Source organism: Sesamum indicum, linkage group LG3 (genome assembly GCF_026168435.1).
Source record: "Sesamum indicum cultivar Baizhima isolate 11 linkage group LG3, ASM2616843v1, whole genome shotgun sequence".
In the NCBI taxonomy this organism is placed as follows: Eukaryota; Viridiplantae; Streptophyta; class Magnoliopsida; order Lamiales; family Pedaliaceae; genus Sesamum; species Sesamum indicum.
This window is the reverse complement of record NC_142659.1, coordinates 2,531,127-2,675,305: the sequence shown is the minus strand read 5'-3', so window position 1 is coordinate 2,675,305 and position 144,179 is coordinate 2,531,127. Positions and strand designations below refer to the sequence as shown.

General features: G+C 34.2%; 10 protein-coding genes and 2 pseudogenes across 14 annotated transcripts; 6 read left to right on the top strand and 6 right to left on the bottom strand.

The window, feature by feature from the left end:
- Positions 1–3,811: 3,811 nt before the first annotated feature.
- LOC148788577 (uncharacterized) lies at positions 3,812–4,201 on the top strand. Its single transcript, XM_088878927.1, has one exon. The coding sequence runs from the start codon at positions 3,812–3,814 to the stop codon at positions 4,199–4,201; it is 390 nt and encodes a 129-aa protein (XP_088735053.1).
- A 183-nt stretch (positions 4,202–4,384) lies between these two features.
- Positions 4,385–5,680, top strand: LOC148788576 (uncharacterized). The gene is made up of 2 exons (XM_088878924.1): positions 4,385–4,852; positions 5,147–5,680. The coding sequence occupies exons 1-2, from the start codon at positions 4,385–4,387 to the stop codon at positions 5,678–5,680; spliced, it is 1,002 nt and encodes a 333-aa protein (XP_088735050.1).
- A 439-nt stretch (positions 5,681–6,119) lies between these two features.
- On the top strand, positions 6,120–6,695 carry LOC148788575 (uncharacterized). The gene has a single exon (XM_088878923.1). It carries the CDS (start codon positions 6,120–6,122, stop codon positions 6,693–6,695), a length of 576 nt encoding a protein of 191 aa, XP_088735049.1.
- Positions 6,696–11,765: 5,070 nt separating this feature from the next.
- Positions 11,766–15,036, bottom strand: LOC105157099 (cyclic dof factor 3). The gene is made up of 2 exons (XM_011073400.3): positions 14,662–15,036; positions 11,766–13,402 (listed from the first exon to the last, which is right to left on the bottom strand). The coding sequence occupies exons 1-2, from the start codon at positions 14,878–14,880 to the stop codon at positions 12,131–12,133; spliced, it is 1,491 nt and encodes a 496-aa protein (XP_011071702.2). The 5' UTR covers positions 14,881–15,036; the 3' UTR covers positions 11,766–12,130.
- Positions 15,037–32,188: 17,152 nt separating this feature from the next.
- On the bottom strand, positions 32,189–34,394 carry LOC148788574 (zinc finger BED domain-containing protein RICESLEEPER 2-like; annotated as a pseudogene).
- Positions 34,395–46,812: 12,418 nt separating this feature from the next.
- Positions 46,813–48,458, bottom strand: LOC105157107 (putative acetyltransferase At3g50280). The gene has a single exon (XM_020692439.2). The coding sequence runs from the start codon at positions 48,369–48,371 to the stop codon at positions 47,052–47,054; it is 1,320 nt and encodes a 439-aa protein (XP_020548098.2). The 5' UTR covers positions 48,372–48,458; the 3' UTR covers positions 46,813–47,051.
- Positions 48,459–68,162: 19,704 nt separating this feature from the next.
- On the top strand, positions 68,163–70,056 carry LOC105157101 (Pyridine nucleotide-disulfide oxidoreductase family protein). The gene is given in 1 exon segment (NM_001319685.2): positions 68,163–70,056. A coding segment is annotated over 1 exon segment (1,398 nt). The 5' UTR covers positions 68,163–68,368; the 3' UTR covers positions 69,767–70,056.
- A 12,833-nt stretch (positions 70,057–82,889) lies between these two features.
- On the top strand, positions 82,890–85,709 carry LOC105157102 (malate dehydrogenase, chloroplastic). The gene is made up of 2 exons (XM_011073403.3): positions 82,890–83,086; positions 84,215–85,709. Exon 2 carries the CDS (start codon positions 84,223–84,225, stop codon positions 85,459–85,461), a length of 1,239 nt encoding a protein of 412 aa, XP_011071705.1. The 5' UTR covers positions 82,890–83,086; positions 84,215–84,222; the 3' UTR covers positions 85,462–85,709.
- A 4,691-nt stretch (positions 85,710–90,400) lies between these two features.
- On the bottom strand, positions 90,401–92,017 carry LOC105157108 (uncharacterized). The gene is made up of 4 exons (XM_011073409.1): positions 91,902–92,017; positions 91,613–91,767; positions 91,066–91,454; positions 90,401–90,745 (listed from the first exon to the last, which is right to left on the bottom strand). The coding sequence occupies exons 1-4, from the start codon at positions 92,015–92,017 to the stop codon at positions 90,401–90,403; spliced, it is 1,005 nt and encodes a 334-aa protein (XP_011071711.1).
- Positions 92,018–101,062: 9,045 nt separating this feature from the next.
- Positions 101,063–105,952, bottom strand: LOC105157109 (ABC transporter F family member 4 pseudogene; annotated as a pseudogene). Its single transcript, XR_016064803.1, has 2 exons — positions 105,744–105,952; positions 101,063–103,434 (listed from the first exon to the last, which is right to left on the bottom strand). The product of XR_016064803.1 is annotated as an ABC transporter F family member 4 pseudogene (transcript).
- Positions 105,953–116,293: 10,341 nt separating this feature from the next.
- Positions 116,294–121,390, top strand: LOC105157103 (ABC transporter F family member 4-like). 4 transcript variants are annotated; one of them, XM_088878971.1, is made up of 3 exons: positions 116,295–116,472; positions 118,469–118,528; positions 119,019–121,390. In XM_088878971.1, exon 3 carries the CDS (start codon positions 119,027–119,029, stop codon positions 121,181–121,183), a length of 2,157 nt encoding a protein of 718 aa, XP_088735097.1. In that variant the 5' UTR covers positions 116,295–116,472; positions 118,469–118,528; positions 119,019–119,026; the 3' UTR covers positions 121,184–121,390. The 4 variants fall into 4 exon arrangements, with proteins under 4 accessions (XP_088735099.1, XP_088735097.1, XP_088735098.1 ...); XM_088878972.1 differs by having other exon boundaries at positions 116,295–116,476; XM_088878973.1 differs by lacking the exon at positions 118,469–118,528 and having other exon boundaries at positions 116,294–116,476.
- Positions 121,391–130,299: 8,909 nt separating this feature from the next.
- LOC105157044 (DCL-like protein) lies at positions 130,300–132,760 on the bottom strand. The gene is made up of 2 exons (XM_011073342.3): positions 132,395–132,760; positions 130,300–130,825 (listed from the first exon to the last, which is right to left on the bottom strand). Exons 1-2 carry the CDS (start codon positions 132,647–132,649, stop codon positions 130,532–130,534), a joined length of 549 nt encoding a protein of 182 aa, XP_011071644.1. The 5' UTR covers positions 132,650–132,760; the 3' UTR covers positions 130,300–130,531.
- Positions 132,761–144,179: the final 11,419 nt, after the last annotated feature.

The following is a 144,179-nucleotide window of genomic DNA, read 5'->3' as shown; positions in this document are numbered from 1 at the left end:
ATATAACATCTCATACGGTGTTTTCCATTTCAATGTTTGTGTGGGTATTCTGTTTATTAAACGTCGCTGTAAGTAAGGCTTCTATCCAAAATCTTTGTAGCAGTTTAGCAGAGAACATAAGAGATTTTGCCACTTGAAGTAAATGTTGATGCTTTCTTTGTACAATGCCATTTTGTTGAGGGTTGTGTGCACATGTTCCTTGGTGAACGATTCCTTTATTTTCAAAGAAAATTTGACATTGTTCATTAGTAAACTCAGTTCCATTATCAGCTCTTATTCTTTTAATTTTTAGGCTAAATTGTGTTTCAATCATTTCGCAAAAATATTCCAGTTTTGTTGTGTTTGTGACTTATGAAACATCATATATGTCCAAGTGGTCCTACTATAGTCATCTACTATAGTAAGCATGTAGTTACAGTGTGTGATTGACTATTGTCTATATTGTCCCCAAACATCAACATGAATGAGATAAAACAATGCATTAGATCAAGTGTCACTAAGAGGGAATGGCAATCTATGTTGCTTAGCTAGAGGACATGTTTCACAATCTCTAATCTATGCTGTTTTATTTCTAGAACAAGGCAAATGTGCAATTAAATCCTTGCTGGCATGACCCAGCCTATTGTGCCATAGGTTTCCACTATCTACAAGTTGAATTTCACTTTCTTGATTATTTTGAGAGGCTACACAATTTTCGGAATAATCCATGTGATCAGTCTTGTTCTGATTCTTGTGTGGGTGTTCTTGTTCAAGTAGGTACAACCCCCTATTTTGCCTGCCTACTGCAATTACCCTTTTAGTCAAAAGGTCCTGCATAAAACACTTGTAATGTGTAAAGGTAACACTAAAACATCCTGAAGCACATAATTTGTTAACAGATAAAAGATTATACTTGAAATCAGGAACATAAAGAAGGGTGATATGCATTGATATATTAACACTTCCTGTATGTTTAACTTCACATGAAGCACCATTAGGTAACTTGATGAAGTTGTTGGTCTCAGTGTTTGAAGAGTCTTGAAACTTCTTGGATTCATGCACATGTGGGCTAAGGCACCACTGTCTATGATCCAAGAAGTGTTATCAATAGAAAAGGAGTTGAACTCCTCCTGCAAATTTTCTCTCTCTAAAAGATTTCGCCGAGATGCCCAACTGAGGAAGAAACAAGAATCAAGAATCCCTTCACCATGTTTCTGTTTTCTAGATCCATAGTTTCTTGAGCTCTCTTTCTCATTCTCAGATCTTGGCTGCAGACGTTTTGTATTTGTAACCCTAGCCACACTCACACATCGAGAAAAAATTGGGGGAGAAAAAAAGAACTGATGCCAAACAACAGTAAGAACCTCCCAGCGACATCACGAAGCAAGGATCGAACCAAAGAGCCATTTGGATGACAACTGGAACCAGAAGCACACAGAGTATTAGGTGTTATTCCGCCGCAAAAGTGATTTTCTCGTACAAGGCGAATGAAGAGGAGAAAAGGAACTATGGCTAGTGAAAGCTCCAAACACATGGCCACCGGTGAGGAGGAGGAAGCCGGAGATACTCCGGCCGGTGATGGGGACGGCGGGGAGGTTGGAAACTGTCGTGAGGTAGACTTTGGAGGTGAGTTTTATGGTGAACAACAGCTTCTTGGGTCAGAAATCGAAGAAATGCCTTCTTCAAATCCGCCGGCAGCAGCAGTTTTTCTGGGTGGCCGCCGCGTTGGGGGGACAGAAGCAACTAACCTGAACGAAAAACGAGGCGACTTGACCACGGAAAGGGGAGTTTTCAGAGCACCGCCATTGTTGCACCTTGGAGCTTCTTCAAGCTCCATTAATGACGGACGAAGAGCTCGCGAGTTTAATATGACTCAGTTTCTTAGCCTTGCGTATAGAGTTGTGGATGATGGCGACGATGTTTCAATGGAGGCTTTGGAAGCGCTAAAATTGCGATGGGAAAAGAGGTATGGCAATGGCGGAAATCAGACAACACAAACGGAGACTGAAACGCGAGGGGTGGCTACGACGTTTGAAACTCCACTGACAACGACTGAGAGGGCAAACGGCGCTAATGGTGAAACTGGTTCACCAGCGCTTGGAAAAACAGACGAAACTCCGGGGCAGTTGTGTGAAGGCTTTTTCGGAAACAAAAGCAATGAAATAGTAGATGAGACGAGGGAGAAACAGGCTGCTGACATAAGCATTTTTGGGGAAAAAAAACAGCCTTCTCCCAACGCGGCAAGGAAAATTGGTGATCACGTCCAAACGGGATTGTACGTTGGGAATATCCCATTGTATGCAAGTCCCGAACAAGCATCCTCTGAAGATAAAATTGCACAAGTTTTCAATAATTCTTCACGAAAAACTTTATCGTATGTGGCGCCCACTGTGCAAAATGGCGAGGTGATTGTTCGCCCTTCATCGGAAATTATTCGGGATAGATCGAAGCGATGGAAGTCTACGGCAGTTGGATATTTTCTCGGAAAAAAACCATATTTTCACCATCTGAAAGAATTTGCCACGTCAATATGGCCGGCATTGCGTGACGTTACTACTACGGCAAATGGTTTCTTCTTCTTCCAGTTCAAATCAATCATAGATATGGAAGAAGTAATTGAAGGCGGACCGTGGTTTTTTCAGGGGCAACCGATTGTCCTTCAGAAATGGGAACCAGGAATGGCAATGCGAAAGCTGAAACATACATAAGTCCCCGTCTGGATCAAACTTAGACACCTTCCAGTGGAGTTGTGGACTACGGAAGGATTGAGTACAGTAGCGAGTGGAGTCGGAAAACCGTTGTATCCGAATGCCATAACGAGAGCATGCACGAGACTGGACTTCGCTCGTGTATGCGTCATGCTAGACATCACCTCGACATTACCAAAGCATATCATTATCATGACCACGGATGAGGGACGAGGGGAAACTCCATGCAAAGTTGATGTCGAATATGAATGGGTTCCACCGAAGTGCAAGAGTTGCATGAGCTTGGGCCACTCTATCAAAGATTGTTCGTTGATGAAACCGGCTAAACCCACCAAACCACCGGTGACTATCTATGTACCCAAAGCAGCGGGGCCGCGGGTACCTAGGAGGGAGGAGAACGCTACTAAAAAGTCAAATGTTCCACAACCCGAAACACCTCGGACTTCTTCCTTTATGCAGTTCCAAGAGAGCGAGCCACCACCATTGGACACGCATGCTCCTCCCGCTCGACGTGGAGACAAGAAACGCGAGGACAAGGGTAAGGCATTGGTTATTTCTAATACTTTTGATGTCTTACAGATACTTGATGATGTGGATGAAGCTGCTGGGGGTCCTAATCTAAGCAGTCCCAAACACGGTGATCCATGTTGAATATGGCAATTTGAAATGTGCATGGCCTGAACAAGAGGGACCATCAACTAGCAATGAAAGATCTTGTTGCTGAGTTCAGGTTACATTTTATTGGTCTCCTTGAAACTCGGATTCGTTTGAATAATGCTTCACAGATTCAGTCTTTTATTACCGCAATGGAAATGATTTGTGGATTATGTGACGACGGGTAATCGTATCTGGATTGCATGGGATGATAATTTTATTAATGTTGATGTGGTGGAGCTGGGCACACAATTTATACACTGTCACCTCACTATTCGAGGACTTCAGGAATCAGTTCACGTTACCATCATTTATGGGGCCAATGAGTTAGCGGACAGACGAGAACTCTGGGACTCTATCACTACATTATCCATCCAATGTGTGGATACCCCGTAGTTAGTTGGGGGTGATTTCAATGTTGTTTGGGATCTTAGTGAGGTCTGCGGAGCTTCGGAGACATAAGGCTGGCAATGGAGGAATTTAATAATTGCATCCAGAACGCAGGATTGCTTCCTTTACCCATGCAGGGGGAATGGTACACATGGCACAATTGCAGTGCAGGCCCCCGAAATCTATGGAAACGGCTGGATAGGATACTCATTAATGACACATGGAACGCTCGCTTCGTCACTTCATCTTACTCGAGCTTTACACCGCATACCTCGGATCACTCACCGATGGTCCTGTATGGGGACAAACAACAACAGTTGGGAGGTATCTTCCGGTTTGATAATTATCTTACCCTCTCACCAAAATTCATTCCAAGTGTGCAGGGTATATGGCAGCATGAGATAGTTGGAGTACCAATGTACGCGGTGACTCGGAAACTAAAAGCATTGAAACCAGTTTTCCGAGAATAGAGAAGGAATAAGGGAGATTTATCGCACAATGTGCAGTTGGCTAAGGGTTTTCTTGAAGCAGCACAAATCCTGGTTAGCTCGAACAGACAGGAGGATTTGTTCCTACTCCTGGAACACTGCTGTCGAATGGTTTTGGCAAAAGCGGCGAAGCTCGAGGAAATCATGCTTCGTTAGAGAGCTAAAATGGAGTGGATGAAGGGAGGTGACCAATGCTCCAGAGTGTTCTTCCTCAAGATTGCGCAACGAAGGACAGCGAGAAGAATCTTGCAAATTAACGATGAACATGGAGTTATCCACAGGGAGCAAGAGACAGTGATTAATGAATTTGTCTCCTTCTACCATAACCTGCTAGGAGGAGAGAGATGTCGGGACATGGTGGATATTAGGTTCCTTAGACCGTGGGCACGACATTTGCTGACAGATGAAGAGGCCAATTCTATCTTATTGCCTTTCACCCCTTCTGATGTTAAACAGGCACTATTTGATATTGCTGAGGATAAAGCGCCTGGGCCTGATGGTTACTCATCAGGGTTCTTTAAAGCTGCATGGCCGATTGTAGGACAGGAGGTGACGAGAGCGGTGTTGGATTTCTTTACTACTGGAAGGCTATTGAAACAAATCAATACCACTTTACTGGCGCTTATACCGAAGGTACACTCCCCAATGGCCGTTAGTGATTTTCGACCCATTTCTTGTTGTAATGTGCTTTATAAGATTATTGCCAAACTTATTGTCTAACGATTGAGTGTGGTTTTGGACAAACTCAGTAGCCCCTGCCAAGTGGCGTTTGTGCCTGGTAGAAGTATCGGTGATAATATCATGCTAGCTCAGGAACTTTTTTCGGGATACAACCAGACACGCCTCCCTCCCAGATGTGCACTGAAAGTGGATATTAGAAAGGCGTATGATACAGTTGAGTGGGACTTTTTGTCTGTTGTTTTATAGTTATTTGGGTTCCCTAACATATTTATCAGGTGGATTGAGGAGTGTGTCACTACAGCATCTTTCTCAGTCGGGCTCAATAGAAAACCCCATGGATTCTTCACGGGAGCTAGAGGGCTTCGACAGGGGGATCCTCTTTCGCCGTATTTATTCGTCCTAGTTATGGAGGTGCTACACTTGGGGTTTCTCCAGTTGATTGATCAAGACGAGCTTTTTACGTTTCATTGGAAATGTGAGGCTTCACGGGTGTTCCAACTTGGGTTCGCTGACGATATACTATTGTTCAGCAAGGCTAACATTGCTTCTATTGGAGTTTTCAAAACAGGACTAGATCGATTTGCAGGATGGTCGGGGCAGAAGTTGAACGTCCAAAAGAGTCATCTTATTATTTCACGGTCAGCACAAGGACTGAGAGAAGATATGTTGACTTTACTCGAGTTCCAGGAAGGCCAACTGCCGATGAGGTACCTTGGTCTTCCACTCATATCTTCTAGATTGTCTGCTTCTAATTTGTCAACCGTTATTGATGAAAATTGATTAACGTATAGCTGGTTGGGAGGGGCTTAAACTTTCATATGCAGGTAGAGTACAAATTATTAAATCTGTACTCACTGCACTTAGTGTTTATTGGGCTTTTGTATTCATTTTGCCTAAGAAAATCATAAAAGAAATTGAGAAAAGAGTACGAGCTTTTCTATGGAAAGGAACGTGGAATAGTGGATACGCAAAGGTGGCATGGAAAGACGTGTGTCGGCCTGTTGTGGAGGGAGGGCAAGGAATCAGTGATGTTGCAATATTAAATTGGGCATTAATGAGCAAGAAACTTTGTGATGTGATCAGATGCGAGAGGACATCAATTTGGGTGGATTGGTTGTACGCTGGTCGGTTACAGAACACCTCCGTTTGGACACTACGGGATGATAGGGGTTCGTGGGGTTAGAGGAAATTGCTACGTCTGTGAAGTTTCCTCCGCCCAATGGTGGATTACCGCATTGGGGATGGAACGAGTTTCTATATTTGGCAGGATCCATGGCACCCTCTTGGGCCACTTATTGACAGATTCCCACGCGCTCCGAACCTAATGGGACTTCACTTGTCGACCAAGCTTAGCTCGGTCATTTGTGGAGGCGATTGGTGGTGGCCTTCTATCACGGATTTCGAGTGCTTGGATATTACTCATTTACTACCTCCAATCCATGGAGGAGCAGACCGTATTATTTGGAGATTGGACGGCGGTCAACCTTCGACCAAGGCACTTACCAGATTATTTGATCCACCAGGGACGAAAATAGACTGGGCTTCACTACTTTCGGGCTCCTGTAAAATCCCTCGTCACCTTTTCATTTTATGGATGGCAATTCTCGGCAAACTCCCAACGACGGACAAGCCATGGCTCTCTCATCTTGGTGATTGCGTCTTGTGTGATGGGATGATGGAGACTCATACTCACCTCTTTTTCCAATGCCGATATAGTAGACGGTGTCTTTCCGAGATTCGCAAATTGGTCCGGTTTCCATGGCCTGACCGAGATTGGGCAAATGACATTGATTAGGCAGCACGAAAATGGAGGGGCAAGCACATTGTCAACCTTGCTTATAGAGCATTGCTTGCTTCTTGTGTTTATCATATTTGGAGGGAGAGGAACCTGAGGCGATTCTAGCATGAAGAAAGAACAGCGACCACTTTGGCTTTCTTGATTGTTAACGATGTTAAGCAAAAGATTCTTAGCATTAATTTAGCTTGTTCAGTTAGCACATGTGCCTTATACAGACTATGGCGTATCCCGTGGTCTGTAACGGGAGAAACCAACTGATAAACACTGTGTTGTACTACTAGTCTTCAGTTAATGAAAATTACATTTACCCAAAAAAAAGAAGTGTTATCAAGAGGCATATACCTATTTTGAATGAATGAGGTATCTGCAAAGTCTTCACATTGCACGAAGTTAGAAAGGTCCTGGTTGAATTCTTGACTTTGTAAAGCCCTTTTATGTTCTGCTCTGATGAGTTCTGACAGGTTATTTTCAACTATAGTGGAATGACAATTCTTCTCTTCCTTCTCTATATGTGTTAAGGGCTTCATCTGTGGTTTGCTGTTTTTTCATCTTTACTCCATCAGTTCTTTATACCAATCCAGAAAGACATTTAACTTAAAGCAGGTTTCTCTTGTGTGACCAGATTTCTTACAGTGATTACAATACATTTGTCTTTTGTTAGTAAATCCCTTCCTTTTGACAGGCACCTTGTTGAAACTCTGTTTTCTTGAATCCTAAGATAGAGTTGTCATGACTTCTTCTCTATCGAGCCCAAGAGTTGCTGAATACACCTCTCTCTGTTTCTCGACTCTGCAAAATCATGGAATAGCCCTTGCCAATAGAGGGTAAGGGATCCATTAATAGGATTTGATTACGTAAATGACATACGCATAACTCAAGCCCATCAAGAACTGCATTAATTGGGTGGAAGCAGTCTGCTCTGCTAGTTCTTACCGGCACCACAAGAACAAGGAGGTAGAAGGTCTAGGCTTGCGAGTTCATCGCATAGTTTTTTCAATTTAGTGTAATAAATTGCCACTGATTTGTTTCCCTACGTAATAGAGGCTATTTCTCTTTGGATTTGGTATAGCAAAGGCCCATTGCTCTCACCAAATCTGGATTCAAGTTCAAGCCACAAATCTCTTGCTGATGTTGTATAAAGAAACGCCTCTGTGATGTCCTTTCATATTGAGTTTAAAATCGAAGAAACGGCGATTATTCAATCTCATTTCTATCATGGGTAGGTTTGTGACAAGAACTGTCAATGAATCCTAATTTTTGTTTGGCTCCAAGTGCAAGTTTTACAGATCTCACCCAAGAAAAGTAATTGTTACCGTCCAGAGGAACTGAAACTAAACTCATTCCAGGGTGATCTCCACCCTGTAATTTCAAGATTTCTAACATTTGCTGTGGTTTAGATTCTTCTGGTTTTCCTCCTTTGACTGTTTTCTTGTCAGCCATGGCGTCGATGGGGGAGAATGGGAAGATGACTGGTAATGAAAGAACGGAAGCAATATAAGCTATGTAATCTTTCACTGCTCTGGTACCATACTGGAATTACGCGCAGAGAAGCAGCGTTTCCATCAAGGGAAGATCAAGAATCAAAACTTTGTACTAATCAAAAGGAATCGAAGATGGAATGTACAGTGCTGTGCGAGACATATAGCAGAGGAGGAAGGAGATAAACTAAATATCACAACCAACCCCTCACTCAACTAACAAAACTGTCAAGAAAATGAAGAAAATAAAACGGATACAAAGAAACGCATTTACCACAAATGCGCTTTTATAAATAAAGAGATAATAATAATAATAATAATAAAACGTGACACTGTTCTTGCTTCTTCTTCGTTCCTGCTGCAAACCATTGTTACCACTTCTTGCTCACCTGTTCCTCTTCAGCAGCAATATCAGCAGTATATTAGTAGAATCATAGTAATCAGGTCGAATAATGTCTTAACACGATTTGGCAAAAGCGACATTTAGTGAGGGTTTGATTATCCTAACCTAGTATTTTACTTATTAACAAAAGAAAAGGAAAATTTATCCAATATAATTGTGGGGAAAAGTATTATTTTAGTCCGTTAAGTATACCTAATTTTAATTTTAGTCCGATAATTATGTCCATTTTTGTTTAGGTCCAGTAACTTACGAAATTGCTTACTTTAAGTCCTTTGACAAATTTTCGGATAATTTTACCCTTATGAGTGATATGGACTAAAACTGCCTTTCAAAAGTTGCATAGGGGTAAAATTTTTTGAAAATCTGCTAGAGGTCTAAAAGTAAGCAATTTCGTAAGTTACTGGACCTAAATAAAAATGGACATAGTTATCGGACTAAAATTTTAAAATTAGGCATACTTAGCAGACTAAAATAATACTTTTCCCTATAATTGTGCTCCATTTATATATCGTCCCCTTATTAATATGCACCGATAAACTATAGGGTAAATTACAATAAGCCCTTTTAAAATTTGAAATAATTATGAATACATCCTTGTTATTTAAAAAATTACAAATACTCTCTTGATATTTGATAAAATTATGTTATCCTGGAATGGGGGTTTGGAATTATCAACTTTACCTTTAGTGAATTAAAATATCTTTCAATAACCCCGGAAGGTAGATTGCTTTGTGCTTACAAAAATTAGATAAAAATCTAATGAAAATTATCGGATTGGACTAATTATTATACGATCACTAAAATTAGAGAGGTATTGATAATTTTTCAAACAATAAGGGAGTATTTGTAATTTTCTTAAAAAGAATTTCTCATAATTTATCCTAAACAATGTGTTGTTTGGTGTGGATGTAGTTTTTGAAGAATCAAACTGTGGGCTGTGGTAGAAACACGTTTTTGAATTTCTTCATTGGAGTTGTCAATTTTCATTAGTGGCGCTTGACTTTCTGTAAAATTAGTTATTAATTCTTTTACTTCCACTACTTAGACGAATGATCTGAAAAGCAATACCAATAGAGAGGAAAAGGTGCCAGAAAAAAGAAAAACAAAAAAAAAATTGAAGTGGGAGACTGATTTAATTACAAATCTATGTTAAAAAATACTTACTTTGTGAACAAAGTAAAGTCGTGCTGGCTGATCACGACATTGCTAATTATGCATCTAAGCCAAGTGACACTCTTTTCCGTCACTAACTTGACAATTGAGAATAAAATAAAATAAAATATTTATAATTTATTTGATAAAAAGTTCATAGTAAAATAAGATGAAAGAGATGGATTATTTCTTATATTATAAATCACTATAATTTAAAAATTATGATAAAAATACTACGTAACACGGTTAAATAAAATGAATGCGAAAACATTTGTCATAGATTTAGTTAAGACCAAAAAATATTTACTTGCAGAAACAATTATTAGTAGTTGTTGTGCAGTAATTAATTAGTATCCGCCGTAATTTTATTTCGCCAGTTGGAAGGACTTCTTTCTACCATCCGTCTTTCCCGTATCTTTGAAAGTAGGTTCTCGGCTTGCTACAGGATGGGATCAGGGACGACTGAAGGCTGCTTTTCGGTAATCGTCAACTCGTTCTGGATCTAACTTCAGGAGTTCTTAATTAGAACTGAATATCGTTGATTGCACCAAAATTAACTACAAATAAGTGAACTAACGGTCAATTTTCTTTTTTCTGACACGTACAAATCAATAACAAAAAAGTGGAGTTTACGATTTTTACGTAATAAAAATGATTCAAAAGAATAATTAATTAATAATATGATCTGTATTTATCATGTAATTTTTCTTCACTTTGTATTATTGTAGAAAAACATTATTAATTTGGAGAAAACAACTGCAGATATTTGTTATGGTTTGTTCCCAGAATTTGATGATCTCTCTCTTACACATGTTGTTGGGGTTTGGACATTCTGGTCTGGAACTGAACTATTTGTTGCCCAGAAAAAAAGGAAAGTTGGCAAGTGTGATAAGGGAAGTGGTGATCAATGGTGTTGGAGTTGGACAATGATAAATGCTCCTAAAAGGGAAAAAGGCAAAATTGAAAAAGACAAAAGCATTTAAGACATAAAAAAACTTGGTAAGATGTGGCTGCTATTTGCTTCTACACTTGAAAATATCTCAAGTCATGGTCCACCATTTACACATTGCTTCTCATCTATCTTTCAAAAGCCAAGAAGATGAGTCCTTTTTGGTAAGTTTAATAGTGTGGTGGATTCAATTTTTTAATTTACTTATTTTTTGGTTCATTTAGTAAATTTTATTTTTTGGGCTCGAAATTTTTTTGTGAGTTTATTTTAAGTTGAATTATTTGGTTGGTTGCGATGTTATATTCAGATTGAACGATCGTATATTCAAGTTCATAATAAATTGGGGTTGCTTCTTTCTTGAAGTTGGCAGGTCTGGGGTTTGTCCCATGAAAATAAATTTTAGGAATAATTATATTTACACCCTCTGACTTATGGTATGTTTACACAAATGATTCTTATCATTTGGACAATTATATATACACCTATCAAAATATCAATATTATTTGCATAAATTATTGTCGTTTTTAGAAAAATTATACATATACTGTAGAAAACGTCAACATCATCATACAAACTACCACTAGAAAAAATATGATTTTCCGCTACGATTAATTACTATAGCTAATAGAAGAAAGTCGTGGCAAATAAAAATCAACCACTACTTTCCAATGGCGATTAGCTGTTGTTTCTGAAGGTGTGGCCAAAACATTATCCATGACCAAAACCATAGCAATCTTTTGGCTATGGCTAAAACCATGACGAATATTGATTAATTATGGTAAAAATTTAAATTTTTACTTTCATTTTGTTTAACGTAATTGTAGTATTGATTTACCATGATTTTTAAACTACGATCATTTATAGTATAACGAAAACTCAATTTTTTTTTTTTGTAGTATATTCTTACTTTTTGACAGTCAAGAGTGGTTTGCATAAGTATATAAAAGGCAGTAATAATTGGTGTAAAAAAATTATACGGCAAGGAATGTAAAGATAATCGTCGCTAAATTTTATTAGAGGTAAAACTGTGGGGTAACTTTTTATTGTAATTCACACAAAATTATTTGCTTTAGAAAAGAGAGAGAGAAAATGAAAAAGACAGACTCTTTTCGGACTACATGGTTTTCAGGAAACCTGAAATCAGTTAAAAACATCATACAAACATCTATAATTTGTGCATCTAAACTCTGACTCACACTCACCCTTTCTGTCAGTATTTTTCTACAAAACTATGTACATGAACTCACTCATCAAAGGTGAAAACAACGACCCCTGCTTAATAATATTACAAGGAAAAGGTGAAGCTGAACTGTCATCCGTCCAAGAATCACCTTCTTCCGAGGCTTGGAGATCGATATAGTCGCCTCAGAAGCCAGAGGTTATGTGATTGTTATATCGAGCCGTATCAACGGCTAAATAATTGTCGATGGCTCGTTGTAAAAGGCAATGGTCAGGCGCTCTCCTGGAAGCTAATGGACCGAGACAAGGCTGCCGGGTTCGCCTGCAATAGGGCTGAGGTGTTGACCTTTTGTTTTTTCTCATCTCCCTTGGGTTGCAAGGCTTTAAAGAGACCTTCCCTGCTAAAGGAATCATACTTGATCCCCAATGCTGCCCATATAGAACTCTTTGCAGCTTCCTTGGGATCATCAATCCTCAATGTTTTCGGCACCACCACCGAACTTTCTTCACTTTTTGCATCTGAGTGCTCTTTTCCGTCTGAACTTTTTGGCCTAAGAAGTTCCCCATTTCTTGAATGCTTGCCAAGTGGTGAGCTGGGACCAGAACCTGTTGCCTTTTGATTTACGGTAGGAGATGGTACTGATAGCCATGGAACGTTCCAAGCGTTAGGCACACTGCAATTCCAGTAAGGCGCTGGGTAGTACGGCAGTGGGTATCCCGGGGGGCAAATGGCTGGAATTGGAACTGCAGAGTTCCAGGGAAATGGCCATGGAACCCCTGGCATACACGGAACTGGAGCTGGGAATCCATTTATATTTTGCATCACGGGCTGTGGTAACCCATTTTTGCCTCCATCTGCCGATGAACTTGACATTGTGATAGAAGATCCTATTGATTGATCATCAGATTTGTCTCCAGAAACCGAGCCTCCTTGGTCAATCTTATAATACCCGTTTCGGAGACCGTTTGGTGCTCTTTTCTCTGCAAGATTCAAAGCAGACGCCATGGATTCACATAAAGGCGAGTCAGGACCAAAAGATAAGATGGTACCGTTGGGCTTAAGTTTGAGGTTATGAAATCCATTAGGTTCATCGATTCTAGCTGCCTGGAGGGCTTCAGAGATCGTAATGTGACGACAGTGGGATGCAGAATTCTTGTTCTTTCGACGACCGGCCCCGACCGGAACATTCCGCATCGTCCCCCCAGCCGTCCAGTACCTCTGACAGCTCTTGCAAAAGTGACGAGGCTGATTAACATTGTAGTTGTTGTAATAGCAGAACTTGGTGTCCATGCTATTGCAACGGGGGCAGGGGAGGATCTTGTCTGGCTTCTTCAGAGTCTTTTGCTGTGCATTTGTTGCATCACTCTGATCATTTTCGGCCTTAGGAGCATTTTCTGAACCAACATCATCATCAATTGAGGCAGTCTTTGAGTTATCATCCGATTCTGATAAAGCATTAGCATTATGTGATTCGTCGGTGGCACCTGGGTTTTGGTCCTCGCCCAGTGCAGCAGTTTCATATAGTTCTCCGGCTGCTTGTTCCTAAAATTTGCAAGAAAATATCTTGCATGAGTTGCGGGCATGATTATTTCAGACTACTTAGCATTCAGCCTGAACTAAAACAAGCCTGACAATTTCATTGATCAAGCAAGAACCAATTGCTACCACAAATATTGCATTAAAGTGACAAAACAAAGTACTTCACCACAGCTATCCTTCTCCTCTATTTTCTTTTTCTTTTTCAGCATATAATAAAAGGAAAATTTCATTGAAAATGACTTGGTATTAGTTACATAAAAAGAGTATAACTGTATTGGTAAACCACACAGGTCTAACATTACCCACCACAGAACATTGGAATTTGGAACTGTTTTAACATTTGCAACTATTTGTAGAACTGAGGAGAAAAGCAAAGTCCAATGACATAATTGTGAGAAAAGCCAACAGAAACATTCTAAGTGGAGTGAACCAATCAGAACTGCCCAAGTTACGTTTTGACCCTTTCCCCTGAAAGGAATATTGACTTGATGAGACCACAATCTAGGTAACTCAAATATACTATGAGAAAAGAGTTGGTGGATGTAGAACTTTCCAGAACAAGCAATCCTTTCCCAGAAACCAAAAGCCCTGAAGAAGACAGAAGGGTAAAACAAGGGGAACAATACTTCTTAAAGAGGCAGGGAAATCTAGAAACTTCAGACAACTTTTTTCATCTAGAGAAGAACAACCAGAAGGGGAAACTCTAGAAATTTAGACCAAGAATTGGAAAATCCATTCATACAATGTAAGTCAACTTCAAGTTCAGATTTATCTAAACCAAAGAGGAAAAAATCACAGAAAATAACAGGAAAATTCAGGTGATGGATAAGGGCGTGGTCTCAATGAAAGTAAGCATCACATATTAATCAAGAATTGGTTGAATTTCTGAAAATAACTTTGTTTGAATTACCATTAATATTAGGTTATGGGGTAAAGCATGATCGACATATATAGCTAAAGCCAAAAAGAAAGTTAAATAAAGGGGGAAAAAGTGAACTTGAAGAACAATAAACTCAAATTCCAAATCAAACTAAACATATGGGACCAAAAAACCCCATCAAAACCCAGATTCAGCAAATTCCAGCAAGTGAAAAAAGAATCAATTTTTCACACGGAATCAGAAAAAGTAAAATGAACCCATCAATCTTTCGAGTGTTTCAGCATCTGGGCTCCTCCCCAAACTTCAAAACAAGTTCACGAAAACGATCCAAATATCATTCTTTTCTAGTGTGTGTTGTGTGTGAAAATCACAGACGCTTTACCTCATCATTAGCCATCCCCTGCCTTTCTTCACCATCACCATCCTTTCCTCTGTCTCCTTCTCCCTGCTCCCCTCTACTCACTTCCAAACTATCGCAATCGACGCCTCCACCACTTCCATCACTACTTCCACCGGATGAATCACCGGAATATTCCCCGCCGCCGTTCTCCGGCAAAAAAATCTTCCTCCCAAACAACTTTATCTCCGGCTCCTTCATCATTCTTTTCCTTCTTCTTCACCAGCCCACCAAGTTCTCACAGTCGTAAGTAAATCAAATCTTGCAAGAAAAGTGGAGAAATTAGAAAAAGATTGAAAAATCAGAGAGAGGCTCTGCTGGCTAGGCCAAGTGGAATGATTTTGATCTCTTTAAAGGAATTAAAACGACACCGGGTTGAGGACCACCCGGGGGGGGGGGGGGGTTATAAAGATGTGGGTGCCACGTCATAGGGGCCAATATCTTCTGAGCCACATGTTTTTATCTGTGGACCTTCGGAAATACATTTATTAAATCCCACTGCAATTAATAGATTCTCTGTTGCACGGAAACGCCAGTGCTACCTTCCCCTTGGGTACTTGAACGGGTGCATGGAGTTTCCGTTAACTCTTAACTGTCTAGTGAGGTGGAGCGACGGGATTGGCTGAAAGTAGATTTGGTGTTTTGTACTTTGTCGTGTGGGATTTCATACGCTGCATCCTCACCACTAATGATGGAGATTTTGCCTTGCTTTCTACGGCTTTGATTATCATGGTTTTTAAAAGGCTTTTGATTATTTTTGCACTTTTCTTTTATTTTTATATATTTATACCGTAATTAATTTCTATTTTAGGGTTAAATAGACTTTATCATCTTCAACTATATCTATATAATATATATTTGAAATCGAAAAAATCAAAAAAATGCAACCAATCACCTTATAGTATTATAAATGAGCAAATTATTCATTTAAAAAAATAATATTTTATCTCTTTGTATTTATAAAAATACAACAATTTATCACCTTATATTTTTCAAAATGAAATAATTTACCTCCTTATACAGGAATGTGAATTGCTTTATTTTAAAAAAATATAGAGATAAACTGCTATTGTCTTTGCATAGAGAGTGAATTGCATTAAACCCTGTTTGAAACAGAATTCACCTCATTTAACTAATACATAAAAATAAATTAGATTTATATTATAATTACCACAATTTAAAATCATGGTAAAATAATACTATCTATCGCAGTCCAACAAAGATAATATAAAAAATTAAATTTTGATCATGGTTAATCAATATTTATCAGGGTTCAAATTTTTGCTCTAATTTTTAACTTTGATTAATATTTTGACCTGACTTTTAAAAATAACGAGTATAATCGTCGCACAATTATAGTTAATTACTATTTATTGTATTTTTTTTACTTTTAACTATAATAGTTAATCATTAATAAAAATAATATTTCTTCTAATGAACTAATAAATATATCACTTACCCCTTGAGTTGAAATGGTGCGCCATGCAATGTATACTTATATTTTTTTATATATGTTTTTGAATATTTTACACTTTAGAATTTAGATCAATATCAAATTATTATTTTTACTAAAGTAATATTTTTAATTAAAATATAGAAAAATTAATTAATAACTTAAGAATTTAAAGTAAGATTATATATAATTAGTATAATGGACACACAACTAATACTACACATAAAGAATTATTTTGTTTATTTGAATTAAAAAATAAGTAATTAACTAATTAATTATGCGAGATTCAACTTTTCTGAAAATTAATGGATAATTATATTTTGGATAACCTATGTATACTTTTTCCAAAGAAAATTGATAAAGTATGTTGAACAAATCTTGAGCACTTTGGGAAACAAAAAAAAAAAGGAACATATACAGCTGGTTTCCCTATAACAAAAAACAGGCTCAGACTCGAGGGGCACGAAAAGCGAAAAAGGGTATATATAGCGGAATACCCTGAATCCTTGTATCGACAAGACGGCTATCACTGTCCATAGTATCGGAGGAGGAGTATAAAACCGGCGACTTCGAGAACGGGCGTCCTTATCCCGATTAAAATCAAAGGGCATATCGGTTCAAAGGGCGAGCACAAGGACATGCTGACCGACGCAACGATGGCTCCATACCGGATAAAACGATAGGAAAAGAAGAGAAAAGGCCTAAAGTAGGTCCCGCTTTGGTTTGGAACCAGCGATTCTCTCTCCAAACCTATCCGGGTGGTGGATTAGAGCAAAAGGGAAGCCCTCGTGTCTAACGCTTTGTTAAGACCAATTCGGTAAGTGGTCCGAGTCCTTGTAGAGTCCTTAAAATAGGAGCTCTACCGGCCCCTGTCCTCTTACCTGTTGATCGCTCTCTGTCACGCTATTACCCTCCAGAATGTCCTCTTCGAGTCCTTCCTCCGTATAGATATCGCTCTATCGAGCTCTTCCCTCTCTAGATGTCGATAAACCATCAATGCAGTCCTTTCAGGAACTGATTGTTGATATATCTCCTCTAGAGAGTATGATCGTTCGGTCCCTTTGGTCTCTCACTTGGTATTGCTAGTTCCTCATGGAAGCTAGTTTGTTGAATTGGACAGGTAGACCAGCTATTCTATTTCCCTTCGTGAAATAGTGCTGTTCGGGTATAGATCAGTACGAGCCTTCTTACTAAAAAAAAAGTATTATGAGAAAATACGACAAATTCCACTTGAAAGAGTGATTCATTAAAAATTTTGACTGACTCTTGATTTGTTCGCATCAACTTTTCCAAGCCAATGTTAATCAATAACATTTATATACAAAATCAATATCATTTAATAATTCGTCTTCCACTATAAAAAAAGATAAAACAAAAAAAAATAATTAACGAGTATTTGGAATGGATAATATATGATTTGAAACAGGTGGTCAATTTTTATTACGGCTTATAAAATGGAGAAACATCCATAACACATATATGTGTTACAAAAACTTTCTAAAGCGGTTCGTAATTTCAGTTGATTCTTGTAATAGTTTTCAGTATCCGTTACAATAGTTGATCGATAAATAAAATTCACATTTTATCTGCTTTTGGAATGGTATTTTTCAAAAAATTTGCTTCGCATGTTATAATAATTTTTAAAACACAATCGCTATATTTGTTTTCATTTTCAAATTATCTCGAAACGAGTCAAAACATACTCAATGTTTGTCCTTATTCAAAAACACCTTATTTAGGTGTTTTAAACTGTTTTATCATAAATACATACGTGTACATATACACATAAATATATATAAAAAAGACATGATTTGACTATGAATTGACAATGAATAGTAATTTTTGTCTCCTAAAACACAACATTAACACATACAATACTTATTTTAAATTATCTTAAAAAACAAATCTAAACATACATACTATCTAACACACACTTATTTATGTTTGTTTTTCTCTCTCTATCTCCATAAAACACAACAAAACACTTAGAAAACGAATCCAAACATTATGAATATGTGTAATTTCACAATATTTTTGAAATGGGATTTGTACATCATCTTGGCACGGTATTTGCATCTCTATTTTGGTACGAATTCTGTACCTCTTTTTTGAATGAATTTTGTACCTCATGTTGTAACCATTTTTGTTCTGCTTTTATGAGATATTCTTTACTCACTTTCTTCCTCTCATTGTACTCCCACTTCATATAGTCCTACACATATGTTGTTTGTTGCACGATTGTCATCTTTGCAAGAGCCTACAACTTACCTTCAAGCTAGTAAAGATGAGAAATGGGTGGTGGCTATGCATCAAGAGATTATTCCTCTTGAAACCAATGATACTTGGGAACTGGTTGCCATCCCACCTATGAAACGAGCCATTGAATGCCGATGAGTATTCAAACTGAAATTAAATCCAATTTTTCATGAATAGACAAAGCACATTGATATCGACTGTCACTTGACTCGTGACCAATTTAAGCTTGGCTTCATTGTTCCCACCCATGCTCCTATCCGTGATCAAGTAACCGATTTGTTCACCAAGGCTCTCCCTGTTGCTGACTTTACATGCTTGTTCTTCAAGCCGGGCTTGGCTCCACAAGCTCCACCCTTGAGGGGTGAGGGTGTTGTAGATGTATGGGCTATGTGATGACAATAAAAATCAATTTAAATTTTAAAATAGGTAAATTACAACTGATTTTTCTAAAATTTGTTATAATTATAAAACCCCATCGTTATTTGAAAATTATAAATATTCTCTAAAATTAATAGCCGTCTAACAAACGATTCTTGTGACAAAAGATATTTGTTCTACCATCATTAATTCAATAAAAGTATTTATAATTTTTTAGATAATAAAATAATATTTGTAGTTATAATAAATAAGAGGAAAATCCTTTGTAATTTGCCCTTAAAAAAACACATGCATACTTTCTCATTTTCTATGTAATAATCGAGCAACCTTCGTCATATTAGCACATGGCTACACTAAAATTGTTTCTCACGTACTTTCGTTTTCTTCTTGTCGGGCACTATTTTAGTATTTTTCTTTCTGATTTGGTTGATCCCTTTTAGGGTTTATTATTTTAATATTGTGGAATAAATCTTTTATTTATCTTTTTTAATGGGCAAGGGCAGGCACAGGTTAGCTACGTAGCTAACATTGCTAAAAGCGAATGAAAAGAAGCATAAATAAATTAGATTAGGGCTGCATTATTAACGATCAATTATTCTTTATATCATAAATTATTAGGATTTTAATTAAAAATTATGATAAATCAATACTATATATTTTGCATGGTCAAACAAAATTAAAAATAAAAATTTAACTTTTTTAATTACGATTGATTAATATTTGTCATAATTTTAGCTAAGATCAAACTATTTGTCGTGATTTTGATCTTATTAGCAGCAATAATAACTAACTTGTGGTACTTTTTCCTCTACAAAAACTAAATAATATAATTTATATAAATATTTTATTTTAAATAATTTTTAAAAATTATGCACGTATATATATATATGTATATATAATGTGCCAAAATAGTTACAAGTATAAATAATTGAATTACCATTTTTTCTTTTGACCGTAGAGTTTGGGAGTTGGACACCATAAATACTTGTGGTATAAAGTCCACTTCAAGTGAAAAGGAATTAAGACGAAAGTGGACAAAAGTCGCACTTTTGGTCGGTTTGGAAGTTGTAACTACGAAACGACTTCACAATTATTTATCCTAAGAATAATTTTATATTCATTGATCAAACAATTGTGCATTAAAGAACTTGTAATCATGGAAAATAAATCAAACTCTAGATATTAAAATGCAGAACTAAGATTATGAAAGGTCAAACCTGAAAGAAAAGCAAGATAATTCCTTAAACACCCTTAACACGTTACAAGAAATCGAGCCAACTCAAACCTACTTGCGACCCTCCAGTGATCCAACCAACTCTGCTAACACGTTAGCATCACTTTCTATTTCAGATAACGCATCCCCATAAAAACATGTCGACAAGGATAATCATGCTAGTAAGATTATTAGGATAAAGCTATGCTGGTTCAGTAAAGTGATAGGCGATTTTCCTGTAGATCTAGCCGTTTTGGTTCTTGCTGGCATTGGACATGGATGGCGTAGCAAAAAACTAGACTAATGTGATCCCACGACAATAGACTTCCCATAAATCTAGGGATATCAATATTATGTTCAGCCAGCTCCTATAAATACGAGTCCAAATAAGCCGAGAAGGTAACTTCACTCAACATTTTGAATTCACGCGAATCACAAGTTAGCTCATTTAACTTGCCATATGTCTCATTTCCACATCTTTTTTTGTTTCTTTTCTTTGAGTGAGAAATGTCATCATTTATTAATGAACTAAATCAAATGACAAAATCATTTCAAGGAAGAGTATTTTCGCTCGCATTAAATTTGGCCGAGTCAAATCAACCACAGAGTAAGTGTGTTGCACTTATTATGTGATTGATCACTCTCCTTGAACTATACACCAATCATACGACAGATATATTGTACTTGTCATATTATTGGTTCAAATTTAACTGAAATAGATCCGGGATAGAATTTTCCCTCCAAACCAGAGGACGCCATATATTTCAGAAAGGGGGTTCTATCACTCGTGTGCATGGACGCAATAGTGTGTTGAAAACGCGGAGAGGAAGTTTGTAGAAAAACTCATTACAATATTTAATATATTAATAATGTAAATTAATAAATATATTTAAATGAGATAAAGAAACAATAAATTACTATGAAAATAGACATAGCTAGAAAAGTATGATGAGAAATAATTAATTTAAGATAAAGTTATATATTTAGTCCTGTAACTTTAGATTATTAGTATTTTTAATCCTGTAATTTACTTCATTTACATATTTGGTCCTTTTTTGACGAATTTAGTGTTGAACATCTCATATTTAATCCTTTTTTGATAAATTTAATCATGTATTAATAATTTTGGTCCTCCTATACTGTCATAGATCTCATTTTTTGTCTTGCAATAATAGGTCGTTAGGACAAAAATTATCGACACATAATTAAATTTTTTGAAAAAGAACCAAATGTGAAATGTTCAAAACTAAATTTATCAAAAAAAAAAAAAAAATTAAACATGTAAATAAAATAAGTCAAAAATTCAAAAATACTGACGAACTAAAATTGTAAAACGAAATATATAATTTTATCTTAATTTAAATACCAAAGCAAACACAGTATTCTTAAGCTTTACGCAAACACTGAACGTGCATGTTTTACATCAACTACAAGCTCCAAACAAAGGACAAAATGCTTGTGTATGTGATGACCATACAATTTTCTGGAAGGCGAAATTTGGAATTATTAATTCCTCCTAAAATAAATAAAATATTAATTATTATTAAATAATTATATCTTTACTAGTATTTAAAATTTTTACTTCAAATGATCATTAGAGTCGGAAATATAATTCCTAAGGTCGAATCGGACTTTCACTTGTAAAATCTGATAAAATAAGAACCCTCCAACATGTTGAAAGCGTATTGAAAATATTAAATACTAAATAATTTTTTAATTTAATATTTTTAAATAAGATGATCGTAAAATATTATCACATAAGTAAAATAGCAAAATTTTGGAAGACTTTTGTCCTGTTTCTTGAAAGTATTATAAGATTATTTTATACGTGTAAAAAAAACCAAAAGAAAAAAGAAAAAAAAAAAAAAAGAATTCTTGACACGTACGCTGTGGAAAAGTGTAGTTCAATATTTTAGGACGACCTTTGACAAAAACCGACAAAAATTCGATAAGTTCTATTTCTATATTTCAAAGATTTGAGCCAAAAAGATATCCACCTGCCACGATCACCTTCTTGCTATACTGTGCTTGACTCGGGTCCGACCCACTATATTATTTAGAGATAATTATAATTTTTACGATTTAATATAATTATATCTGAATTTTTTGAGATTTAGAAAATTTCATCTAATATTTTTGAAGTTTGTTTCGATCTAACAAATAAGTATCTCTATTAGTCAAAATTTATTGATATTAACAAAAAATCTGAATGAAAATCGATATATTTACCATTGATTAGCTTATTATCGACTTACTGCAGATCAAACAATTTTTTCCCACTAAGCTATTCTTATCACAGTGAAGATATACCTCGTCATATGTATTAACACGTAAACACGTATGACGGTAGTTTGGTTATAAAAAGATTTATCTAAACCGCAATAAATCGTTATAAGCCAACTAGGGTAGATATAATTTTTTTATATTTTTTGTTAATATCAACAAATATAGTGAATTTTAACTAATGAAAGTAGATAAAAAATTATAGTAACTCTCGATTCAACCAGTACATTATATGAATGTAAACAATTCTCAATCATTCACATAAATTGAGACAAATACCAATACGTCTGATAAAATTCGAGCCCATGACATCAATCTTAGCCTCAACTACTAGGTTAATTAAGAATCCATTGGTGGAAGTTATTTTGTTAAGGTTAACTATTATGGTTAATTACTTAGGAGTTTTAAGGGTATTAGTCATTACCCATAATTATGGGTGTCTTGTAAAAATTTGAAGTGTGGGGAACAGAGTATATTCATGGTAATAAATTAGAGAAGGAAAAATTAGACTTTATTCATCTAAAAAAACTCAAATTCTTTATTCATCTAAACTCTCAAGTACTAAAGTTACAGAGATGTGATACTATATATAAAGAATAGAGTTCTAGCTAAAGAAGAAAACTAACTCACTTTGAACTCTAGTTGGCAACAAACTCAACAAAAGTTAAATACTAAAATACTAATAAAAATAAATATTGAGAATAAAAGGATAAGTACGAGCAAAACTTGAAAAGTACAAACAGAACTTTCAACATATCTTAGGTATTAAACCTATTCATATATACCCATTTATTTGATTTCATAAATTTAGGGTAGGATAGGATCTTCTATATACCCATTGAATAGGGTATGAAAATTATTTTTTAAATACGAGTAGGATAATACGTCACCCATTGAATAATTTAGGTTAATATAATTTTTAATTATAATTAATATTTTTGGTTCACTGGCAAAACCAACGAGTAACAATCATTGTTTATCTGTAGTTAATTTACTGTGATTTTCTTTTTAATTTTAGCCCATAATAATTAATCATAACATGCACATACATAAAATATTAATTGATTATTACGTATCTCCCAATGAGATACGTGTCAAAATCTGATGCATCCCCCTAATTAAAAGATCTCTTTCATGAAATTTGTCATGATATTGTATTAAGATGAATATTTTGACCTCACTTTAGGAACAACGAGCATCAAATGTCGGGCATCAGTAGTTAATTAATAGTCACTATAGTTCTTTTTTGTTTTTATTTTTAATCATAATAATTAATTATAATAAATAAACAAAATATCAATAAATAATACATATATCCCTTCTTCTTCTTCTCCTTAAAAAAAAAAAAGAAAAAGAGTTCCAAAATCTAATGCATCGCTCCAATTAAAAGAGCGGGTTTAATTTAATTTGTCATAATTTTTAAATATGACTAATATTTTAATCTCACTTACAAAAAGAAAAAAAATCGTATTTTTGATTCTATATGATAGGGTCTTTTCAATTCATTCTCATTTATCATGATTCTTTTCGCGTGGTTTTTCTGTCACGTAATCAATGAAGAAGTCACCGGACTATTAGTTCAAACATAGTCCATTAATTATTTGACCGAAAAATTTTGTGAGGATTGAAAATGAGAAAATTTCTAATTTATAAGATGTAATATTGTTGGGAAATTTTGGCCCAGGACAAAAATTAGTAGGCCAAGCCCACAGCCACCAAACCATTCACCACGGATGGCTGCCCAAATTTGCTGCCTCCGCCCATACTCGTGACCTGGCCCACTCCTCAACCCCCTCCCCCCCCCCCCCAATCCAGTTCTTTACCTAATTAATTAGGTCCCTCTCTCTCTGCAGATGTAACCCTAAAATTGATTCTCTCATCCCTCTCTTATATCCTCATTTCTCCTTCCTCTCAAAATCACCATTCTCCTCGTTTATCTTGCCCAATCGTCTCTCTCTCTAGCATAAATGTTCCTCCTATAAATCCTCCGGTAGTTTTTATGATGCGAAAAAAAAAAAAAAACCATAATGAGAATTCCTAAGTGGAATTCTTCTAAGTGTTGGTTCAATATGGTCCTTTGTGACGAAGTTTCTTAGTGGGTGTTCTGGGTCTTAGTGACCGGCTTTTTGTGGCTGTTTGAGTAGTTAAGTCTTGGTGGTTGTTATGGGTCTAACAACCAATGTGTAGTTGCCAGCCTTAGTGGCTGTGGATTTCCCACATCGGATCTGACTTCCTCAGCCGTTTATCTCCTTTTCTGTTATTCCTATTGATATTCTCTCTGATCATATTTGTTAATATCCATTGTTATAGTTCCTGTAATATCGATTGTATAAGAGTTTTCTGTAACCCATCATTTCACTTGTAATAGTTTGATTACGGTTTTTTTTTTTTGGCTCATTCCGAGGATAAATTTCCAATAAATATAAAAAAAGAATCATAACAATAGAAATTAAATTAAATAAATTTATTTATAAGACTAAAAATAGATTCTTTTCCTATCAAAACAACAGTTACTGATTATTACATAATCGTAACTATCAATATTAATAGCAATTAACACAACAAAGATGTCGAATTTGTTATTCTCATACCAACTATCCTAAACCATGGTCGAATCATAGTACCAAAGCACTAACACCTTTAACAAGTCTACAATGCTAAGTGGACGACGCGTGGAAATCATATTTGGACTTAATTATTAAACCCCCCACTTTACCTTGTCAACATGGAACTTTCTAGACCTTGACATTTGTCCCCCCCCCCCCCCCCAAACTTTGATATCTCCAAAAATTTCCCAAAAAAAAAAAAAAAAAGAAAAGAAAAAGTGTCTACCAATATCTTTCTCTCTTTCGGTGTAAAGTCCTGCTGATTTGTACATTAAAAATAATAGTAAACAAGTACTTTTTTTAATTAATCTCCTAAAGTTTGGTCATTCTTAATTAATTTCATTTGATATATTAATTACAAGTCTCCTCCGAGAGGGACTTTTTTTATTAAATATTGCCCTATTTAAATATTTGACGGCTATGTGGGCGGTTACTGCATTTTGGAGTAATATTAAAGATGGTGATAGCTTAGGACAACCTTTGATTTGGACTAGTTTGTCTCTCACTCACTCCATGCATGTACTCAATCATTGATATTAAAATCACTCCTCAAAATTATGGTGAATAGGAATTAATTTAACATATAAAATGACTATTGGATGTTATTTGATGGAACGGAATCAAAATATTAATTATAGCTAAAAAAATTATAGCGGATACTTTAATTATAATTGAAAATGGCAATAAATGGTTTTTTCATAATTAATTAAGAACATCATAAATGTTGGCTAACTTTTAATCAGGGTGAATAGCAATTTATCTCTCTGTGATATTAAAAATGAGCACATTATCTCCTTATGAAAAAAATATAGCAATTTACCCCCCTGTACTTTTTAAAATGAAGCGATTTATCTCCTTATATAGGGAGGTAAATATGCTTCATTTTAAAAATCATAGGAGGGTAAATTATCGTATTTTAAAAGATATAAGGAGGTAAATCGCTATTTATTTTTTCATAAGGGGGTAATTTGCTTATTCGCAATATCACAAGGGGATTGTTTGCATTTTCCCCCCCTTTAATTATATAGAGTTTTTTCAGTCAATGATGAATAGTATTAATGTTTCACAATTTTTAAAATATAACATAATAGTGTTGAAAAATATTTATTTTTTGGGGGTGGATAATGGAGGTAAAGTCAGTCAAATATTTTTGCATAAAAAAGAAAGAAAAAGAAAACATTGAATTTAATCTACCGTATATATAGGGTTACGTTTATGATGAATCTATTCATTTTTTTATAGTGTACATGATTGGTTATTTTTTTTCAACTGTACACTGAAATAGTAAATTTGTTATATACAATGTCTCATATATAATTAGTTCAAATTTAACCAGACTCGATCGAGTCAGAATTTCCCATGATTCTTCTTACATCTTCCAAGAGACATATTTTTCCCACTTTAAGTTGGAAAACTCTTGTCCGTTCTCTCTCAACATGGGAAGATCATTTGGACTTGTCATAGTGCAACGTACCCCCAGATGAAGTAGGTGTAAAGTATCTATGATCAATGGATTTTTTGAAAAATGAACTTGGATATTAATATTGAATATTATTTTTGGATATAGAGGATATTTATTGAATACGGGTAAGAATTAATATTTGAAAATAAAAGAATTAATACGAGTATCAGATACAGTTGAAGAAGTATTCTGTATATTTTCACGTATATTGTTGGATGACTGACCTGTATGCTCTTCATAAATTTAAATTTTTTAGCTCGGGAAAAGTTTAAAATAAAAATAATCATACGAAATATATGTATTTTGGACTTTATTTGTAGTTATTTTAATCATCTTATACTATATTTTTTAGATAAATTACACTGATACCCCATGAAGTAAGGTCAAAATGCACAAATATCCACTCTTGTCTTTATAAATTACAGCTACACTCCATGAGGAGTTTTAGTGTACTCTTTTTCAAGAGGTGTTTGTGTAAGTTTTGTTTTTAAATAGGAGTGTATTTGTAATAGAACTATAAACTCAGGAGGTACATCTGTAATTTTTGCAAAAGGAAAAATGTATCTCGGTATTTGCCATGACTTCAAAAGGTGTTAATGGAATTTATTTTATATATTTTTATTTAAATATTAATGAGCAAATCCAAAGAGAAATATATGATATTAAAAGTTAATAAATTAGTATTGCATATATGTCAGTTATAATACATTGATAATATATTCAAAACATCATAATTATTTTTTAATATCAAATTATATAATTATGTTATACTTTTAAAGTATGAATGTTTTTATTAAATAAAATAAATAATTATTTTTATATTTATTTTTTTATTACACACGTATCGAGTGCGTTCTTATTTGTTAGTTATATTAAATTCACTCCACTATCAACACCAAAAACGTGTTTCTCACACCACAATGTCCAATGATGTCGTTTCTTAATATTACGTGAAGAGCCGAAGGTATAAGAATTTTGGGCCAGAAACTTAGGGCCTACCAGAAAGGGCTGATAGACGAGGTTTGTGAAATTGCCGAACGCAAAAAATACAAGCAATTCTCGTATGATATCGTAAATAATTAAATTATTTTTTTATAAATAAAACTTAGCAATTTATAATCTATATATTATTGAAAGGTTGAATAGCAATTTACCCCCTGTGATATTATAAATGAGCACATTACCTCCCTATAGAAAAAAATATTGCAATTGTTATATTTTAAAAAAATATTGAAAAATAAATCGCTATTTATTTTTTAATAAGGGAGTAATTTGCTCATTTATGATATTACAACGGGATTACCTATATTTTTTCCCTTCAAACATATAGTGCTTATACTGGAGTACCCTAACGCAGAGGAAATCACACCGTTTAGGCCTATTGACTTGTGCAGTATTATATACAAGCTTGTCTCGAAAGCAATTGCTAACAGTGAACTGCCCTTCCTAGACTCCATAATTTCTGTGTCGTAATCGACTTTTATTTCGGCCGACTCATTAAAAACAATGTGCTTGTTGCGTCTGAATTTAATCATTTTTTATGTATAAATACTGATATTTTTAAGGTTTGATGTCAGTAAAGTCTAGGACTCTATGGAGTGGGATTTTTTTGGGAGAGTGTTATTTAGAATAGGGTTTCTTCCCATATTTGTGGAATTAACGTGACCTGTGCTAATCACTAATTTGTCGTACTCATTTCTATTAAATGGCGCGCAATTTGGTTTTCTATTGCTGAAGAGAGGGCTTTGTCAAGGAGATCCGTTATCTTCACATTATTTCTCTTTCTTGCAAAAGTCTTTAGCAATATGATGACCTTAGTTGAACTAAATGATCGGATCCAGGGGATCTTCGTTTTGCCGAAGACACTTGATTTTCTGTCAAGTTATATATGAAACTAGGGGTGACAGATGAGTGGAGTCGACTCGCGAGGCTCGAGCTTCTAAGGAGCTCGAGCTTAATATACACTATCTTTTTTTAATTTATTTCATTAATTTATTTCAATTTTTTATGTAAATATTTTTATTTTTAAAATTTTTATATGTTTAATTTCATATTCAATACTTTATTAACTTTATACTTAGATTGACCATATATTATAATTATTAATTAATGTCATACATTCTAATTTTAGATAATAATAAACTATGCTACTTTAATTTATACATTTTATCTTTATACAAAACAAGCTCAATTAATAATTTAATAAGTTTTAACATTTTTTTAAAATAGTTATTTAATATGAGAAATATGAATTTTATGTTACATTTTAATATCTATAACCTTTTATACTTTTTTTAAATTAACAAGTCCTAACAATTAACTTATAACTTTTTAGATATATTTTTTAGTTTTATATTTATATCAAAATACATAGAATGCAATCTATTTTATTACTGATAAATTAATGTCTAAATTTGATGATTCCCATGAATCAATCTTAAGATCATAATAATAATAATAATAATAATAATAATAATGAGGATGGTTGAACAAGTTTAATTATTTTTATTGTTATTTTATTATATATATATAATAAGATCAATCACTATTTTGTACTTTAGTTTAAAAACTTCTATCTCTTAATTTTTTTTATATATAATAAGATCAACAGCTTTTAAAAAATAACTTATGTTTATTTTTTTATTAATATTAATAACTATACATGATATGATTTAATATAATATTTAAAGTTTTTACTTACAACGATATGATTTCATTAAAAGAATAAATAATTTGCACAAATTGTTATATCGAGCTTGAGCTTGTCAGATTTAACCATAAGAGTTCATCGAGCTCACCAAATATGTCGAACTCGAGTTGTTTACACTCCTACATGAAGCGATGTTATGCATCCAACAATAGTTATTCTATAAAAACTACGGTAATGATTGCGTATTAGATTGTCACTAGAAACAATTAGCAACACATGTAAAATTGTCATATTAGTTGTGTGCTGTGTGATATGATTGATATGTGATATCATACAAGCTGTGTGTTGTGTGATATCAAGGAAAAAAAAAATATTATGATTGAGATGATAATGATAGTCAGCAAGGCCATTGAGTGATGCACTCCAATATGGTAAGCAGGGCCCTAAAAAAAAAAACTAAAATGTCACTATCATGTTGTAGGCTAACATATGATTACGAGCATAAGTTATTGCTTATATCTGCTAGTATTATTTAATGAATATTTTTTGTTGATATGATTGTATTATGTTTTTCTTATGACGTATATATATATAAATATATAGATTTATTGGATATACGTACTGAGTTGACAATTCATTCTTTGCCACGTAGTTTTCAAGAAATAACTTGCAGTGACTCATCTAGCTAGATCATAAGTCAGTTGTCAGACTTTTAGGTGGGTCAACAGTGTCATTTTGAGTCCGGAGTTCTAGTTACATATTTACAAAAATATTAAACTGTGACTGAATTGGTATCTGAGGTATTTTAATAATAGAAACACTACTTTTCTATTTTTCATATGTCATAGTGAAGAGTATAATACCAAGATTTTGATGAAATATTTATCCGCTTGAGGTATACATATAAAATATTGAGTATATCAGATGTCTTATCGGGTTAAATGTGAGTTTATTACGTAATCGAATGTGATTTCGAAGGGGTGTCACAACGGGGACTTACTCTACAAAATAAAAATTAGCACTCCGATGCTTAAGTTAGTAACGATTTTACTGAAAAAAAGTATATGAAAATTTGGATCAATGTGAGAATAATAGTGTAGAAAGTGTATATATTCGTTTGGAGTGCAAAATGAAAGCTTAAAATAGCCTAAAAACGAGAGAGAGTTTAGAGAATAAGTGATAGTTTGAGAGTGAATATTGATGTTACTAAATGACTGCACAAGGCCTCTATATATAGGTATGTACAAAGCAGGGTAAGAGAGTTTTTTATAGAGGGTCCTATACTGCTTGAAAGCTCTTTGAATCAGCTAACAATTCAAAAAATCTGTGAACGATTTGAACTTGAATTGGTTGAGATACACCAAGTTGGCTAAGTCTTGCCTTGTCTGTCTGAAAAGTCCGAGAATCTATTATTCATAGGTTTCCAGCTCATTTGCTATCAATCTACCAGGTGCCATCTACAGCTATTTTAAAATGACTTGTCTGTCCAGCAAATGACACTCAGTAGCCAAAACTTTGACATTACAACATATTAATATGGTTAGGGAATAAATATTACTATATAACCATATTACTCAAAGAGTCCCTATAAATTTAGTTAGCAAATGAATCAACAACATATATTAACATATAAATCACAAAAAGTTTAAAAAGTCGACAATACATAAGGTTTATTGAAAGACAACATACAATGGTTAAATAAGAATTCATAAAAGAAGTTAAATCTTTTGGATATATATGAAAGGATACATTCTGATAAGTTTTGTATATAGGTAGATTTAATAAAATACCTTTAAGAGGTCAACATCATAAAATGCGAGTTGCCTATACTTGAGAGCTTGAGACATCTTTCGTTCCGAGCATATTGCAGTTGTTTTTTGGAAAAAGATCTACCAATCTTTTTTATGATATGTCATGAGACTAAAATTTCAATAAAAAGATAAGAAATCAATTTTTTTATAGTTCAAAGAATGAAACAAATTAGTAAGCTAACTCAAAATAATAATCGCATGTAGAAAACGGGAAGAATAAAATATCACCTGGTTGGAGAGCCTGAGAATGCAACAAAGTACAACACACTGTAACGGTTGTTGACTGCAAAGAAGAAAATGACTATTAGCTTTATCAACAAAACAACAAAACTAGGGGTGTCAATGGTCATATGGCTCTCAAGCTTGAAATTAGCAAAGCATATGACAAGATCGAATGGGCTTTCCTTGAGCGTGTTTTAATTAGACTAGGATTCCCACTCCGTTTCATTTCCCTTATTATGCTTTGTGTTTCCTCAATTTCCTACTGCTTTAGTCAGTTTGGATTTTTGAAACCAGAACGTGGTATCCGACAGGGGAATCCTTTTTCCCCATATTATTTCTATTGTGTACAGAGGTGTTAAGCTCATTGCTTGATGGCGGGATGGTGGAGTGGAGGGTATTGCTATTTGCCGTAAAGCCATGTGGGTGTTGTACCTCCTCTTTGCTGATGACACTCACCTTTGACCTGGCAACGGTGCAAGCTATGCATTGTGTAGTAGACACTTCGGACGTTTATACTAAAGCTTCAGATCAAGAGATCAACTTCAGTAAATCAACAATAGTGTTCAGTAGGAACTTCTCTCCCAAACTACACAGGAGGAGCTAGCTGCGGTGTCGGCCTCAAATAGGAGGCTATGCACGAAAAACATTTGGGCCTCCCAGGTGTGGTGGGCCGCTCTCAACGTGCCGTCTTTAATGGACTCTGGGACGAGTTTGGAAGCGCATCTTTGGGTGGAATGAGAAATTACTGTCTCAAGTAGGGAAATTAAAGCGGTCTTCCAAGCAATTCCTATTTTTGCTATGAGTGTTTTTCGCATCCCCGATGTCGTGCTTCATGCTATTTAGTCTGTGTGCTTAGTTTTGGTGGCATAAACCGGGGACAACAAAAGGTCCACAGGATTGCTTGGAGCCACCTGTGTATAAGGAAAATGGATGGAGGTTTAGGTTTTCGGTATCTATGAGCCTTCAACTTTGATATGCTGGCCAAAAAAGTTCTAGCGCCTCCTCACGAACCGGCACTCATTGGCTTATCAGATTCTTCAAGAGCGATACTTCCCGGGTACGTCTATTCTTGAGGCCAAGATTAGCTCTAGGCCCTCTCTTGTGTGGAGAAGTATCCTTTCTGCCAAACCTCTTATTCGTGCAGGTTTACATTACCAAATTGGGTCAGGCTCTTCTGTTCAACTAGGATTGGATCCCTGGATCCCACGTCCATCTACATTCCGTCCAATTATAGCGCTCCCTCCCCCCACATAGCTGTTGCGCCAGAAAGCATCATCATTGATAACCATGTGGGGAACTGGTGTAGTGAATGTATCGAGACTAATTTTCTGCTTGTCGATCACGATGAGATTCTCACTATCCCCCTCGGTCGAGGAGTGCATGAGGATATTCCAATTTGGCACTTCCGGAGTTGGGTCTCTTCACCATTCAGAGTGCAGATCAAAGAAAGGAGTGTGAAGGACACAATGTACAGAGAAAGCCATGGAATTCGTATGAGCTTCGTAAATCTGTTACATTCTGCTGCTATGGAAGTTACAGAGCTTAAATACGGAGAAAAGAAGACAACTAACTCTAACTGACTTACCACTCTGGACATGATGTGGCCCATTAGAATACAAAATAAGTGATTCAGCTAGGGGTGGGCGTCGGGTCGGGTACCTCGGGTTCGGGTTCCACGGGTCGGGTACCCGACTCGTCGGGTAGTGTACAACACTACCGACCCCGAACCCGAGTAGGGCGGGTACCCGGCTAGTCGGGTACCCGACGAGTTCGGGTACCCGACTGTCGGGTTCGGGTAGTTTTGCCCGAGTTTAATTTTTTTTTTTTTTAATTATGAAGTAATCAAATTTTATTCATAAAATAAATTGCAATGGCAAAGAGTCACAAGAGACATTCAATTTTTGCAAATATCAACATGAACAAAATAATCCATCAAGTCATTACATTCTAATAATCAATTTACAATAATGTGAATTGTGAAGTACCACATCCAAAATATTCCAAAGTCCAAACTCCAAAGTCCAAAGTAGTCCAGTCAAATATCAATTATGGTTGAATCGACTCCCAATTTTGTCAACTCTACAAGAAAACAAAAAAAAAAGAATTGAGATTAATATAAATAAAAGTATATAGAATTTAATATAAAACAAAGCAAAAGAGAAAATAAAAAGTACCTTGCTCAAACATTTCAATTTCACTTAAATCTTCTTCTATGCTTATTGGCTTGAAATCTTTACGGATCCAATCTTGAGCACAAATAATGGCTTGAACAATTTTAGGAGATAGTGAGCTCCTAAATGCATCAAGAACACGTCCACCAGTGCTAAATGCGGCCTCTGAAGCAACAGTCGAGACAGGAACTGCCAATATATCTCGAGCCATCTTTGAGAGAATCGGAAACCTCTGAGTGTTCACTTTCCACCATTTTAATATATCAAACTTTTCCCTATACTCTTAAACATCCTCACCGAGATACTTCTCTAACTCTGATTTTACGTGATCTTTACCTCCTGTCATGTACATCATGTACTCTTGTTGTAAAGAAAACCTGCGAGTCTCGCTCTCTTCATCATGCATAAACATTTCTTTTGATGAGGAAGAAGATGAAGAAACACGACTAGACGATGAACCCGGGCTTTCTAAAGTTCCTTGAAGAGCGTGTCCATATCTTAACTTGTAGTCATTGAACAACTCATGAAGACCATCTCGTACCCTCTCTTTCATTACATCATTTTGTCCAATACCACCATATAATTTATCAAAGGAAAATTCTACAAACCCCAATTTGTGACGTGGATCAAGTATCACACCATAATACAAAACCATATTCATCTTTTCAATTGATCCCCAATACTTGTCAAATTTTTCTTTCATTTTTCTTGCCATATCACTTAATTCAATATCATCACTATGCAACCATCGTCGGAGAAGCAAATCAACTTCACATATTTCATGAAACACAATATTAGATGTGACATATGAAGAACCGGAAATGCACAATGTGAGATTGTAAAAATGCTTCAAAAACTTCAATAGCATCTTTGCCCTATCCCAATCAGATTCAATAGGAACCCCATCAAATGGTTTCTTTGAAAGATCATTCTTATAAGCAAGATCAATATCTTCATAAGCATCAAATGCCCTTTTAAGACATGTCGCAGCTTCTAACATCAAATAGGTGGAATTCCATCTGGTAGGTACATCAAGAGACAATAACTTCTTTGTTTCAATAAATTCAGCGCATTCTTGAAATTTTTTGTACCTAGCCGGAGAGTTTCTCACGTACCTAACTGCCCCTCTAATACGAGATATTGCCTCATGCTCATCCTTCCCTTTCAAACCATCCTGAACCACAAGGTTGATTATATGTGCTATACACCTCATGTGCACATATTTTCCACCTAAAATATTTTGACCCCAGTTTTCAAGTTTCTTTTTCAAATAAACCATAGCTCCATCATTAGAAGATGCATTATCAACAGTAATCGTAAAAATCCTATCAATACCCCATTCAAGCAAACATTTCTCAACACCTCTACTAACTTCTTCACTTTTGTGTCCGATAATTGGACAAAAATTCAAAATTCTCTTATGTAAATTCCATTCATCATCAATAAAATGAGCAGTGAGACACATGTAATTGACTTTCTGAATAGATGTCCAAGTGTCTGTTGTAATGCAAACCCTTTGAGCATGATTCTTAATAAATGACTTCAATTTTGCTCTTTCATTGACATACATATGGAAAATGTCTTTTGTTATTGTCCTTCTTGATGGAATAGCAAACATTGGACAAGCCACCGATATGAAATGTCTAAATCCAGAATTCTCAACTGTTTTAAATGGGAGCTCATCTACAACCAACATATAAGACAAAGCCTCTCTAATTTTCTCTTGATCAAATCTCCAATTGACAAGCGGGGCCTCTTTTTCGCCTAAACGAATTGATTGAAAAGACAATCTCGTCTGATTGGTGGAAACATCATGAGGTTTATTCTTGCAAGATTCAAAGTGGTTCTTTAAAGGCCTAGTTCCATGTACTTTTGGATCGGCTTTGATTTCCCTAGTACAATATTTGCATCTAGCCTTTTGCACTTTATCTTTTTCACAGTAAAATTTATGAAAATGGTCCCACCAAGGTGATCTAGAAGTCACTACCCTCTTTTTTCTTTTCTTAGAATCAAGTGGAATATCATCCTCATCCTCTGACATATCCATACCCTTATCAACATCAAAGTCAACATGATCACCACTGACCTGATTATGAACCATGTTCATATTTATGCCTTGATCTTGAGCATCTGATAAGTCTACAGTAGGTGAAGATTGAGATTGAGAATTTGACATCTGTAACAAAAAGAAATTGAGATTGTTTAGTACTGGCTCTAAAAAGTACCTGCTGCAGTAATCGGTTAAATGTGTTGCTTTCAAAGCTTATATATTTAGAAGGATAGTTCTCAGTTTAAAAATTAAACAGTTACTTCTTTGTCATTCTACATTACATATGCACTCAATTGTAATTCAGAATGCAGAAATGATGTGGAGTCCATGACTTTCAAGATGTCCATAAAAATGGAGATCATCAAAGTTCTAATGCAGCCAATTTTCTGTCCTTTTTTAATTTTCCATCAATGAAATTTGAAGAATAAAGCGGACTTCTCTCCTGCAGCTGCTGTCTGAGTTTCAACTTACATCAGACATGCATCTGCTCTGTTCTACAGCAAAAAAATCAAAGAACGAAGCAGGTGAATCTACCAATTCTAATGTTCTTTCGCTACCATCTACCTTTTGCAACTTGATCTCTAAACTCTAAAGTACAGACTAATTCATAAAAAAACCATGTAGCCAGGCACACTCTAATTTTTGCTTTAAATAGAAATTGAATGCGAAAAAGTATACCTACTAACTACCTAAAGTATAATATCTTCGCCATATACCATACTTCAAATGAATTCCTAATCCCCCTCCATGTGTGTATTATGTATTTAGGGCAAGGGAATTGAGTTCAAGAAAACACTTACTATCAGAAAAGGCCCAAGAAATGAGAAATACACAGTATTGATGAAGCCTCTTCAATGTGCGGCGACGACGGCGACGGAGACGGCGACGGCGAGTGGTGGGAGTAGTGAGAGAGAGGGAGAACGCAAGTGAGACTGTGAGAGAGAGGGAGAAAACGCACGCACAGTAAGAGAGAGAGGAGAGGGGTTCAACATCAGTCAAAAACCCTCCAATTTTACCCCTTTTTAATTCGGGTACCCGATCGGGTTAATCGGGTTCGATTTAAAAACCCGAATCCGATCCGACTAAAAATAGGCGGGTTTCGGTTTATCCGAACCCGCCATAAAAACCCGACCAACCCGCCCCGTTTTACCCGAACCCGATCGGGTCGGGTCGGGACCCGAATAACCCGACCCGTTTGCCCACCCCTAGATTCAGCAATAGCGTGAAAAACACTAGCAAACTACAGAAGTCAGGAAATAGAAACACGACTTCGACTATCCAGCGTCAATGAAGGTTTCATCCTCTCCAACTGGGTTATCTACTGCAAGCTTAACTGGTGCAGCATCTTGACCTGCAATGTGATCATCAGGTAGTTGAGGGAGAGGCAGAGATACTTCAATAGCCCCCCACAAGTGGGACTACGCGTCAAGGAGACTAGACCCAACTTGGACCTTAAGAAGGCAAAGGACTTTAGAGGCAAAATTTTAGTGAACATATTAGCAGTCTGAAGGGTGTTGCGAACATGAACAGGGACAATGAAACCTTCCTTGTAGACGTCCCGTACGATGTGGCAATCAATCTCAATATGCTTCTTTCGTGGAACACCGGATTTGCAGTAATGTGCAAAGTCGCATGATTATCGCAAAAAAGCTGAACAGGCAGTGAAACAGAGACACCAAAATAAGATAACACATAACCAAGCTAACGTAATTCGCAAACGGTACCCGCCATACTACGATACTCAGCCTCTGTCGTGGAATGAGAAACCTTAGCCTGTTTCTTAGTCTTCCACGAAACCAAAGCATCCCCAAGAAAAACGCAAAAACTAGTCAAGGAGCATCAAGTATCTAAGCACGAAGCCTAGTCAGCATCGCAGAATGCTATGAGGGTCAAGGAATTTTGAGCAAAGAAAAAAAGTCCCAGGGAAGAACAACCTTTAAAGTAGCGAACAAAGTGAAGAGCAACGTTCTAGTGACAATCACAAGGGTGTGAAAGAAATTGATTGAGTTGTTGAACGGGGTGCGAGATGTCAGGCCGCGTGAAGCTCAAATACAGAAGACGCCCCACCAAACTCTTATACGAGCTAGGATTAGACAATAAGGCACCAGAGGTTGCAGACAACTTCAATCCTTGTGGCAATGGGGTAGAAGCAGATTTTGCATTACTCAAACCAATATCTTTTTGTCAGCAATATATTTAGTTTGAGACACATATAGACCAGTTGAGCTTCAAGCAATCTCCAGTCCCAAAAATTACCGAGCATTACCAATGTCCATAATAGTAAACAAGGCATGGAGATAGTCTTTTACAGATTGCATATCAAGAACGGAGGGACCAGTAACAAATATATCGTCAACATACACCAACAACGCCAAAGGTCCCAACGGTGTATGCTTGATAAACAGACAGTGGTCATATGCCGAATGAATGAATCCAAAACTCCTTAAGTTTAAGAGTAAACTCGACATCCATTGGTGCGATGCCTGTTTTAAGCCGTATAAAGAACGTTGCAATTTACAAACAAGGCCACGGGCGATAGAATACCCTTCTGGAGGGGTCATGTAGAGATCTTGACTAGCATTCCATGTAATCATGCCATGAGTGCAATATGCAGTCAATTTCTTGATCCGGAGGATTTTGTTAATCCAAGCTACAGTGTGCACACTTTTAAAAGAATGTACAATCATGCCTGTAAATAATCGTAAGTAGTGGGCTCAAATAGAAAATATTTCTCCTCTTCCACCAAATTTTGGGAGAAAGGCAGGTAAACCATCAAGAGCAATGAGAATGGAGCCAGATGAAGTGTCCAACAAACAGAGGAGAAGTAGCAAAGGAGACAAAAAAAAGCCAATCAAGTGAAATGTCACTACTGTGGTGGCACTGACCATAACCAAAAGGGTTGTGACAAGAAAAAGGGAGGTGCACAAAATCAGCCCTAGGAAAAACTGATTGTAAGTATATTTCAATTGTTTTATGCTTCTAATCTCCTATTTTACTCAAAATTGAAGGTAAATTATATATTTTGTTTTTCCAGGCAAGGAAAATGACCATTTCAATTCCTGTGTTGCAAATTCAGGAGTTCACATCTATAAGTATCCTTCCCCTTAACTCATTCATTTCATAAACTTGAAAACTAGTTGAGATTCTTGGACATTTCAGATTGGAAGCCAGCCCCCTACACGAGTAATCCAAAGTCAAGAAGTTAATGTTATGGAAGAACTGGTAATTTCTTAATTTAAAAATATTGGATTTAGCTTATGACATTTTAGATGACAATTTTTGTTTATGTGTAGGTATCTTACCTACTTAGGCACATCTTCTCACAATATTTCAATGTTAATGAAGTATCATAGAGTGGGAGTCAAGTGCATTTTTTAACAAAAGGAGAAAAAAAGTTTGTCACCATAACAAACCTTCCACCTACAATTCATGCAACCAAGAAAAAGAAACCAAACACTTGATTTTTAGTTGGAATTTTTTGACAGTGCAACAAAGTACCTTTACTTGAATTTGGCTGCAATTTTTGTTGCAATTGCAAATATTGGCAATTCTTTCGAGATGTAAATTGCATATGTGTGCATAGTTGACAGGGGGCCGGAAAATAGGCTAAATCTGTATATTGACAACAGTACATTTTGGCTTAAACATAGGGCTAAATTTGTATCTATCTCCGATAAAACGTATCTTGATGAGCCTTTCAAGTTTTCTGCAATTGCACATTTGGACTTTTCAGCTAGGATATTGGCTTTGGAGTCTTCTGAGTTATTGTGCCATCCGACTTTCACATAACCCTCCAAGCTCAACTCCAATAACCGTATGAAGTTCTCCTTGTCGAGCTGAGCTCCAGTGTGGTGGTTATCTTCATAACTGCAACCCACTTGTCTATCCATTTTAGGATGTTTCGAAAGAGGATAATAACCAGGTTGGGTATAGTGTTTTATGGATGCAAGGGATAGAGCATTGTCCTTCCCAAGGTGTATTTTCAGGCACTCTTCAGGATTCCATCCTGGATCCTCTCTTAATCTGGTTCCCACAAACGTTAGGGTGGCGTTGGTGTGGAAATCTACACTTTCTCTCATTGGGTGATCCTATGAGGGATCTAATTGAACCTATACTTCTCTCCGGCAGTAGTAGTGTTGGATTGATTTTATTTGTTTGGTCTTAATCAAATCTACAATCACAAGTTGGAAAAAGGATTCTTCTAACTCCTAGATCTGATAAATCACCCTTGATATCTTCATTATTTTATGAATCTGATGGATTGAATAATTACATCTACTCGCGTTTTTGGATTCGGAATCTCCATCACCTTTCCCTTCTAGTGTAGAAGGGTACAGGTCCGAAGGCATCCTGATACGCTCTTGATGAGATCTGGATGTTTCAAGGGTATTTGTTTGGTTTCTTTTTAGTTCTGTGACTTTTGCTTTCATATCTGGAAGATCCCTGTGCAGATCTGGAAGGATTTAAGGATTTCGTCCACATTTGGTTCAAGAGATCTATTTTTGTAGATAAATGGATTAATTTATGTTCATAGCCTTTAACTGTCTTTTGGATCTCTCTTAAATCTTATGAGATGTTCAAGGTATCCGATTCGAGTTCTTTCCAATCGGTCCCTTTAATCATTGTTTTTTAATTGTAGGCTTTCAGAAATTTGCCTACTCCTGTTTGTCCAGGCTGATATTCTACCATGGATTTCAATGGCGTGTGGACGTCTCACCGCATTCCCTAGTAGTGTCTTTGGGACTTGGTAATTTCGCAACCATTTCTCTTTTTCTTCTTTCATGAGAAGATCCAAGTCAATCCTTCCCGAACTGTTGTCAATTTTTCAATAATTTCCATAAGAAAATTCCTCCTCTGTATTTTCAAAGTCTAGATATTCTCTGTTGCCATCGTAACTCAAACTTTCATGCAATTCCATACTTTTGGAAAAGTCTCCTTCATTAGTAGTTAAAATCTCAATATGTAATACAAATAAATATTTTTCAATAAATCTAGGCTCTAATACAATTTTCAAGCCATGTGACTAAATCTGTGAGCAAAACTTACTTAAGGGACTAATAATAATATTATCAAAAGATAGATGTGGTACTGAAATTGTCAATCCAAAAACTAAGGTATTATAAATGCAACTTTCGTTAACCACAATATCATTTTCGCCATATCTTCTATTGTGTGGTACTAAATCAGAATATTTTAAAAAGTATGGTACCTAAATTGCAAAGTAGCCTATTATATGTTACCAATTTTGTATTTATCCCTCAACTGCAATATTATGCATGTAATACACAGAACTTTTACGTTTTTAATAAAAGATGTTTCATAGGACAATTTGTACGGGAGATCTATAGAGTGACCAGCTTGGTTGATATATATAATGCAGGAAAATGCAAGCAACTCCTCTATGATATTGAAAATAAGTAAGTACCCGTTGTGGAAAAAAAATAAAAATTTATTTCTCTGAGTTTTTTAAAATGAAACAATTTATCTCTTTATATTTTTTAAAATAAAATAATTTATCTTTTTGTATTTTTTAAAATGAAGCAATGTACCTTCCTAGATTGTTTCACTTTAAAAGACAAAGGATTGTTATATTTTTTTTATACAGAAGTAATTTGTTCATTTATAATATTATAGAGGATAAGTTGCATTAAACCCTGAAGAACGCGTACAAACTAAAATGTTCTCAAATGCATTTATTTATTTTATAAAATAATTATCTCTTTAATATATTTGCTTTTGCAATAAATTTTTATTTATTCACAATCAGAATTTATTAATCTTATTTTCTTTTTATTTTATTTCATAAAATCAATATATATAATAAAAAATTTAAAATATTCATAGGCATCCAACGTGCTCCGACTGATGCTGGTACTCTTAAAAGCAGGCCGTCGGTTCAATCAATCGCCCACTGACAGAATTTCAATCATAACTCTTATTAATATGAAAGCGTGTAAGAGAGTCGCCCGTTGTTCGGAAGTCATGTGAGCACCTCGAAACTACGGGACAACCTCAATTATACTTGGAAATCAATGATGTCGAGCTGACCTAGAGTTCGAATATCGATGCAGGCATCATTCAGCTGTCATCTTTCACTTGGAAAAAGAAAAAAATGTAGGTAATTTCTGTGATAATATAAATAAGTAAATTATTTTTTTAAAAAAAATATTAATTTATTTTTCTGTGTTTTTAAAATTACAATAATTTATTTTTTGTATTTCTCAAAATTAAATAATTTATCTAATTAGATAGGGAGGTAATTACTTTATTTTAAAATTATACAAAAGGATAAATTGGCATTATTTTTTAAAAAAAAGATAATTTATTAATTTAGGTTATATTTTAGCAACAAAAATTTACTTATTAAAGTAATTAATTATTTATAATATGTATCAAATAGTGTAGATTAGAAATGAACAGTTTACTTAGTAATTAGCTCGATGTTGATCCTAATAGCAAATTTTTTTCATAGCTATTTAGGTATTTTCTTACATTGAAATGGATATCCTAACATGTTATTCTCACGTTACTAGAAGAAAATTCACTATTGACTATATTTTTATTGGTTATGGACTCATAGAAAAAAAATTACTATTGGCTACAGTATTAGTGTTATTATTAAGGATTATGATAAATGACTACTAGCTAATAACTACGGTTAAATAAAAATCGACACAAAAATTAGTTTTAGCCATGACAAATATTTTAGTCACCCTTACAAAACTACGGCCAAAAACCATTACGTGGTCATGGTCAATAACTATTTGATTCAGCTATTTGTCATTAACCATGTCAATTAATCGTAGTTAAATGAAATAATTCTTCTAGTGACTAAAACCACAGTATATAATTATTACTAATTATGATCAAATAAAATCTTTACAAAAATTTATATAATCCATTACGGAAACTATTACAGTTATGAGCTATAATATTTTTGCCATGGTTTTAACTATGATGAATATTTTAGCTACACTTACAAAAATCACGATCAACAATCACTGTATGAGTATACTACATAATTATTCATTACAATTATTTAATTTTAATTATAATACTTAATCATAATTAAATATTAAATTTGTGCCAGTGCTTGCACACCCTCACGCTCAAAACCCTTATGCACCTCACCGCCTGTCCTGTGCTAGTTTCGTGCATCTGTACAGTTCACACTGATTTGTTGACATACAGAAAAGCCCAATACTTAAATAAAAGCCTCTCCATTAATGTAATTAATTAGTTCCCAAAATACATAACGATTTTCGCCCTGCGCGAGGCCAACACCTTTTTGACTTTGCCTGCTGTTTCGTTGCAGCAACCAAACAAAGTGCCCTTTACCATATATACACACATTCATTTGATTGTATAAAAACAACCCCTCGATTCTTTTTCAGACATCATATATGTTTCTTGCACCAATTTGGAGAGAGAGAGAGAGAGAGAGAGAGAGAGAGAGAGAGAGAATTGTAAGAATGGCTGGCACTTGTATCCGACTATTGGTGTTTGTTTTATGCTTTTCTTACCTCATATGCAAGAATGGAGGCATCCCTTTTACAAGTACATCTTACAGTCTTGTTTGCTGTCTTAATTTTTTTGTTTTTCTTCAATTACTGATATATATATTCATGCATGCTGTTTGCAGGAAGTAGAGACCTGATGATGATTATGCAGAAACCTCGACTCGAGAAACTGGCAAAAAGCTGGAAAACGGACAGTAGGAAGAGAAGAATGGAAATTGAGGTGAACGATTATCCGGGATCGGGGGCGAATAATCGCCACACGCCAAGGCCACAACTGGGAAGAGGATGCATCGATTGCTAAACAATTCAAATTAGTCTTGGTAATTGATTTAGGGTATTGTTGTGGTATAGTGTTTGAAGATGTGCATGTAAACATGGTTTTGCCTTAATCTGGTAGCTGCCTCTTTGTTATTACCACATTCTACATGTAGAAAATTACAGGCAAATGTATTTCTATCGAACTTTCTGGTATAGTTGTCTTAGTGGTTGGATCGGTTCATCAAAACCATATTGTTTGAATATGCGTTTCTAGTTTTCTTTGCTCTATTGAAAAACTTCGTGATGAACGATTACTGTTGGGAAGTTAACTTTCATGTCATTTGGACTTCAAAGTTTACCAAATTATGGTGTGAATAACAATTTACTCCATTTGATATTGAAAATGATTAAATTACATACCTTTTTATGAAAAAAGTGGTACGTAATTTACCTCATGTCTTTTTTAAATGAAGTAATTTACTCTATCTAAGGATGGAAATTGATTATTTGAAAAAATATTGAGTGGTAAATTACTGTATTTTAAAAAATATAGAAAGATAAAATTATTAATTTTTGTTATAAGAAAATAATTTACATATTTATAATATCACAGGAGTTACTTTCATTTTTTCCACAAATTATTGTTAGAATGTTAGAATATCTTTTGGCTGTATTTCATAGATTTTCGAGAAAGTCCAAAATTTAGCTTGGTTGAAGCATGTTTTGCTAGGTTAGAAGTTAATAGTGAGTTTTTTAAATACTTAAAAAATTCTATTGTGGGATTTCATTCAAAAATACATTACTTTCTTTCAATTTCGAGTGCTCATAATATTGGAGACAAATTTTTCCCTTATTCTCTGTCAATTTCTGTCCCTTCCGCTTCATTATATATTTCAATATTTTTTTATATGTTGATGTACCAAACAATTAGTCTTGAAGATTGTTGGTCTGAAATTTTGAAGGAGAGAAACTTAGGTTCATGATTGTTGGGTTGAAATTTACATATATATATATATGGAGTAAAAAGTATTATTTTAGTCCGTTAAGTATGTATAATTTTAATTTTAGTCCAATAACTATGTTCATTTTTGTTTAGGTCCAGTAACTTACGAAATTGCTTACTTTTCGTCTCTGGCAGATTTTCGGACAATTTTACCCATATGAGTGCATATGAACTAAAACTACCTTTCAAAGTTGCATAGGGGTAAAATAGTACGAAAATCTGTCAGAAGAATAAAAGTAAGCAATTTCGTAAGTTACTGGACCTAAACAAAAATAGACTAAGTTATCGGACTAAAATTAAAATTAGGCATACTTAACGGACTAAAATAATACTTTTCTCATATATTTATATAAAAAATATTGTTGGGTAGACAACTCTAAGAAGTGGTGTAAATATCTGGGCCAACTTGCAATAATTTATGTCAAGTGGGGGTCAAGAGGTGCAATTTGATGTGGAAGGCACGTCCAAGATCGGAGATCCACTTATGGTGCAGTGTGCCTTTGAAGCATAATTAATAGTTTACAATTCATTTTCCCATTACCTGCTTTGTGTTTTGGTACATAATTGTGACTCAATTTTATTACATATATTAAGAAATACCTGATACGTGTACGAACGGGAAAGTTATAATTTCCGTAACGTTAATATTAAGGAAAAAAGTATTATTTTAGTCCGTTAAGTATGCCTAATTTTAATTTTAGTTCGATAATTATGTCCATTTTTGTTTAGGTCCAGTAACTTATGAAATTGCTTACTTTTAGTCCTCTGACAGATTTTCGAACAATTTTACCGTTATGAGTGCATATGGACTAAAACTGCATTTCAAAAGTTGCATAGGGGTAAAATTGTCCGAAAATCTGCCAAAGGACTAAAAGTAAGCAATTTCGTAAGCTACTGAACCAAAAAAAAAATGGACATAGTTATCGGACTAAAATCAAAATTAGACATACTTAGCGGACTAAAATAATACTTTTTCCTAATATTAATTTAAATTTTGTCCTTAGACAATCAGAGATGAGTGCTCATCAAAACTGACGGAAAAAATGTCTGAAAAGAACAGGCCGTTGCAAAACATGGTATGGACGTGTTATTCTTGGCTCGTGTTGTAATGCTTTTTATTTTTTTTTTTATGTCCATTGTTAACCTTAATTGTAAATACATTAGTTCATTCGTAAACTATGAAACAAAGTACAATGTTCTACCAAGAAGATGTTGGAACAAGTTGAATTAATCGTAGTACAACTTCAAAAAATCAATCAGATAATAAACAACAGTTTTAGAAATCAATTCACAAAACAAATAGGTTATAACAAGTAAAAAATTTGTTAGATATGTTGTTATAACATAACTGTAAATCGAAAACTTACAAGAGAATTGTATTAGAAAAACTCTAGGTCTAAAATAAATTACCAACCCCAAACTACAAAAAAATAATGCTATAGCAACGGGTTATTTGCAACAGAAATTTTTGTGGCAAATTTGCCACGATTTTGCAACGAAATTCCAAAAAATTAAATTTTTCGTCGAAAATTTCGTGCTAAACAACAATGAAATGTTGCAACGGGCATTCCGTTGTAAATGTCCGTTACAAAAAAGGTCAACTTCTGGATGACTCAATTTCGTTGCAAAATTCTCATTTTGATCAAAAAAAAATTTCAATTTTTTTAGTAAATTGCTATTGATTTAAGTATTAATTCTAAAGATTTTTCAATTCTTGTGGTGCGGCTAAAATTTGATAAGCGACACATATATATAATACTTTAGTTAATAGTATTATATCTAAGTTTAAATCTGCTATGGTGCATTTTCTAGACTGATACTCCATTTTCATAAATCTCATAATTATTTATCAATTAATGTCTTCCAGTCCTAATTTACTGTATTTGATGGAGACGACTATTTGAAATAATTTAAATACCAGATTCTTCAAGCAACAATTGAAATAGAAAAAAAAATTCAAATATTTTTGGTATGTTTATCTTATAAAAATTATAAATCGCAACAGATAGCATGCTTTAATTATTTTTATTATGATTTTAAATTATTCAAAATAAAATAAGATAAATTGCATCTAACTCTCTTGATATTTGACCTAATTACGTAGATCATTTATGGTTTAAAAAATTATAAATACCCACTTAAAAATAAAAAATAATTATGCAACCCATAGATGGTGAAGTGAAATTACTATTTTACTCTTATTTTTTTTTGAAAAACAATTGAGGATGGTAAAGGGAATAGGAAAAAAATGCTTTTTTAGTCTCAAAAAATAAGAGCAGAATTTTTTTGGTAACACAACTATTGCACGTGTTGCTTTTAATCTCAAAACTCATAATCACGTATTTTTAGTCCCTAAAAGTCATGTTCTTTTTTATTTTAAGACTGAAAAGACGTTGTGGATTTGGGGCTTTTACGGGCTGAAAAGGTGAGATTTTGAGCTTCATAGCACTAAAAACGTCACCTCCCATAATTATAGTACAAAAAAATTTTGGGCTTTATTTTATGGGTCTAAAAAGAATATTTTGCCCAAAGTAAATAACATAAAATATTTTAAAAAACACTAAAAAGAATATATAAAACTATAATCTCAAAGGATATTTTGGCCGATTCAACACAAAAATTGAATTGAAACCCAATAGAGGCTAACGTAGTAAATTTCTTGATAGACGAATGTTAAATTAAAAGAGTAAAATATAATTTTTCAAATAAAAAAAATATGTACTTATAATTATACTAAATCTCAAAAAATGACCTATAATTCAGCCACAAAAAAAAAAAAAAAAAAAATACATTCCGTGCATAGTGTATATGTTACATATCAATTCTCCATTTTAGCGACAATTACATCCCAAATGATCGAAAACGCTTGCAAACAATAGAATTAACATTTCACCTCCCAAATATTGAAACTGAAACGAAGAACGGAAAACAGCAAATCGATTCTCAAATTGCGAAATATCAACCAAAACAATTGAAAACTAAACCATGCCAGGCAACATACTAGTTAATAGAATGGCTAGTTTATAGCCATTGTCCAATTCAAATTGTGACAGCGTCCATGAACTCTGCATCAGCTTCCATCACCTTCAACGTCGCCGGCGCTAAGCAAGCTTCAACGTCAATGCCACCGGGTTCCGCCGCGGGGAAAAGCGTCATCTTCCCGTCACCTTTTTGCCCTTTTCCGCTTCTCACAGCAATTGGTTTCCCCCACCCGAAGTCGGCGCTGTATACATTGTGCCGAGGTGAACTGGTGATTGCAAAATTATAAAGCGTTCCCTTGTTGAATAGCTTGGGATTTCTCACCCATTCTTCCACAAGATTAATCGTCCTTTCCCTACTTTGCTGAGCAACTAGTTCATTGACCTTCAGCGCGGCGTAGCCCAGTCCATTCTCCAAGAGCTCACCCTCATTAGCTACAGTTTTAACAATATGAACTGCGTTCCCAAAATAGCTATCCGGCAAAGGGATTCTTGATCTTGTACCAACTACAAAAACCAGATCAACTTCTTGGCTGTTTACCTTCTGAATACTTAGTTGATTTCGGCAACGAATGACGCTTCGCCATAAATGAGCTGAGAGTGCTTGCAAAGAGGAGATTTTGTCAGTGCCTGCTTCTGCATTGGCCTTGGCTTTGAGCTTCGCCACACTTTCTCTGCTGAAGTGGAAAACCCTCTCGACTAATGGAGGTGGAACGAAGCTTTGCAAAAGACTTTTATCTAATGGAGGAAGAGGGATGAGGCGATTATCATTGGAAATATTTGTAGGAAACCAACGTTCAAAAACAGGGGTTTTCAATATCGTCTCCAGACCACGGGATATCTCGGACCAAGTGTTGATGAAATGCCAGAACGAAGTCCCATCTATTACAGCATGATTCGCAGTGCAGCCTATGAAGAAGCCATCCACGAGCTCAGTGACTTGCACCGCCACCAAAGGCATGGAAACGCCTTCACAATTGGCAACTCCATTGAGAGGGAAAAAAGAAGACACTATTTGGGGTTTGTACGTCGGCCCCACGATGTCTGATACCGACACCGCATCGACAATTGCATGTGTAAACTCAGCTCCTGCATTGTTGCAGTCGACAAAGAAACATGTCGTGTTGTCATCGTTCTGAGTGGTGCCAAGACGGCCGGCGAGTGGGGAAAAGAAGTCTAGTGTGCGAGAAAGTGAGGTTTTCAGGTGATGAATGATGGTCTGGAAATCTTGGGATTTAGGCTTGTAAAAGAGAATCCCTTTTTGAATAGGATCAAGTAGAAGCAGTGACAAATCCCATGGAGTTAGCTCCAATCTGGGCATCGAAATTTCATTGGTTGCTGTTCGAACAACACATGATGATATGACTTCAACTTTTCCCATGTTCTTGCAGAGACCTGTATTGCATGTGCAAATTAAATTGTCAGCCAAAAAATGAGAGTAAGGGGTAATGCTTACGCAACGTATGTCTATTTAACAGAAATTTTAGTTTGGATCCGACTCGGTTAAATATGAATCAATTATATAGCATATGTAATATATTTGTAGTATAATTATTATACAATTTATGAAAAATGACCAATCACATAACAAATATGATATGTTTGCTATTTCAGTACATGTAATTGGTAATATTGGGGTCACGGGTTGTATGTATGTGACAGGGGACTAGATAAGATTCTTTTATTGTGGTTCTAATGCAACTACCAATTACTCAGGTGTACTGTCAAATGAGTGAGAACAAATAATAATTGCCTTTATATTGTGTTGTCATTGTAAATATGTACTAATCGTATTGTACACAATTTATAAATAATTATATAATCACAAGATAAAAATTATTGTCACTTAGGGATTGTTTCACTTTTGGTACCCTAACTAGCCCTCTATTTTACTTTTGGTACCCCAAGTTTTCAAGTCATCAAACTCTGTAATTAATATTTGCATTTTTTATCTTTGTTCTTACCATCAATTAGTTTGACCGTCAAAACTAATAGTCAACCCCGTTTAGAGTGAAAAATAGGTGGAATTTTGTCAATAAGACCCATGTTTGGCGGCCACAGACATCCAAACAAGAAAGGCTTGGGAGAGTTGAATTGGAGAAAATTTCATAAAACGAGATAAATAAGGAGAAATCAATTTTCGTTTTTCTCAAATTCTAGTACGGAGTGATTTGTGTAAAGTTGATATTTTTTGTGTTTTATATTATTCAAAAGACAATGGTGGTTTCTATAAACATACCATAAATTAGGGGTATAAATATAATTAATTCATATTTTTATTATATTGAATTTTAATAGCTTGGATTATAATTTTATTTTTATAAAATATTAGAAAAATTTAGAATTTATAAAAAAAATAATTAAAATGAAATGGGCACTTTTTAATTTTTTTACTTCGTTGAAACATAATTAAGGATCAAAAATAGTTTTTGACCAAAATAAAATTGATGTAGGTTTTTTTATTTGTTAAATTAACTTCATCTTTCCATTTTGATGATGACCCCAAAATCCTTCATGGGTTAAAGCCCAAAAAAACACCATCCATCAACCCAACTGGTGATTAGCCGATTGATCCACCAGTAGGGAAGTAAAGTTCAAAGGCTTACTTTCTATTCACTAAACTGTCAGGCATAAGAAACAAGATGATTCAAGACCTACACATCAACATACAATTGGAAGGACACATCATATCGCTTGCCAACACATCCAGATATGTCATACTAAAAGATCTCACTTAGATTCTCACAGATTGGATGGGAATTGAGCTGATAAGCCACTAGTAACAGCTTCTCAAAAATTTCAGCAGACTTGGCATGGCTTGGTAACATCTATCCAACATTTTCTCTTTTGCAATTACACACTCTTACACTCATTTTCACCACTTGCCAGCTAGTTTTGGTTCATTTTTACACAAACTCTATCACTCACACGAATCATCCATCATTTTTCGTGAATCACCATTTGATACCTCCTGAAAATAACCTTCACTAACACTAAGCACAAAGATGTGGGCTCCCCACCAGACAGCCCAACTGGTTAAGGCTTGCTATGCTAAAAGCAAGGTATAAAAGCCCACAACTCTTTTCTTTCTTATAACTTGACAGGCCCAAAAAGTAAGCCCAATACAGGAAGATGGCCACGTCTTACAGGTGGCTGCTGCCTTGAAACGCGTCATAGTGAAAGATCTCTAGATAACTTCAAGAGACGCCCATCTAGAATTGGCTTTTTAATAAGCAAGTAACTGAACGCCTATACTCAGATAGATTGGGCAATACTTAGTCAAATGGTCACATCTTCGTCTAGATAAGTCCAGATCCCATTATTCTTTTTCTGTTACAAAACTAACACACACAACTAACTAATAGCATTGGATTTGCTGCAAATAACCCTCAGAGCTTGCTCTAAGGTCTCCTATAATTTGAGGCATGATATAGTCTTTTGAAAACACAAGCTATCACACTCAAGCTCTCATTCTCTCTCATTTTCTAAGCTATTTTTAGTATATATTTGGCACTCTACACAATTTTCTCCACTTCCACACTATTTTCCACCATCATTCTCACTTTTATTCAAATGTTTTCTTTTTTTCTTCAATTAAAGCATTACTGCCTTAAGCATCAAAGTGTAAACCTTTGACTATTGTAGTGCTGATGAAATTCAGTATACATCACTGGCGTTGTCTGTGGGGACACTTGAGCTTTGATATGAGAAATGTTGAGCTCTGATAACAGAGGTGAAAATGGATCCTTTGAGGGGAACACTTCTATCCCAGCTATAGTGGGTTCTGCTATCCCACCTTCCTAACAAGTCAAAGGAGAACTCCATACCTCTAAACTAGTCTTCAATCCAGCAGGTATGCCTACTTGTTTCAATCCACTGCTAGTTGAGCAACTTAGACAATTCATAATGACGACAGTCTAAGTAGCTCATCGAAGTGCTCAAGCCAGCGAAGCAGGATAACTTTCCCACTTGGGCTAAAGCGAAACACCTAGCAAACAATGGAACAATGAGCATGTCCCCGTTGGCCCCCAACAAGAGGGTCTTACACCTTTCGTGCATACCAACCAGGAGGTGGTCCCCCAAGGCCCCTCGAGAGCTAGCACTCGCTCATGAAAAGAATGACAAAATTCCACCAAGGTATAAAGAGAGAAGCCCCGCTCTTGGAGCGTGGTATTCCCTTCAGTGCTGACATGATGGCAGAGGAACTCCCTACTCATTTTTGGGCACCCTCACACCTTCCCCCCTATAATGGTGCTATCGACCCTACTGAACACATTTATAAGTTCGAAAATGCAGAGTTGCTGCATAGGTATACCAATAGTATTAAATGTCGTGTTTTTCTTACTATAGTAACCGATTCTGCTAAATAATGGTTATACTGGTTGGATCAATTAGATCTTTTTCAACCTTTTCAAATATTAGTTTTCTAGTAGCAAAAAGTGTTAGAAATCGGCTATCAGACCCATTGGGGTAAAATAAAAGGAAAAGGAGGCACTAAGCATACATGGAATGCTTTGACAAGGCCATTCTAGATAGATTACAAAGTAGGCAATCTAATTAGCTTTTTAGTAATCTATTCTACCAGTCCCAGCTACACATCCAGAAGTCTTTATTAGTGCTATCATGGGGTTCCGCAGTGGATCTCTCTTTGAATCCTTGGCCAAAAGCCTATCAAAAAACGCTCAGCTGACAAAGGCACATAAACCTCAGTTGACAAATCCTTGACAAAAACGCTTAGCTGACAAAACGCTCAACTTATATGACTCTTTAGCTCGGGCAGATAGACACATAAACCTCGAAAACGCTCAGCTGACAAAGATACATGCGATCAAAACAAAGACAGTGAAGGGCTTTCCTCCTGCAGGAGCAGGGAAGAACCTAGAGGATGATTTTTAATCCCACTGATCTCAAGAATGAGCATTACACCCCGCTCATAACTAGCCTGATCCTAATGCTCATGGCCATAGACCGGTTCCCTACCCTACAGTGGTGTAAGGGTCTGAGGAAAGACCCCAACATCTTAAATCTAAATCTAAATCACTTGGGCCAGATCTTGCTTCCTTTTTCTTTAGGTGCAGAACCCCTAGAAAGACTAAGATGGACCATTTTCTTATGGCGGACATGCCATCAGTCTACAACATTATCCTCGATCGATCTGCCTTAAACGCCTTCCAGGCCGTCGTCTGTACATACCACATGAAGCAAAAGTTTCCTGTTGGAGCAGTAGTAGGAGAAGTTACGGGTGATAATTATGTAGCACGAAAGTTCTATGTAGAATCATTAAAGGGAGGTAGCAGGAAAGATATGGAAGTGCATCATCCTAACAAGGAAAAGGGCAAAAGACCCATAAAAAAGGACGAGAAAGGAAAAGCGATCCCCACTCGTGTTCAGCCAGCTGAAGAACTATTAAGCATCCAGTTAATTCTAGGAGAGCCGGACAAGCCTACTAGGATCGACTCCTCACTAAACCCTGAATTAGCTAAGTAACTAATCGTTTTTGCAAGAAAACTTGGATGTAGTTTCACATACTCTGCTTGTGGTCTAGTAGGCCATGACCCTACTATAACAGTGCACAACTTGAATTTGGATCCTACTTTCCCTCCAGTGAAGCAAAAGAATATGTATTTGGGTTCTGAAAAGAACAGGGTCATTCAGGGGGAGGTAAGTAAGCTCCTTGTAGCCAGACACATAAAGGAAATCCAATTTTCAAAATGACTTTCAATGTGGTATTAGTACTCAAGCCAGACAACAAGTGATGTATGTATGTTGACTTCCTAGATGTTAATAAAGTACGTCCTAAAGATTTTTTTTTACCCTTTACCTCATATAGACCAGTTGGTAGTAATTAGCAATTTTTTTCTAGATGTAGCGGAGAAATTGAAATTAAATATTTTCTAAAATAAATATAAAATATATAATATATTAAAACTAATAATAATACTAAAAATCAAACTTACAGTAATATTCAAACTAAGAAATTAAGGCTTAGCTGTAATACATTCACCTTAAAACTCAAACCCGAAATAGTTTTCTCCAACAAATCCGAACTCTCCAATCTATCTATACATATAAAGGACCCCAAACTGTCTTGACAACGCTTCATTATACGCACTTCATTAATTTCCTCAAATCTCTCAACTTAGTTCCCTCCTTCCTCATATTTTTTGTTTCGATTGTTGTTTATACGATTAATCTTATCCTACATCAGGGCATAGAAACCCTATTCTCTGCATGATCAAATCAACGATGTGGGAAGTCAATTATCTTGATGATGATGATGATGATGATGATGGTAGCCGTTCAGTCTCCGACAGACGGTGGGAATGCTTGAATCACTTGACGAAGTTGTTGTTTGAAGGGAAGGTTGAATTGGAGCAGTTGGTGAATCAGGTTGAAAACCCTAATCCAGAATCTGCTATAGCTAGTGATCAAGATCCTCTTGTTCATTGTTTCTTGAAGAAGGGCAAGCGATCACCGAGAAAGAGGAAAATATTCATTCAAACTCTGGGTCTGGTTGTTGATCGAGTTGATGATAGCCCACAAACTGGAAAAGAATCTGGCCTGAAGTCGGCCTTCGGGACTAACCATGGAAAAACCCCAGCAGTTGTATGCACTCAAGAATCTATTTCCAAGAAAATATCCATCAAGAAACCCACCCTTGTTGAAGCCCCGAAGACGTCGACGGCGGGTATAACTAATCTTGAGAATCTTGAGAAGAAACCTGTTTCAACATGCCGAAGAAGGATGATCCATTGTGAAAACGGAGAGGGTTCATCACAAAACCCGCACGCCAAGAGAAGAGCAGTAGCGATCCTGAATTTTCCACATCCAGAACCCATTCTTCCTGAAGCATTCAAGAATCACATTCTTGGGACTGGGGGCTGTTTGGAAACCCTGGTTTTCGTTATCCAAAAGGGTTTGTTTAAGACTGATCTTGAACCAAACGAGGGTAGATTATCTATCCCCTATCGCCAAGTTCAGAACCAGTTCCTTGAATCAAGTGAATTCGAGCAATTGGATTCAACTCCAGGGGGAATTCCGGCGACTCTTGTTGAACCGTGTCTGGAAGAATGCAAGGTGAGTTTGAGAAATTGGAAGTCCAACTCAATGTACGCATTGGTCTCTGGGTGGAACGAGGTTTGCAGCAGAAATGCACTGCAGCCAGGGTTAGTCATTCAGTTGTGGTCATTCAGAAGACATACAGACCTGTGTTTCGCTCTAACTCATCAGAGTATTAGTGGATGAAGACTTCAAATAATGCTTGTGCAATTCATTGGGTTTTAACATTGTGTTCATAGAATAGATGATGGCACTAAGTTTCCTCTTTTCTTTTCCTTTTTTGTTTTTTTTTTTTGGGTGGGGAGGGGGGGGGGGGGGGAAGGGGCAGATTATTAGTTAGTCATGTGCAATATTTGGTTATAGGAAATTATTGTAGAAAAAGTGGGATTATTGTATTTAGCGTAGTGACAGGAGGTTAAATAAATTAGTAATGAATAAAAGCGTTAAATATATTTTATGGACTTGTTGGTCGTAGCTGATTTTAATAAAAAATTGCAATTTAAATCTTGCATGACTTCTTTTTAGCAATTTTGTTTTGTAATTTTAAAAATACGCACATTGAAAAAAAAAATGATTGAGAATTACTAAAATGGCCGAAAAAATGCACCTCGTATGCATATGACTAGTTTAATTAGCAAATTAATTTTTCCCATCATTTTAGCAAACTTCAAGTACTTTTGTCCTCAATGCGTGAATTTTTTAAAGTTCACAATAAGAATTATAATTTATTATTATGATTAATTACCATTGTTAAAAGTATTATAAATTATTGCAAAAAGATACTATTTAACTACTGCTATATAACACAGGTATAAGTTGTTATTTTTACAAGCAAGGCTAAATTATTAGCTGCAATTAGTAAAAATCACAACAAATACTTTGACCATAAATGGCAAGCATTGATTAATAATGGTCAAAATTTAAATTTTCACATTAATTTTTCTTTATTATAATAGTGATGTATAGAGTTGAGAATAATTCATTTTAAAATAATAGTGATTTATAGAGTTGAGAATAATTCATTTTTTTTTTTAAGAGCAGTTGGCAAAAGATTCATACATACGAAACTATAAAATTCCCACCCCATAGAGGCCTATAATTTTATATTTATCATTTTAGCACAATAATTTTTCTTTGCTGATTTTGCTAGGAAGTTTATAATCAGCCAAGATATTCGTTGCTAATTGGCCAAAAAATATTTTCATCACTGCTATTTAATAATTATTTATCAAACCAAAATTTTTTGTCCTAGATAAATTATGTTTTTCAAATTCAAGAAATTAGCAACAATTTTTTTTATATTTAATGTCATTGCAAGATAAAATTTTAAATTAAAAAAATAGTTAATTGGCCAATTAATTAATGGCTTGCATGGAAAGAGGACTCTGAGGAGATGATGTGCAGAATTGGTCGAGGATTATGCTGCGCTTGAAGGATTGAAGGTTGCTGTTAGAGATGGACGGCAATCTATGATCATGGAGGGAAATTGTGTCAATTATCACCATATTTCAGTCTCCCGAGGAAGACTTTTCCTTGATTCTTCATGGTTGTTCTGAGTGAGCGGATGATCTTCCCTCCCCTTATAATGTTAATGAACAAAAATTATAATAATCAATATATGAATAATTAGTATCAATTATTTATAATTAATCAATAATTAGTATTAAAGTAGAAATATAGCAACCTACATATTTATGGGATTTGAACTAATGACCTTATAGTCAGGAGCCTCGGGTCTACTTGGAATAAAAAATAGTGAAATAAGTGCTAAAAAGAAGTGTAAATAAGTGATGAAGATAATATTATTATTCGATTTTTGTTTACAGATGAGAGATTGGTGTCAAAGTCAATCTTCAAGTACGAAAGACAATATTCCCTTCAGCTTAAGCGATAGCTTGAAGGAGAATGTTGTAGCACGTAAACTCATGTTCAAAAACCTATCCTCCTCCACTGGGGGAGCTATCTGTTTATAAGCAATCATTAGTTGGTTGAAGTAGATTACGAATTTGGGTGAGCATGACTTCAAAATAGTAAGATATGAGGTTGAATTCCCCACGAATTTAGTGGACCCCAGTAGTTGAGGAATCAGTGGAGGTTATCTCTTGACGATTGGAGACCTTCGATACTCCGGGGATGGTTGCCAATCACAATGCAGGCCCCAATTTAAAAAGTCACATGCCTGGCATGTGACTTTTTTCGGCGAGTAACTCAACTTTCCGATCAAATTTGTACCAAAATTGATATTTTTTCAGTTTTACGCGACCAAAATAGAACCCTAGTAACTTAGAGGACTAAAATGAGAATGACCTGAAGTTAGGGGACGAAAATTGCCTTTAAGCCTATTTATATAGGTATAATTTATAGTTTATTTCTTACAAAATTTTATTTTTTCCTTCAAATGCAGACACTTAATAGCTCTAGATTCTACCATTAAATATTTAACTCTTTCGCTCTTTGCATCCTCAAATTGAAAAGAAGGTTGAAATGTGGGAATTATCATGAGTATGGGATTAAAATGGGAAACAAATCAATATATGGGACAAAAAATTGCAATTTACCTCATGGTTAAAAATAAACAGTCCTTATATACCACATCAATATAATAATTGTTGGCCGTGATTTCGGAAAGGTGGCTAAAGCATTTGTTATTGCTAAGAGTAATGAAAAATAAATTTTCTTAATGGATTAGCTAAATTTTGGATCGATTAATTTAACTATGACTAGTAATAATTATTATCACGAGTTTTAGTCCATCAATGTTAAATATAGGTAATAGTAATTTTTTTCTAGTTGTAGTGGAGAAATTGAAATTAATTTTTTTTAAAATAAATATAAAATATATAATATATTAAAACTAATAATAATACTAAAAAACTTACAGTAAATAGTCAAACTAAGAAATTAAGGCTTAGCTGTAATACATTCACGTTAAAACTCAAATCCGAAATAGTTTTCTCCAACAAATCCGAACTCTCCAATCTCTCTATATGTATAAAGGACCCTAACTGTCTTGACAACGCTTCATTATATGCACTTCATTAATTACCCCAAATCTCTCAACTTAGTTCTCTCCTTTCTCATATTTTTTGTTTCGATTGTTGTTTATACGATTAATCTTATCCTTCCTCAGGGTATAGAAACCCTATTTTCTGCATGATAAAATCAACAATGTGGGAAGTCAATTATCTTGATGATGATGACGGTAGCCGTTCAGTCTCCGACAGACGGTGGGAATGCTTGAATCACTTGACGAAGTTGTTGTTTGAAGGGAAGGTTGAATTGGAGCAGTTGCTGAATCAGGTTGAAAACCCTAGTCCAGAATCTGCTATAGCTAGTGATCACGATCCTCTTGTTCATTGTTTCTTGAAGAAGGGCAAGCGATCACCGAGAAAGAGGAAAATATTCATTCAAACTCTGGGACTGGTTGTTGATCGAGTTGATGATAGTCCACAAACTGGAAAAGAATCTGACCCGAAGTCGACGTCCGGGACTAACCATGGAAAAACCCCAGCAGTTGTATGCACTCAAGAATCTATTTCCAAGAAAATATCCATCAAGAAACCCACCCTTGTTGAAGCCCCGAAGACGTCGACGGCGGGTGTAAGTAATCTTGAGAATCTTGACAACAAACCTGTTTCAACATGCCGAAGAGGGAAGATCCATTGTGAAAACGGAGAGGGTTCATCGCAAAACCCGCACGCCAAGAGAAGAGCAGTAGCGATCCTGAATTTTCCACATCCAGAACCCATTCTTCCTGAAGCATTCAAGAATCACATTCTTGGGACTGGGGGCTGTTTGGAAACCCTGGTTTTCGTTATCCAAAAGGGTTTGTTTAAGACTGATCTTGAACCAAACGAGGGTAGATTATCTATCCCCTATCGCCAAGTTCAGAACCAGTTCCTTGAATCAAGTGAATTCGAGCAATTGGATTCAACTCCAGGGGGAATTCCGGCGACTCTTGTTGAACCGTGTCTGGAAGAATGCAAGGTGAGTTTGAGAAATTGGAAGTCCAACTCAATGTACGCATCGGTCTCTGGGTGGAACGAGGTTTGCAGCAGAAATGCACTGCAGCCAGGGTTAGTCATTCAGTTGTGGTCATTCAGAAGACATACAGACCTGTGTTTCGCTCTAACTCATCAGAGTATTAGTGGATGAAGACTTCAAATAATGCTTGTGCAATTCATTGGGTTTTAACATTGTGTTCATAGAATAGATGATAGCACTAAGTTTCCTCTTTTTTTTTTCTTTGGGTGGGGAGGGGGGGGGGGAGGGGCAGATTATTAGTTAGTCATGTGCAATATTTGGTTATAGGAAATTTATTGTAGAAAAAATGGGATTATTGTATTTAGCGTAGTAACAGGAGGTTAAATAGATTAGTAATGAATAAAGAATTAAATATATTTTATCAAGTTGTTGGTCGTAGTTGATCTGCACGCATTTTTTGGTATTGTAATGAATCAAGCATTAAATTATCAATACACATTAAATTTATCAAAAAAAAGGATCAAATGCGCAATATTTAAAACTAAATTCATAAAAAAAAGGGTCAAATTATGTAATAGAGTAAGGTACAGAACCAATGCGTTCGATACGATACTGAGGTGGAACAGTGCTTGTTGTCTGTAGAAGAAGAAGACCCAGTAAAGTCGCTTTCTAAGACAAACGATTTTTCCTTTGTATTTTTTTTTTTACGTTTTTAGCTTAGAGGATTAGGTGTCAGTTTAGTTTAACTGGTTTAGAGGATTAAAGATAATTTTCGTCCCACAATTATAGGCCATTTTCGTTTTAATCCTGTAAGTTTTTAGGGTTTCAATTTGGTCCCGTAAAACTGAAAACTTCGCAATTTCAGTCCAAATTTGGCTGAAAAATTTTGTGGGTCGCCGGAAAAAGTCACATGTGATGCATGTGACTTTTAAAATTGGGGGCTCGATTCTGATTAGCTGGAGAAGCTGATGTGGCGCATACGTGGAAATTAAAAAAAAACAGACGGGAATCAAAGTCTAGAAATCGCCCGCCAGTCGCCGCCACCTTCTCTCTTCAATTCCGCCTCCGTTACTTGGAATTTCTGGCCACCACATATACCATTCGATTCCCCATAGCAAGGAAAACAAAACCCCTCAACCAATTTTGAGATCCCACCACGACAGCGACTGGGCTTTGAAATTGACCGCCACGGACAATTCCCGTCGATTCGCCGGCGACAGGACGACCCACGATTGCGGATTGGTACCATTGGATTCGTTTCCTCACTGCGGTTTTAATGGGACTAGTCTCATCCATTTTCATCAACTAGGTGCAAAGATCCATCGTTTTGAAGATCTCGGTCGTCGTCCGCCGCGGCTGCACCTTCCGCCGGTGTTTTCTCCTTCGTCTGAATGAACCACCGGCTCGGAAGACCACCGTTGAACGCCTCTCGTTCTGACGAATCTTTTGAGACCAGTCCCATCAATTTTGGTCACCTCTGTGCAAAGATCCGATGAAAGCCATCCTTCGCCTTTGCCGACGAAAGCCATCCCCCGCCAGTCGTTTTTTTTTTTTTTAATTTCCACGTATGCGCCACATCAACTTCTCCAGCCAATCAGGATCGAGCCCCCAATTTTAAAAGTCACATGCATCGCATGTGACTTTTTTCGGCGACCCACAAAATTTTTCGGCCAAATTTGGACTAAAATTGTGAATTTTTCAATTTTACGGGACCAAATTGAAACCTTAGAAACTTACGGGACTAAAATAAAAATGGCCTATAGTTGTTGGACGAAAATTGTCTTTAATCCTTCATAAAAAAAAAGGGTCAAATTATGTAATAGAGTAAGGTACAGAACCAATGCGTTCGATACGATACTGAGGTGGAACAGTGCTTGTTGTCTGTAGAAGAAGAAGACCCAGTAAAGTCGCTTTCTAAGACAAACGATTTTTCCTTTGTATTTTTTTTTTATGTTTTTAGCTTAGAGGATTAGGTGTGAGTTTAGTTTAACTGGTACAGTTAGTTAATTTCTTTCTTGCTTATTTAAGCAGAAGTCTTTCTGTCTGTTTCTGTAAGTCTTCTTCCAAAAAAAAAACCAGTTGTACACAACAATTTCTTGATTCAATGGATCCTTAGTTTACGATTAGTTTCTTGAAGTCTGAAGTGAGGTTTCGAACATGGAATCAGATTCACAGAACAGTGGCTTTACTCCTTCACCTGCATAATTCTCTCCTCTCCACACCTTACTAACATCACAGATTTTCTTTCCTTTCTTCTTCGTGAATTGTTTGTTTCATAATGACTGGTAAAAATACCCAAGGAAGTGGAAACCTTGTTGAAGACCAGAAGATGTCAATTTGGCCAGAGAGATTCAAGCTCCATGGAGGAGAACACCCTGGAATGAGCTTGGTTTTGATACCTTTGGACAGCAACAATTTCTTGACGTGGAGCAGGTCGATCAAACTGGCTTTAGGGGCCAAGCGAAAGCTTGGATTCATTGATGGATCTTACACAAAACCTCAAGAAAATAAAGAAGAAATGGAGCAATTGAGCGAGTTTATTGTATGGTGGTTTCTTGGTTACTAAATTCAATCACAAGAGAAATAGCTGAAGCTTTTCTTTACACCTCCTCAGCCCAAGATTTATGGGAACAATTGGAAACAAGATTTGGAGAAAGCAACAGTCCCATGTTGTATGACATCCAAAAGAGAATATCATCTCTTTCACAAGGGGATATGACAATATCTGTGTATTTTACGAAACTCAAAAAACTGTGGGATGAGCTGCCTACTTGAATCCACTGCCAAAATGGTCATGTGGTTCCAACAAAACACTAGCAGAACATAACTCTTCAAACCAGCTGATACAACTTTTTATGGGACCTAAGGAGAGTTATTACCACATAAAAGTCAGATCCTACTCATGGAACCGTTGCCTACAATACGTAAAGCCCATTCAATGTTGTTGCGCATTGAGAAACAGAGGGAAGTTCTTGTTGGAGCTACTCAAGATGGCGCCATGAATGTCAGGTTATCTAATACAAGAAGGCAGACTTTAAATGAAATAAGACAAAAGGGAAGAGGATTAATTGACAAAAGATCACAATATTGTGATCATTATAAAAGGAATGGCCACACCAGAAGCTCTTGTTTCAAGCTGACAGGTTATCCAAATTGGTACAAAACTCTTTAGGATCAGAGGAAGAGTGAAAGGGGCCCTATCAACAAAACCTTTAATGCGAGTACTGAAAGTGGATTGCAAGGACCAAACACAGCTACCACGGTAGAAATTACAGACATAATCAGAGTAGAAATAACGGGCAATGAAAGATTACAATCACATGCAAGAACATGCGACCAACTTGGCTGACCTAGAAGACTTTGCAGGTAATACATTCACTCATTATGACACTCATATAGCTTTAGAAAATCAATGGATCATTGATAGTGGTGCATCCACACATATGTGTTGTGAATGAAACTATTAAAGGACATAAAATATCTGAAAACATCTGTTTATGTGAAATTACCTGATGGAACCACAAGGCAATTTAACTGCAAAGGGAGAATGCAATTGACTAAAGATATAGTACTTCATGAAGTCCTGTATGTACCTTGCTTCAGACGCAATCTCTTGTCTGTGAGTAGGGCATGTCATGACAACCTTCTTAGGATTTCGTTAGCAAAGAACCAATCAGTATGTTTGGTTTTGATTTTGGCCCATCTTAAAGATGGGCCAAAATATAGTCAGTATCTTTGGTTTTGATTTTAGATGGGCCAAAATATAGTGTATGTTTGTCTTGTTTGGTTTTATAAGTTTTGAATATATTTTTGATTATTTTGAAACAGTTTTAATTACTTTTTGTCCAAAAAATATAATTAATTAAAAAATAATATTTATTTTAATCACTCACAACTAAATAGGGGACCCAAGTTCAGAACTGAATTTAATACCGTGAGGAAGAGGAGTCAAGACTGGATGTGCATCAGTCATCCCAGTATCAGTGATAATATCACTTATATATTTCCTTTGTGTAACACTCATTCCGTCAGAGGAGCGGGCAATCTCCAAACCCAAAAAATATTTTGCATACCCAAGATCCTTGATTGTAAAAAGATCATCCAAGCAAGCTTTAACCTCTATGATTAGTCCCTCCGCAGGACCCATGATGAGAATATCATCCACGTAAACGAGCAAAGCTAAAAAACTACCACTAGTGCGTTTAATGAACAGGCAATTATCGTGGGCAGACTGGAGAAATCCGAATGCACTTAACTTCTGAGTGAATTCATGGTTCCATTGGCGTGAGGCATGTTTCAAACCGTAAAGTGATTTGTGTAATTTGCAAACCATGCCAGGTTGCACAACATATCCTTCGGGAGGCGTCATGTATACCTCCTCATCCAAACGCCCATGGAGGAAGGCGTTGTTAATGTCAAGCTGATGAACCGGCCACGAATAAGTTGCAGCAATGCTAAGAAACACCCGTACAGTAAGACTCTTAGCTACAGGAGAGAAACTCTCAGTATAATCTACTCCTTCAATCTGAGTGTACCCCTTCGCGACAAGACGAGCCTTATATCGATTGACATTTCCGTCAGGATTCAGTTTTAACTTGTAGACCCATCGTGAACCAATGGCTCGTTTCCCATGCGGTAGATAAGTTAAACTCCATGTATTATTCCTTTCAAGAGCCTGAATTTCATCCTTCATTGCCAATTCCCATTCAATGCATCCCTGAACTTGAGAATAAGATCCAGGTTCCTGCAAAACAGATAACTGGGCAACAAAATGCAAGTGTGCAGTGGAGAGAGTAGAGTGATGATTGCAGACATAATCAGATGGCCAAGCGAGCTTATGAACATGACGAGTTGAATGTCTGAGAGGTCTAGGTGATGGATTTTGTACAGGAGAAGGGAATGGGAACAGAATCAGGAAACATAGGTTCAGTGGACTGAGGAGAAGGGGTCTGTATAACATCAGGGGCAAGTTCTATATCAGGGACTAGAGGTAGACTGGTATCTGGGGCTTGAGTTGATGGAGACTGCAAAGGAAAAATATGTTCATGGAAGATGACATCACGTGATACTACAAGCTTATTTGTGTCTAAATCATACAATCTATACCCTTTGTAATCATGGCAATACCCAAGAAAGATACATTTTAGAGCCCTTTTACTGAATTTATCCTTGTCAGACTTGGGTACGGTGGCAAAACATAGACACCCAAAGATTCGTAAATGATCATAAGTTGGAGTAGTATTATATAACATCTCATATGGACTTTTCCAAGATAGTACACAAGAAGGTAGCCTGTTGAGGATGTAGGTGGCAGTGAGCAAAGCTTCGCCCCAGAATTTTGTAGACAAACATGACCGAAAAAGCAGAGACCGTGCTATTTCAAGGAGTTGCTTATGACGTCTCTCAACTAAACCATTTTGCTGGGGAGTATATGGGCAAGATTTTTGATGAAAGATGCCTAGCAATGTGAATAGAGATTGACAATCCCTACCTAAAAACTCGGCCCCATTATCAGTTCGTATGTGTTTAACGGATGAATGAAACTGATTCTGGGCATATTTAAAGAATGTTTTTAACAAAGTAGGAGTTTGGCTTTTGTGTCTCATCAAGTATGTCCAAGTCACACGAGTGTAATCATCCACAATCGTAAGAAAATAATGGCAATTGGACAAAGTTGGTTTATGATAAGGTCCCCATATGTCGACATGTATAAGATCGAAAAGTTTGGTAGTCGAAGAAGTGCTATGGGGAAAAGGCAACCTATGTTGTTTAGCGAGAGGACACAAAGTACATATTTCAGCATTTTTAATAACATTTTTCATGGTGGGAACATGTTTAAGCACCTTGAGCGAGGGATGCCCCAACCTCTTGTGCCATAACAAAGCATAAGATTCTATAACACGAGATACAAAGTTCGAAGATACAATATGAAAGAAGTCATTTGATGATTTCTCCAACATTTTGGATGAAGAATAAAAGCTTGCCCGCTCGAAAAGTGATCGACCAATACTAAATAACACAAAATAGGCTTCAATATGCGAATTGTAAGAGAAATTAGGTCTTCTTGTACAATTGGGAAGAAAAATTAGGGTTGCAAATAAAGAGGGATATTTGAGGAGTATGAAATTATATATGTATTTAACGTTTTATTCATATAACATTTCATCAAAAATCCTATGAACGCATGTTATTATTTCGGATAGACATTTTGACGTCGGCTATCTCAGGACTAAAAGTGTTACTTTAAAAAATTTATAAGACCAAATGTGTTAGATGTATCTAATTAGCATATAGTTCTAGGAATAAATTTGTTAACATCAGTATATTTAAAGGACTAATATGTATGAGACACTCCTAAAAATATAGGAGTAAAATAAAATTTTGCCTTAACTTGGGTAGAGATGTTCGATAAAATCATTGGGGCAAGCCCAACTGATCGACCCAACCCAAATCATATAGCAAATTAGCAGGCTAAGGGTGGTTTTGCTTGGTCATTGGCTAGTAAAAATGATACCAATTTAGGAACTCAGGTTTAGTTTTATTACTCATGTGAACTGTATATAGCATTCGACTGCCATAATAATAATAATAATACACAAGTTAATATTCAAGACTAATAACAATTAGAATACTTTTTATTGATATTGTGTCACATATATGTATACATATTGATGTGAGCAAAAGATATGGTGCTCGGGTCTACTTAGAATAAAAAAATAGTGAAATAACTACTAGAAATAAAAGAGTGTGAATGAGTGATGAAAAGAGTATTATTTCTCGATTTTCATGTACAAATGAGAGATTGATGTTAAAGTGAATCTGCAAGTATGAAATACAATGTTCCCTCCAGCTAAAGTGATAGCACGAAAGTATAAGATGTAGTACGTGAACCCAAGTTCAAAACACATGCCCTCCTCCTGTGGAGGAGCTCTCTGTTTATAGGCAATCATTAGTTGGTTGGAGAAGATCACGAATTTGGGAGAGTATGATTTCAAGATGGTTAGATAAGGTTGAATTCCCCACGGATTCAGTGGAAGGTCCCCAGTAGTTGGGGGATCCTCCACGGATTCAATTGGATGCTATCTCCTTTGTGATATTGAATACTTCTAATGTAAATTTTCTCATAATAGTGTCACCTACACCTGCAACAACACCAATGTTAGCGCGTTAGCCAAAGTTACACCAATATAAAAGGTTTGTACCTGACATTGCATAAGCAACTCATGATAAGGGCATTTTGAAGCATGTCCTTAAAATGTTTCCATGCATCATACAATAATTTCTTTTCTAACTGCACAAAGGAAGTAATGTCATTTAAATTCTTAGCAGTTTTAGAGTGGGGAAAGTATTTAGCAAGAATTTCTATGTTAATGTAGCCATGTCATGATGCTACCAGAATGTAGGGACTGAAGTCAATCCTTGGCCTTATGACTTAATGAGAATAGAAAAATCCTAAGTCTAACAAAATCACTAACACCATTAAACTTGAAAGCATCAGAAATCTCAAGATAGTTAGTAAGATGTTTGTTAGGATCATCATCAGACAAACTAGAGAACTAAATGTTTGTTTAAATCATCTAAATGATGGCTAGTTTGATCTCAAAGTTGTTGTCTTGGACAATAAGCTTGACGATGCTGAAGATTGTCGCATTAGATGCTGGGAAAGAGTACTCATCATTGGTGTTTTTACGACTCTTATGTTCTTGATAGTCAGTTCTATGATTGCAAGTCATTCCTTTGTATCCAAGCTTCCACTACTTTTGTCTCTTACAATGGTGTTTTTCTATCAATGGAACGTTCTCTCAATTTTTGGGTCGAATTATGTTAACTGTCCACCACTGCTTCATGTCATAAAGTTGTTAACAAAAAAAAGAGAACAATTGAGGTAAAATAAAAAAAAATTCAAATTAACCAAGATTAGAGAGTTCTGATACTATTTAAGATTAAATTCCAGCAATGGCGCAAAAATCTTGATTGCCAAAATGTGCATAGGCTACTAACAAGTGCACTAGCTATCAAATAGTTTAATAAGTATCAATTCCACGAGAATTTAACGAAATAATTACCAAAATTATGGTTAATCTCTAATTATGTAAACGACCAAAAATTGAGCTATAAACTACTACGGTTGAGAAAAATTACTAAATAGGGTATAACAAAAACGAACAAGTTGGAGAAGATTAAATAGTGGATGAGATATTATGTATAGTCCACCTAATTGATCCAATGAGTAAAAAACTAACGGATTAATTAATAAGAAAATATTTTCGTATACTAGAATTTTTTTCGAGTTAGTCTTATATACTCTTCTGAGCTATACCAAGCCTATTACCATCAAGGAATTAGTGGGTTCCTCATTTCTGAGACTCGTGATAATAATGCATTGAGATCTGTAAAAAGACTATATAACCAAACGAATCACGTCTATATATATATATCATTCAACTCACACCATGAGATCTCGATATGAAAATCCTCCCAAGAATGACTCACCACCACTAAAAGATGTGGAGATTTCGTGGTAGCAAAACCTCCATAGGAGAGATAGAGATCAAAATAATCTCTATATATTAGCGTATTTTGATCTCTCTTTTGTTTTCCTTTGATCTAGAAGACAAAGAAAAAAACCTAAAAGATGGAGAGAAAGAACAAGAGAGAGAGCAGCCGAATTTGTGGTGTGTAGAGAGTGAAGTTGAGGGGGAGGGGCAGTGTTGGATAAAATGCATATATATGACCTAGTCAAGTATATACATGATTCCTAACCTAGTTAGACTCTAACCAACCAAAAACCCTAGCTACACACTCATGAGTAGCTGATTTCTAAGCTCCAAATTCACCCGTGCACCCTCATGTGTGGTTGATTTTTAAATTTCAAATTCTAAGCCCAAAGTCTTGGTTAGACCTTGGTTAGGTCAAGAAGGAGCCACACTCCTCTTTATGATGATGGTGTAGACGGCCACTATGTGGCTTGTGGATAGGGAGGCTAGTTTAGAGTCTTGCTAGGTCAAGACTTTATATTGGATATATGACTAGGTCACATATAAACCTATATCTAACCTAGCCCTCAACTAACACACAATACACACTCTCATCTATCGATTTCTCTTTCTCTTTCTCTCCATACTCTCTCTAGAATTTAGAGATCAATGAGATTCAAAAGATCAACATGTTAATACGGTAACATTGCTTTGATCTTTTGCTTCTTTTCTGCTTGTTCTTACTAGCATGGAAAAATCATATCTTACTAGTGGGGAAAAAATGCAAGCAACCTCTTTATGATATCGCAAATGAGCAAATTATCCCCTTATGAAAAAATAAATAGCGATTTACCTCCCTATATTTTTTTAAAATGCAACAATTTACCTCCCTATGTTTTTCAAAATGAAGTAATTTACCTTCCTTTATAAGGAGGTAAACTGCTTCATTTTAAAAAATACAATGGGGTAAATTGCTATATTTTTTTCATATAGGGATAATATACTCATTTTCAATATCACAGAGAGGTAAATTGTTATTCAACCCTACTAGTGGGAGAGTGGACGTCTTCAGAAGATTTCAACGTTGGGATCTTGGATAAAAAAATGGTATAATCAACACTTATAGCCGTATAAAAAAACGAGTAAGTCATTTTTACATATATTTTCCTCTTTATTAGTTTTCTTATGATTCCTATGGCTTATTTATTTTTATTTTACACCGAACGTTCGAAAAAAAATTAAGAATACATCGCTCGATAAAATTTACATATTTATGTTGATTTATTTTTTAATTTTTCACACTTTTGTGGCGCTTCCACTCCCTTCAAAATCACCATTACTCTCAATCATTTCGAGTTTTCATTCACTTTTTCAACATTTCTTACTTAAGCCCGACCATTTTATTGAGCACCCCGATGGAGGCATTTTTCTGCTTTTAGTTACATGAGGCTCAACCCACTTCTCATGGAAAGACAAAACCTCGTTGAATTTGAACAGTTCGTCAAGAGAATGCACGGGGAAGCTGTTCTCGAGTACTAGACATAGCTCTAATTGTGTGTGTGTACCCCGCATGACGTGGCCGAACCAGAACCGCTCAAAACATGCAAAATCAGTGACCTCGTTCTTACACATCGCAAAAGTTTACTGCACTCCTTACTCCCACTGGAATCTGAATCGATACAAACAAAGCAAAAATCCATCCCATTATCCTCAACCAATCCTCACCCTCCTTTCCCACGCATCCTACGGCTCTCACCTCCTCAAATCCCACAACCATATCCAACAAAAATCACTTCAAACTCATAAAATCTCCCACCCTCTTCACTCTCAGCCACTAACTAAACTAAAATCACCCCCCATGGCTTCCATCGCCCTCAAAACCTTCGTCGGCCTCCGCCAGTCGACGCCGGAAAATAACGCTATAGTTCTCTCCAAGCCCATCGCCACCACCACCTTGCCCTACCGTAGGTTACGCGTAAATGCCTCGAAATCCAGCCCCCGAGTCACTGGGCGCAACCTTAGAGTCGCTGTGGTTGGAGGCGGTCCTGCTGGTGGCGCCGCCGCGGAGACACTGGCCAAGGGAGGCATCGAGACGTTCCTCATCGAACGGAAATTGGACAACTGCAAGCCCTGTGGCGGCGCAATCCCTCTCTGCATGGTCGGGGAATTCGACCTTCCGCTGGACATCATTGACCGTAGAGTGACCAAAATGAAGATGATTTCGCCGTCTAATGTTGCCGTGGACATTGGCCAAACCCTGAAGCCGCACGAGTATATTGGCATGGTCCGCCGCGAAGTACTCGATGCTTACCTCCGCGACCGCGCCTCCGACGCCGGAGCCACTGTCATCAACGGCCTCTTCTTGAAAATGGACCTGCCCCAGTCCAAGAACGCGCCGTACGTTTTACACTATACCGACTACAACGCGAAAACAGGGAGCGCTGGCGAGAAGAAGACTATGGAAGTAGACGCCGTCATTGGCGCCGATGGCGCCAACTCCCGCGTCGCAAAAGGCATCAACGCCGGCGACTACGATTACGCCATTGCCTTCCAAGAGCGCATCAAAATCTCAGATGAAAAAATGAAGTACTACGAAAATTTAGCAGAAATGTACGTCGGTGAAGATGTCTCGCCTGATTTCTACGGGTGGGTTTTCCCCAAATGCGACCACGTCGCCGTCGGTACCGGCACGGTGACCCACAAAGGCGACATCAAGAAATTCCAACTCGCGACTAGACTCCGCGCCCGAGACAAAATCGAAGGGGGGAGAATCATCCGCGTGGAAGCCCACCCCATCCCTGAACACCCGCGGCCAAAGCGAGTCCTCGACAGGGTTGCGCTGGTCGGCGACGCCGCCGGGTATGTTACAAAATGCTCCGGCGAGGGGATATACTTCGCGGCGAAGAGCGGGCGGATGTGCGCTGAGGCGATAGTGGAGGGATCGGAGAACGGGAAGAGGATGGTGGAGGAGAGTGATTTGAGGGTGTATTTGGAGAAGTGGGACAAGACGTATTGGCCGACGTACAAGGTTTTGGATATCCTGCAGAAGGTTTTCTACCGATCGAATCCGGCGAAGGAGGCATTCGTGGAGATGTGCGCCGACGAGTATGTGCAGAAGATGACCTTCGACAGCTATTTGTACAAGCGGGTCGTGCCCGGGAACCCGTTGGAGGATTTGAAGTTGGCTGTGAACACCATTGGGAGCCTGGTAAGGGCTAATGCGCTGAGGAAGGAGATGGAGAAGCTTAGTGTATAAGCGGGTGGATGACCCGGTTGGAAGGTATTGATCAGTAGTTGATCACTTGTTTGTGGGAGGCAATTGATTTATACGAGGAAGGTTGTGGAATTCCTCGAATGAGAGAGTTGTACGTTGCTATATGTTAATTCTACCTATCTGTCTGAAATACTTCTGTTGTAGTTGAAGCTTGTAAGATAAAGCTATGTTGATTAGAACAAGTCTCTTCTTTGGTTAATCATGTTCATTTTGCTACTTCTTGTTTGTTTAATCTTGCTAATTGTGTTTAATTAGTGGTTGTTCCTGTTTTAGTTTCATCTATGTTTCTGTTACATTAATTGTCTGGTTTGCCCCAACAGTTAAGCAATCAAATTTTGCGTTTGCAAGAATTTGAATGCAGATTTTTGTGTTGGTTTATTATTTCCTAATAATTATTCTTCATAAGAATATCATTTACAAGGATGCTTTTTGGATACTGCAAGTCAAAGGGTTAGCACTTGGTAGAGTTTCGAACCTGCCATCCGCTGTTTTCGTCTTGTTGGAAAGGAGAATCGAATCTATCACACTTTCGTTGTGAGGAGTCGTCGATTGTCGCAAAATTTCATCATATCTACCCTTGTTCGGGCGATTTTATATATTTTTCTATTTTTTTGGTGAACTTTGTGTATTTTTCTTATTTTCTATAGTTATTTTTTGAAGTTAATATATTTATGGAGTATTGGTATCATAGTAGGGTATTTTTTGGTAGAGTCTAGCATGCTTTTGAGACAGTTCAAATTTTAGTCAATTCTAGGCATGTTTTATCTGTACTAAGATTAGGAGTTTAGGATTCATTTTCTTTAAATAGATAACTGTGTTAAGAAATTAATTCAAGAATAAGCTATTTTTACTTTCTAAGGTGAAAACGTTTCTAGAGTCTCGAATATGTATTTTTGTTATTCTTTACTTTGAATTGCTTCCGCTCCGATAAAAATACTAAGCAAAAGATATAGCAATTAGCAAAGATTGATGTTGAGATGTGTAAATAACCTGTGGAAAATTATGAACATATGCATTATGTTGGGATTAATGTTTTGAATACTTTTGTTTTGATGTTTTTGAGATAGAGAGAGAAAAATAGAGATAAGTAATTATGTGTTTTGAGATAGATGGTATGTTTGGATTTGTGCTTTGATATAATGTAGAATAGTGTAAAATAAGTGGTGTAGGTTTGATGTTGGAATTTGGGAGACAGGAGTTACTGTTCATTGTCAAACATATCTTTGAATATATATATTTAATAATATATATGTGTATGTATATAGTATTTTGTTTATTAGTGAAATATAATATATATTTATGTTAAGAGAAGAATAAAAAGTAATAAAACATTTAAATTACAATTACACACCTAGTGGAGGTGTTCAAAACACAAAACCAAACATAGTAGTCTTCTGGTGAAAATAAGTGTATGTGAGGTGAATTCATGTAGAAAGTCACAATGTTAGTTAAAAGTTAAAAGTTAAAAGTTAAAAGTTAGGGATAATTGCACTCTCTTCCCTTTAAATTTGGTGTAATTATACATAAATCTCCTTTTGTTTGAGAAATTATATCTAGCATCCCTAAAATTTGCTTTTGTCTAACAAATAAATCCCTTTGTTAGTCAAAATTCACCGAACTTGTTTATATTAACAAAAGAATTAAAAAAAATATATATTTATCCCCTACTGACTTATTACTGATTACTATAGATCAAATAAATCTTTATATGATCAAATTATCTCCATACGTCTTAATGCACTAATGTATGTAAAGAGGTATATTTTCACCGTATAAGGGTAATTGAGTCAGAAAAAAATTGTTTGACCTGCTATAAGCCAGTAATAAGTCAATCAAGGGTAAATATCAATTTTCATTCAGTTTTTTTATTAACATGAGCAAATTCAGTGTACTTTGACTAATGGAAGGGCTTAGATTAAATAGAAGCAAACCTCAAGGATACTAGATGTAATTTTTCAAACCATAGGAGACCTACGAGTAATTATATCAAATTTCAGGAGAATGGTGTGTAATTATCTCTATGAAATTACTTGAAAATTTGTAATTTAAAATGTAATTATTTAGAGAGTAAAATAATTTTCAAATTGTTTAGATGGATGCAATAGTCTGACAGGTTAATTCTAAGAATTTTGGAAAATTAAACACATGAAATATTTGAAACTTTGCATTCAAAAATTTTATTCATTGATATAATTAGGATAATACTTTAAAACAAAATTATATTGTGATTTTATTTTATTTTTTTTGAATAATTTTTACCTTGACAAGGTAACATTATTATCGTAATAAGGTTGTTTCTGAAATAATATGAATTCTTATTTAATTTTAAAAGATTTACAATGAAAAACAGTGAAAAAAACAGTTTCAAAATTTTTTCAAAAGTATTTTTATTTTATAATATTCATTCAACCATACAGTAAAGATCTTACTTAGAGTTTTAACTCAATAGGGGCACTGGACTGGGCCGAAGGTTTGTTCAGCGTAGGACCAGCTGATATGGGGCCAGTCACACATATTCATACTTATAATCGGACCAATTCAGTAGCTTAGGACCACCTGGTCCTGATTCGGTTTGTTGGGTTAAATTTTAGTTTTTTGAAAAAATAATTATTATAATATATTTTTTATTTTATTCTTCTAAATTAAATATTTTAATATGCATTTTATACTTTTAAAAATATAAAGCATTTTATCAATATTTCTCTACTTTTAAATTTTTAATACATTTATTCATTAATACATTTTGTTTATTCGTTTTAAGGTTTACTCTAAGTCCTTTTCGGACTTGTTATTTGAGTTTATTATTGTAAGCTTATTAATTAACTTATTATTTAAGTTCATGAAATAGTAACAATTTCACAAAATAAAAAAGAATAGGCACACTGGGCCTAATCCGAGCCTCAATTGGAAGGGCCAATGAGCTGGCCTATTTTTTAAAATTGGCCGAAATCGATCATGAACATTAGTGGATTGATCTTAAATCGAGTTTTTAAAGTGGGTCCTAACCAATTTTTTGGCCGATCCCACCAATTGTGCACCTTTGACTGAGATCCTTGAGGTAGGGGTGCGATTGAAGTATTTAGTAGAGTACGGAGGTTAGTTGATGCAACTGAGAGTAGGAGGAGATAAAGTGAAATAAAGTTGGAGTAGGGGGGGTTGAATGTAATTTATCTATTAATTCATGAGTTAATTATCAGTAATTAAAATTATTTCAACAGTGATATATTTAACTTCTAGAATGAAATTAGAAAGGGGTTAATTACTAATTTACTTTGAGTAGAGAGATTAATTCTTTTATCCTATCCCATTTTTAGTTTACCAAATAAAAGGAAAAAGGGAAATTATATTGGCACTCCTCGAATTAGATCTAATTATATAAACACCCCACATTCTTTATAAAATATTTAGTATATCCCTTGATATTGTAGCTATAATTATAATTAGGGTAAATTGTATTTTTGGTCTGGACATGTTTCCAATTTTAGTCCCACTCTCAAACCAATTTGCACATTTAGTACCATATGTGGATTTTTTTTTCAATTTAAGGATCGAAAAGGACCAACACTCTTGGCAAAAACATTTGCGGCAAGGGAGGCAATACTTTTATCTTTTCGAAAATGTTGGTGAAAGGTAAAAATCGAAGGGGATTGTGCTACACTTCTTTCCAGGATCTCCCTAACTTCACAGGACCGTTCTACTATTGGTCCTTTGATTTTTGACATTATTTCTTTGGCAGTTCAAATTGAGTTTGTTTCTATATCTTTTGTCTTTCGGTCGGGCAATTCAATTGGACATAAATGGCCCGTAGTGCACTTAACCTTGAAAGGGATTCTTTTAATGTATCCTTTGGGGTGAACTCTTTGTTGACCGGTAATCTTGCCAATTAATATATACTCAAGTTTAGTCTCAAAAAATAAATCTTGATAGTTGGTTTAATCAATTAAAATTGTACGATTCATGATAAGGGGTATAAATATAATTATTTAATTAAAAAAAATAAAAATGGGCACATATTATGCACTCGTGACTCATCATGCAATGTGGGTATTTCGGCTATTTATGTTTTCACAGGAAAATTTTTTGCTAATTAATTTATCACAAGTATTTTTTTCTATCTCTTTTGAAAACACAGGGATAAATTATTTTTTACCCAATTTCGACCTGTCGCATCTCAAATGGACTAAAGACGGAAACTCCAAGGGCCACCACCAATGTTTTCGCTCCATCAAATCATCGTCGCGGAGGCCGAATACGTCCTCCCCCTCTTCTATTCACCAATCACTGTTGTGCAACCCTATTTCAACAACGTCGCTGTGCTTCAATCTCCCTTGCCTGACTATTCCACGCTTTCATCACATGAGTCTCGGATTCAAGGGGATTGTTTTGTTAAAATTTGAGGTGTGGGGAACAAAGTATATTTATGGCAATAAATTAGAGAGGGAAAAACTAGGCTTCATTCATCTAAAAACTCAAGTACTTTATTCATTTAAACTCTCTCGTTCTTTATTCGTCTAAACTCCCGGCCTCGTTCATTCTAAAGGTACAAAAATATGAGACTATATATAAAGAATAGAGTCCTAACTAAAAAAGAAAACTAACTCACTTTGAACTCTAGTTGGTAACAAACTCAACAAAAATTAAATACTAAAATACTAATAAAATAAAATTTAAGAACAAAAGGATATGAGCAGAACTTTCAACATGTTTGATGTAACAGTCTCCAATTTGTGAAATATGATCTAAACTGTCTCAAGTTCAAGTGGGAACATAAATTTCAAACAAAACTTAATACAAATGGGCTTATGGAATTCAGATATGAGAGGTTTAATGTGTAATTTTATGTCCCAAATGAGGGGTATGAACGTAATTTCTTGTAGAAGCCCAAAAGCCTGCCAAACGGGGATAAGGAATCAAGGCCTCCCATACGTGATAACTTATGTGGGTTTATTTCGGCCTGGACCGGGCTTGATGGATTGGGATTGATCCTAAATCTAGTGAAAAAATAATATTAAATATTGGTAGAATAAGCCAAAAATTCAATAATATTTTTATGTGAATGTACATGATCTTTTCTTGGTCATAAAATATTCGGACCAATCACAATTCAAAGTAGCGGCATTGGCTATAGTATCAATAGACATTGTTGCACATTCGATGCGGTATATGGGATGTTAATAAACGATACTAAAGATATGGATTGTAGGAGATTAAATAGGTCTAGAAATTTAGTAAATTACAAAATTAAATGCAATTGATGTAAATTACTATTAATTGCACGACAAGAAGTAAATGGTATTTGCAACAATACAAATTCCTTACATAATAATGTAACTTCGTTGCTAATTTACATTAGTAACAAAGTCATGAAACCCGTCACTAATTTTAGCATCGAATTTTTTCGTTGGTGATTTTGTTAGAAATTTTACAAACAAAAATATTCAATAGTAAAATTTGGGGGGAACGTTTCTAGTGTTTTGATGATGCCAGCTATGAAGTTTGATAAATAAAATTCCTTCTAAGTATAGTAAGGAAATATTTTGTTTTTAATGTTAATTTTAAAATTACAAGAACTAAAATTCTTATTCCTTGCTAATAGATGCTAATTATCAATAAATTTACTAAATCCCCTTTCTAACTTTTCTAGCTGTTGGCATAATGTCTTGTAGGGAAAATTATTTTTTTTGTTTTTTAATTTTATATCCTATTAATTTTAGTCCTATAAGTATGTTTTTTGTTTATTTAGTTCTGCAAGTTACAAAAATGATGAAGAAGAGTCCTCCAATCATCGAAATATTTTACTTTTTGGTGTAAAAGATGACATGGTCGATGAGTTGCACAATTTTTGGAGAATTTTAATCCTTGTTGCTTTAGATATGAATTGGAAGACACATTAGACATATTTAAAGGGAATAAAGATTAATAATTTTTAAATTATATTATATATTATAAAAATAATATTATTTTTTTAAAAAAAATAACTTCTCACCGCTCCTCCCCCGCCCACGCCCACGCCCCTGCTCCCATCCCCATCCCCGTGCCCACCGTCCTTCCTCCCCAATCCCTTGGCATTCACTCACAGAGCAACGGCCTCTATCACATCACCTAGATCATAAAAATAGATCTGGCGTCGACCAGGGGTGGAGGGTCGCCCTCCGTTGCGGTGGCAACAGTGGTCACCCAGAGGTGAGGAGGGCGGGGACTCTCTCCTCTGCAGCGGTGGCGGCGATCTAATCCCTATCACCGCAAATTCAAAAAATAAAAAATAAATATTAATTAAAAGTAATTGAGAATTAAGAAAATATTAGGTTTTAAAAGAAAATTAATTTTTTTTAAAAAAGTTAAAGAAAATTTATTTATTTTTTAATATATAAATGTAGTTAATATTATTTTGTAGTAAATAATATAATTATTAAAATATACTTAATTTTTATATTATAATTTTAATTTATTTGTTAATTAAATTATAAAAGTTTTAAATTTTATATATTTCTTTTTGGAATTTTGGGTTCAACATTAATGGCATTTGTCACTACACATGGTTGTACACGTGTCTAAATTGTTGGGAATTCAACAAATTGCCTGTCATGTGGCATTTTTCAGTTGATTTTTAAAATCTCGCCGGAAAATCATATAAAAAATTCCTAATTCGAACTATTTGTCATCATTTTCTGTAATTTACAGGACTAAATAAATAACTGACATACTTATAGGTCTAAAGAGGTAGAGCTAAAGGACGAAAAAAATAATTTTTTCATTTCTTGTAGCGTTGGCTTATGTTAAGACCCACGGGTTGGAATCTCATCAAATTTGTAGGCGTTTGCAACATTTTATGTTAGTCTATATTATTGATTTTATAGTTCTTTATTATATTGATGTATCGATTGAACTGAGTATTACTTAATGTATTGAGATATTGAAGTAATCATTTAATATTACAACTTCTATAAAAAAAAGTAGTATATTTATGTTAAGTGCAAATTTGATGAAACATTACTCCAAACTTGAATTTGTATAAAATAAATTGATCATTAGCAATAGTAATAATAAAATATATACTACACACGTAATAGTACATTAAGAAATCCTATTAGAAGAGTTTTTAAAAAAAAGTGTAATTTTCATCGGTGGATGTAACATTCACGATAATATGATCGATATTATCGAATATACTATCAATTATATATCAACTATATCATTCAATAATAATATCAGACGTTACATATACACTTAAAAAATAATAATAAATATAAAAAAATATTCCTCTACCAATTTAAATATGTATCTGTCGATATCATCAAATACCGACCAACGGTTTTAAATATCTGTATATGTTAGGTTATGTTAGGAGGGACTTTATTAGATGAGCACATTGCATACCTAGTAATGCCTCTTCCCTTACGCAGCCCATGCATGACTGTCATGACCTAACTTCACATGCTACAATACAAAAGGCCGTTGTTTTCTGTGCTATAAATAATTATAATTTAAAAAATTATTAATAAATTGATACTAGTAAAATAAAATCGATGTGATAATTTAAATTTTGACTACAATTAATGTATGGCTAGCAATTCTCGCATTCTATGTCCAGAATATGGCAAATGGTACCAAAGCCATTGCCAAGCAGAATAGGAGTAAAGTGCTATACAAGATAAAGTATTACACATGTGAGAGACACCTCTTGAACCCGTTCGGACCACCTCTAGAATACCACGATGGTTGATCATAAGTAATGTTATTCTGTGAAGTTCTCATTCGACATGATTAAGAATAGTAAAATGAATACCTTATAAGATGCTCGCCAACCAAACTTAGCGCTACGTGTGTTTAAGTTATCTTTAGAATTTATAGGGTAAAATGCTATACGTGTGAGAGTCGTGTCCAGAAATACAAAAGTCGATCATGAATTATGCCACGTTGCGACGTTCTCATGCGCTCACCAGACTGGGGTGTGACAAGATGAGAGTATTGGGTGTTTGGCTAAATTTATATATAAGATCTTATTCTCACACATCTTATAAGATGCTTTTAGATATATTAGTCTTATTTAAAAAATAAGTTCTTGAAATATTTGAATGAAATAAGATTACGGAGTTTATAAAATGTTAGTAATGACAAATTTGAAGTCACTAGAAAAAGAAAAAAATTACTATTGCGTACACTTTTAATGGCTATGGATTAAAAATCATGGTAAGTAACTATTATTAACCATGGGATAGATAAAATTGATGCGAAAACTTACCTTATTCAGCACGAAAAATATTTTTTACCACAGTTACGAGCCATTGTAAATGTTTTTGTCATGGTTAATGAATCATGCCTAATGTTTTAGGCAAACTTGTAAAATTACAAGGCCAAGACTACGATTATTTCTTTTAATTATAATAATTAATTATGGGTATATTTTTTCTAGTGAATTAATTTAAAGAAGTTTGTTAAAATTTTAAAAAGAAGTCAGCCACTCTTTATTTTTATTTTTTTATTGAAAAGCTTATAAGCTCGTAATATTTTATTTTTAAATTGTATAAACTCTTTCATAAAAAAATTATCAAACAGCCATTTTCAGCTACTGAAACCCCAATCGCCGCCATTTTCTCCGCCCCTCCCCGCCGTCCCCCCACGCTACCTGCAAAAAACCCAAGACCCAGTCTTCTCCTGCCCTCCCTGTTATATATATATACATACATAAATATATATTGTAATTGTAGAATTAGTAATATATATTTATATAAAGTAACTATTTATTATACAAAAAATAAATTAAGTATGAGCCATTTTACATCAAATAAATAATAGGCCATAGATTTGTTATGTTGAATTTGGATCGTTGGATTAATTTGATAAATCTAAATCTTCATTTGTATTTACACGCACAATAGGTGCGTGTGTCACAAATTCAATTGTAGGGGTATTTTGCCTATATATTTTTATCATAGGGAGTTTTTTGTCATTTAATTTATTACAGAAGTTTTTTGTATTTTAGTAATTTTTCGAGAGTAAAATACATTTAACCCTTTTGAAAGAGATAAGATGCTTTAAGATGTTAGGTAATTTATTTCTTTTAGAAAAAAGAAACTACGAAATTCAACAATAAGATGTTATGCATTTACAAAAAATTAGGGTTCCTAACTTATTTTTAAATTAATTACAGATTTTCGAACAATTTTACCCCTATGAGTGCATATGGACTAAAACTGCCTTTCAAAAGTTAGATAGGGGTAAAATTGTCCAAGAATCTGTCAGAGGACTAAAAGTAAGCAATTTCATAAGTTACTGGATCTAAACAAAAATGAACATAGTTATCGAACTAAAATTAAAATTAAGCATACTTAATGGACTAAAATAATACTTTTCCCTAGAAATAATAGCTTATAAAATTCAAAAATAAAGTATTACATAATTAGAAGTCTATAAGCTCCTCTTGAAAAAGTTAGGAGCTCCGAACTTAGTTTTCAAAATTTTATCAAATTAGTTAAATTTATTCAAATTAATTAAATATAAAATTATCATTACTCGTAATCATATTTTAATCAAATATTTCAATTATTTTTTCTTAAAAAATAAAATCTATCATATTATAAGTTCAAAAATAATCTTAATATTATAAAATAACTTGTAATATCGTATTGATAAATTTACCCTCTTAATGCATCAATACTCTCAATTTCTAATCATAAATTGAGACATACGTAAGTCAGAATTCACACTAAAAAAGAATTTGTTATTTTTCAACTTAATTGAACATATATATATATATATATATATATAAGAAAAAATGCGAACAACCCCCTTATGATATTGCAAACAAATAAATTATCCCTTTATAAAAAAAATAAATAGTGATTTCCTCACTGTATTTTTTAAAATATAACAATTTATTCCCCTATAAATTTTAAAATGAAGCAATTTACCTCCTTGTATAAAGAGGTAAATTGCTTCATTTTAAAAAGTATAGGGAAGTAAATTGCTATATTTATTTTATAAGAGAGTAATGTGCTCATGTTCAATATCACAGGGAAATAAAACCATTCACTATATATATATATATATATAATGGTTGATTAGTTTATTACAAAAACATCTACGTCATGACGAATTACGACATACATACATATCGAACAAGTGGGGTCTTGTAGTTTCTTAGGGTGTTAGAATTTGATTTTTTTTGTTTTGGTGAAGAGAATGTGGCCCTTGGCACGACACCTGAACCATTGCACCACCAATATTTAAACATTCTTTTTTTATTACAAAAATGGGAAAGTCTTACACCATGTGTACTATGGCCGTCATGAAGAATTGTACTTACACCATATACGTCGGTCATAGCTGACTTACTGTCACCACAGATCCATCAGGCAGGATTGTGCTCACACCATGCGTGCTGGCCAGGATCTCTATGCCCGACCTATTATATATGCCTGTCATGGAAGATTGCGCTTGCACCATATAAGTTTAGCCCCATCAAATTTCTTGACAAGAAATCAAACGCGACATCAAATGTGTGATAATATTCGATTCTAACTATTATACCACAAATTGATGATTGTGACATTTAAATATGGTGAGACAATGTAGTACTAACCAAATGACATGCACGAAAACACCCCTAATATTTAAACACCAATTTTTTATTTCTTACATCAAAAGTTGTTGTACTATAGTCTCATTGACATTGTTGTCCCTAATGGCTCTTAGCATGTTTGATTAGCCGAGGAAAATTATGGTCGAGGCAAATACAACGCTGCCTTTAAACATGTGAAATTATATTTTTTCTCAAAAAATTTAGAAATTATACTTGCATTCTTTTCATAAATTCACTGTTTACACCTAACCCTCTTTTATTAGGAGTTGAAAAAAAAAATGCTGATTTTAGCAAAAAAAACGTGTATAAATTTTTAATTTTGCTTCTCATATAATGCTTTTATGTAATAATTTTGTACTTATGAAGAAAAAAATGTAATGATGTTAACCTCACTCTATATATATATATATATTATATTATCCCTTTATAAGAGCAAAAATATATATGAAAGTATAATCTTTTTTTTTAAAACAAAAGTGTAATTTAGCATTTGTAGAGTGTTTAAGTGGAATTAACCCCCCTTTTTTAAATTGATATAAGCTATATCAATAGATAATTTCTAAGTATCTTTATAAGTTATGTATATTTTTCTTTTCTTTTCTTTGCTTTAACTTTCTCTTTTTTCTTTTTTTTTTTTTAAGAATGTCTTCACATAAAATTATGATTTTAATTTCCGTTGGAACTTATAAAATGTGAGTAAATAAGCCCTTTTTTTTATTATTGAAGAATAAATGTCTAATTATTTTCATATATATGGTTATAATTTATCGATAATAGGGAAAAGTATTATTTTAGTCCGCTAAGCATGCCTAATTTTAATTTTAGTCCGATAACTATGTCATTTTTGTTTAGGTCCAGTAACTTACGAAATTGTTTACTTTTAGTCCTCTGGCAGATTTTTGGATAATTTTACCACTGTGCAACTTTTGAAAGGCAGTTTTAGTCCATATGCACTCATAGGGTAAAATTGTCTGAAAATCTGCCAGAGGAATAAAAATAAACAATTTCATAAGTTACTGGACCTAAACAAAAATGGACATAGTTATCGGACTAAAATTAAAATTAGACATATTTAGCGGATTAAAATAATAATTTTTTCTTAATAATATAAATATAATAACAATTATATTTATTATTGCTAAATTATCACTAGCTAAATATCTGTCGCTAATTATTTATAATGATAATTTGGCATACAAATTTCAGTTTGTTGATTTGCCATTATTAATTAAACTTGTGAAAAATTATTATTATCATGAAATAATTTCTTCTTTATTTTTTATCATTAGTACACGTACAAAAAAAAAAAAATGTCACAAAATTAAGGATTAAAATCGTTATGCATTTTCTAATTTGGTATTGATCGGACAAAAATTCCGACTCCCCTCCTTGAAATATATTTATCACAAATTTCCCCATGAACTCTTTTTGATGATTTTGAATTTTTATTTAAAATATATTTAAAACTTATCATTTTATTATCAATTTTATAATATAGAAACATTCACTAACTATCTTTTACAACGTAAACATTTAAGTAAAATAATATACATAAATATGTATAAGGGGAATGACTCTAAATTATAAAAAATTATAAATTTTGAATTTTAAATATATTGTCTAAAATAATAATGTATTTTTCATCCCCCAATTTATGATAAATATTACAGAGGGATTTTTATTACATTTTCGCTTTGGGCCCCACAAATGTTTCAAACATCACACTTCATGGCCTGTAATTGATATTTTCCTCTTTGTATTAATCATTTGTTTGAGTTGACATTATATTTTTTTTAAAATTAAATTAGATATATTTTGATGTTAATTACATATAAACTTTTTATAATTTAAAAAATTACATTTAGTATTCATAAAATTTACTTTCGTCTAATAAATAAGCCTCTCAATTAGTTATAATTAATCGATTTGCTGATATTAACAAAAAGATAAAAAAAAAATCTATATTTACCTCCAATTGGCTTATTACTGATTTATTGCAGGTCAAATAAATTTTTTAAATCCAAATTACCCTCATACATCATGTATGTGAGACGGTATATCTTGACCGTTACAAGAATGTTTAGTTGGAAAAAATTATTTGACCTGTAATAAATCAACAATAAATTAATCGAGTGTATATATCAATTTTAAATTTAATTTTTCTAACATCAGTAAGTTCAATGAATTTTGATTAATAGAGAGACTTATTTGTTTAACGAAAACAAATATCAAAGGTGTTAGATATAATTTCTTAAATTACAGAGTGACTACGTATAATTATACAAAATCTCCGGGAAAAGGTAGACATCCCAAAACATATTGATATTTTTTTCCTCCTTTTCACTAGAAGCAATCCCAACCATAAAACGAAAACCCCACCTGACGGCCAGGATCTTTCCCTAGAGAATCATTCAAGCCCGAGCACTAGATTCTGCTATTACGCTTCATCATATACTAAAAAATAAATACATAATAATAGTGGGGTTTTCCTTCACAACACTGTCAACTTGCTGACTATAGATACACATGTGTTGTATGTAGATTCGATCGAGGTCTTTCGGCGGAGAAAATTAAGATATACCAACCAATCCCCTCTCAAAATACACGCACTCCAGCGTGTTTGTGCGCGTGAAAACTCCCCTTTTTTAACCCAACCCAACCAAACCCTCAGCCCCATTTCTATTCACCACCACCTCAGCTTTGAAGTCTCACCCGCAAAGGTACATCCACTCGTTCTTGTTTTTCCTTTTTCTTTTTCTTTTTTTCTGTTTGATTTTCCCATTTCTGCGGAGTTTGTTTTGGGCTTTTGTAATTTTTATGATAGTAGTTTGAGTAAAGTTAGATTTGATTCGACCTGTATTGCTCGTAGATCTGTTGCATTGTGATGGGTTTTTGAATTAATCGTTTAATAAGGGAATTCTTCAGCTTGAATTTCAATTGCAGTTTTTTCCTTTTTCTTACTTTGAAGTATTATGGGCAGTTGATAAAATGCACTTCTTCTGTTTACGTATGAGAATTCGTGGTGTATAATAGATCTGAGATTCCTGTTTAATTGGTTTGAATTTTGTTGTTTCTGTTATTGATTTCTTGTTACTTTTTCTGATAGATTTCTATGATAGGTTTTGTGTTGGATGAAAATCATATGCTCTTGTAAATTGATTTCTTCAGATTTTAGCATATTTGGTTACTTCTCCCGTTTCTTTATGATGTTTGGAGTACAGGGATCTATATGAACAGTTAATTGTACTGTGATCTAGCGTTTTGATTGACTATCATATCAGTGTTAGTTCGTTATATTGATGGAGAAAAATCAAGTTCTGAATTTAAATAACTTCGGAATCTCCATTGACTTCTCTGAGTCTGTTGATATTCGAACTGAAACGTCAAGCAGTTAGAGTTGCAGATAGTATACAATGAGGTAGCCCATCTCTTATCATGCCTCATCATTCATATGTCAAAACTCTGTGCAAATTAGTCTACCGTAAGATTCAAACAAATGTTCTTACTAGATAATGGATATTATCTGGTGCTTAACCTTGGATCACTGTGAAATGCAGCTTTATTAAGTAAGATCTTACATTCTGTTCCAATGAGTTTGTAGTCTATCTACTTTATATTTATCAGAAAGAGATTAGTCTTGTATTTCATGTTGTCTGCGACTTGGATCTCTCTAATGCGCCTATCTATAGTTTCCAGCAATCTTGTAGACAGCATCTATTGCTTTGTCAACTGATTCAACTCGTCTAATATAAATCATGGACATCTGACAATTACATAGTTGAAGTTGGGGTTAGGTGGTCATTTCCTATTCCCTGTTATGCTGAGAGGTCAAAGTGATTTTTCTTCAGGTTGCAAGATGGCAGCAACATCAGCAACCACTTTTTCAATTGGATCAACTGCATCTGCTGGCTCCAAAGTTAGCCAGGTTACACAGTCGAAGGCCTTTAGCATCAATTTCAACCCTAAGAACTACCTTAGGAGTTTCTGTGGTCTCAAGGCTGTGAACTCCGTTATCTGCGAATCAGAATCTTCATTCTTCGGTACTGAAAGCAGCATTGCTCTCAACCGCTCCTACAGTACAAAAGCACAAAAACATACTGATCGGTCTTACCGTTATGTTCAGCCCCGTGCATCCTATAAAGTAGCTATTCTTGGAGCTGGTGGTGGTATAGGTCAACCACTAGCTCTTCTGATCAAAATGTCTCCACTAGTTTCTGCGTTGAATCTTTATGATATAGCAAATGTCAAAGGAGTTGCAGCTGATCTCAGCCACTGCAACACACCATCTCAGGTAGCTGATTTTACAGGAGCATCTGAGTTGGCCAATTGTTTGAAAGACGTAAATGTTGTTGTTATACCTGCTGGTGTTCCGAGAAAGCCAGGCATGACCCGTGATGACCTCTTTAACATTAATGCCAACATAGTGAAAACCCTGGTTGAGGCTGTTGCTGATAATTGCCCTGATGCATTTATTCACATTATTAGCAATCCTGTCAACTCAACAGTTCCAATTGCTGCTGAGGTTTTGAAACAGAAAGGGGTATATGATCCAAAGAAGCTCTTTGGTGTGACCACTCTTGATGTTGTCAGAGCAAATACATTTGTTGCTCAGAAGAAAAACCTAAAGCTCATTGATGTCGATGTTCCAGTTATTGGGGGCCATGCAGGGATCACTATTTTACCCTTGCTGTCAAAGACAAAACCTGCAGTTACTTTCACCGATGAAGAAGTGGAAGAGCTAACTGTGAGGATTCAAAATGCTGGGACAGAAGTTGTCGAGGCAAAGGCTGGAGCAGGATCTGCCACTCTCTCTATGGCATATGCCGCAGCACGGTTTGTCGAGTCCTCACTCCGAGCACTTGATGGTGATAGTGATGTCTATGAGTGCTCTTACATCCAGTCCGAGCTGACTGAGCTACCATTCTTTGCCTCAAGAATTAAGCTCGGGAAGAACGGGGTTGAGGCTGTGATCTCATCAGAGCTTCAAGGACTAACTGAGTATGAACAGAAGGCTTTGGACGCTCTCAAGCCGGAGCTGAAGGCCAGTATTGAAAAAGGTGTCGCTTTTGTCCAGAAGCAACCCGTGACTGCATAAACTTTCACTACAGCTGAAGCATCTTTGAGGAGAAAATAAATTAGCACGGCCATTGCGGGTGCATTCATGCATCAAAATTCCAGTTTTGTAGGCAACTTACTGAACCATTTTTACTCTCCTTTTGTATTGAAGTGCTTCTGTTACAGCGAGAATGATCATTTTGTTGTAGAATTTGTTGTTATTGTGCACTGTCTCTTCCAGTTTGATAATAACATTTTCAGGGGCACTGTAGCTCTGCTCTTCAGATATGTTACTCTCCACAGATGAAATTCATCTTCTATGTCTGTAACTTTATGTTCTTGTGACTAAAGTGGAGGTTTGAAATTAGGGATAATTACATTTACACTCCCACCTATGATTTATTTACATGAACTACTTTTATTTTTTTGCATAATTATAGAAATTATTCATGACTTGTGTTTACATATGCCATAGATTAAGGAGTGTAAATAAAATTATCCCTTAAAATTATTGATGAATATTACTGTATTTGATAGATCTTTCCAAGCTTGAGGCCCGTGTGGTAACTCCCCCACATTACATTCTGCATTAACTATTATAGTTTAAAGGGTTAATTGCCCTTAAACTTTTTTAAAAATATAAAATGACACTTTTGACCAAACAATTTTTAAAACTCTACTTACATTTTCTCCGAGAATTTTTGGTTTATAAATGTGCTCCTTTATTAAATTTGAACAGAAAATATTGACTTTGAGCAAAAAATTTACCCCAACATTTGGCATTACGTATTGGCTACTTTTAATCGTAAAACTTATACTTCAATGACTTTTTATTAAATGCCATCAAATCCGTTGCACCCCTAAAGTATTTTAAAAAGGTTATTCCCATCCTTATACATATTACATGACAAAATTGTATTCTTCATACCTCGTTTGATGTGAATTTTAAAAGGATCTCAAAATTAAATTTTTATTTAACACATTTAATTACACATTCCAACTTCATAAAAAAATAGATTGAAAAATATCTTGCACTTGGCTGTTATTTTCATCAAAATGTGGTTCCTGGGACTACATGTATTGTAAAAATTTAATTTTGGGACTAAAAGTGTAGACCCTCTTAGCATGTGGGATGAAAAATGCAATTTTACACCAATATTTTTCGTCCCACAAGATACGGAGATCTATAGTTTGGTACTCATTGTGCATAACCTAAGGAGGCCCAATCCAAAAAGAACAATAAGGCCCACGACCACCCAATATACTTGCCACAACAACCCAGGGGGCCCAGGATCCCAAGAAGGTGGGTGGAGGCCCAAGGCACCCCTAAACTCGACCCATAATCTCGACCCAACAAGGGTGATCAGCCAAAGGCCCACAAACTTGACAATTTCCCCTCTTCACATGGTATATAGCCAGCTCACCAATCAACTGCCACATCAGACTACGTTAGCCCTAGGGACATAGTTTAAACAAGGAAGGTCTCCACGAAGCCTGGGACTCCCTGACGGCTAAGATTCCCTACAGACAAGGAGTCTCCCCCAATCAAAAGATACTTTTATTGGATATATTTAGCTGTGGATAAGAGTAGTTTGTCACTTACTCCATCACTCTAACCCATCCCTCCGAGAGTCGAGGTAGAGGGAGAGACCCCAACATGCAGGGGCACTTCTCTATATATACAGGTTTGATACTCCATGCAGGAGATGATTCCCTAACTCTTGAAAGCACTCTTTTTAGTATTCATCAAGCATCCTAGATTGACGCATTTTTCTCATAATCTAATCATCATATCTCGATTTTTTTATTACGTTTATTTATTTTTTTCATCTTATTTCTTCTTAAACCTGGAACTATACTTGGCGTCGAAGTGCTAACGTATTATTTTGCAAGTCTCCTTTTCTAGGATCATAGACGTTCCAGCCCGAATTTTAAATGATAGTCCAAATCCATTGAACCTGTGCTATTTTTGCACGCATCAGTACTAAGATTTTATTTTTTTAATATATTTGGTCCCAAGAGCTACTTTTCGTTGAAAAATAAGTTATGTGCAGGACACATGATTTTATTGTCTATTTTTTTTTTATATGAAAATTGTGTTATGAGATTAAATGTGTTAAATAAGTTTAATTTTGTCGCATTGAAATTACGTAAAGTGAAAGAACAAAAATATTTCTGTAAGACGAAAAATGGAGTTTTACCCACGACATAAAAAGCGATGATTACTAGCATAGTAGCATGTAAGCAAAATACAATTTCATCCAAACAATAATGGTTTAAGTGGTGGTCACTTCTACAATCTGGTTAGGAGGTGAGATTTAGATAGCTTAGTAGTATCGCTGGACGACCCAAAAACTAGGGCCAACAATAAGGGTGATATAAAAAAATTTAAAATCACCAAAATTTTTTGAATCAAATTACTTTTTATGATTTATTTTTTAAAGCAGAATGCTAAATTTGTAATAAAATCGTATTGTACTTTTGATTTGGTTTTGATTTATAATTCAAAAAAAACCATAAAAAATCAAATTGCACTATCAATATATATAACTAATTTTTTAAAATTATTGATGGAGACAAGAAGCTGAATCAAAGGGCGACGTGAATGGAAATCAAATCATTTCCTTAAGAGGCAACAAGAGATCAAAATCACACAATTGAAGTTATTTTTGTTATTATCAGATTAATGTTAGCACTCAATTGTAACCAGACATTAGTGGTAGGTAAAGGGGTATAATTGGTTTTACACCCCCTAGCACTTATTACTAGAGTAGTATAAATATCCTCAAGTTTCATTGCAAATGCGACTTTTGGTGAAAAGAAGGAATAAAAGAGGAAAAGATTGATTTCTAGCTTGTTCAAGTGTTCAGCGTGCTTAGTTCTCTAGTTTCATCTTTTTTCCGATCAAATTTAGTGCCATCTGTGGAAAACTTGATCTAAGCATTTAAGATGAATACTCGATCGCGAACTAGGAATGGGAATGCAAGATATGAAGAGCTCGAAGGAGGAGAGAACCATGTGCACATGGGCTACATCCAAGAGAATCCACCAGCTCACAACATTCAGGATGAACAAACGAACATCCGGGAAGAGCAAGATTGTGGAAGGCTTGGTGCTCCTCCACCACCATTGATCCAAATAACTCCTAAAGCACTTCACTAACTAGTGAGTGCTCTTCCACTCAAGCTGCCAATAGGGTTGTGGCTCAGTATCGCCGTAGAGCATGGATTGCCCTCCCGACCCCTTTGCCATCCTTGCAGAGGCTAAGACGCTCCATTAGCTCTCAAGGATCGTGAGCAAAGGCCTGGAGGTGCCCAAGAAGGCATGAACTATGACAAATAGGTGGATAGTAATCCATAGAAAAATATTTTTTTTAAAAATATAGATAAAATTATAATTTTTAATTCACAAGGGCATTTTGGTAAATTCACCATAAAAATGGATGAAAACCTAATGAATTGGGCTAATTTTTTTAGACGCTGTTAAAATGAAGGAGGTATTGATAATTTTTTAAAGAACGAGAAAGTATTCGTAATTATGCCAAACTTCAGGGCAGGTCATTGTAAATTTTCAAGATATGACATCCTTAAAATCAAAACGCAATCTAAGAATTAATTTTCTTAAAATTCTTCATAATAATATTCAAAATTAGAACTGTATTTTTCAATAATTATTGCACAAAAATAATTGACTTCATAATACTAGCTAGAAGAAACTTAAAAGATGAGAGAAGTTTGAGAAATAGAATCAAACAAACACACAAATGTTACAATGATAGTATACATATCATTAAGGACATTTCATAAAAATCTTATTAAATTTCAATTATTTTAAACCATATAATAACTGTACATTATATTAGTACTTAAACAAACAATTATTAGTTATATTTTCCAAAACTACCGAAAGAAAATAATTATTGGGAATGGGTTTGTGTAAAGAATTTTATTTAATTTGGAACGAGTTGATGGATTCAAAAGCTGATTCATAGTAGAAAAACAACGATGTTTATAATAACACCCATCTGAAATTAAACAATGTCGTTTTTATATATATGCCGTGTCAAAAATCATTCCAAAACAGAAAAAAGTGATACAAAATTCGTTTGAAATTTATTAATTTATAATTATTTTAGAAATATTTAAATTAGATGAAACATTCGTTCCCGGACCTATTATGTGTAAGTAGCTAAATTAAAATAATTAATGTTATTGATATATATATGTCACAATATGTAATAAATTTGTATATTCATAGCTATCAGTATTGTAATAATGTTATCGCAATCCTATATTGTTATACTATATCGCTCAATTGGAGTATTCAATTTTAAATTGGGCCATTAATAATATGGTTCATTTTACACAATCTTAAACTATTCATATATATACAAATACAAATACATACGAAAGATATATGATTTAACAATGAAAAGTGAATTTTGTCTTCTAAAATACAAAACCAAACATTCGATCAAAACACTTATTTTAAATTATTTTAAGTTATCTTAAAAAAACACATCCAAATATATACAATACTATTTCTAACACATGTTTATTTATGTCATTTATTTCTATTTTTCTATCTATACCTCCACAAAATCAGATAAAACTCCTCAAAAATAAAGCCAAATATATTTCTTTTAATTAGTTAATGTTGTAAACAAATACACTTTTTATATTGAGGTGTTTGCGAGTTCATTTTTAGTTAAATTGAAAATTAAATTTTATTAATACTCACAGAAATTGAACAAAGAACTATTAAGGAAAAACATAACAAAGAAATACAAGATCATTATATATGATCATCTTCTTTTTCTCTGCAAACAAGAGCTTGAAAGCTTCCATACACATTTGATGCCACTGATTATATATCCTAAATCAGAGACATACATATACAATTAAATGTACAATCGCTAGCTATAGTACCAACAATCCCAGCAACTAAATTCCATGCACGGTACACTAATTTGAAGACGTTTAGAACATCATGCCACTAGAATTACTAGAAAAGCAATCAGACAAGATATACTTCAACTCATCATCCTCATCATCACCGCAGAAATTTACAGTATTCCCATCACCAGTAGTCAGTACTGCAGCAGAACTATCATAACTTGTAGATGCTGCAGATCTAGAAGAAGAATCGTTGATCATTCCCATTAGCTTTCTCTTCTTGTAATTTGCCTTGAAACAAGCTTGTCTTAACCTCTTCGTCTTGTCCTCCAATTGCAGGTCAGGGATCTCTTCCATCAGTTTCTTCTGTTTCTCCAGAATCTGTATGGATTCTTTCAACTTCCCTTCTCCCTCCTCCTTCCCCAGTTCCTGTATCAAGACCAAACACACAAGAATCACTAGGTGTCATATCTCCTCAACTAATTCAAATTTCTTTGTATCGTCATGGAAAATTGTAGCCCAGATCAGGTTTAATTGAACAGGGGTTCGAATTAGAATTTCATGTAATAAAATGATTAATTTTCTCCGAGGTTGTCTTTCTATTTGCAAAATCTTCTTTCCTCCGTAATATAGTAAGTTAAGGAAGAAATTGCATAAAAATAAAGCATTCCTCTATGTTTCACACATAAACACACAGTGGTACACGTATACTAAAACTAGAGAGAGAGAGAGAGAGAGTATATGTAAACCTGAACATTCTTGATTAGGGTTTGAAGGCTCATGAGCTTTCTATGCGGCCACCTTCGAATTCCCAACTCCCTACACCTCTTCTTCAAGAGGGTAAGTCCAACATTCAATTCCCTTGCTGCTTGAGTTATTGGCATGTAAAAGTACTGGGCAATGGTTTTCTTGGACAACTTCTTCGAACTTGCAGTTTTCTCAATTTCTCTTGATGATCGCTTGCATAATTTCATCTCTTCAACGGGTAATTCCTCAACTCCGACCATAATCCCATTATCATAAGTAATGTTGTCCAATAACATCTGCTGCTGCTGCTGTCTTGATTGAGTCTGAAGTCCTGTCCTCATTTCATCCCAAATCCCCGGTGCAGTACTCCCCGCATTGCAGATGTAAACCTCTGCAACAACAGACACAAATAAAGGTGAAAACCCCAAAAAGAAAGGTTTGCAAAAATAGAAATATTAACCTGTTTTGCAAACCCTAGATACTAATTCAAATCTGGTAAATTTGGGTCCGGGTGCAGAATTTTCCGACCTGCAGATGCTACATACATACCTGGATTGATGAGGGTATGATTTTGTGCAAGATCGAGAGGTGAAGAAAAGGGGCCATTTACGAACATCTCTGTCGGAGGAACGGGATCAAGAATAATACTTTCAGGTACCCCGATCTCAAGCTGAAAATCCAAACCAGTGAAACCACAAAAACCACTGGTTTCACCCAATCAACAAAAATACACACACAAACAACAACAAAAATCAAAGGGAACACTGTGAGTTAGTTATCTGCATATGGTCATCTGTTTGAACCAAAATCTGTAATTTTCGTAAGCGTATGTATATACCTGAAATCGAGAGGTGGCAGCAGGGACGAATATGAGAAAACATCTTCATATTCTTCTTTGGCGATGCTAACTTGATCATTTGACCATCCCATGTCGAGAGCAGCCTGAGTTTCCATCCTTGAAAAAGACAGTGCGTGTGTAATTTTCTGGTTTTTTGAAGTACTCAGAAATGTTGGCGATAGGATAATTGTGGTGGCGGTGGTGGGAATATGTATGGAAGAGAAGAAGACGAGGCCATGGTAAAAGTACATAAATGGTGGGAATGTAATAATGGTCATTTACTGCATGATCGTGCGCCGTCGGAGGGATTCAACGTCCAAGTACTCATGCATGCATGTACATACATATACATCTCTATATTCATCTATATATATATATATTTATACATACGCGTGTATGTATATATGTGTCTAATTATTATTAATATAAATGTAATGTATATATACAACACCAGTCGTGTGTGTGGATTACTGTGCAAAGAGATTATCATGAGATTTGATAATCATAACACAGAATTAATTAGAGTTCAAATTTAGTTGGGGTTGGGACTTGGAATATTAAGACCATCAGTGGGTAGATTCTTTTTATTCTACTTTTTCCTAGGAAAATTTTGTATTAGTCACTTAATGTAATACTATGTAGGATTCTGAGATGCATCTTGAATTTGTATAATCCCCTCACATTAGTCAAACCACTACCAAAATATATATATATATATATTAATTTCATGATTTTCATTGCTACACGACTTAAAAATCAGGATAAATTAATATTATCTATAACAATAATATAAAAAAGACAAATTACATTTTTAATTTCATAAGATAAGGGATTCAACATATTCAGTCCTCTACTTTACGAAATTTTAAAATAATTTCAAAATTTAAAAAATTTGACACATTTAGTCCTTAATAGTACAAAATTGAGTCCTCTACTTTATGGGATTAAATGTGTCAAGTTTTCTAATTTTGGGATTATTTTAAAAATCTCATAAAATATTAGATTAAATGTGTTGAATTTTCTCAATTTTAGAATCATTTTAAAATTTTCATAAAGTAGAGAATTAAAAGTGTTGAACCCATATCTTATATTAGAACTAATTAAAAGTATATTTTTTCCTAAAAATCAATATGATAATTTAAGTTTATGGCCAAAATATTCATCCAAAAAAAATAGTATATAGCTAATTATCATTTCATACCGGTAATTAATTAGTATTCATCACGATTTTTAACTTTAAAGTATAGTAAGTAATTTCATGATAAATAAAAAAAGAAAAAGTCATTTCCTCTTGTGGACGTTGAATCTCACACCTCCATTTTCTTAAATAATACGTAACTTCTTAATTTAACTTAATATATATCTTCTCCTAAATATTGTATGATTCATATTTTTCTAAGATTTTTTAAAGTGATATATATATATTTAAAAGTATGCTTGCTATGTCAAAAATATATAATTATGACATTATTTATGAGGATCCATAATCTCATATATGACACGGCTAAACTATATATAAAAGAAAAAAAATATAGCAAAAAAAAAGAAGAAAACAATTTTAATATTATCAATGTTGGGATGTCCCGACAATTTTATATATTATTCTTGTCACTAAATAAATATATTACGACAAGATCGAAATTATTATATATAATTTAGTATATATTTTTAATAATAATTTTAAAAATGTCACTAATTTTATATTTTCACCTTGCTAGGCTGTTAACTCTCATCAATTACTCTCATTATTAAAAAATATAAACATATACAAAAAATTTTATTTTCAAATTTGTGCAATAGAAGTTTGTGGTAAGTCCATAATTTCTTAGAGGGGTTGAGAAATGAGTAAAATTATTAATTAGAGCAATATTTCTTCTTTTTTTAAAAAAAAATTACAAAAATTAGAATTAAATGAGTCGAGAAAAATGATTGGGAAGTGAGAAATCCGATGAGGAGAATGCCAATTGTATTTGTTGAGTGTGACAGCGTTGATGGAACAACCATCGGCCGGCGGCTAATTGAGTACCACGTACTGCTTTTTGTCTCTTAAGTCGCGCTCAGCCACCAACGCTTTTTCATCAAATAATTACATAGAGAAACACTGATTTTTCAGTTTTGGAAACCCAGCAAAACACAAAATATACTGTTGTTTTTCTTTCTTTTTTTTCTTCTGACAAAGCTTATTATCCATATAGTTAACGGTTGAATATTATTATCCATATATATCGACAATACAAATATAAGTTGTTGTTCTGAATTTTGGTTGGATTAAAATGTACTTGTCACGACTGATGTTTTAGCCTGGTGGTTAATATTAAAATTGAGGTTGCATGAACGAATTTGAGGTTATCGGTTCGAGTTTCATTGAATGTTGTCATTTTATGTAGGTGTTTGTCTCATTTTATGTGAGTTATTGTATTTTATTTGTTCTTAATCATTTGTTGAATCTATGTAATTTATCTACTGATCTTAGTCATATTGATGTATTAATTGAATCTATTTATATTCTAATTAATCTGTTAGCACGAAAAATCATAATTTTAATCTCATTTGTTATACTTTTTCTACATTGTCTTCAATAACTCGAAAATTTTCTCCAATTTAGTCCTCACACTTACATTTTTCATCTGGTAATTAATGGAGAATATGGCCCTTTAACATCCTGCAAACGCTTCGTTAATTATTGAATAAAAAATACACATGAGAATTAAAATTACGAAACACAATGTCATAAATTCATATCAAATAGGACTAAATTGAAAAATCCTCTAATATATAGTACAAAAACAATGCAATTTTCCTTCGGTTAGGACATTATTAAATTTCGCGACTCAGATCTAGTGTCTTTTAAGAATTTTCTATAAGTTAGAATCACTATAACAAATAGAAGTCATGGTTAATAATAAATAGCCGTAGCAAATAAACTTTGATCTATAGTCACGCAACAGTTGTTGGTCGTGATTTTTGACATGGCTAAAAATTATGACAAATATTTTTACCATGACTCTTAATTATGATAAATAATTTTTTCATCGTAGAAAGCTGATGTTCGCATGATGCAATAATTGTGTCTGGTTTCAGTTCGTGTAAAGTTATAATAACAAATGTCATCAAAATTTTAATATCAATTTTTAATTTTTCATTTAACATAATTTAATGACATTAATTTTCAACTGGTAAAGATATAATTAACAGAGTAACGGACCAATTGTTGGTACCCAATCATCATGAATTCATCACCATCATTCACCATTAATTCCACTCAAATGGGAGGTTACAGATTTAATTAATTAAATAATGTTACAATTAATTATTATGTATTACCAACTGATCAGTGGTGGAATCCCAATTAATTAATTAGTATTATTGTCTCTTAATAGTAATTAAATGAAGAAGTTACAGGCAACTCAATTTCTATGTGATAAGTTATGACACCACTCGAAATATTTTTGCTTGCACCACTTGGATCAAATCAATCACATACATATATATATATTGAATAAATTTGATTAATTATTATTAATTAAAATAAATTGATTACAATTATTTCTATCGGATATCAATCACTATTGCAACAATTACAGTAGAAACAACACCTAGTATCCAATAGACACAATATCCCACACATTAAGCAAGGGTTCGAACCCATGATCTTAAGTGATGGGGCCTCAGTTTCGCCAACTGAGTCAAGTCTCATTGGCAAACCAATCACAGATTAAGTGTGATAAAGTTGGTCATTTTTTGTAAATTGTACATCAAGCACAATACACTTGCCATATAATTAGTTTAGGTTTGACCGAGTTAGGTTTGGACTAGAATTTTCCGACATAACCCATATTCTTATATATTTTTCGATCCAAAATTTTTGTATTTGGTTTTTTTTTTTAAATATGGTTTTTTATTCGATTTTACTTCTTTTATGCGAATTAATCAAAACTAATTGAATATTGATATTTTTAAATATATATGATATGCATAAAAATAGGTTAGCTCAAAGAAGACCAAATGATCCAAAAACAAGAAAAAAACGAAAGGCCTGTAACATTTTAAAAGGCCCAAGAGGGCCTGGCAAGCAACTTTGGCGGGTGTCCACCAAAAATAGATTGGCAAAGGAAGGAGGTTGTAGGCATCCCCCAACTTGGATTATGATCAAAGCCCGACAGATATGCGGTCCGAGAGACAAAAAAGAGAGGTAATTGGTAGACTATATGGTACTAACCCTATGGAAGGAGAAAGATATTACTTGAGATTGTTATTGAATCATGTAAAGGGAGCAACATCATTTGAGTATCTTCTCACAGTAAATGGCGTGGTCTGTTCCGGTTTCAAAGAAGGGGATTCTTAGAATCTGATGAAAGTTTGTTGGAGTGTCTACATGAAGCAATCACATTTCGGACACCACATGCATTACGAAGGTTGTCACAATCTTAATTTATTGTGAACCAACAGATGTGATGAAACTTTGGGATACGTACTTTGAAGCAATATCAGAAGACTTCAAAAGAGTATCAGGAAATTCAGTTCATTCAAGAATGTGTAAAACTAAGTATCCAATCTATTTTAGAGAGCATGGGAAAAAGCATGTATTCTTATGACCTATCTAATATTTCGGGAAAAGTATTATTTTAGTCCGTTAAGTATGCTTAATTTTAATTTTAGTCCGATAACTATGTCCATTTTTGTTTAGATCCAGTAACTTACGAAATTGCTTACTTTTAGTCCTCTAACAGATTTTCGGATAATTTTACCTCTATGCAACTTTTGAGAGGTAGTTTTAGTCCATATGCACTCATAGGAGTAAAATTGTTCGAAAATCTGCCAGAGGACTAAAAGTAAGCAATTTCGTAAGTTACTGGACCTAAACAAAAATGGACATAGTTATCAGACTAAAATTAAAATTAGACATACTTAGCGGACTAAAATAATATTTTTCCTTAAACGGGACTGAACCTGTAGATTCAAATGGCAACATTCAAATTCCAGATGAAATGGTCATTAAATATGATACGGATGATGAGGATGCATCTGAACAACAGCTTATTGATGCCATATTTGCTTCATTAAGACATAATTTAAATTCGGCAAGTTACATGACAAGTCGGGCGATACTTGCATGCAAGAATGAAACAGTAGATAAGTTAAATGATAAGATGATCAGTATGTTTCTAGGTCAAATAAAAATATTCAGTAGTTTTGATGAGGCAATTGATGACACTAACTGGAGTTCTTGCATTCTTTGACACCAAATGGCATGCCCCCTCCCAAGTTAATTTTGAAGAAATTTAGACCCCAGTGATGGTTAATTTAATGGGACCAGAATGGTACGCAGAAACTTTGAAGATAACGTTATTCATACAGAAATTGTTGTCGGACAATATGTCGGAAAACAAAACTTCATCCCAAGAATTCCATTATCACCAGCAGAAAATGAAGGATTCCATTTGTTTCTTTATACCATTCTCATGTGTAAACATGTGAAATTTAGTTTCCTTTCGTTCCTAAATTTATTAACAAATTTGTAGACATTCTTTTAAGAATATTTGTCTAAGCAAAGTCCGATAAATACAAATGACATGTACATTAATATCAAACTAATTTTCTGTCATTTTGATATGAAACTTAGTTTTTTTCATTTTTAATTTTTTTTTTTTTAGATTGTAGATTTGCGAAGATGCTCATAAGAGATGTTTTATGTGCCTTCAAATTCACAACAACGTTGCCGTTAGTCAATCAATATGAATCCACATTTATTTCTAAGTTTACTTAGAATTTCTTGGGATTTCTATCTATAATGAGCACAATTGCATATGATTTTATTTTTTTATTAATTTTTTAGCACAATCTTTAAAAGGCTAATTTGGGCCCTCAACTTATTTTTATAAGACCTAGAAGAAAAGCACATGATTTTGTAAAAAAGGAAAAAAATGAAAATGAAAAAAAAAAAAAAAAACATGTTCTTTCTTTCTTTTTTTTTCTTTTTTTCTTTTTTTTTCTAGAAGCCCATTCTTAAAGAGGTATTCTTTAAAAAAAAAAAAAAAAGGGTTGGGTGTACCCCTCAAATTAATGAAACTAAATATGAAACCCAATCTGCATGTTCACAATCCTGAAGCTCAACCTTAAAAGAGTTGGGATTACCCCTCAAATTAATATTTTTTGAAAAAATAAAACCAAGAATTTTAATCTAGTAGCGTTTAAAAATAAAATAAAATATGTAAATTTAAAATAAAAAAAACCCATGATTGTTTTGGATAAAAAGAATAATTGAATTTGGTTTTAGAATCACTGTTGCTATGTATTTTATTTCTTGAAAAATAGGTCAAATTATAACCTAAAAATAAAACATTCTGGGAATAATGCAATAGTGAAAAAATATTCAGAAACAGATTAAATCAGATAAATTAAATATGAGGGACCATTATACCAATAAGTTAAAACTTTAATTTATAAAGAGTAATTTAAGAAAATCATATAGTTTAGCGTGGATATTAATGCCAAAAAATTATTGAAAAAATTAATTTAAAATTAATTAAAAATATATGAATGATTCTGAAGTTGGTTTGAAAAGTCCACGATTAAAATGAATTTTACCCCAATTTCCATTTATTTTCTTGCTTTACTCCTTCAAATTTCAAAACCACTTGTGTCAAAAAATATTCGACATATTGACTACTTTAACGAGACATAATTCATAGCTAATAAGATATTAATTAATCTGAAACGAGGATTAGTATTGTGATTGCCGACCTAATGTATATTATATTATTATTATTATGGCTTAATTATATTTACTGCCCATATATTAGGGGGTGACAAAACAAAGACCCTAGAAATACCCGTTTACCATGGGTGGGCCATCTAATTTGTGAAGGCGTTGTACTTAATGCAAGTCTCTATTGGATCCTTGATGTCCTGTCTCGAGGTACTCGACTTCGAACATTTTAAACTGACCCTCGAGAATTGGTTTCATGACTGCCAAACTGATGCACAATCCAACTCCACGAGTTTAACCTTTTGGTTTGTGAGCATTTGGTTGTGACATTGAAACCCCGCTCTATATCAACGGTAAGCACAACGAAATACACTGCCAATTTGATGAACTCATATTGTATTCATCAATTCAATATTATTTGATAAAGATTGGCGAATGGAAAATACCCAATCCAATTGGCTTTTGGTCACCCATTCCAATAATGTTCCACTTGACCATTAAGCCAATTATCCATGATACTCAGAACCCTCTGAACATGAGCAATCTATGATATCGGCTTGGTTTCGTCAATCTATTTTATTTTCTGCTAGAGCTACACGGTCGAACCATGTATTTCCTTCACCATCGTTGCCTGCAGATAGTTGTTATTGAATGAGATCTCAGGCCCAAAGGCTTTCACCCTAGCCTTGTCGTTCACCTCCAAGGCTACAACCGGCTCAACCATGCTAGGCACCATATCCATCCAATGAATATTATTCAATCCAAACCACTTTCTAAGACCGACTTGTTAAAGTCGTTTGAAATCCTTTCAAGCTACTACGCCTGCCATCAAGTCCGAACGTTTTCAGGACTTATCTATTATTCACATGAATCTGAAAACTAGTATCGCTTAGCCTTCTAGAATCAACTCTCCACAAATCGTGTATCAAAAACACTTCTTTCCTTACTCAGGTATTAAAAACTACTCCTGACGACTTTCTATTGCCACATCGGCATATTCTCGATATACGTTGTGTCATGCCTGCATACACAACATCAAGTCCAACACACTAAACCAACAGTTTTGTGCTATCTTCGACATAGGCGTAGGGGTTGTCCAAGACATCTGAGCTTTCTCATCAGTTAGACGCAACTGTGTCTGGAACAGCTTGAGCTTTCTCATCAATCAGACATAACTGAGTCTCGAACAGCTTGAGCTTTCTCTTCAGTCTCCTCCAACTAATTCTTGAACAGCTCATTCCTTGTGTAGGAATCCAATTCCTTTTATGGAGAATTTCGTGAACAGTTATATCTATGTCTTAGTGTTTCCAAGAATATCTTAACCTCATTCTAACTGAGTAAGACGTTACACACTAAACGCATTAGAACTCAACCTAAATCCCACTGACCATAGGCTCAATTTTATCAAATCATACCTAGTATGATCCTTTGATATATCGAACCAATTTTATGAAGTCTCAAGCCTAGTGTGAACTTCTTAGTAAATTCTTAGGCTCCAAACCATCGATTCTGAACGATGTCCTACATCACTCCTCCTTATGTCCTATTGGATTGTAATCCAATTTCTTGTGACAAACAAGGATTGTAATATGGTCAGTTAGAGATAGCATTTGATTATGAATGATGTTTTGAGAAGGTGAATAAAAAAAAACTTACTGCCTCTGTTTTCTTGACGTGTATGGGAATATCTCTCCCTATTTAAATCCTTATGCTTCACTATAAATATAGTCGGGTAGGCCATTGGTCGTCGTCACAGCTCCCGTAGTCGAGTGATATAGCATTTTTTTAGTTTGTTAGCTGACTGAAAATGAAGCTTCTTTTCTTCACTTTGCTCCTTGTTTCCTTGCTTTTGAGCTCTTCTTTCCTTGATTTTGCCCCAGTGGTTTATTAGAATCTATGTAAACCCATGCAGAAATTCATGGGTAGCTGGTATGGAAATTCTTTGTATTGGTGCTATGATAATTGAAATAAATCTGTCACTTGAAGAGAAAGTCGTAGTGATATAAATACTACAGTGCTCCAACCTAACCAACAAACTGAAATAGTACATCAAGTGCAAGGTTGAAGTTCTTAGTTTGTCGGAACAAAAAGAGAAGGAAATCGCCTTTCTCAGTTGTTGCATCAATTCCAATGGTAATAACTCAAAGTAGCATTGAGTGATTTGCAAGAATCTGCATCAGTTCTTTCTTCTCCTCAGAAACCCAAAAACAACCATAAAAACTAAATAGAGTGCAAGAACGTAATTCGGAGAAGGGAACAGCATTAAAGAGGTTCCTGTTAACCAGCTGCATCAACTCATTTAAGCTCAAGATCTAGAAAGTTAGATTGGACCATAGGAACTGAAAATATTTACACATCTACAGCAGAGTATTATGTTTGGCATATGAAGAATTTTAGATCAAGAATCCCAAACAAAAGCTAAAGATACAATGGATATATCAAACGAAGTAGATTAGCACCAAAACTTGATGTGATTAACCACCAAAAAATATAGGTAAATGGTACAATTACAAGTAAAAGTGATTACGCATTACCAACACCCGTAAAATGATTACACTCCAAATTTACTTATCTAGTCAGTTCACCAACTTGAAAGAAAACCAATGGCAAATCTTATTAAGTAGTTTCGAAAATCAATCTATGTAGGATATGAACCTAATCAGTCATCAACCTCTGCTCTAATTTCCTTGATAAGTTCCTCCTTGTAATCCTCGAATGATCCTGGGAAAGCCTCCACTGTTCCATTCTCTACCACCCATATTTCGCTTTTTTCTTCATCTTCACAAACACGTGATATAAGTCTCGAGTCATGACTAACTAGGACGACTCCACCAGTGAACTCATCAAGGGCATCTGCCAATGCATCAATACTTTGCATATCCAAATGATTGGTTGGTTCATCTAATAGCAGAATGTGTGGCTTGGACATGGATATGGAAGTGAAAACTACACGTGCTTTCTGCCCTCCAGATAATTTTGCGATTGGAGTCAGGTGGTTGTGGCTGGGAAGTCCATACTTACCAAGCTTTGCACGAACAGCTTCCTGCTTGCTCAGCCCTTCTTGATCTGGATGTAAACGAAGCAAATATTGAACTGGTGTTTCATCCATTGTCAGTAGATCCACAAAGTGCTGTGAGTATCTACCAATCCTCAATTTTTGACTTTTCCTTACTTCACCCTCAGTTGGAACTATATCTCCGGCAAGAAGATTGAGCAAGGTCGATTTCCCAGCTCCATTGGGCCCGACAATTGCAACGCGGGTCCCCATATCAATGCCAACATCCACATTAGAGAGCCTGAAATCATTTCGACCAGGATAGCTAAAGCTAACTTCAATCAGCTGCAAAAGTGGTGGCGTTAACTCAGTGGGTTCAGGGAAATGGAACTCCACAGTATAATCTCTCCATTTCTGAGGGGCCTCTGGTAAGGTATCATCTTCATCGACCTTCCCTTTACCCTTGTTCTTTGCAGCTTCCTTGGCAGCAGCAAATTTGGCTCGGTCCTTGACCTTTTCCTGCTGAGCCCGGCTCCCGGATCTCTTAGCAGCTTTTACCTGTTTGTCATAGATCTCAAACTTCTTGTTCATCTCCTTGCGACGCTGCTCATATCCACTTTCAAAATCATCAAAATTTCCTCGATAAAAGTGGAGCTTCATATCATGGAGATGAATAATTTCATTGCAAACTGTATTAAGAAAATCTCGATCATGTGAAACTACAACAAGAGTTTTCTTCCACCTGCATAAGTATTCTTCCAACCACAGAACAGCCCTGAGGTCAAGATGATTGGTAGGTTCATCCAACAGCAGCAGAGTTGGCTGAACAAAGAGTGCTCTGGCTAATGAGATTCTCATTCTCCAACCACCACTGAAGGACTTTGTTGGACGGCCCTGCATATCTTTAGTGAAACCCAATCCAGCAAGAATCTTTGAAGCCTGAGCCTCAGCAGCATCTGATCCCATAAGCTGCAATTTTTCATACAATTCAGAGAGCTTCTCTCCCACGTCATCCCCTTCATCATCATCCTCATTCTCACCAGTGGACACGACTGATGAATCCTGCAACGCTGCAACTTCTTGACGAAGTTTAATGAGTTCTTCATTGGCAGAAACAACTGCTTCAAGGGCCGATCTATCATCACCAACAACCTCTTGTTCAACCAAAAGCACATCAATGTTTTTAGGTACAGGTATCTTTCTCCAAGCAAGAAGCTTTAATAGGGTAGACTTACCCATTCCATTGGGACCTACCAGTCCATATCTCTTCCCATGAGAAATCTTTACTGATGCATTCTTCAACAGTTCCTTCCCACGAGCAGAAACTGAGAAATTGTCTATTGTTATATCTTTGACATTGGCATCAGCATCATCTCCACCATCAAGAACAGAAGCCCGGCTACCAATTACAACAGTAAATGCATCTCGATCATCCTTGAGGGCCTCCTGCTTGGCTAACTCTGCAGCCTGAGTAGCAAAAAAATCCTTCTTTTCTCGTTTCTTCAACTCTTTGTCACTCACAATTATGTCAAGTGTTGCAGCACTTCTATTCTGCCGTCCTTGCTTTTTCTGAATATCATTCTGCTTTTGCTCTTCCTCAGAGTCCAACACATCTTCCTCTTCATCAGATGAAGGAAGATCTATCCCATCAGTATAAGACGAGACTTTCTGAGCAACTTTTGTCTTGGGCTTACTAGAAGCAGCTTTCTTTGGTTTATCAGGTTTTGCATCCATGCTGGCAAGCAATGCAGAAACTGAGAGCTTCTCCTTACCGCCCTGCTTAGCCTTCGTAGAACCCTCATCTGATTTCTTCTTTCCCATAATAACGGCTGATCAACCACAAATGCAAATCAAACAACAAATATCCTTTAGTAAGAAACCGATCAAACAAAATCATACTACAACAAAGCTAAACAACAATCAAACAAAACCCACAACTAGCTAACTAAGTCTTGGTATGACAGACCAAAACTGACAAACTGGTTAGGACTTTAATATCTGACAATAAATTCAATTTGTAATTTCAACTGACATCATATTGAACCACCCAATCAGTTACGAGATTACTTCGTCTAATCCACATCAAGAATGAGCCAAAAGGCCACTCACCAGCCTTTACGCCTTTAAATAGACCAACACACAAGACTCCTCACACCAAAATTCTGAATCAAAACCACAAATTCATAAGAAAACCACGCAAGTCGTAAAAGTATCTTTTAATCAAATTTAACCCCCAAAATAAGTTTTAAAGAAAAACTAAATCAATTGAAAAAACAAAAATTTTCGAGATTCATTAAGGATTCACTTTTACGTCTATATTAGAGAGCTGGATCCTACATCACGTAAAACGCGGTGCTCTGGACTCGATATTAGTCTTAAGTTGCACTGTGAAAATCTTTTAAGTTCCGCTCCTCAGTATATTAGATCCCAAGGAATCAGAGCCTGTCTGGTTGTTATTCCGGTAGATACGGCATAGAAGAGAGAAAGACAATGAAGGTGGCCCGCGCCGGTGGAGAATCAGTGAGGTCCCTTGTGAAACAAGGAAGAACATTACAGGGATAAGCAGCGGACGGCGGGAAGTTGTAAAAGAAGGGTTTCAGTTATCTATTTATTGGTCAAAAAGATTTATTTTAGGTTACCCTAAGCTCATCCTTTACATCCTTTACTGAAAAAAAAAACATTGTATCTTATACTTACTTCGAATAAGAGTTGAAACAACTAGGCTGCAAACCCAGTAAACCTAGAAATACAATTGAAGTTCCAAATATGTATAAAAACTACCTTTATAACTTGCATATCAAATAAGATAGTAAATGTATCAAAATAAAAAAAATCAAATAATAGTTTGAAACGGAAAATGCATTTGAAACAACCACTAAAAGACACTAACTCAATCCAAATGACAGGAAGAAAATGTACAAACACAGAACCATAAACACAGTTTTACAAGAAAGGCCACACATACAACTAATGCCATTAATACAGCATCTCCATTGAAATAATTCAAAGCACAGATACCCACACTAATGAACTAAAGCCACCAACTTCAAAAAGCAAACATCCACCATAACAACAAAAGAAAACTAGAAAGCGTCTTTCCTTTTACTAACAGAGTTAAATCACCCCACATACAAAATCAACTCCAAAATCAATTCACTTGAAACAAAAACGTAATCCCATGTCAGAACAAGCTCAAAGGTACAGAAAAAGCGCACCCACATGAAATGCGGCGGCCCAGTCACTTTAGAGGGTTTTCTTGAAAAAAAATCACATATAATTCCTCAATAATTTCCTAGAAAATATGTCTCGATTGAAGTCGGAACACTGTTGCTATCAAATTGAAGATACAGAGAGACAAAATGAAGAAGAAAAAAGAGCAAACCTTGTATTTGGACAAGCAATAGTAGAATGGGCGTTTGGATTGAGAGGGTATAGGTTTTGGGAGCATATGCTTTGTCTTAAATAATGAAATATGCCTTTTTCCTTTTCTTTTTTCTTATAGTTACTTCTTTCTTTTATTAAATCTTTTTATCCATTTTTAAAATTAATGCCCTAAGTTAATTTGACATTTTCATCTAATTTTTTCAAAAAGACTAACCAAACTCCAATTATCCAATCATCGAGTCGGTACCAAATACTAATACATTAAGAATTTCAATCATTAACAGTTGCGACATTATGATATATCAATAATCAACAATAAATATCCATAATTAACTAATAATGATCATTAAATAAAACGAGGCTCATGGTCTTATAGACAATGACATTCGAGCTCCTTCACTGTATTGAACTCCATTCCGAGCAGCTCATTTAAAAAAAAAAAAGAACGAAAAAGAAGGCTGAGTATTGAACTCAAATTGAACCCAAAACCGAAGCTTCCAACAAACTGAACCTAAAATCGAAGATTTCAACAAATATGAAAAACCCATTTATACAAACGGAACATTGCAGACAACAAATCAATGCACAAATATGAAAAACCCATTTCCACAAATTCAGTCACCCATAACCGTAATAACCATCAAATATTCCTAATAACATCCTTAAACACTCCGAAACATTCAAAAATAAATAAACAAATTTTGTATACAAAAACAAAGAATACGAGAAAGAAAGCGAGAAGAAATAGCAAAACCTGCTCTTGCTTGGCCGCGCGAGTCTCGATTGCCGAAAACAGAAATCGTCTTCCTCGTGTCGTCGCTGGAGATGGATTGGAGCTTGCAATACTTGGTTTGGGGCTAGGGTTTTAGGATTTAGATTTGGGGAGAAAAAATGGTGAAGAAGAGTCTGGTGAGTGAAGGAGAAAGAGAAAGAGAAAGAAAAAGAAAGAGAAGTGGGCGGTGGTGTTGTGAAAGAAAAAGAAAAATGATAAAGTAAATCTTTTAATATTAAATATTGTTATATTAAATATATATTTTAATTTGTTGTTATAAGAATAAACTATTAATTAGTTTAGTAGTAATATAATCAGTAAAATATACCCAAAAATAAAATAAAATTCATATTGAATAATTTAATAATGTAAAAAAGTATCCATTATCTAGAATAATGCAATTGAAATACATAAAAATATTTTATAGTTGAGATTAATATATGTTCAGATCTGCAACAAATTTATATATTTATAAATAGTAGTATTACAATGATATCACTATCATCTTACATTGTCAAATAATATGGGTTAATCGAACCGTCAAAATTCAAATCAAACCATTAGATATGATCAAACTTACAAAAAAATATATTTGGTAAAGTTTTAAATTTATTGGGTATATCATACTCGGAGCATAAGAGTATCATTCAAGATGGTGTATTGTTGAATTAAGCTATGTGATTTTAAATCATACTATCTGATATAATCTAATGAACATAGTCTTATATGTATTTAAATTTGGTATGAATTGGGTGACCGAATTTTAAGATATCGTAATTGTTGATTAAACTTTTTGATCTCATTATATATAATAAAATAACAATAAAAACAATTAAAATTATTCAACCATCATTATTATTATCATTATTATCTTTCGATTAATTCATAGGAATCGCTAAATTTCGATATTAATTTATAAGTAATAAGATAGATTGGATAATACATACTGATGGGTATGGCCCGAGAAGAATTGTCAAGCCCAAGTCAGGCCCACAAACCTAAGAGAGAGGCAGCCCGCCCAAAGGTGTTGCGCTTAGCCCAAGAAGGAGGCCTACTTCCTCAAAACCGCCCAAGAGGAAGGCTCACTAGGCTCAGCCCAAATAGGAGCCCCCCACCTTTGAATCTGTCCAAGGATGAAACCTGCAAGCTCGGCCCAAGAAGAGGGCCCAACACGAAGGCCTGCTGTCCTTTTCTAAGCCCAGCCCGAGGAAAGAAGATGCCCTTAAGAAGTCACACTCGTCACCCTAAGAGGACTCCTTGCGAAGCAAGAGTCTTCATAAAGGAGGAGTCCCCCCTCACCTAGAGACTTGCTGCTCAATGAACGGATAAAGAAGCAATCTTATCCCGCCTCCCTTGCCAGACACACCTCCTAGAACTCATGTCGTAGAGCGACTCCTCCTCTATCAATACATAGGGCACCTCTCAGCGGATACCCCTTTCCACATTCGAGAACCACCCTTACTGCTATGCTACTATTCTAATTCGTGCTCTTGCTTACGAAATTCTTATTTTTCTCACAATTTCTCGTTATAATTTATCTTTATATTTATTTATTTTTAAATTCGGTACTAACTTAAGTATCTGAATGCGAACTTGTTGTTTTGCAGGTCCTCTTTCTCAAGAACTTTCACTCAATTAGCCCCAAATCCGATATCGAGATCCAAAGACCTTGGACCCGTGCTAAAATCGCACGCATCAATTGGCGCCGTATCTAGGAAACTGAGTTAGAGGCGTGAGACACCGTGGAAACCCCCAACAATCCCTCTAAAAACAGAAGACCGTAAAGGTACCCAGCAATAATCAGCCTCTGCAGGTTGTTGTAGGGGCCTCCCTAGCACCCGTAGGAGGGTCTACCCGATCCTTCCCAGCTCCAATGCTGTCTCCTAGAGTGACGGAGCCGTTGGCTGATCCTCCAAGACGAATCACCTCATTTGACACTACATCAAGCGAACTTTTCCCAGCCTTGCTAGGCGCAATCGAACAAGTAGTTGCAGCAGCCATTCTAGAGCAAATGGCGGGACTGGTTCCTACTCGCTTAGCCCCTGTGGTGGAAGTAGGCATTCCTCAAGGAGCAATAGGAGGCCCACCAGAAGGAGGCGTTGTTGTGACTAGGGCCCTGCCTACCGCGGCACAAGGGCTCCTTCCAACAACTCCCCAGGAGGTTCCCCAACAGTGGCTGGCTCGACTAGAGCGCCTTGAAAAAGGTCTCCAGGACGTGCAACACCAAATAGCAGGAGACCCTGGAGAAGAACAGCAGGGTGTCCCCTTCACAGACACTGTGATAGCGAACGAGCTCCCTGCAAATTGCCGCACCCCTGCTATTGCTAAGTATGATGGGTCGACTGACCCCCAAGAACACCTTTGGCATTTTGAGAATGCAGCTTTATTGCACAAGTAACAGATGAAATCAAGTGTCGAGTTTTCGTCTCTACCCTCGCCAAGGTTGCGCAACAATGGTTTAAAGCTCAGCCTCTTTGCCGTACGGCAGAGGAACAATAAGCCGCTAAGAGAGTACCTACAAAGGTTCAACACCACGGCCTTGGAGGTACCTTCCACCACACAAGAGGTGAAGGTTAGTGCCTTCTCGCAAGGACTCTTGGACGGGGACTTCTTCAACTCCCTGGCCAGAAACCCTGCTTCGAAGTTCGATGCCCTCTTGGCTCGCAGAACCAAGTATATTAACATGGAAGACGCCCGCGCTGCCAAAAAGGAAATTCGGGGAGAAAAGAGGAAAGAGGCTAGGGAGGAGACCCCCTTCAAGAAGCAGCGCATCGCATTTAGGGACAAGAAGGCACCCTTCCACAGGATCCACGCCGTTTACACTCCTCTCGCGGTGCCTATTACCCAAGCCCGTATGGCGAACGAAGGAAAATGCTTGCTCACCCGCCCTCGGTCGTGGAGAGAGCAACCTCAACGTCCCAAGCCCGGCAAGTTCTTTCTCTTCCATAATGATTGTGGTCATACTACTGAAGAATGTCGGCACCTGAAAAATGAGATATAGAGGCTCATCTAAAATGGGTATCTCCTGGAATATGTCTGCTGGAAAAAAGCCCGGGGAACAGGACCCTACCTCAAGTAAGAAGCAAATAAAGGGAAGGAAGTGAAGATCTCCCCTCCGGAATCTTCACCCAAAGAAGAGTGTGGAAAAACCTTTGAGGGAAAACCTAAAGCCAACGACCCTCCTAGAGAGGGGGTCATATAGATGATTGTAGGAGGGTCACATGGAGATGACTCCCACCACACTAGAAAAGCACAAATTCGAGAGGCACATAACACGACCATAAAGAATGTTTGGGATATCGATACCATGGAGGATGCCAAATACATATATAATAGAAAATGAGTTATTATGTTGAACATAGAAATAGAAAAAATGACAAATAAAAAACAAAAGAGAACTATATTTTTTAAAATTAAAATACAAAAAAAAGAATAAACGTTAAATCGATCAATTATATAAAAATTAAATAGAGAATATTTGTACGAAAAGATTAAATGTGCGTTAACTAGAAAAATTTAAATAAACATAATCATGATAAGTTTTGGTTATAGGTTATACATTTTACTAACAAAAAATGGCATACATTAAATTATAAAAGTAATCAAAAGAGAGTAAGAACAAATTAAGTAATAATTATATTAAAGATTATCTTAGCCACTTAATAATATGGCAACCAAACACAACGAAAAAATTATTTTATTGGAACGACTCTTTTTTTTTAAAATTTTGTAATGCCTTTTTTTTAGAACGGCTTTTGTAACGGCTAAGTCTATCGTGGCTAAATGAGGCGTTATAAAGTAATTTGTAACGGCTATTGTAGCCGTTATAAAACTAGTAACATGAAAAAAATTAAGTTCGAACGGTTTTTATAACTACTAGGTTGGATTTGATAAAAAAGTTATTGTAACGGCTTTTGTAACACATTTAAGTCTGGTTTTGCCAGATATTTGGAACAATTTTTGTAATGCTCTTTGTAACTGTTTTTGTATTATATTTGTATCCATTTTTGGCACCGCATTTGTATCTGTTTTTTCACTCATTTTGTAACAATTTTTTAAACGGCCTGGTATTTAATTTGTAATTGTTTTTGGCACATTATTTGTAACGGCCTAACGATTTTATATTTTATTGGTTTACAAAAGTCGTTACAATGCAGTTACAAAATTTATTAATTTTTTAATATATTTTAATATTTATTTGATTTAAATTTTTTTAATATATTTTATTTAATAAATTTTAAATTCTTTTTTTGTAAAAGTAAGTTAATAAATTTATATAAAACACACATACTATAAAACAAATAATTTAATTAAAATACTATTACAAAATTATATTTTTCCAAAATACCAAAATAAATATCCTAATCTAAATTACTATCCCCAGCAGCCGCGTGTTCGTCGTCGTTGGCATCGGGTGCCAAGGATCAGCCAGAGGCTCAAGCGCCAGATAATCGAGTCAGTTGGGATCGATGCTTTTGATGTATCGCTCGAGTGCCAACAATCAATCATCTATGTCAGGGAGCTGCGCCTGTGGTGGTGAGGGAGCAATTGACTGGGCAGTTGGGATGGTCCAACAATCGAGTAGTGGGCTTTAGAGTCGAGACTGAATACTCGGCCCCTCTTCCGGCCACCCGTTGCTGACATCCAGGCCTATTACTAGTCTGGAGCCACGGAGCCTTGAGAGGACAATGGAGGCTCTTCATTGCTATTTTGCTCTCTCTGGCGTTCATTCATCATTCTCAAGAACATTTCCTACGAACATATTAAATAATTAGATTAAAAAATAATATAAAATTAAAAGAACAAATTATGTCAATTTTTTTTAATTACTTACCGCGACCTCCTCCATCCTCGAGCCGCTCCATTGGCCATCCTCCTTCTTTTTGTACACCTTCTCGAACACCTCCATCTAAGTGATGGGTCGTGCGAGTTGTTTCTTCTGTTAAAAAATCAATATAAAAATGATTAAAAATAGAAAAAGTTAAATAAACTTACTAATATGATTTGAAATGCTTACCATCTTCCACTTGTACACCCTAACAGATGACGACCCCCCGTGGTAGACGGTCGCAGCTACTTCCGTGTTGATGGCTCGGTTGACCTTATTCTTGGCCGACTGTACCTGAAATTCTGGGCTCGACCAAAATTTGAGGAGCTGGCGACAGATTTCCTCGGCCAGCCACAATGATCGGGCCAACTGGTTCCGTGCCTTAGCAAACCGCTTTCGCAGGAACTTCTCGGCCTGCGACTTGACAAGCTTGAACATTGACTCATTGTCGTAGTCCCATCAGTACGATATTTGAAAAATACACAAAAAAATTTATATAAAAATTTAATTTTAAAAATATAAACGTTACTTAAGATTAAATAATATTATTATTACCTTCAATTTTTGAAACCAGAATAGCTGGTGCTCTTGTGGGTTCTGTTATATGTTAGCCCATGGATGCAGGTAATGCCCTTTGACCCAAATTGATGGCCATGTGAAAATCGTGGTCTGACCTGAAAATAATAATTAAATATTAAAATTAATTCAAAAATAAAAAAATATTAAATCAATTAACAACAAATGTTATATGTACCTTACATCCCGGAGGTTGATGAAACGCCTCTAGGCCATTGGGAAAGTAGTAGCGCTGGTGGTGGTGGTGGGGGGTGCATCCTACGACCTTGTCAGGGCTTGTGTATTGCGGGGGACTCTGCAGGTATCGGTGGGGCTGTGGGACGGTCGGAAGTGCATCCGCTAGTTCATCCCAAGGAGGGCGATGGTCGAGGCCCCGACCACGACCTCGATACGGGGGTGGCAGAGCACCAATCGTCATTATCTACAATTTAAAAATTCATTAACATTCAAAATACATAATTGTATTTTATTATTGAATAAATTATTTTTTTTTGTAATTTTCCTAATAATTGCATTAAGGTTCAAATTTTGCCTACAAATTGCATTCGGGTCCATATTTTTCCTAAAATTGCATTGGCATCCTTAATTTTCTAATAATTTCATAAAATTGATATTTTTCAAAATTAAATTAAGGTCCTTTAATTTCCTAAAAAAAACTTCATTTAGGTGCATAATTTCAATAAAATTTTCATTGTAGTCCTTAATTTTTTAATAATTTTATTAAAATTCCTATTTTTTTTTAAATTACATTATGGTCCTCTAATTTACAAAAAAAAAATACATACATATGTATTAAAATTACATATAAAGTTGAGAAAATTACATAAAATTTTAGAAAAATGCATAAATTTACAAAAAATAAAAAATATCATAAATTATGAAAAATTTATGAGTCTTTTTAAAATTAAAGAAAATAAAAAATTCAGAAATTATGAAAATTTTCTGAAATTCTTTTAAAATTACAGAAAATCCCAAAAAAAAGATTAGAAATTTCCAAGCATTATCATAATAATTTTCAAGCAAATTTTTTTAAAATTTTCAGAAATTTGAAAATTTTTTAATAATGCAGATGTTTTTTAAAATTACTAAATTGTAAATTTGTTTAAATCTTTTGTAAAATTTCACAAGTGTTGTATATATATAATTTGCAAGTGTTGTATATATATAATTTTAGAACGATCATGGTCGTTTCAAAAGCTGTGCCAAAGAGAGTTACAAAATTTGAAAAGTCGTTACAAAATATGTAGTTTAATATAACCGTTTAAAAATCTGTTACAAAGGCCATTACAAAATACAGATACGATGCCATTTTGATAAATTATGTTACAAAAGTCGTTATAATTAATTAATTAATTTTATTAAAAAAAAAGATGCCGTTTTCAACGATTTAATGTTATGAAAATGTATCATTGTACTAGAACAATATAATTAAAATATAGTAAAAAAAAATAAAAAAAAATTATTTGACATTCATACATGTACGCAGTTTATAATAAATTTGTATGTTCATAAATGTTAGTATTACATTAACGTAACTGTCATCTTATAGTGTTGAACTGCATAGATTAATCGGGTTGTCAAAATTAAGATCCAACCGTCAGATATGATCACACTTATGAAAGAATCCATTTAGCCAAATTGTAGCCTTATTAGGTATACGGATTTCGACATATCGTTTCTGGAACGGAATAGTAATCATTCAAACCGGTGTATTTTTAAATCAGGCCATGTGATTTAAAATCACACCGTCTGATATGATTTAATGGACATATTCTTGTATACATTTAAATTTAGTATGAATCGGGTGTTCGGATGTAAAGATACTTTCAATCTGAATTTTCAAAATGGCTCATCTTTTATAACTGCTTTTATAACGGCCAGTGTAATTTACCTTTGTAACGACCAATCTAATTTAGAATTTCCACCATTTTTTTAATTTTGATTTCAAAATTATTAATTTGTAACAGCTTTTGTAACAGCTATATATAATTTGGCCGTTACAAATACCATTTTTTCCTCCATAGGGAACGGCCATTGTAACAGTTTCTTATTAGTTTGGTTGTTCCAAATATTAAATTAGTTTTTACCGGCTCTTGTAGCGGCTTTTAGAACTCTTCATGTTCTGTTATTTTGTAGCGGCTTTTGTAACGACCTCTAATAAAAAATTCGTTCCACTTGTTACGATTTTTGTAGTACCATCTTTTTATATACCTGTTTTTTCCCACTATCATTGTAATGGCTCCTTATTTTACCTAAAAGTCATTATAAAAATCGTAGCAAATTAGTAACGGCCAATAAATTGTAACTGTCTTTTTGCACACCACATATTTGTAACGACTTTAGTAACAGTTATGGCTGTTACAAAATAAATATATTTTTATCACCCCCTCAATGATGTCAACATATCCAATCCGTTACAAAACCGTTACAATGGCCGGTTCAATTGGAACGACCATACAACCATTATAAAAAAGCCGTCATTAAATCCCGCCTTTTTTTATAATAAAAAATTAGCTACACATTCACTCAAAAATGGCATACATGAGAGCAAGAACAAATTAAGTAATAACAATATTAAAAGTTATCTTAGCCATTTAATATTATGACAACTAAAAGTTAGTTACACATTCACTCAAAAATTACTTAGACCCACTGAAAATGCGAAATTACACCTAACTAGATAATCTTAAAATTAATGATAATGGCATTCTTTGAAATATGACTCCACGTCTTTATAGCACCACTAAACCAATTCTCTTTTTGTATTAAGTAACTTAAGTTGGTTTTCTTTTATAATTTTTTTTTAAAATGTAATTCATTAATTTATATATTATATTCTTATTTATAATATATTTTAAAATACAATATTATTATTATATGTATGTAGCAATGACACGTCATGATAGCTAGTAAATAAAAAGAAAAGAAGAGCTTTCGACCATAAATGTTTGTTTAGTTGGAAAAACTGAAATCCTACAATCATGAGGCCATGCGTTCGAATTGCACCAATGTATACTTCTTAGTTGTTGGTTGGTTATACAGATATTAGAAATCCTACAATCATGAGTCGCTGGTGAGCTGATGCTATTTTATTTTATATATATTTTTATTTTTAAATTTTTTTATATATTTAATTTTATATGCAATACTTTATTAATATTATACTCAAAATTGACCATATATTATAGTTATTAATCCATATTATTCATTTTATTTTTAATAATAATAAATTATGGTACTTTTATTTATACATTTAATTTTTATACAAAAATAAGTTTAATCAACAACTTAATAAATTATAATATTTTTTATAAAATAATTATTTAGTACGACACATATAAATTTGATGTTATATTTTAATATATATTTGTATTGTCTTATACTTTTTTAAATTAACGAGTAATTCACTGTGATTTTTTTATATTTATTTCTGAGTTTTATATTTATACCAAGATACATAATATAAATTATGCAATTTATTTTATTACTTATAAATTTATATCGAAATTTAATGATTTCTATGAATTAATCTAAAGATAATGATGATGATGATAATAATAATGATGGTTGAACAATTTTTACAGTTATTTTATTATATATATGTATATAATGAAATCAAAAAACTTAATCAACAATTATGATATCCTGAAATTCGGGCACCCGATTCATACTAAATTTAAATATATATAAAATTATGTTCATTAGAACATATCGGACGGTATAATTTAAGATCACATAGCCTGATTCAATGATACACCGTCTTAAATGATTAGTTTTATGTTCCGAGTACGATATCTCGACATCCATATACCCAATAAGTCTAAAACTTTACCAAATATATTTTTCTATAAGTTTGATCATATCTAATGATTTGATTAGAATTTTGATGGTCCGATTAATCTATATTGTTCAAGAATTTAAGATGATAGTTGCATCAATGTAACTAGCATTTATAAATATATAAATTTATTGCAGATTGTAAATATATATTAATCTCAACCATATAATATTTCATGTATTTCAATTGCATTATTCTAGATTATGGATATTTTCCTACGATATTAAATTGTGCAGTATGAATTTTGTTTTACTAATAATATTACTACTAAACTAATTAATGGTCTATATTTATAACAATAAATTAAAATATTATATTATATATTAATATTTTGATACTTAATATAATAATATTTAATATTAAAAATTTTACTTTTATTTTTTTTCTCTTTCTTTCACAACACCACTGCTAGGGGTTTGCAGAAAATCGAAAAATCAGCCGAACTGAACCGAACCTAAAATTCGCTTCGAACCGAAAACCAAACTGAAATTTTCGGTTCGGTTTTCGGTTTTTTTAAAAAAAAATTTGGTTTTCGGCGAATTTGCAAATAATAAAAAAATATATTTTTACACATATAAAAATTATATAATTATATATATTAATATTATATTAGTAATATATATTAATATGGAATAAGAATTGACTTGACTCACACTTGACACCTTACGATTCTTACTTACAGAACTAAGAAAGAAGAAAACAAGAGAAGATTGAAGAGAGGAAACTGAAACAAATTAACAAAAATACAGAATAGAGAAACAGGAAAGAAAGAAAGAAAAGAGAGAATCCTTTCCTTGGCACCGGCGACGATACTTACAGAAGAAAGAAGAAAACAAGAGAAGAGAGAAACTCTGAACTGAAAGAGAATAGAGAAAGGAAAGAAAGAAAGGAAACTGAAACCGACGATTGACGGATCGAGATAAAAAAATTGCAAAAACAATCTCACACGAGTCACGACAATAAGTAGGTTTTCTGGTTTGATTAATTGGTTTCTTAAACTCTTACATAAAAATGAAAAAAAAATAAGTTACAATATTACTTTGAAGGTGTTTGATGAAATGCCTAAGTTAATTTGCATTTTGTGCTTCTAATTGCATTAATTAATTTAAAAAAAAATATTTTTCAGTTTTTAAACCAAAAAATCGAACTTCAATTCGGTTTTAATCGAACCGAACCGATGACATTCAATTCAGTTTTCGGTTTTTCAAACCGTCGAACCGAATTCGGTTAGGTTCGGTTAAGTGGAGGGACACCCCTAACCACCGCCCACTTCTCTTTCTTTTTCTTTTTCTTTTTCTTTCTCATTCTCTTTTCACTCACCAGACTCTTCTTCACCATTTTTTTCTCCCCAAATCTAAATCCTAAAACCCTAGCCCCAAACCAACTATTGCAAGCTCCCCATCTCCAGCGACGGCACGAGGAAGACGATTGCTGTTGTCGGCACTCGAGACTCGCGCGGCCAAGCAAGAGTAGGTTCTGCTATTTCTTCTCGTTTTCTTTCTCGTATTCTTGTTTTTTGTATACAAAATTTGTTTTTTTTGGAATGTTTCGGAGTGTTGAAGGATGTTAATAGGAATATTTGATGGTTATTACGGTTATGGCTGACTGAGTTTGTGGAAATGGGTTTTCATATTTGTGCATTGATTTGTAGTCTGCAATGTTCCGTTTGTATGAATAGGCTTTTCATATTTGTGAAACCGTCGATTTAGGTTCAATTTGTTAAGCTTGGATTTTGGGTTCAATTCTCAGCCTTCTTCTTCGTTTTTTTTTTTTTTTTTTATAAAATGAGCTGCTCGGAATGGATTTCAATACAGTGAAGGAGCTCGGATGTCATTGTCTATAAGACCATGAGCCTCGTTTTATTTTAATAATCATTATTGGTTAAATTATGGATATTTAATGTTGATTATTGATATATCATAATATTGCAACTGTTAATGATTGAAATTTGTAATGTATTAGTATTTGGTACCGACTCGATGATTGGATAATTGGAGTTTGGTTAATCTTTTAAAAAAATTAGATTAAAAATGTCAAATTAACTTAGGGTATTAACTTTAAAAATGGATAAAAAGATTTAATAAAAGAAAGAAATAATTATAAGAAAAAAGAAAAGAAAAAAAGGCATATTTCATTATTTAAGACAAAGCATATGCTCCCAAAACCTATCCCTCTCAATCCAAACGCCCACTCTACCATTGCTTGTTCAAATACTAGGTTTGCTCTTTTTTCTTCTTCATTTTGTCTATCTGTATCTTCAATTGATAGCAACAGTGTTCTGGCGTCAATCGAGACATATTTTATAGGAAATTCCGAGGAATTATATGTGATTTTTTTTCAAGAAAACCGTCTAAAGTGACTGGCGCTGCTGCATTTCATGTGGGCGCGCTTTTTGTGTATCTTTGAGCTTGTTCAGACATGGGATTACGTTTTTGTTTCAAGTGAATTGATTTTGGAGTCGATTTTGTATGTGGGCTGTGCTTAATTTAACTTTACTGTTAATAAAAGGAAAGAATTGTTCTTTGTTGACGCATTATAGTTTTCTTTTGTTGTTATGGTGGATGTTTTCTTTTTGAAGTTGGTGGCTTTAGTTAATCAATGTGGGTATCCGTGCTTTGAATTGTTTCAATGGAGATGCTGTATTAATGGCATTAGTTGTATGTGTGGCCTTTCTTGTATAACTGTGTTTATGTTTCTTGGTTTGTACATTTTCTTCCTCTCTTTTTGACTGAGTTAGTGTCTTTTAGTGGTTGTTTCAATGCATTGTCCATTTCAAACTATTATTTGATTTTTTTTTATTTTGATACATTTACTATCTTATTTGATATGCAAGTTATGAAGGTAGTTTTTATACATATTTGGAACTTCAATTATATTTCTAGGTTTACTGGATTTGCAGCGTAGTTGTTTCAACTCTTATTCGAAGGAAGTATAAGATACAATGTTTTTTTTCAATAAAGGATTTAAAGAATGAGCTTAGGGTAACCTAAAATAAATCTTTTGACCAATAAATAGTTAACTGAAACCCTTCTTTTACGACTTCTCCACCGTCCACTGCTTATCCCTGTAATGTTCTTCCTTGTTTCACAAAGGATCTCACTGATTCTCCACCGGCGCGGGCCACCGTCATCGTCTTTCTCATTTCTACGCCGTATCTACCGGAATAACAATCGGATGGGCTCTGATTCCTTGGGATCTAATATACTGATGAGCGGAACTTAAAAGATTTTTGCAGTGCAACTTAAGACTAATATCGAGTCCAGAGCATCAGTGTTTTTATGTGATCTAGGATCCAGCTCTCTATTATAGACGTAAAAGTGATTCCTTAATGAATCTCGATACAAAATTTTTGTTTTTTTCGATTGATTTGGTTTTTTATAAAAATTTATTTTGGGGGTTAAATTTGGTTAAAAGATGCTTTTACGTCTTGCGTGGTTTTCTTATGAATTTGTGGTTTTGATGCAGATTTTAACAATTTTGGTGTGAGGAGTCTTGTGTGTTGGTCTATCTAAAGGCGTAAAGGCGGTGAGTGGTCATTTGACTCATTCTTGATGTGGATTAGACGAAGTATCTCGTAACGGAGTGGGTGGTTCAATCTGATGTCAGTTGAAATTACAAATTGAATTTATTGTCAGATGTTAAAGTCTTTATCAGTTTGTCGGTTTTGGTCTGTCATACCAAGACGTAGTTAGTTAGTTGTGTGTTGGTCTACTCTATTTAAAGGCATAAAGACTGGTGAGTGGTCTTTTGACTCATTCGTGATGTGGATTAGACGAAGTAATCTCGTAACTGATTGGGTGGTTCAATATGATGTCAGTTGAAATTACAAATTGAATTTATTGTCAGATATTAAAGTCTTAACCAGTTTGTCGGTTTTTGTCTGTCATACCAAGACGTAGTTAGTTAGTTGTTGGTTTTGTTTGATCGTTGTTTAGCTTTGTTGTAGTATGATTTTGTTTGATCAGTTTCTTACTAAAGGATATTCGTTGTTTGATTTGCATTTGTGGTTGATCAGCCGTCATTATGGGAAAGAAGAAATCAGATGAGGGTTCTACGAAGGCTAAGCAGGGTGGTAAGGAGAAACTCTCAGTTTCTGCATTGCTTGCCAGCATGGATGCAAAACCTGATAAACCAAAGAAAGCTGCTTCTAGTAAGCCCAAGACAAAAGTTGCTCAGAAAGTCTCGTCTTATACTGATGGGATAGATCTTCCTTCATCTGATGAAGAGGAAGATGTATTGGGTTCTGAGGAAGAGCAAAAGCAGAATGATATTCAGAAAAAGCAAGGACGGCAGAATAGAAGTGCTGCGACACTTGACATAATTGTGAGTGACAAAGAGTTGAAGAAACGAGAAAAGAAGGATTTTTTTGCTACGCAGGCTGCAGAGTTAGCCAAGCAGGAGGCCCTCAAGGATGATCGAGATGCATTTACTGTTGTAATTGGTAGCCGGGCTTCTGTTCTTGATGGTGGAGATGATGCTGATGCCAATGTCAAAGATATAACAATAGACAATTTCTCAGTTTCTGCTCGTGGGAAGGAACTGTTGAAGAATGCATCAGTAAAGATTTCTCACGGGAAGAGATATGGACTGGTAGGTCCCAATGGAATGGGTAAGTCTACCCTATTAAAGCTTCTTGCTTGGAGAAAGATACCTGTACCTAAAAACATTGATGTGCTTTTGGTTGAACAAGAGGTCGTTGGTGATGATAGATCGGCCCTTGAAGCAGTTGTTTCTGCCAATGAAGAACTCATTAAACTTCGTCAAGAAGTTGCAGCGTTGCAGGATTCATCAGTCGTGTCCACTGGTGAGAATGAGGATGATGATGAAGGGGATGACGTGGGAGAGAAGCTCTCTGAATTGTATGAAAAATTGCAGCTGATGGGATCAGATGCTGCTGAGGCTCAGGCTTCAAAGATTCTTGCTGGATTGGGTTTCACTAAAGATATGCAGGGCCGTCCAACAAAGTCCTTCAGTGGTGGTTGGAGAATGAGAATCTCATTAGCCAGAGCACTCTTTGTTCAGCCAACTCTGCTGCTGTTGGATGAACCTACCAATCATCTTGACCTCAGGGCTGTTCTGTGGTTGGAAGAATACTTATGCAGGTGGAAGAAAACTCTTGTTGTAGTTTCACATGATCGAGATTTTCTTAATACAGTTTGCAATGAAATTATTCATCTCCATGATATGAAGCTCCACTTTTATCGAGGAAATTTTGATGATTTTGAAAGTGGATATGAGCAGCGTCGCAAGGAGATGAACAAGAAGTTTGAGATCTATGACAAACAGGTAAAAGCTGCTAAGAGATCCGGGAGCCGGGCTCAGCAGGAAAAGGTCAAGGACCGAGCCAAATTTGCTGCTGCCAAGGAAGCTGCAAAGAACAGGGGTAAAGGGAAGGTCGATGAAGATGATCCCTTACCAGAGGCCCCTCAGAAATGGAGAGATTATACTGTGGAGTTCCATTTCCCTGAACCCACTGAGTTAACGCCACCACTTTTGCAGCTGATTGAAGTTAGCTTTAGCTATCCTGGTCGAAATGATTTCAGGCTCTCTAATGTGGATGTTGGCATTGATATGGGGACCCGTGTTGCAATTGTCGGGCCCAATGGAGCTGGGAAATCGACCTTGCTCAATCTTCTTGCCGGAGATATAGTTCCAACTGAGGGTGAAGTAAGGAAAAGTCAAAAATTGAGGATTGGTAGATACTCACAGCACTTTGTGGATCTACTGACAATGGATGAAACACCAGTTCAATATTTGCTTCGTTTACATCCAGATCAAGAAGGGCTGAGCAAGCAGGAAGCTGTTCGTGCAAAGCTTGGTAAGTATGGACTTCCCAGCCACAACCACCTGACTCCAATCGCAAAATTATCTGGAGGGCAGAAAGCACGTGTAGTTTTCACTTCCATATCCATGTCCAAGCCACACATTCTGCTATTAGATGAACCAACCAATCATTTGGATATGCAAAGTATTGATGCATTGGCAGATGCCCTTGATGAGTTCACTGGTGGAGTCGTCCTAGTTAGTCATGACTCGAGACTTATATCACGTGTTTGTGAAGATGAAGAAAAAAGCGAAATATGGGTGGTAGAGAATGGAACAGTGGAGGCTTTCCCAGGATCATTCGAGGATTACAAGGAGGAACTTATCAAGGAAATTAGAGCAGAGGTTGATGACTGATTAGGTTCATATCCTACATAGATTGATTTTCGAAACTACTTAATAAGATTTGCCATTGGTTTTCTTTCAAGTTGGTGAACTGACTAGATAAGTAAATTTGGAGTGTAATCATTTTACGGGTGTTGGTAATGCGTAATCACTTTTACTTGTAATTGTACCATTTACCTATATTTTTTGGTGGTTAATCACATCAAGTTTTGGTGCTAATCTACTTCGTTTGATATATCCATTGTATCTTTAGCTTTTGTTTGGGATTCTTGATCTAAAATTCTTCATATGCCAAACATAATACTCTGCTGTAGATGTGTAAATGTTTTCAGTTCCTACGGTCGTCTTAACTTTCTAGATCTTGAGCTTATATGAGTTGATGCAGCTGGTTAGCAGGTACCTCTTTAATGCTGTCCCCTTCTCCGAATTTCGTTCTTGCACTCTTTTTAGTTTTTATGGTTATTTTTGGGTTTCTGAGGAGAAGAAAGAATTGATGCAGATTCTTGCAAAGCACTCAATGCTACTTTGAATTATTAACATTGGAATTGGTGCAACAACTGAGAAAGGCGATTTCCTTCTCTTTTTGTTCCGACAAACTAAGAGGCCGTTTGTTTGTATTTTTATTTTTAGTTTTAGTTTCTAACAATTTTATTCGTATAAAAATGTTTTATTGGTTTATGTGCGAGAATTGAGAATATATTTGGATTAATTATTTTTAAATATATAGGTGTGAGAATTAAGAATATAGATATATGTACTTTTGATGTGACAGAAATTAGTTATGAGGGTTGACCAAAATGATTGAATATGAGAAATTATAAAATAATCAAAATGAGTCTTGTCATTTTTTTTTACTTTTTTAGTACAATTTTTTTTGTTTGTTTGGTTTATTTAAGGTACAACAATTTTGTTCACATGATGGGCTAAATGTAGACACGTGCATTGAAGTTAATATGAAGCTAATATTGAAGTGTGGTAGTTTCACGTAACGCTGACAAATAAGTCAAATAATTTGATACTTGATTAAAATTGATAGATAAAAATTCATTAGAACTTGTTTCATTAAATTTTAAAACTTAAATTTAAATAAAATTTTGTGTACGATAATACACAGAATAACAAAATTTTGGGCTCACTTGCATTAGTTGATTCATAATGAAAAAAGATATTTAAAAATATTTAAATTATTTGAATTCGATTTATGTATAATACAATTAAAATTCATTTAACCTGAATTGAATAAAAAATTAAATTAAATTCAAATAAATATTCGATAATAATGTACACAAATTTGCAAATAAAAATTTATTTGGGTCAACTTCAATAATTTTATGATCCAAATTTCATATCTCTTACGACCTATCGGCATTATAATACGACTTTCACTCTATTTTGCCCTTTGATTTCTTGGGTATAGTTTTCTATTAAAAGTCGTTTTTTACTAGGCACGAAGTCTTTTATTATTATTATAATTACTTTTTTATTTATTTCGTCCTCTCTCAGTTGGTGAATTTAAATTAATTACATAACAGAGAATTGTTGTATTTATAACGGACAGTGAGATTTATTTAATTTTATTTCCTATTCGAAATTTGAATTTAAATTCTAATAAGGGTGCATTTGTGGAAAAGCGGACATGAATAAGTTAAGTTAAAAAAAAAAAAAGAAAATCACTAATAAAAATACTATTCAAATAAAATAAAAATTTTGATATATTTGATATATCTTATTCTATTTTCCACAGACCAAGTCTCAAATAAAAAACTCAACATCAAATTATATTATTTATAATAATCACCATTCTAAACTAATGAAAATAATTTTGTTGTTTACCATATTCAGATTTTAGTTGCATTCATTCGTTTTGTAATTTTGTAATTGTAAGTTATTTTTTTTGTTTACTTTTAATTCTGCTATTTTGAATGTAAGTTCAAAAATCATACTAAAAAGTTTTTTCTATCTATAATTATAATTCAGTAATTTTATTTTTAAATTTAGAGAGTATGTCCTATTTCTTGTAATAACTATGATTCGTAAATTAATTTGATCAGTTCTCAATTTTCCCCATCATTTAATTATTTGCATCTAAACAATTCGATAAATCATAGTAAGAAGTTTTGTCTATCTATTATTATAATTCAGTAATTTTATTTGATAACAATTCAGGAGAAAGAAAAGCAAGAATATGAAAACGAACATGAACAGAAAATTCTTGTAAGAATTAAGATAGGGAATTCATTAAAATCACTACATAGAATAATTTTTTTCTTTGTATAATTTTTATTATACACAAAAAAAATATAGAAAACTGTAGTTAAATCTAAATTTGAAATTCGTGTGTGTTCAAAATACACCTATTATTTTATATTGACGATAAAAATATAAAATTATACGATAATAGTAGTTGTAATTTATTGTGAAGAATGATGATATATATTTATTTGATGTGAAAATGGTGGTTGGGAGTTATTAGGGATTGTAATTGTTGTACTCCATCAAATCAAATCACGATTGAATGTTGTTTGTGGAAGCAATTGAGTCATTTTCAAGAGTGTTGCAACCACTTGATTATACTTTGTCATGATGTATTAGTGTATTTTACCCTCAAGTCCCTACCAATTTGTGTATTTTTCATGCAACCATACAAGTTTCACCCTCTATAAATACCATCTCCACTCAACTATCCCCTCATTTGCCCCATCTTCCTGTTTTTTGTTCACTCAACCCTTTGCAAAGTTATTTACTTTCACCACTAAAAGTACTATGCCTAAGCGACTAGGTATTTTTTGAACTTCCGGCCACTCCATGCATGTCGTTCATTCCGCAATATACGACGTCAACAAGGCGTTCGGGATGCGATTAATGTATGCATGGGGTTATGACAGGGTGGACAAACTTCGCGAGTCGTTTTATACATTCCAATGGTTGGGAAATCACCCCAGCGTGAATTGAATCAATTTTCCCCATCCTTTAATTATTTGCATCTAAGCAGTTCGATAAATCATAGTAAGAAGTTTTGTCTATCTATTATTATAATTAAGTAATTTTACTTGATAATAATTCAGGAGAAAGAAAAGCAAGAATATGAAAACGAACATGAACAGAAAATTCTTGTAAGAATTACGATAGGGAACCCCATTAAAATCACTATATATAATTTTTTTTTCTTTGTATATTTTTTATTGTACACAAAAAATATAGAAAACTATTGTTAAATTTGAATTTGGAATTTCGTGTGTGTTCAAAGAAAAACATATTATTTTATATTGATGATAAAAAAATATATACAATAATAGTAGTGGTAATTTATTATGAAGAATGATGATATATATTTTTTTGATGTGAATATGGTGGTTGGGAGTTATTAGGGATTGTAATGGTTGTGTTTCATCAAATCAAATCACGATTGAATGTTGCTTGTGGAAGCAATTGAGCCATTTTCAAGAAAGTTGCAGCCACTTGATTATACTTTGTCATGATATATTAGTGTGTTTTTAACCTCAAGTCCCTATCAATTTATGTATTTTTCATGCAACCATGCAAGTTTCATTCTCTATAAATACCATCTCCACGCAACAATCCCCTCACTTGCCCCCATATTCCTGTTTTTTGTTCACTCAACCCTTTGCAAAGTTCTTCATTTTCACCACTAGAAGTACCATGTCTCCGATAGGATATGAATTTCAATCAGTCGTTTTCTATAGTCAGAAGTGGAGAAGGGAGATGGAGGACTTGTTCGTCCAATCTCTCATTTACCTAAAGCGACTAGGTATTTTTCGGGCTTTCGATCGTTCCATGCATGCCGTTCATTCCGCAATATACGATGTCAACAAGGCGTTCGGGATGCGATTAGCGCACGCGTGGGGTTATGGTAGGGTGGACAAACTTCGCGAGCGGTTTTATATATTTCAATGGGTGGAAAATCACCCTGGCGTGAATTGTATCAATTTTTTCCATCCTTTAATTATTTGCATCTAAATAATTCGATAAATCATAGTAAGAAGTTTTGTCTATCTATTATTATAATTCAGTAATTTTATTTGATAACAATTTAGGAATTTTATTTAATAACAACAAAAAGTATACAAAGAAAAAAATTATTATATATAATAAAAGTGGAACATGGGACGATTTTAACAAGTCGGTCTTGGAAAGTGGTTTGGATTAAAAAACCTCATTCATTGGATGTGGATATGGTGCCTAACATGGCCGAACCGGTTGTACTCTTGGAGGCGAACAACAAGGCTAGGGCGAAAGCCTTTAGGCCCGAGATCTCATCCAAGGTCCACAAAAATTCTTAGATAGCAACCATCTGTAGGCAACGATGGTGAACGAAATACACGGTTGGACCGTGTAGCTCTAGCAGAAAATAAAGTAGACTCAAGAAACCAAGTTGGTATCATAGATTGCTCATGCTCAAAGGGTTCTGAGTAACATAGGTAATTGGCTTAATGGTTAAGTGGGAGATTGTTGGAACGAGTCATCAAAAGCCAATTGCATTGGCTGTTTTCATTCGCCAATCTTTATCAAATAATATTGGATTGATGAATACAGTAAGAGTTTATCAAACTGGCAGTGTGTTTGTGCTTACCACTGATATTGAACGGGGTTTCAATGTTACAATGAAATGCTCACAGATCAAAAGGTTAAACCTGTGGATTTGGACTGCACATAGGTTTGGCAACTATAAAACCAACTTTTGAGGATCAGTTTAAAACGTTCCAAGTCGAGGACCTTGAGACAGGACATCGAGGGTCTTATAAAGACTTGCACTAAGTACTGCAACCCTAGAAATATTATATTATGGGAGAGAAAAGTTCCAATCAACATAAACGCACAATCATATAGTGATATCTAATACTCGTCAAAAAGTGATATCTTTCCTTATCTTTTCAAGTACTTTGGCCTCCAACAATAACAATAACGGTTGTCTTACAGAGATATATTAGGTTTTCAAGTACAACGCCTCCACAAATTAGACTGTCCACCCATGGTAACGAATATTTCTAGGGTTCTTGTTTTGCCATCTCATAATATATGGAGCAGTAAATACAATTAAATCATAATAATAATAATATAATATAGGTTAGGTCGTCAACCCCAATACTAATCCTCCTTCCAAATTAATTAATATCTTATTGGATACGAAATTATGTCTCGTTAAACTAGTCAATATTTTGATATTTTTGACACAAGTGACGAAATTATGTTATATTCGACCGAAATTATTATATTTCTTCACTTTTCATTCATATAAAAGAAAAAATATTACTATTTGTATTTAATTCAATAATATAAAAAGAAGATAGATTAGGAAAATATGATTTTAAGAAATAAATTTGAAGTTTGAAGGAGTAAAGCAAGAAAATAAATGGAAATTGGGGTAAAATTCATTTTAATCGTTGACTTTTTAAACTAACTTCAGAATCATTCATATATTTTTAATTAATTTTAATTTAATTTTTTCAACAATTTTTTGGCATTAATTTCCGCTCCAAATTATATGATTTTCTTAAATTACTCTTTATAAAGTTTTAACTTATTGGTATAATGATCCCTCATATTAATTTCTAATGTAATTTACTCTCTTTGCACATAAATTGTATAGACAAATTTAATACTTTTGTCAAAATAGTTTTGCATTAAAAAAAAATATTTTATCGAAAGTTAATATTTTTGCCATGATACTTTTATATTTAAGAAATTATTTTTGTCAAACTATACTTTTTTAATATTTTCACTCTTCATTGGTATAATTTTTTTTTTATTAATGTTTGTATTTAATTCAGTAATATCCAAATAAGATAAATTTGGAAAACATGATTTTTAGAAATAAATTTGAAGTTTGAAGGGGTAAAGCAAGAAAATAAATGGCCCCTCACATTTAATTTCTAGTGCAATTACTCCCTTCAATATAGATTTGCATAGAAAAATTTTAATATTTTTGTCAAAATAATTTTGTATAAAAGAATTTGATACTATGCAAGAAAAAAAGTATTAATATTTATGAAAATATAATTTTATATTTAAGAAATTATTTTTGTCAAAATATACTTTTTTATGAAAAAAGATTAATATTTTTGTCAAAATATATTTATTCTTTATGATATATTTATTTACACAATAATATCAGTCCTGCGCGCGTTCATATATTTTTCTATAACTCGTTTTTTTTTTATATAATTTAAATAATTTACTAACTTAAAATTTAAAGTAATACATATATTTACTAATATTTTTACAAAATATAATTTTTATACATAGATTTGTGTGCAATGAATTAAATGTATTAAATTGAAAATGAACGAACCAAAATAGTTTAAGATAAAACTTTTAAAAGGGAAATTTTCAGGAAAATTAATCCCGAGAAGTTATTAGAGAGACTAATTTACAATTAATCAAAATGACAGGGAATTTGAAAAATTAGAGATGAAGATGAATTTTATCCTGAAGAATTAATGGGGTAAAAAAATAGCGATTTACCTCTATATATTTTTCTTTACCCCCTAATTTCTTCTTGTATAAGGAGGTAAATTGCTTCATTTTAAAAAGTATAGAGTGGGTAAATTTCTATATTTTTTTCATAGGAGGGTGATGTGCTCATTTTCAATATCACAGGGGGATAAATTACTATTCACCCTATATATTAATGTGCTACTAACTCCTTTCAAACATAAATCATATTCCATAATTTTTGTAGGCTCCAAAAACACATGACATGCTCTTATTTAAACTTCATAAATTGTCATCTTATGCTATTAGAGAAAAAAAAGAAAAAAAAACCATACTAATTTTATAAATATCTAAATTTAATATTTGATTCATATACACCATTTGAATAAAAAATTAGTTAGAAATTTTAATTAGGTGGTGTTATATGTTGGAAACTTCATAGATTAGTTTCCTTTAGCGATTGGTCGTGCTTTCGCAACCTCCTTATGAATAATAATACATTCGGTCGTTTGTGTTATATGTTGGAACAATCGGGATGGGTTGAGTTCATAAAAAATGTCACAGTTCCCGAGCAAGTAGCTATGTTTCTTAGTGTGATTTTCCACCACAATAAGAATTGCATTGTGAAGCATGACTTCATGAGGTCCGGCCGTATTGTAAATATATATGTAAATTTTTATTTTCAAATTTGTTCTATAATTTAATATTGGTCCATTCTAAAAAGGTATATTTTTTTCTTTGATGAGTTGTGAATGAGTAAAATTATTAATTAGAGCAATAATACTTTTTCCCCCCTTAATATTTTAATTAATTAAAATTAAATAAGTTAGAGAAGATGATTGGCAAGTGAGACATCTGAGGGATTTTTTTTTTTACCTTTTTTTTCCTTTCTCTTTTAAGGAAGATCAGTGTTGATTTTTCAATTACCTTCCAAGCAACTTGAATTCATAATCAAAGTCATAGGTGTAAGGTGCTCTTACGCACAGAGCACATTATTTTGTCATGAGACATTCGAGGGGTTGAGTGTGGAGAATGCCTGCGGCTGCGGGGGTGCCAATTGTATCTGTGACTGTGACTGTGACAGCGTGCAAACATCATTAACTAATTGAGTATTACTGCTTTTTGTCTCTTTTTTTCATCAAATAAATAGTATGGCAGTTGGATAATTAACACATAAATCGCGAGGCTCTCCCCTGATTTGTTTTTATTATAAATACTTTCTCATTATTTAAAAAATTATTAATATATTCTTGAAATTATAAATATTCAAATAAATACCTCTTACGATTTTCCACTATGGTTAATTGTTATAGCCAAAAGAAGAAAATTATGACTAGTATTGACCCGTTGTTTCCACAACTGTAGTCAAAATATTAGTCATGGCCAAAACCATGCAAATATTTTGACTATGGCTAAAACTCATGGAGAAAATTATTAATCGTGGTAAAAATTTAAATTTTTACTTTAATTTTATTTAACTGTGGTTAATAAAATTAATTTATCATAATTTTAAATTGTGGTCATGTATAATATAACGAAAACTTAATCTTTTATAATATTAATACAACAAAGAATATTTATAATTATGATAAACTTAAAGAGCACTCATAGTTTATCCTAATTATTAACAATGTAAAGGCCCTATTATTCCTAACCCAATGATCATGAACTCATCACCATCATTCACCATTAATTTCAACTAAAATGGGAGGTTATAGATTTAATTAATTATTACAAGCTGTAATTAATTAAAATACTGTTCAATTTAATACCGCCCCTGATTACAACTAGTGGTGGAATCCAAATTAATTAGTATTATATTGGCTCTTAATAATAATTACGTGAAGCTAACGAAGGCCTATCTTGATCGATAAAGTTGAGACCCCACAACAAAAATATTTTGAATTTAATTCTCACAAACACATATATGTATAATCTATTCCTATAATAGTTTGTTATTTCTTTGAATTGTTTAAAATCATTAATTTGAATTGCTCATATTTTATAGTTTTGAATTTAAATGAATTGAATGATATTAAATATCGCATATTATAATAAAAAAATATTTAAATAGAGAGTTACTACACTCTTTAACTTATTACAACTCAATTTCTATCGGATAAATAATAACACGACTCTTATTCTATATTTTTAGATTAAAATTATGGATAATTATATTTACATTCTATAATATGTGATTTATTTATACGAATCATTCCTATTTTCTGAATAATTATACATACACACCAACACTAACATATTACACAAATCAGCCCGTGTCTTTTTGGAAAATTACATATACATCCCTTAAAAACGTTCACATCATTACACAAACAACTCCTATTTTATAATTGTCAGTGAGAGTTTTTTTTTGTAATTATGTAAAAAATAAGAGTAATTTGTATAAAAAAAATAATAAGTAGAGAATATAAATATAATTATCCCTTAAAATTACTTGGGAAGAACAGGTTCACATAGGTATAACACGATAATGCAACGTCTATAGAATTAGATGTAATAAATGAAAATTCTTTCGCGGGACTAAATTTAATTAAGTTCAAGCTAACCACATCACTAGTACACTAAACTACACCCAAGTAAACTTATCATGTATGACCAATGGACAATATAGAAAGAAATAGGCAATCAAATGATAAGTAATTGATTATTTGACATGGCCAAGCTGAATTTGATATTAAAAGAAAATAAAATTCCACAATAAAGTACAAAATTTGCAATCTCGTTGGCCAAGATCGCAAAAACTATTTACTTGAAAAAAAATTGCAATGTTTCACTAGAAAAAGCCCTCGTTGACAAATACTCAGAATAAAGTGCAAAATTTCCAAAAATTCATTCCTAGAATATAAATATATCAACTTGATGGAAGGGTGGCAGCTACTCTTTTATTCATTTTCCAGCTCTGCCCCGGCCACCACCCCTTCCTCGGCCACCGGCTTTTCCGCGGAAGGCCTTGTTGACATCATGCTTGATTTGCATGTTTTCTGGCAAGGGAAGTATGTGGTCGATGCATTTCCTGAAGCTGAAATCATCAACGGAGTTGTCTTCCCTTATGAGGAAGAAGCAGCGACTTTTGAACTGAGGATGAAACCGGATTTGGAAAGCTTTGACACCTTTGCCGATCTTTCTATCTGCTTCCAGATGACCCTTCTTCAGCAATTCCAGCAACATCGTGTGCTCGTACTGGAAAAGGCAAGATATAGCAGTAAAGAGTAGTGTTATGGACAGCAGAATTTCACCAACAATAAAGCAGTTACAAAATAATTCCCAGTAAGATCAGGTCCTATAGGATGAGAATATCATCACAACTAATGCTACACTACAAACTTCATCATGAAAATTCAGCTAGTGCTAAAGCAACCTTATTATTCCACAGCATCAGAGGAAGAGAAAAAGAAGCTATTTCTCATTTCAAAAATTAAAGAAAACAAGAATAAATGTGAAAAACATCTGGAGTAAGCTCCTGAAGAATGTTTTCATCTGTTGCATTACTGAAATGTGACTCCAGACTTTTAGTATTGCTCTAAAAGTTTGAAGATCAAACATTGTCAGAAATAGAGTGCACAAAGCTGCAACATGTTACCAACTTCACAATGCTTCCACAATCCGACTAGGATGGTAAGGAAACAGTTTTAACAAAACCAGCTCCAAAATGGATGCAGAAAAGCCCAATATCGAAACACAGTCTTAACATCATTGCTGGATGGCCATGCATTAAGTAATGCAGAAAATTACCAATTGAAATTTGTGATGCAAGTGTGCTTAAGCAGTGGCACTGAACTTACAGATGGCTTATCACATTGTTCATTGACTGTTTTAGATCGGGCAGCTCAAGATAAGAACAAGTACAGTGAAACTCTTTGATCCTGTAACTTAGCAGACGTATAACCCTTAACCTCTTTTTATATGCATCAGGCCGTAATTTGTTAAGCACAAGAGCATCATATTTGATTTGCTTGTTCTAGAGAGGCAAAGTTCTATCACAATTTTATTTCCTCACACTCTTCTTGAAACATATTAAAAATAGACAGCATATTTCAAACCATTGTGTGTAGGAGATATGTCTGGGATAAATTAACTTATAAATTATCATATATCCAATGAATGATCCCCCAAAAGAGCTTGGCTCTGTTCAACATGCAATTCAATGTCAGGACACATAAAACAATATAGCCACATTTAAACTACAGCTATATTTAAAGTCATCTAAACAAAATCAGCCAATTCCTATTTCAACTCCAAAACAATCAATCATGCAAAAGCAGAAAGATGAATATATCTTCACTTCTAGAAGAAAATTAACAGCAAATCAGTGTCTAAATTAAACCCTTATATATCTCATGTTGGAATTTTTTATTTATCTACCGTTAAGAAGTCAGCTTTCTATTGCTAATGAATTAAAAAATAGCTACAAAAAACAAGCACAAGCATATTCACATGCTCTTTTCCAGTTATCACGAAAAAGGAAAAGATTGAATGCCGTTCTAAAGATCTGAACAATTAAATCCAAGTTACGCATACCAAGAAGATCCTCCTTCTAAAATCCTATTACAATTATCTCATTCCTACCAAATGCCGTTCAACTTTCAGCATTGCACCTAAGCTTAATCCCAGAGGTCAAAACTCCATGCGTCCGAGCTCCAACAACAACAAATCCCAAAGAAGAATATCTTTTTGTCACTCGAAGCCATAATTACAATAAAACCCATTATTTCACCATTAACCAAATGAACACTCATACTTTCAGTTTACCTTATTGAGATCAAGATTAGTTGGCCAGGAATGAAGTATCTTATAAAAGTAATCAAACATCTCCACAGAAGAACCAAACGTCTTCGGGCCGACGGTGGCCCTACCCATTCCCTCCTTCCCCGAATTCTCGACCCCTTGCTCCTCACTGGACTTTCCACCCTCCTCTTCCTGCTCCATGGCCCGCTCCGGTTCGACGGCCATTTCAACTTGGGGTTCGACTTCCATTGCGAGCTCTGAAGCAACCTCGTTCGTCATTGATTGAAAATGAGAGCTTCTCGCTAAATGCCCAAAACCCTAATCTCATTTAGGGTTTAACACACTCCCTTCAGCAATGGGTAATACTCCGTCTAACTAATTTGTGTTAAAATACAATTTACCAAGTGCAATATACGAAACGATCAAATACCCTTCTTAAAAAAGTAATTAGCAAATTACATTTTTGTATTTTAAAAAATAAAATAAATTACTCCCATCAATGGTTTAAATAGGGGGTAATTTGCTTCTTTGTTTTCCTCAAAATAAATAGGGTAAGGGAAAAATATTATTTTAGTCCGCTAAGTATGCCTAATTTTAATTTTAGTCCGATAACTATGTTCATTCTTTTTTTAGATCCAGTAACTTACGAAATTGCTTACTTTTAGTCCTCTGGCAGATTTTAGGACAATTTTACCCCTTTGAGTGCATATGGACTAAAACTGCCTTTCAAAAGTTGCATAGAGGTAAAATTATCCGAAGATCTGCTAGAGGACTAAAAGTAAGCAATTTCGTAAGTTACTGGATTTAAACAAAAATAGACATAGTTATCGGATTAAAATTAAAATTAGGCATATTTAACGGACTAAAATAATACTTTTTCCAATAGGGTAATTTACTATTTTATTTTTCACCTAGGATTTTTTGCTGTGAAATTAAGGTGATTTCATGCAAATAATTATATATCTATATTAATTAGAATATTATGGTACAAAATGATTAAGGTGGAAAGTCATTAGCGCAGATGATGTATAAACCACGTGGAATTGATCATGGTTTATTTGGAATGATTAACACTCTAAAAAAAAAAAAACTAAAAAAAATCTAACTTCAACCCGTATTTTTGTTGGATATCAACTCGCCCTTAACTAAAAAAGTTGTCAAATTATAAGCAATTTCCCTTTCGCTTTTCACAAATGTGCATATATCTATTGGAGGAATATCAATTTATCCTTTTGTAATATGAAAAATGAGCATATTACCCCTTATAGAAAATATAGCAATTTACCCCTTTGTATTTTTTAAAATGAAGCAACTTACGGGAGGTAAATTGCTTCATTTTAAAAATCATAAGGGGGTAAATTATCGTATTTTAAAAAATACAGAAAGTTAAATGGCTATTTATTTTTTTATAAGAAAATTATTTACTCATTTATGATATTATAAGGGGGTTGCTTGTATTTTTTGATATATTTAATATAACCTTAGATATCCAAAGTTAAAACCTATGGCCAGGATGTCTCATACAATCAGCAATGCCAAAGTTTAAAGAATAATTGCAATCATCATCGTCATAGCAGCTAACGTAGTATTCAGCTCATGTTAGCAGATGACAAATTTGATGTTGTAATGTTTTTGTGTGAGAAATAGTAAATTTTATCGGATGAAAATTTTGAATGTGTATATTTTTTTTGATAAAATGGATAATCGGAAAGTCGAGTACGAGATTTAGTTTAATTACATATAAACCCTCTGAATTTTAAAAAATTACATCTATTTTTCCTAAGTTGCGAAAACTTAATAAGGTATATATTAAGCATAAATTATGAAAACCTGCTTAGAGGTTTATTCAAATTATTGACACTTCCCCATATAAGGTATGTCGTACTATTGGCCCTTCAAAGTTTTTTCTATTTTATAATTAGATTCCTATGATTTTATATTTATTCAAATAAAATAGTAAATTAGTTTGGAAATTTTAACAACACTTTTGACCATAGACGAAATTATATTTTTGAATTCAACTTTAATAACTCCATGATTATACTTAATTGTAAATATCAATTTGGGTATTATCTTTTCGTATTCTAAATTTCCATTCACATAAGTTGTATTTTATTGTTAAATTTAAGATTAAGTATATATAGTATGTGTTCATGCAAAATTTCACGTCTGTAAATAATTACGAGACAAAAACGATATGAAAAAATGAATTTTATTAATTTAGAAGAAAAGTGGATACAATTTTTGATTTAAAGATAATCCACTAATTATTCGCTTTGGATCTTGATCCAAGAACTTGAAACTTTTCTTATGTGGATGCATGATCTCATTTGGATTTGTAGAGTAAATTACTTGTTACTTTAAAATTTGGTATCAAGGCTTGTGATTTTATATTAAGATATGAAACTTTCGCAATTGCAGTGCTCTGTCGTCACAAAAGGTTTTTGGACTAGAGTCCCTTGTTTGGATTAGTGCCCTGTCGTCACAAAAAGTTTTTGGACTAGAGTCCCTTGTTTGGATTTGTTGTATTGTATGAAGTGACTTGTGTAGAATATGTCTCCCTTATTGTGTGGAATGTCTCCTGACTTGAGTGGTGGATAACCCTAATATATAGGTATGGGTAGAACTATAGTAGCTTGGGCTTACATCTGTTGGGCTTGAACAATGTATGCTTTAATATGAATCCATTAGCTATCAGATTGTACTTAAACTTATTTTAACCCAATTAATTCATTCAAAATAAAAAAAATAACTTATGCTTATTTTGGATCAGTCCACCAGAATACATAAGACCACTAATGCAAATTTGTCTTCTTGAAGATATGAGAAGCCCAAATTTATTATGAACTTTAATTTGGAATTTGATTATTAGCCATTTTAGTTTGGGCTTTAACTAATAATTTATTCCAAAATTTATCTCAACAGATGTTCCCACCTTAAGGCTCGGTGAAAAACATGCAAAATGTCGTCGAAGGCGAAACTTGAAGTATTTGGTTTTTTTTTTTTTTTTTTTTTCCTTTTTTGCTTTAATTTGGAACCTAATTATTAGCCAATTTATTTTAGGTTTTTAATTGATAACCTATTTCAAAATTTTGATGTCAACCAATCCCCCACGCCCGACTCGAAGAAAGTATGTCAAATGTTGTCGAAGGTGGGACTTGAAGTATTTGATTTCCTTCCTTGATGATTGATCGATTGGAACTTTTGAAGACATCACTTCTTGCATCTCGTCAGGTTTGAGATTGAGCTTGACATCTGGAAAGTATGACTCTACTTTGGTGAAGGGCTCTAGGTTAGTGATAAACGCCTCTATTTTTACATGCTTAAGACTATCCAACTGAAGTTTTGGTGGTGTTGCTAGTAGAGATGGTACAACTATTGACTTATTTTTAAAAAACATGCATGTCACTTGTTGCAGTGATGTTGGCAATATTCGTGTTCGTCATGTCTTCATCATCCAAAGTAACCCAAACTTTGTAATGTGGTGTATGTTAATTCTCAGGCTTTTCACTCGTCTCGCTTAGAAGAAATTTAATAGGAGTTGCTTTGGTGACCATTGATTCCCTGGCAGTGGGTTCGCTAAAATTTTCATCCTTTCATGATTCTTTCTTTTGGTGGCTGATTAGGAAATTGAATTTATGATTTACCATGCTTAACTCCATGTTATGTGCACAGATAGCCAACTCCTCAAAGTTTTTGCAAAATATAAGCGAGACCCCAATACATACCTTAGGTGCACATTTCTTACATCTAGGCCTCCAAAAGTTTGTCTTTGCAGTTCAAGCTTAGAGTGCACCAACAGTTGATGTAGTCGATGACTGGCTCGTCTTTCCACTGTCTTTTGTTGGTAAATTCAACTATGCTCACTATTCGTCGTGTGCTGTAGAAGCAACTTAAGAACTTCTTTCCCATTTCGTCCCAACTATCTATAAACTCGGCCTGTAAATCGGTGCACCAATCGAAAGCGTTCCATTTGAGCCGGACGAATTACTTCCCCAAGAGGTCACTGTTAGTGCAGGCGTTGTTGCATGTCTCGGTGAAGTACATGAGATGTTGTTTTCAGTTGCATCTTCCTTCGAATTGTTGCAGTTCCGGTGGTTGATATCCTGTCGGCATCCTTAAGACGTCAATGCACTTGGTATAAGATTTTGAATAAGCTAGAAAGTTTTGGGTCATTCCACCGTATTGGGCTTTAATGGTGTTGGTGATCTCTCTTGCAATTGTTGATAATGTAGCAATAGAAGTTTCAGAATGTGTAGTCTTTTACATAGAGTCATGCTTCGGTGGTGTTTTATCTACTTGATTCTCGTTTTCAACATGATTTAAGAAGGAGGCATGCTTGTGGTTGTTGTTGGATTCTTCAACGTTCATATGCTCTTGTTTGCTCATCAATTTGACAATTTGGAGGTCTTTATCCTCGACGATCATTTGGAGATTAGTGATGGCTTGGCCCATTTATGCAAGTTGTTCCTCCATTGAAGTAACCTCGGTCACCATGCCGAGGAGAGTAATGCAAGGAGTGGATTTTGAGTTGATCTCAATAGGACTTGCTGAGTTTGATCCGTCTAAAGGAGTTGCGTCAAAGATCTTGCTCCTGATAGATGGTTAATCGATAGTAAGTGGCATTTGACGATGTGCTTTTTCATTCATGACTATATGATCCTTCCGGTGTCATTGAGCGCTTGGGTATGACAACTTAAACTTTGATGTAGGAGGAAGATATAAGGGGTAGAGATTGTCTTACTTGGCATGCCAGGTATTCATTCATATACAATTTCGTGTCAGCAAAAATAATTACGAGATAAAAATAAATTTTATTGATTTAAAAGAAAAGTGGATGCAATTTTTGATTTAAAGACAATCCATTGCTTCTTCGTTTCAAATGTGGATCTAAGGGCCTGAAGCCTGTTCTTGGATGTGGATACATACATAATGTTTGGTTTTATTTTTAACTTATTTTGGGGTGTTTTGTGGAGATAGAGAGAGAGAAAAATAAAGATAAATAAGTATAAGTTAGAGATAGTGTGTATGTTTGAATTTATTTTTGGAGATAATATAAAATAAGCATGGTATGTTTGATTTTGGGTAGTGGAAAATAAAAAGTACTGTTCATTGTCAAATCATATCTCTTTTATATAATTTTATATATATGTATGAAAATGTATATAATTTATTTAATTGTGAGTGGATTAAAATAAATAGTATTTTTTGATTATATATGTATGGAAATGAAAAAAAAATAATTTATATAAATACACTTTTAAAAATAATTAAATGCACTCTAGTAATGGGTTAACAATATTTTTTGTTAGACGTTCTATTCGAGGTAATAAATTTTAATGCATTATTCAAATAATGTAATATATGAATTAACCGCGTAGAATTAATATATTATTTTATATTTTTAAAATTTTTTAATTATTCCAATAATGTAGAAAATATTACGTACAAATTATTAAGTGGTTAAAATAAAATATATTTGTATTTAAAAATCAAATACAAACATCACCGGAGAAAATATTATACATTTAACATGTAAATCAACCCTCCAATGCATCCTTCATTTTTTTATAATTTTGAAGATCCACATAATCTAGTGTTAACTAATTATAATTTATAACTACATATTGCAATGGTTCGAAAAATATATTTTGGATTAATACGGCGTAGTGTCCAATTAAACTACGACAATCAGAACACATCAGTTATTGAATGATAAAAGACGCACAAAATCATATTCCCGTTAACTTTGTAATTAACATATGACAACAAGTGACTGGCTCACATATTCTACAACAACACCACTAATACTTAAGGACTGTCACGTCGACGTGGTGGAATTCTTTGTGGTCGCTGTGAGCGTGCTGTACTGTCTCCCTCACTATGCGAATGGCTTCCACGGTCAGATTGCACACTAAAGTGACAAATGTAATCTATCCATGATCCAATCCCGCCAACTCCCAAACCCATGTCCAGACTTCGACATCAGAAAGAATGTTAGCTTCCTACTGCTATTTAATTTGGACAGCAATGTAGGCTAATAACCTTCTCAATGTAAAGTACAAATCCATAAACAAAAATTTTAAATGAACGTTAATAACACACACACACACAGATAAAAAAATGAATATATAAGTAGAACCTATTACTATTGTAACTTGCATAACATACAATGTTGCAACAACAAATTGAATCTTCTAGATGAGGTATAACGAAGAATCAATCTACAAAATCTAAACAAAATGCGGAATGAATTCCTACTGAAACTGCTAACAACAAAAAAACCAAAAACATACCGCTAATCACAGACTAAATCAAACGAGCCTCATAGTACACACTGTCCGATGTTATGCAAATCCAAGAACATAGAACTAACATGTCGAAGTAATTCATCATTTCCAACAAACGTCAACAGGAAGCAAAACCAAATTAAACATTTTTCATCTTAAAAATTTGAAGAATACAAGATTCAAGATCACGATTTGTGAGGGAAAGTAAGATACATACCTTAATAACATAAAAATAGTAAAGCTAAATGTTAGATGGATGAGAGTACTCGACCAACAATGTGTAAACAACTGCAATGCGCTACTTTACTTCCAGCAAAATAAGCTCGACAGACTGCTCTTACAATGTTTATCAATAAGCAAAGAATAAAAGTGCAAATCTCATACAGAGTTGTAGCATATTATATAGAGGGAGGAGGACGGTACACTTCACGAGTGAAACAGTAATTTTTTTCAAAATATCAGCATCCAAGTGAGACTCAGTAGAGCAGAAAAAGTAAATTCATATCCGACAAATATCTCAGAAGAGTACAAATCATACGTAAATTTACTGAAAAGTTATTCAATAGCATAAAGCACCACATGCATAGGTAGCAATTATTCATGGCAAAATAGTAGCCATCAATAATTGAATCAAATTTCAATTCTAAAAATTACATAAAAATTGAGGAAAATTCAACAAAATACAAGTATAATCGTGCCACCTTTTGAGATCGTCGGAAAATCGTAATTGAACACATCAGTCGTTGGGTGGAGGAGCATCAGTTTCCATTCTACGAGAAATAAGCGAAACAAAACCACTTCTTAGTCAAATCGTCCGAGTTCACCCGAAACTTGCCAACGGGAACAAAAAAGAAGAATAGAATCGTAAGAAATCTACACATACCGTTGATGAAAATGGATGGGTGAGGGTTTATTGGACTCGTCGGACGATGAGCAAACCATTGGTGGTAGTTTGACGGCGGTCGGCATTCAGACGACGCTAAATCGAAGCTGAAATCGCGACGGAGGAGATTTTAGCGGCTTCTAGCAATGTTGATAAAAATGGAATCCAATTAGATCCAAATATTCGCCATGTTGAGAGGAGTCGAACGGTATAGGTTTAAGTCGGTGGGTCATTAGAATTGTGTCAGAAGAGAAGAAAAAATTGAGAAGAAGACGACGTGAAGAGCGAGGTGAAGAAGACGATAATTTTGTGCCTATAATTAGTTATATTTCTTGGACAAAAAATAATCAAAATATTGTTTTAAAATAATGCAAAATATACCTAAAACTAGCAAAATAAAACAGACCAAACATAGTGTATATTTTGGCCCATCTCAAAGATGGGCCAAAATCAAAACCAAACATAGTGGTAATTTCCCCCGGACTTATGGAGAAAACAAGGTTTGGGGATTTGCTGGCGAGGAAGACGTGGAACATTCGCGGTTGTAGTGCTTCGTCGTGGAAAAGAGCTTTTGGACTTGAGTCCCTTTAGATTTGTTGTGTTGTATGGAGTGACTTGTGTAAAATGTGTCTCTCTTGTTGTGGGAATATTTTTTTATTCGAGTGGTGGATGATCTTTTTTATAGGCATGAGTAGAGCTACACTACTGGGCTTAAACAACATAGGATTTAAGATGGATCCATCAGCTATTATATTGTACTTAAACATGCTTTAACTTAATTATTTAATCCAAAATAAAAAATAACTTATATTTATTTTGGATCAATCCACTAGAACACATAAACCCAAATTTAGTATGGGCACTTATACGAATTTGTCATATTGAAAATATGAAAATTTTAAATTTATTATGGACATTAATTTAAAACCCAATTGAGCCAATTTATTTTGCAATTTTAATTGATAATTTATTCTAAAATTTTGATATCAACAATATGATAATAAATAGTAGTGAAGGTTTATGTATTTTTAGAAACACTAAGGGTTGCATCTGCATATAGGGACCAAACATTAAGTGATGTATTGCAATTATCAAATTATTAAATTAGTGAACTTAGGCGGAAAATTGGATTGTCACCACTTTTATGCTAACACAATAAACTCCATTCATATCATTAACAATGGGGAAAAATTCAAGAACCCCAGTGATATTGAGAATGTTGAGAATTTCTTGAAAAAATAAAATATCAATTATATTCTTGTGATATGAAAAAAGACTAAGAAAAAATTTTGAGACCAGGTTGTCCAGAGGGTTGTGTGTGTCATTGTTCATAACATAAGGGTGATTTTTTATATTCAAATTTTTCACAGAGGGCCTTTTTGATATTTTTCCATATTACAGGGGATCAAAACGAATTTAACTCTTAACGATTGGGTCCATTTATATACAATATATGATAAGGGTACCTAACTTAATTTTTCAAATTTGAAGGGGTTTGCATTTAATAAGACGTAACTTTCAAGGATGATGTTGTAATTATCCCTAGGATTTCGTTGTGAGTACATGTAAGATATTATGTTACAATTCATATAACTAATATTATATTGAATTGACTAAATGTGTCAAAATATGTTCCAAATGGGACCTCATAAGAGATGCATTTATATCAAAGTTCAATAAAAGTGAGATCGAACTATCTAAGTCTTACTTATGTCTATACAAAAGGATAGGTTGTCAATAGGCAGGGTGAGACCCTTCCTAGACCCTGACCCAAAGAAAACTTAAAAAATAATTCTATATCCAGACCCTACCCGTTGCATTAAATCCAACTTAAGACCCAACTAAGACTCAGTTTTTGAGTAAGGTTAGACCCAAACCCAGGTTCTTTTTTTTTTAACAAATCGTACTAATTAATTTAAATTTCTTTCTTTATTTTTATTTTTTTCATAATTTAATTATTTATTATTTAAAAAATATACTTGATTAAAGAATTAAATGATAAATAATGTTATGGTGTCTGAAATATTTTAGATTTGTTCACTTGAATATAGATAGTAGGGGTATTCAATTCGGTTAACTGAACGAACTGAAAGTTGGTTAACCGAAATTTTGGTACGCCAAAATGACAGATTGAATACCGAACCGAAACATTTGGTTTGGTTAGGTAAAAATCGTATTTCAGTTAAGTTCGATTTTTGTCCGAATTAACCAAAAATAATAAAAAAAATATAATGTTAATCTATTTGTTATAAATTATTAATAATTAAGTATGTATAAACTATAAAATTATTGTTTTTTATTATAAATACTTATATTGAGACATTTAATATTTATATATTATTTTTTATTATATTTGAATTATATTTATATAGATATATTCATATAAATATATTTTAAATTCAGTATTCGATTATATTCGGTTAATTTGTATAAAAAATTAAAACCGAACTAAATAATCAAAATCTAAAACAAAGAAAAAACCAAAATCGAGTCGAATTTTATTTAGTCGACTTTTGTTCAATTAACTGAAAATTGCACGCCCTTAGTAGATCAATTGATGAATAATAATCAATTGAATTAGAAAAGAATAGATATTTTTTGGGTTCAAATTGAGTACATAGATCCATGGGTATTGATGGATAGAGATCCTATCTAAACCCATTGTATATTTTTTTAATAGATCTGGATTTGGACTTGGGTCTACAAATGTTCAACGGGAATGGGTTTGGGTTGAGGTCTGGATCTCTGTATTATGTTACGGATCCGGGTAGGGTCTTACCCTACTCATTGACACCTTTGGAATAGGACCTCAACAACATACTATATATAAATATAAGAAATCTAAGCAACTCAAGTCTAAAGTGAGTCCAAAACTCTACATCACAAGAAATTCTACAAGTATGAAGATTTTACATCTTCATGGGCATTAAATACTCAAAATCTTGATACCATATTTAAAGATAGTCCGAGATTTTCTCCCATAAGTCCGGAGGATAAGCATCCCCATTAAACAGGACACTTCTAGTACATGGACCATAGTTTGAAGAGAAGAACCTAGTGGATTGTCGACGTTTTCAAATATTATAACCTCCTTAAATTTATATAAAAATAAAAAAAATCCTTCGTCCATATTTTTTTAGTTTTGTAATTACATTGTGCAGATTCGAAATTTATGCCAACATTATCTTTTATTATAGGATAATTACTTTTTAAATAATACTTAAAACCTCAAATGCTTGGAGGATAGAGGGACAATCATTATGCATTTCAAAATTAGTTTAAAAAAAGTAACATAAAAAAGAAAAAGAAACTGTACATAAGAATTTTTTTCAAAAAAAAAAAAAAACAATTGAGAAAAAGAAAGTGAAGAGAATTGTATGTGAGAAATTTGAATAGAGAGGGTTTTGTTGCTTCACAATCTAAAGAAGAATGCTAAAGAAAAGCATAAAGGGAAACCCATTAAGCACAAGAAACCAAGAGTGTGATTTTTGGTGCATAGAGAGAAGAGCTTGGAATTCTAAAGTGAGCTTCTTCAGCATAAAGCAAATGCTAATCGGTATTTTTGGAGGGATATATGTTTTTTTCTTGTTATTCTCATGATCATGATAGCTAACCCCAACATCCCACTTTATCTGGCTTTCTTGCAACTGTAGCAACCTTATCTTTGGCTGGCTTCTGTCTCAATTCTTGCAGCCATCATCCCCCAGTACTCTTTGTATGTTTATCCATTCCTTTCATTTCTTCCATCTACACAAATTGATTAAAACTTTACATTAATTTGCTATGACATAATTGTTCTTTCTTAAAGTGAAAATATGCTTGTTTGTATATATTTTTATTGAAAAAATATATAATTTGATACAATGTTTCAATATAAAACACAATCTCATTAACCGAGTCCAAACGTATTCTCATTTTATGCGAGAATCTACACATAATTAAAAATACATATTTTTCAGATGAAACTGAAAATTGAAAAATGAAAACACAAAACATGATTAAGGATTGATTCTCATAATAATAATAACAATAAATAAATAACAATATGTCGAAGCTTTTTTCGGAAAATTATAATGATTATATTTGGTTGTAGTGAAAGCAGATAAATTTTAGGATATATTACATTAATATCCCTTGAGGTAAGGTCCAGAGTATACAAATATTACTTTTTACAAAATTACAACTACACCCCTTGAGGTTATAGTTGTAATTACAATTACACCCCCTATTCAAATGTAAAACTTACCCAAATACTTCCTGAAAAACATTACACTAAGGAGAAGTAAATGTTATTTTATAAAAACATTACACTAACACCCTTATGAGGTGTTTGTGCAATTTGATCTAACCACGGGAGTGTCAATGTAAGATACTCTAAATCTTACGATAACTTATTATTTATATGTGTGGTGGTAGCACACATGTGTGTAATAAGATGACGTGGAAAATGGGTTTGAAGACTCAAGAGATTGGTCACTGATTGAACGTTGGTCTAAAAAGAGGCAGGGAATAGGATGTGGGGAACAAATGCAAAGATTCTTGGCTTCTCAAGAATGATGTGTTCCAACTGAACTTTTGTTCAAACCTGTCAGAGTCTTCTAAAACAGCCTTATATTTTTGCTTCCATTCTATGCTT

Excerpts from the sequence above, each read along its gene's own strand:
- LOC105157107 (XM_020692439.2), bottom strand. The coding sequence starts at position 48,371 with ATGGGAAAAGTTGAAGTCATATCATCATGTGTTGTTCGAACAGCAACC.
- LOC105157102 (XM_011073403.3), top strand. The coding sequence starts at position 84,223 with ATGGCAGCAACATCAGCAACCACTTTTTCAATTGGATCAACTGCATCT.
- LOC105157108 (XM_011073409.1), bottom strand. The coding sequence starts at position 92,017 with ATGGAAACTCAGGCTGCTCTCGACATGGGATGGTCAAATGATCAAGTT. Across the intron at positions 91,455-91,612 it reads TCATACCCTCATCAATCCAG|AGGTTTACATCTGCAATGCG; the intron begins GTATGTATGTAG and ends CTGTTGTTGCAG. Across the intron at positions 90,746-91,065 it reads CCCTAATCAAGAATGTTCAG|GAACTGGGGAAGGAGGAGGG; the intron begins GTTTACATATAC and ends GTCTTGATACAG.
- LOC105157099 (XM_011073400.3), bottom strand. The coding sequence starts at position 14,880 with ATGATGAAGGAGCCGGAGATAAAGTTGTTTGGGAGGAAGATTTTTTTG. Across the intron at positions 13,403-14,661 it reads AGGGGATGGCTAATGATGAG|GAACAAGCAGCCGGAGAACT; the intron begins GTAAAGCGTCTG and ends TGCAAATTTTAG.
- LOC148788575 (XM_088878923.1), top strand. The coding sequence starts at position 6,120 with ATGGTGGATTACCGCATTGGGGATGGAACGAGTTTCTATATTTGGCAG.
- LOC148788577 (XM_088878927.1), top strand. The coding sequence starts at position 3,812 with ATGGAGGAATTTAATAATTGCATCCAGAACGCAGGATTGCTTCCTTTA.
- LOC105157044 (XM_011073342.3), bottom strand. The coding sequence starts at position 132,649 with ATGACGAACGAGGTTGCTTCAGAGCTCGCAATGGAAGTCGAACCCCAA. Across the intron at positions 130,826-132,394 it reads CTAATCTTGATCTCAATAAG|TACGAGCACACGATGTTGCT; the intron begins GTAAACTGAAAG and ends TGCCTTTTCCAG.
- LOC148788576 (XM_088878924.1), top strand. The coding sequence starts at position 4,385 with ATGGAGTGGATGAAGGGAGGTGACCAATGCTCCAGAGTGTTCTTCCTC. Across the intron at positions 4,853-5,146 it reads TACTGGCGCTTATACCGAAG|TTATTTGGGTTCCCTAACAT; the intron begins GTACACTCCCCA and ends GTTGTTTTATAG.
- LOC105157103 (XM_088878973.1), top strand. The coding sequence starts at position 119,027 with ATGGGAAAGAAGAAATCAGATGAGGGTTCTACGAAGGCTAAGCAGGGT.